The sequence below is a fragment of the Salmo salar genome, chromosome ssa21 (assembly GCF_905237065.1).
Source record: "Salmo salar chromosome ssa21, Ssal_v3.1, whole genome shotgun sequence".
In the NCBI taxonomy this organism is placed as follows: Eukaryota; Metazoa; Chordata; class Actinopteri; order Salmoniformes; family Salmonidae; genus Salmo; species Salmo salar.
This window is the reverse complement of record NC_059462.1, coordinates 28,167,913-28,291,228: the sequence shown is the minus strand read 5'-3', so window position 1 is coordinate 28,291,228 and position 123,316 is coordinate 28,167,913. Positions and strand designations below refer to the sequence as shown.

The following is a 123,316-nucleotide window of genomic DNA, read 5'->3' as shown; positions in this document are numbered from 1 at the left end:
TTTGCTGGTGACACTGTCAGTGATATATTTAGAATTCAAGGCACCATTAACCAGCATGGCTACCACAGTATTCTACAGCAATACACCATCCCACCTGGTTAGTGGGACTATCATTTGTTTTTCAACAGGACAATGACCCAAAACACACCTCCAGGCTGTGTAAGCGCTATTTGACCAAGAAGGAGAGTGATGGTGCTGCTTCAGATGACCTGGCCTCCACAATCACCTGACCTCAACCCAATTGAGATGGTTTGAGATGATTTGGTCTGCAGAGTAAAGGAAAAGCAGCCAACAAGTGCTCAGCATATGTGGGAACTCCTTCAAGACTGTTGGAAAAGCATTCCTCATGAAGCTGGTTGAGAGAATGCCAAGAGTGTGCAAAGCTGTCATTAAGGCAAAGGGTGCCTACTTTCAAGAATCAAAAATATAAAATATATTTTGATTTGTTAAACACTTTTTTAGTTACTACATGATTCCATATGTGTTATTTCATAGTTTTGATAGTTCTACATAGTAGAAAATAGTACCATTTTTTTTAATAAAACCCTGGAATGAGTAGGTGTGTCCAAACTTTTGACTGGTACTGTATATAAAAAAAACTTTTAATTTGGCCTTACTTCTATTACCCCATAAAAACTCATTGAATAATAGATTCATACATGGAAAAACTAAAATGTAATCAATTGGAAGTATGTTTTGAAGTGTCTGTCCTATATCTGAGAGATATAAGAAACATCAGAAAAAAAGTATCATATTTGTTTTCAGTGGAATAAATAACCTGTATACATTTTTTCGGACGGGTACCTTCAGACGAGTCCCGTGACACTCGTAGAGCAATTTCCTCTTCTGCCTAATGGTAAGTCCACCAGTGAGAGCCGGGTTCAACACACACACACACACACACACACACACATACTATCAGTTTGACTAGGCCCGATGCTCCCTCAGATAGCTGGGATCAGCCCTACGCTAGCAATAGTTTCCAGACCTCCTGATAACGACCACACCAGCCACTGGGAAAACAATCTATTTGATGACTCAACGTGGAAAATGGATTGGATTTGCAAAAAGTCCTCAATTTAAGGGCATTTAGTTTTTTTGTTTTTTACCCAACTTTTGAGAGAGAGAGAGAGAGTTCCTCTGTCCAGTGTCTGTGTTATTTTGCCCATCTTAATCTTTTATTTTTATTGGCCAGTCTGAGATATGTTTTTTTCTTTGCAACTGCCTAGAAGGCCAGCATTCCAGAGTTGCCTCTTCACTGTTGAGACTGGTGTTTTGCGTGTACTATTTAATGAAGCTGCCAGTTGAGGACTTGTGAGGAGTCTGTTTCTCAGACTAGACACTGTCCTCTTGCTCAGTTGTGCACCAGGGCCTCCCACTCCTCTTTCTATTCTGGTTAAAGCCAGTTTGTGCTGTTCTGTGAAGGGAGTAGTACACAGCGTTGTATGAGATCTTCAGTTTCTTGGCAATTTCTTGCATAGAATAGCCTTCATTTCTCAGAACAAGAAGAGACTGACGAGTTTCAGAAGAAAGTTATTTGTTTCTGGGCATTTTGAGCCTGTAATCGAACCCACAAACATTAACAATGTCTACACTGTATTTCTAATCAATTTGATGTTATTTTAATGGACAAAAAAATGTTTCTAAGTGACCCCAAACTTTGGAATGGTAGTGTAAATGTCAACCCTGTGACACTCATCTTTTCACATTGCACCCAATGCATTTGTGACACTCATCTTTTCCCATTGTCTGCAATGTATTGAAAAAAATGTGTGACACTCATTTTTCTCCGATTGACTGCAATGTACTGAGAAAAAACTTAAACCCTGAGAATCTCATATTTTCCCATTGATTGCAATGTATTGAGAAAAACGTCAACTCTGACACTCATCTTTTCCCATTGACTGCAATATACTGAAGAAATTGTCATTCTGACACAATTTTTTTCACATTGACTGCAATGTATCAGCTACTGTGACATTTGACCTTTTTTGCAAAAATGTGCCTGCATGATGTTTTCAGGCTGATAATGGGCTGGCCACAAGTGTTGAATTGGGTGGAGATCTGGGGACTGAGAGGCCATGGTGTATGGTTTACATTGTTTTCATGCTCATCAAACCATTCAGTGACCACTTGTGCCCTGTGGATGCGGGCAATGTCATTCTATGGGGGCATAGCCATGGTAGCCAAAATAGTGCTAATAGTGTTACGTGATAAATTAACTCAGAAACCACACCTGTGTGGAAGTACCTGCTTTCAATATACTTTGTATACCTCATTTACTCGTGTTTCCATTATTTAGGCAGTTACATTTACCTGTACACCTTATATGAATCTACCCTCTCTCAACTCTGTATCTCCCCCTAAACATAGCTGTCACTAACTTACCTGTGACACTCCCTTTTCAGGAATGAACTCGCGTGCAGGCTCACACCGTAAATCCCCGTGACTTTATAATAACACCTTTACGACTCGAGAGGCTGATGGAACAAGCGCTGAAATATTTACATGGGGTCCGGCTGCAGAGCGAGCTGGAGAGGAGAGAAACGTTTTACTGGAGCTTTGTTCTCTCTTTTTTTATATTTTATAGTAATTTGCAAATGTGTCATCCCTTTACAGTAGGTCTAGGCCTACAAGCCAAATCGCCATCCCCCCTCTTCATATATTTCAAGCTCGCGCGTAATGGAGTGATATTGTTGAAAACACTTCTGTTTCTTTCCACTGTATTATGGGGTATACCAATATTATTTATTTGCACAGTAAGAGGACGCGCCCGAGCCTCTCTCCTGTGCAACCCTGTCCCACGCGCCACCCAGTCCCCTGTGACTGTTCAATGTCACCTGCTGCCCAAAGCGCAACAATGGTGAGCTCATATGTTTGGACAAATAGCGTGAGGCGTAGTGGTTATAGCATGCAACTCCCAATCAGATGGTAGAGAAAATAATGTATTGTCATTTCACACATGAAAGCAAACTGTAAAGGCAACACAGCAATAATCATACATTTTCTTAAATAACCATTCATAACCACCCACTTTGATCATGTCAATAGGAGACTTTGGCAATTTCTATATCTGTTAATTGGGGTATTGACTGGGAAGCGCTGTCAAAAAGAAACAAACTATAATTTGGTAGGTGAAACTCCATTATCAAAGCCACCCTGTGGTCCCATCCCACTGGTCAATGAGATTACAAACTATATTCACCCACTCAAAAAGACAGCCAAAAGTTAGTTGAATTTCCAATATGTTATCCCTATGCTTTCCCTAAGCACAACAAAGTTCAAATGGGAATACAATGTCAGATATTTTGTTCATACCACAGATTGTGTTATCATTGTCCTTCATCTAATAACAGAACCAAATGACCTGGATGGCAGTTGAGATTACATAAAAAGTACATAGTGCAAGTGATCAATGCCGTTCGAGATTCTGTGCAGATTATTACAGCAATGAAGATCTCCGTAGACCTGCGATGACCTATGCATGCTTTCTTGAACATGCACACGTTATATGATTACATAAGAAGACATTTATAGTTAAAGTGACCTAAAAATGTGGCCATGGATGTGTTACACCATTTAACCTTTTACTGCAATGGACTAAATCAAGGTCGCTCAGTGTTTCTTGGTAGTCTTAAACAAATCTACTTTGAAACAAAAGTATACACCTCACACACATGGTTATGGGCTTAAAGAAAAGAAGACACCTGTACCATGTCAGATACAGAGTTGAAATGTATTACATTTTGAGTTTGCATCCCAATATTACATTTATTTACATCACAGAAGACTGAAATATAACAAAACCATTTGACATAGAAACACCGGATTTTCTGCAGTTAAAAAAAATATTAATAACATTCCACTCATGAGGCCACTAGGTCATTTGACTACAGGAAAGGGCTACATTGAATGTTATGTTAGCTTGTAAAATAGCCTTAACTTACTCTATTACAAAAGTAATATGGAATCAACATTTAAAGGAGATGTATCTACTGCTTGGATAGTTCCATCGGCGCCTCTGGTTTAATCTCATTCTTTAACTTACATTTTTGGTTGAGTTGAATACGTGAATCCAACATATCATTGGTTAAGTTGTTGACAAGTTAATAAAGCTATTTATTGTATTTCAAAAGTGGTAACCAAATATCTTCTGCTTGGATAGTTCCATCTGTGCCACTGACTAAGTCTGGCTTTAATTTTAGTTTGTCTACTAATTAATTATTGATACATTTGATTCAGGTCTTCCAAACCGCTCTGCCAATAACAGCTAGTTTTCAGTTTCCCCCTCCCAACTCAGACAACTCCCCGACAGTCCTATCAAAATTCTTGTTTGAGAAATTGTAATGTCAAACTATTACAGTAAGGTACTTAATTGTTTCCCAGAAATGATTTGATATTGATATAAAAATGTCTGCATTGGGCCTTTAGAGCCAGACTAAGTCAGTGGCACAGATGGAACAAGACATACAGAGCATTTGTCTTCAAATGTTGATATTTGGTTGTGTTGACAACCAAACACAATTCAACATCACTAAATATAATTACATTTGAAATCAACCAGAGCTTGAAAGCCTAGGCCTATTTTATGGTTTATTTTTTGTTTAATTCTGTGTTGAACTGAAACAATAGCTGATGACTTTGCAAATGCTATATTTACATTTAAGTAATTTAGCAGACACTCTTATCCAGAGCAACTAGGGTTAAGAGCCTTGCTGAACGGCACATTGTACATATTCAACATATGTTATACAAGGTTTGTCTATTTAGACATTTGGTTACCATGATGACATAATCCTGTGGTTGAAGTTTCAAGTCAAAATACGTTGACAAATTACGCTAAAACAACATTGATTCAACCAGTTTGTGCCCACTGGGATGTTCTCTCTCTGCAAAACAATATGCGCCCGGAAGCACAGGAAGGCCAGGAAAATTGTTAAAGACTCCAGCCACCCAAGCCATAGACTGTTTTCTCTGCTTCCGCAAGGCAAGCGGTACTGGAGCAAGTCGGACACCAACAGGCTCCTGAACAGCTTCTATCCCCAATCCTGAACAGCTTCTATCCCCTAGCCATAAGACTGCTAAATAGCTAATAAAATGGCTACACGGACTATCTGCATTGACCCTTCTATTTAATTTTTACACTGTCGCTATGCCCACTTACACACTCACTCTATTCACACTCCCCTTACAGAAAAACCACATAATTTCACATGTGTAGTTTCATGTTATCACATTTTGCTTTACATGTTGTCACATGTTATCACATTAACTTCACATAAGATCACATGTGATCACATGAAAACATGTGTTTTTGGAACACTACATGTGATCACGTTAAATTCATGTGGTTTTTTCATAAGGGTCTACACACTCACTCACACTTACAGTCAAACACCCTCAAACAAACAAACACACGCACGCACGCGCGCACACACACACACACACACAATCATTTTATAAGGTGCTGCTGCTCCGTTTATTATATCCTGATGCCAAGTCACCTTAGCCCTATACATATTTAATCCTATCATTCCAGTATCCCAGTATATTGTAAATATGGTATTGGCACCCAGGAACTGACCCTGTATATACTGTACCTTACTTACTGTACTTTTTCTTGTTCTTATTTCTATTTCTCGTGTATTTTTGTTCTACTTTACTTTGTATTACATGTTTATAGTACTACTGATATTGATTAATGCATTGTTAGGAAAGAGCAAGCAAGAAAGGCATTTCACTGTATTTGTGTAAATAAAAGCTTGAAACTTCCGCAGCGCGCTACCCGCTAATTAATTACAGCGAAACACACACACACACACACACACACCTTTCCCTCAATCTCCCACTCTCTCACACTCTATCTACCCTGCTCATGAAAACTTGTTGCAGACTATACTTTTTCTCCCTGACACCAGGAAACATTTTGGGATAGGCCTACTTTGGAGAGTTCTCAGTTGTCATAAAAAGGATTATTATTCTTCTGGTTGGATTTTTGGAAGGGATTCACTATAGGTCCCAGTCGTGGAGTTAAATTTCCGGGACAGTTTGTTTCACTTCGTGAGACTCCAGCGATGGTGCGAGGACAGCGGCTAAGCGGAGGGACTCTCCGCGCACCCCTCTGACATCCCTCACCGGTTATTTAGGTGCTCCGTCAGGTTGGTCTGCTGTTGTGTTTAGTCGTTTCTCAGAGACCTCTGTTCATATGATTGATGCGGTATTATCGTGAGGAGGAATCATAGCCCTTTAACGCCGAAATTAGCTGCTATTCTGTGGGATCGTGCTATTGCTATTTCAAAATCCCGACACAGACGTGTTAATACAATAACGATTGATTAAGATGTGCGTTAAAATGACATATTTTGAAAATGAAAAGTGATTTTAAATGTTTTTCATGATAACCTATGATAAACCACTGCATGTGAAAGAAAGTAGACAATGCCATTCATTGAGTTAGTAGGCTTTTGAGAGTGAAAGTTAGGACTTGAACCCTGTAGGTTATAGTCAAGTTCAATTTGTTCTTTTGATTCATTGTTTTTAGTTGAGATTTAAATATGTTTTGGCAAGAAAGACAAAGCAGTCAGTTTGAAAACATGCTTATGTTCAAGCAGTTTAAACTACAACACATTTAGGCTTTTATTTAAAGTTTAATAGGGGAGACAAGGGATGAATGTAACACAAGACAGCTGTAACACTTTCAATATCTCCAAGCAGAAACGAGTGATGTAACTGCACATGCATGTCAAGAAGGAAAGTTATACACCAAAGTAGGAAAATAATAATTGGCAAAAATCTCATAGAAGAGAAAGTTATAGGGATAATTCTTAATAAGAGCCTCATATGGAGTGTGCACCATGTGGCTAGTATACTATGTCTAGCCACTGGCTTGAGGCAAGGGCAAGCTATGCCAATAACTGCATTCTTACACTTGATTTGATCATCTTAGAATAAATTGCTAAACGGATTACAGTGCGAGGTGGAATGTTTCAATATTGCCCCTGCAGAACACTGGCTGCGCTTTGTCCAGCTTTGCTAACCGCATGCAGTTCACCCGCTGCTCCCCGTGCCACCCCTCTAATCTTAAAAGGGAAAGAGGGGATTGGGCCAGGCAAACTGACAGGGACAATGAATGGATTAAAAACAATTGAAAGTGGTACTGGGTGGACAAAAGGAGGCTCAAAGCCACAGGGTTACACCTATCCGTGACAATCCTACTGGTAATTGGTCCCTGACTGATCTTGATACCACATAATCTCTCAGGTGAACGGAGTAGATAGTGAGGCCACAAGTGAAAGAAAATAGGCTAACTATAAGCTTTTACAGTAAAGTTGTCTTCTCTGCCTAAGGCCACAGGAAGCTCAGAAATGATTTGTGGTTAAGGCCACATGAGTTTAAAGGACACATGTAGAGACAAACACACATTATAACCATCATGCACTGTCAAAACATGTCCGTCAAACTGCTGCGGGGCCAGGAACAGGCCTCATGCTCGGTGCTCACACCGACCCCTGTGGCTAAGTGTTGACTGACCTTTGTTGGCACACGTTTCAATGTGGTTGAAACCGGTGGAGAGGATTTTGAAAAAAATGCGTAAACGCCTCTCTAGTCCGGTTGTGCCTGCAGGAATCCGTAAAGCTGTGATCTAAACTGGGAAAATTACGAAAGGATACGAGGAAGGAAACTACAGACATTTCCCAGACCCCCAGAAAAGAAACGGAAGAAGTCATTGTTCATTTTGACAAGACAATTACAACTCGTGTCATCCTAACAGGCCTACGTACGACTTAATTAAATAGCTATTACTGAAGATTTTCTCCAGAAAAGATACATATGCTGTTTGATATAAGGTATGGGTGTTTGTAGGCCTGCAGGCTTTAGTAGCATTATAGTAACTTGTGTCTTAAACTGGTAGCTTCTCGGAGTTGTTGACTAGCGAGGAAGCATCTAAATGGTGATCATCCTTGTTTAACCACTGAGATTGAAAAACAAAGACCTAGGATTAAGACCAATCAAAGGCACACCATAGTGAAAGTGCTCTGTCATCAGCCTGCGACTGCTTATACTGTGAGACGGTTACAGCCCTGGGGATATCTTAGTCAGCCCACAGACAGTGACATGGTGTGACACACACACACACACACACACACACACACACACACACACACACACACACACACACACACACTACTACTGGGCACACATAAACACATTCATTTAGACCCAGGTAAAGAAGGGCAGACAGACAGACAAGCGAACGGACAAACAGACTGAAATACCCACCCCTTCGTAAGCTGTCTATACACAAAATATGACAGACAGACGTACATATACATGTAGCTCATGAGACAGTGTGGTTATTAAAATGGTAATGTAGAAGACAGATCGAAACATTGTATGATGTCATGGTCGATCGTACATAATTATATCAGCGACATGTCAGTGCAACCCATTGCCTAACGACTCAAACAGAACTTTTCCACTGCTCTATCGTTCGCTACATACTTCAGTCTGAGACTGCCATCATTGAAGTCGTTTGTGGTGATGTCAGAATAAGAGGTGTTGTACAAAACAAAGTCATCAGCGATTGGATCATCTCTAACCAATCAGAGTATCAAAGCCAATGACACATTTTCAAAAAAACGGCCGCTTTACCCACAAGTGTTCTGGCTCGGCCCAACCCAAAGGTTTCTAGGACCAATCAGACGGTCTAAAATTGATTTTCGTTCTAGTAATCGTCAGGGAGGTACTCAGATCCAGACTCATTGCGGAGAAGAAACTAACGGACGTGTGGCTGTTGCGTAGCATTTGGCCGGAGCAAGGAGTTTGGGTAGCCAGGCAATGCAACCCAGATGCAACCTCATAAAAATGCACAATATAAACCTATAGTGCTTCTAGGTGCTGTATATTGTGATTTATGTATGGATTTGTTGTTTATTTGTCAGGGACTAAACAGCTCACTTATATGCAGACCCACTGGCTTACACTGTAAGTTACCTGTCAAGCTCATTAACATCTGTGGTTTCCAGGCAGGTCACAAAAGCTCTGATCAACTCAACATTCTATGCAATACCTATAATCTCACTCAGATTGTCAACAGTGTAACTAGGTTGAATATAAAATATCCTCTGAAATCCTCTTTGATTGATTTGATCTTAACCAATACTCCTCATCGTTTTAATGCTTCTGGTATTTTTGCAAATGACATAAGTGATCACTGTGCTATTGCCTGTGTGAGAGATGGTAAAATTCCTAAGAAATCTCCACGTGTCATTACGAAAAGAAACTGGAAGCGGTTTAATATTCAAGGTTTTTTACATGATGTATCTTGCATCGAATGGAATAGAATGGCATTAATTCCTGATGTTGAACTAGCCTTTTCTTACTTCCACAACGCATTCCAGGATGTATGCAATAGGCATGCCCCTTTTAAAAAATTCAGGATTAAGGGCAGAGAGAACCCTTGGTTTACTAAGGAACTTACAAAAATCATAAGGGAATTAAATGCTATGTGGGCTAATGCAAGAGGGACTGGTTTGGCAGATGATTGGATGGCTTTTAAACGTCTTCGAAATATGGGTGTGGCTATGATCCGTAAATTGAAAGCAGACCACTACCTGAAATCTACTTCACATAATTTAAATAATCCACCCAAATTCTAGCAAATAGTGAAAGATTTGGAGTGCAAAAAAGATACACAGCTTCCCAAACAATTGTTGGTAGACACACAGATTGTAACTGAGAGAACCTCCATTCTGAAAGCCTTGAATCAGCATTTTTTAGATGCAGGCAGTTTATTTGAAAAGGTCAAAGGTATAATTGAGCCCCCTATGAATTTACCTGACACCCCTGTGCACTCCTTCACCAGGTTCTCCTTTTCATCCTTCTCTGTTTCAGAAGTGTGTAAAGCCCTGAAATAAATTTATGAAAAAATATCCCCTGGCCCTGATGAACTAGATCCCTGCTTCCTACACCTAGCTGCAGACGTTATTGCTCCCCCTTAACATGTATTTTTAACCTCACGCTTGATGTTAAGGAAATCCCCAAGTTATGGAAATCTGCTTTTGTACTGCCTCTCCTGAAAGGTGGAGAACCTTTGCTACTTGACAACTATCGACCCATATCAAAATTGTCTGTACTGTCTAAGGTACTGGAGTCCTTAGTTAGTAGGCAGCTAAAGGCCTACTTCCAAGAAAACAACATCTTAAATGGAATGCAACCAGGTTTTAGGTCTGGCCACAGCACTGTTTCAGCAACATTGAAGGTTTTAAATGACATCCACTGTGCTCTAGATAAGAAGTTACATTGTGTGTCTGTCTTTATTGATTTGTCAAAGGCTTTTGACACCATGGACCATGCTGTGTTAGTGCAAAGGTTAAAATGTTGTGGAATTACTGGTCATGCTCTAGATTGGTTTATAAATTACCTGGTTGTAAATCTGAGTCCATAGAGGTGTGCTCAGGTGTTCCGCAAGGTTCTATTTTGGGCCCACTGTTGTTCATTTTGTATATCAACAACATTGGGGATCTTATTGAAACAGCGGGTGTTCATTTTTATGCAGATGATACTGTTCTTTATTCAAGTGGTAGTAGTTTATTTTTAGCTTTTGAAAATGCCCAAAGAGCATTTAACATCATACAACAGAATCTGTATGATTTAAAGCTGGTTCTAAATTTGGGTAAAACAAAATGCATGGTATTTTCAAATGCCAGGCATGTTACTAATCATGTCATTGCTACATTGGCTGGACATACTATAGAGCAAGTTAAAGTGTACAAAGATTTGGGTGTGTGGGTTGATGATAAGCTGAGCTTCACTGTGCATGTAGAGAACTTGATAAGGAAGCTCAAGCTGAGAATAGGTTTTTATTACCGGCATAAAGCTTGTTTTTCTTTTGAGGCCAGGAAGGAGCTGGTACGATGTACATTACTGGCGCTTTTAGATTTTAGTGATGTTACATATATGCAGGCCTCAACCACTACCCTGAGAGCACTTGATTCAGTATATCATGCAGCCCTCAGGTTCATTACAATTCAAAATCATCTAACACATCATTGTGATCTCTACAGCGCTGTTGGCTGGTCGTCATTGACCTTGCGTAGGCTAAACACTGGTATACACTGATTTATAAGGCCATGTTGGGTCAAATTTGATCGATGTATATATCATAGAAGAGTGTAATTGTCTTTAGGCCAGCTGTTTTTAGTCAAGACTCGTGTTTGTTACGTAAAATGTTTTTGTTGTACTTTATGTGTGTTTATAGTTTTGTTTATTGTTGTGTTAGTGTATGTAAGTTGTTTTGTCTGAAACGTTGTTCCCCCTGCTGCTATTGGACCAGGTCTCTCTTGGAAAAGATATGTTATCTCAATGAGAAAAACCTGTATAAATAAAGGTTAAATCAAATTTAAAAAAACTAACAAAGAACATTATGATATTACAGTGAAATTGGTACACAATGAATACACTTAATATACTCTCTCTCTCTCTCTCTCTCTCTCACACTCTCACTTATTAATTCACTCAATCACTCACTCACTCACTCACTCACTCACTCACTCACTCACTCACTCACTCACTCACTCACTCACTCACTCACTCACTCACTCACTCACTCACTCACTCACTCACACACACACACACACACACACACACACACACATTTTGTTCTTCTATCCTCGTGGGGACCTAAATTGATTTCCATTCAAAATCCTATTTTCCCTAACCCTAACCCTAAACCTAACCTTAACCTCATCCCTAACCTTAATACTAAACCTAAACCTAACCTCTTACCCTAATTCTAACCCTAAGCTTAAAATATTCTTTGTCCTCATGGAGATGTCGTAAATGTCCCCATGAGGGAGACTATTCCTTGTTTTACTATCTTTGTGGGGACTTTGGGGGATTTTAGGTTCCCACAAGCATAGAAGAACCAACCAACCAACCAACCCCCCACACACACACACACACACACACACACTAAATCTAGATGATTTGGTCTGAAGTGTGGTCATGTATTGTGTTGTTCAGCTCTGTGCTGTCTTGTAGAGACTGAGGACAAGCAGAAGCTTGCAAGCTTCCTCTCAAATTGGCCAGATCCTGTGCTCTTTTGGGTTTGGTCAAACCTCGCTGTAGCCTTCTATGCATTGTCTTTCCCTGTAGCTTTCTTGCAGTTTCTGTGGGAATTGTTTGTCCAATCTGCCCTTATTAAACTTAGTCACGAGACTGGAATAGTTGTGTCATTTTTCTGTCACACTGATATATGAATCTTATGTTTTTATATTTTCCCCACTCCAAGTTCACTGTCTTGTGTTTTCCATGAGCAGTGTCACAGGCCCCTGCTAAAACCACTTCTGTTCACTGGGAATATTTGTAATGGCGCCACCCTGTGGTGAGTGCTGAACAGTGATCCTGTATTCTGTGGCGTGAGTAGGAGAGACTTGGGTATAGTTGTTCTATCTAGACTTCTGCATTCCTGTATATTAAAACAATGTGGTGTTGGTGGGAGAATGGGAATAGAGAAAGAGAGTTTGTGTGTAATAATACACATGTAAGCGTGGTATTAAATATATGTCTGTATTTCTCCCCTCAGTGTATAAGTATCTGTATGTAGTATTGTAGTGTGCAGAGATAGTTCATGACAACTGTATCTTATTCTTCAGGATGTGTGTGTGAGGGCTGACGGTGTGGGTCTAGCCATGGAGCCAGAGTTGAACTGCAGCTCTCACTGTGACTCCGGACTCTGCCTCATCCACCCTGGAGTCAATACACAGGAGGACCTGGAGATACTGCAGAGACTATGTACCCTCAGCACGGTAAAGTAAACATGTAAACATGCACACATGCACACACATGCACGCAGGTTCAGGGTTCAGGGTCAGGTTTTGCATCGTCCCGCAACAAGCCATTGTTTACAGACAGATGGCTTGTTGCAGAAGCTTCCGTAGCCTGGCGTCCTTTATCAACTTGGGGGGACCGAGTGGCACAACGGTCTAAGGCCGTGACCGGGAGTCCCAGCGTCGTCCAGGTTAGGGGAGGGTTTGGCCGGGGTAGGCCGTCATTGTAAATAATCATTTCTTCTTAACTGACTTGCCTAGTTAAATAAAGGTTAAATAAACAAATGAAATAAACCTTGGTTTGGTTTCAACAAAATAACATTTCCTGCCACCAGAGGCATATCCATTACGTCTAGGAACAATGCTTACTATTCGTCGGGTTGAACGTGTCCTTAAAACACGTTTTTATCCAGGGTCTGCTATTTTTCTACCTGTGGGCTGCAATTGTAGTCCATTCCAGACTACACAGTTACGCGAGAGTAAGCTACCACGTAATCTCTCGTATCAATAAGTAACTTTCCACACACCTAGTTCCTCTTTACCCTTCCTTGACCCCGAACACACACATTCCTTATACATGTAATCAATAATATTCCCTCCTTTTTGAATAGTAACTCCATACTGTTCAACATTATACAAACTTATACAAAATGACTTATAAATGAACAGAAGAGAAAACATGATTAATATTCTCAATTGATTTGTATGTTTACACCTCCAAGACTTATGGCCTCTGACTATGTAGTCTTCTTCCATGGCTTATGGCCCTGGTCTCAAACTTATAATTATACTATATACACTCTCACCCCCCCCCCCCACACCTCCCTATCTGCCATTACCCCTCCTGTTATACTATAATAATGAAAATGAATTTCAGCTGGAGCTTGTGACTTTCTCTTCCTCCTTCGGGTTCCTAAGAGAGTGATAGCAAAAGTCTTGAAATGAACAAGAAAACACAAAATATGACAAGTATTAGTAATGCGTTAAGCTATGCATAAAATGTATGGCAATAACCGAAGTTTGATAACATGACGATTCCCACTCTCCCTTAGCCTGACTCTAGACCTTTGGGATACTATTCTGCTGGGGTCCACAAAAATGAAGGCTCTGTACATCTCATGATAATAGGCAGACTTCCCCCGTCAGGCTGCAGGTTTACAGGAGGTGTTCCCACGCGATGTCATCATCACTTTGCCCTCTGTTTTCCCAGACAAGTCCTACCCCCTCCTGAGTCTAGTATGTACAATGAATCTCTGTGGCTAGGCAGGTGGTGTTATCGTCCCATCCCGAGTCCTGAACCTTTGGTACTCCTCCACACATCTCCCGGTCTTCTTATCACTAGGTAGTATACATTCTTGCACATAGCCTCAGTCCATTGTACATTTTCCGGACTCATACACAAAGAGTTATTTGAGAATAAGCAACCCATTCATACTCAAGTGAATATCATGATGCAAAACATAGAGAGAATACAATAATATAAAACAGGGAAGCTATAAGTGTCACGCCCTGACCTGAGAGAGGGTTTGTTTCTCTATGTGGTTAGGGCAGGGTGTAGGGTGGGCATTCTATGTTTTTGTATTTCTTTGTTTTGGGCCGAGTATGGTTCCTAATCAGAGGCAGCTGTCTATCGTTGTCTCTGATTAAGAATGATACTTAGGCAGCCTTTTCCCCACCTGTGTTTGTGGGTTATTGTTATTTCTGTGCGTGTACGGCATAGTGCGTTACGTTTCTTCCTGCGTACCTGTTTATTGTTTTGTTTTCGGTTTCCTTATATAAAGATGTGGAATTACCGGCACGCTGCGCCTTGGCTCCTTTATGACAGGGAATTTGAAGACAGCACTCGTGACAATAAGACCTATTATAAGGCAATAGTTCACAATATATAGTATTATCTCTATCATATGACTCCTATCTCACCCTTATGGAAACATTCTGTCTCAGAGACAGGCCCCCTTTGTACTTTGCCTCCGGCCACAAATACATTTGCACATAGATCATTCCATCTAACCCATAACACATTGATCACTACTGCTAGGCCACTTATGTAGTTATAAACATACTAAATTGTGCTCAAGTCAATTAGTCAGTCTCCAACAGTCCATCAAGTGGAACAGTGATCACCCCCCTCCCTCCCGGCTCTCATTTGTCTGGCGTCTCTTCATTTTCATCTTTGGATAGCTTTACAGTTCATACTCCCAATGGCACACATGTAACTCATGCCTGTCAAAGTGGATGGCCCTTGATAATGTCCCCGATTTCAATATCTGGGGAATAATCTGATTTTCCCAAGCAGACGAAGCACACGAATGTCTCACCACCAACGTTTACGGTCCATTCTGTCTTGTCCATTTCTGTCTTGACCATTTTCCAACCAGTACACCAGCAGCATGAGATAAGTTTGGACATGATCTCTCTCCATGCTCACTCCACATGGACGGTCTCAGGAATCATGCTGCGCTCCTGAGAGAAAAGGCATTGATAGCTTCGACTGGATGCTGTACACCGTTTGCTGGCTCGGACTCATGTCTCAGGTAGAGGTGGTGGAGGATAGGGTCATAGTGAACACCATTGTCACCATTTCTTCAGCCGGTTAGAGTGGGTAAGGCTCACACTGTTCTCGGTCGAATGATCCCTTCCATGCATCTAGATACAGACTGGGGTCGCTATCACCATAACCTTGAGAGAGGACAGACCAGAACAACAGTTTAGGGCATTTCTGATTCAGGAAATCCAGACAAACTATTCACTGTATGACTAATTATTACATTCCCAATTTTCTTAATATAAATGTCTAAGACAAATGTCAATGAGAATAACAACATACTGTTTTGCAAATTGGCTTATCATATTGCCGATCTCACCGCAGAGTTACAGGGTCAGGGAGTTAGAGGGGTAACCTTTAGAGAGAATTCCTGACCATACAGCAGACTCAATCTGGTGAGATTTGTATTGAAGCAAAGACAAAAACAAAACAAACAAAACAACAACAGCAATACACTTCTTCATATTTACCAACATGTACATATTATACTTAAATCTCAGGGTGATCACGCCTCACCAGAAAGTCAGAACAGAGGTCACCATTAAGTGAGTCTGTTCTTTCCCTTTTCTTTCCCTGTATTTCAGACTAATTATTTAAAGAAAGTTCAAACATTCTGTGTACCAGGTTTGTATTGGGTTTTTCAGTACATTTCTAATGTACTCGCCACCGAGTCTAACGATTAACTTCAGTACATGACTGGTCTCTCTTTTTCCCTATAATTTTGCGTAACCACCTCACTACAATGCCCTTCTTGCTCATGAACTAACATTTAAAAGGTAATTTTAGGTTTGGTAACCCCAATGCTGGCACTTGACACAATTGCTTTTTTAAAACTCTACAATTATAATTGTTTCCAATATTAACTACACTCTAATTTCTCGCAAGGACCCCTCCTCCCTTTTGTCAATTCTGTAAAGCTATTTCAGAATAAGATGGAATGAAGTGTCAAACGAAATTAAAAACCCCAATGTTTTTCTAAGCTTGCGAGGACTGTTTGGCCGTGCCAATTGTCATTTGTTACCTTTTATAATCCATTGCCCTTGCATTTTGCAAAGATTATCCAAACCCCAAATCGGTTCTACCACAGCTACCATAAATAATGAGCCCGGTATTGTTACTGGACCCATTGTACACAGCATGGGTAGTAATTGCATAGCTTTAGATTCTGTCCCTGTTACTCCACTGAACATAATGGTTTTTCGCCATACATTTTGCCAATTTGACGACCTCACAGAGGCCAAATAAACCTATGCGTTACTCCCAACTCCGGCCGCTTTCAGGAGTGCTTCCTGTTGCTCACCAGTCAGTGAAGAAAATGTCTGCACAGCCGCACTTACCCTGCAATAGCCGTTTTGATGGTGGGTTTCATCCCTGCCAGCAAAGCGGAGGTACAAATTCCCGCATCTTGATTCAAATGATCTGCTAGTGCCAGATTACTGCGCAATACATCTTCCATCCTATCAACGTACTCACGTACCCAGTCCTTTTGATGCTGAGTACATCTGCTAGTTTTGGTTCTATCGGTTTTGCTTTTCTGTTGATAGAACGCTGACATCAAAATGCCAGTTTATTGAGATTTTTATTTTGTATTTTATGTCATTGTGCCAACTCACAATAGCATCTTTGAATTCTTTATTGGATTGGAATTTTCTGTCAGCAGGGAAGCTGACCAATTTCATCAATTTTGCAAAAAATGCCCCATATTCAAGCCGAATTGGTAGATTGCTCATGCGTCTCTTTCAGCTCCTCTATGGGTTTTTTAAAGGGAGGATCGGGGCCGTCGGTCACCATTTCAATAGTTATTATTCTGGCGCTGTTACGTGGAGTGGAACAGGGAAACCCAAGAGCAGACTCAGACGAGGAGACTCGGATGAAGTAACTAAGGTTTTTATTGAAACACAGGGGGAAGATGGAGTGCAGGCCAGGGGAAGCTCGGGCGGGTTGCAGGAAACCAGGTGCGGAGGCTGAGGTTGGAGCGAGAGGGATTGAGACAGGGTAAGCAGGTCCTGAGGGGAATCCAAGGGAGCAGCAGAGTGGGGAATCCAGGGCAAAGTAGCAGGATGAGGAGATGTGAGACTGGAGACAGGGACCAGAGTCAGAGCGGGCAGAACTGTAGCGGAGCGGAAAACTGTGTCAGGCAAGGAAAACAGGCACAACAGGATAACAGGATCTAAATAGTAACAAACGGCTACAAACGTAGACTGACTGAGCAGAGATTATGATCTGGCAGTGTGGAAGTGGCAGGACTGAGTATTTGTAGAGGTCTTGATTATGGAACAGGTTGCAGCTGGTGGGGATCTGCTCTGACTCCAGCACACCTGTCTCTGCCCACACAATCACACACACAGAGAGAGAGGGAGAGGGAGAAGGAGAGAGCACTGGGGGAGTGGCGGCTGGTCAAGGAGACACAGGATGAGCAGTTGAGGTCGTGGCAGGAGCAGATGTAACAGACGCTTCTCCCGACGGTGTCTAGGGTGTTTAGATTTCCTCACCCACGGCTCTAATACACAACAATTTAAACTATTTTTCCAGGTAGTGATACCCACTTCCCGGAGAATACTTACAGTATAGGTGCTTAATAATTTGGTCACCGAACCTGGTACCTTGTTTTAAAAATGATACTGAAGCGTCTGACATTTTACTACTGGAGAATACAGGAGACCTAATGCCTTATACCAGTGTCACGCCTCAAATATCACTGTTGTTGACAACACACACAAAATTACTCAGTTGTCCTCCTATTTCAACATAATCTGTCACGGTTCCCCGCCCCAGTAAGGCATTAAACCAACCTCTCTCCTTATTGTTACTGCTAATACACACAAATCACTTTAAAACAACGTTCTAATATCCCTTTGCTTTTCCAACCATGGATGAGGCTATAGGAAACCTTCTATCACCATCCACATTCCCACTCACTGACAATGTTTCATCTTTAAGCACAGATATCCTCGGATACCTCCTATTCTCCACCGAATGCACTTCCTGCCTTTGTTCTTCTACATGGACTACTTTTCTACAATCTATCATACAAGCATGCCAATTTCTCCATACACTATGCAGGTAATAACAAATGATTAAACAGACATGTCATAGGGATGGCCACTTCCCCCGACCCTCCTAAGGGACTTCCACCCCCTAGTCTAATCTTCTGGTGGACAGAGTGCCTAGTCGAACATTCTGGTGGCTAAACCCCCCCTAGGGGCCCCAGCCCCTAGGTCTATCAGTAGTATATACAGTGGGTCTACTGAATAAACTCAGGCTTTCCAGATCTGTATCCTTTCATTTGTATTAGAATCTCACCTCCCCAAGATGTCAGAATGAGTAGTAACAGGTAGGCTCTTTACCTACCTTGTTTTTAGGTTCCGGCTCCTGTTCCACTGATTTGGACTCTCCAGTTCAACTATACATCTTGGTTAATCCTGCCAACATTGGCAACTGTTAGGGTCTGTACAAACAGAGTAAAAACTCACGGATGACTAGAAAAAGCTCAAACCAAGTTTATTCAACCACTGGGTCATACAGCTGCAAAGACAACATACAAGTCACACAAGCACATCTTTATTCCTTCCAAATATGCGGAGTCATCTCCTATCATCTCCTATCTAAGATAGACACTCCTTCTCTGTATATAGGCAGTATATTTAGAAACGATAGCATTCAAGAATTGAAAAAGAAAATACATAAGCATAATTCTGGTATGAATGCCAAGATAACACAGATTGTTGATTCATTCAGGAAAGTTGGTTTCACTTTCTGTTTGTTCCCAGGCATGGCATCAGCTAACAATCCACAGTCTGAAATGCAGTTAATATGCAGTATCTGTGAGGAGGTGCTCAAGAAACCAGTCACAACCCCATGTGGGCACAACTTCTGCATGGATTGTATCAGAGAATACTGGAAAAGCAATGTCCTGTGCCAGTGTCCACAGTGCAAGGAGAAATTCCTTAACATATACGAGCTAAAAGTCAATACTCAATTATCTAAAATGGTTGATGAGTTCTGGAATCCATTCGTGGTAAATAACACAAGCCCCCAGGACCAATGCCTGGACCATTCTAGAGAGGTGTCCCATGATATCTGTGTTGGGAGGGAGGTTAAGGCTGTGAATTCTTCTTTTGAGGCCTCTTACTGTGAGACTCCCCTGGAGCCCAATCAGAGAGTCGCAAACTTGAGGAGACAACAGCATGTAGAGAATCCTGAAGAACATATGTGTGAGAGGCATGGGAGATGTCTAGAGTTCAAGACCGACTACAATACCCACAACACTGTCCCTCTTGAAGTGGAAACCAGAAAGAATAATGTACAGTTAGGAAAGGCTGAAGTGCAGCAGATGATTCAGGGCAGACAGCAGAAAGTTATTGAGATCAGAAATAGACTACAATCTAGCGGAATAAATGCAGAGCAAGAGGTAGAGAACAGTTGTCAGATCTTTAGAGCTTTAATGCGCTCCATTGAAAGAAGCGAGGCTGAACTCATTGAGGTGATTTCAGAAAAGCAAAAGGAAACCAAAAGGCTGGCTGAAGGGCTCATTAAAGAGCTGGAGCAGGAAATCACTGACCTAAAACTCCTCCAGAGCTCACCATCCCTGTGCACCTCTCCACCCACCAAGGACTGGTCTGAGATCAGGGTTCAGAGTGTTGAGAATGTCGGCATGGTGAGGAAAGCTGTGAAGAGAGCTGGCTCTCAGTTTGAAGACGCACTGAAGAGTGAATTGAAGGGGTTGTGGGAGGCTGAGCTCAAGGTTATTCAGCAGTGGTCAGTGGATGTAACTCTGGACCCTGATACAGCTCATCCCAATCTCACTCTTTCTGAAGATGTGAAACAACTTAGACATCCCGGTAGACGACAAAACTACCCTGGCAATCCAAAGAGGTTCTTCTATGTTGCCAGCATCCTGGGAAAGGAGGGCTTCTCCTCAGGAAGATTCTACTACGAGGTGCAGGTGAAGGGAAATACTCTCTGGAGTGTAGGAGTGGCCAGAGAGTCCATTAAAAGAACGATTCATACAGCAAAGCCTGAGAATGGACTCTGGACTATCCAGCTGGGGAAAGGGAACGTCTACAGGGCCTGCACCACTGACCCTACCACCCTCTCCCTGAGTGAGAAGCCCCAGAAGGTGGGGGTCTATGTGGACTATGAAGATGGTGAGGTCTCCTTTTACAATGCCCAGGCCAGGTCTCATATCTACTCGTTTACCGATTGTTCCTTCACTGAGAAACTTTACCCGTACTTCAACCTTGGGGTTTGTGGCATTGACAAAATGTCAGCACCGTTGATCATCTCTCATGTGAGCCAATCAGATTGAGATTTAACTTGTATTGATTACATTCTAAAGAAAACTGAAAATTCCATGCATTGATTTATATTGAATATTTAGAGAGGTATATATTGTATCTTACCAGGAAATCTAGAATCCCATTTGCTGGGCTGTATTGTGATGTCCTTTACGATTGTATGATGACATACTGAAAATGCAGCTCATTACTAATCCTGCCCCAATATGTCTCTGTATCTAATTTATGTGGAAATATTAAATTGAATCCTCTTTGCATTGAACTGATCTGAAATGTGCATACTTTTTTCAATGGCTTTGTTATTTGGGCAGGTCCTCAGTAAATCTTCTGGGCTACAGCACAATAAAAGCTTTGTGAACTCCTACATAATATGAACAGGAAGTGTGAATGTATTAGATGCATGGCAACCATAGTACATGGTTCAGCTGAGAGATTCCTGTCATGTTAAGGGTTAATTCAGCCATGTACTGTACCTTTAAGAGCAGCTGCATTTCAGCTTAGCAGTAAGGGACCGGGACAAGCCATGGTAATGTCACCTTCTAAAATGAGACTAAACTAGAGAACTTTGTGCTTTAGCATGACAAAATTCCCTCACAAATCTCTCTACACAGCCTAATAGAGTACAAAATATATCGTCTTTGACATTGCTGTTCTTCTGAATACAGAGGTGAGTAGAGGTTCTTTCATTTGTGCTGTGTTGTCTGTTACGTTAGGTTGTTTATTCAAGTTTCAACACCTGTCCCTCCCAGCCCAGTTATAAATATAATCAAGGGGAAGAATACAGTTATATATATTTTAAAAAAAAATGTATTACATTACTTTTAATGTGTATACAGTAGGCTTGATTTAGAGACAGATTGAATTTGACATGTGAGGATGTCATCACTGTCCCTTTTAATTTCTTTATCTGTTAGGCTGTATTAGACTTTTCATCATATGTTTATAAATGCATATTTCTGAATGAAATATAAAATCATATGATTGGTACCATTGGTTACATGTATTGAGAAAGCTATTTGGGTGTGCTGTAACTGCATAGAGCTTGGTGGTCTACTGTAAGCTAGAAAAAAACATTCCAGTAAAGAAATTCCAAGGTCGAGAGCCAACTGATTCCATGAAGTCCCATGTGGTTTATTTTTGGATCTCTTCCCAGACCCAGACATGGCTTCCGCCAGCAGCCTGCTGTCCGAGGAGCAGTTCCTGTGCCCCATCTGTCTAGACGTGTTCACCAGCCCAATCACCACCCCGTGTGGACACAACTTCTGCAAGGACTGCATACATGGCTACTGGCATGTCACCAGCCCGTGCCAGTGTCCCATGTGTAAGCAGAAATTCGGCAGAAGACCTGAGCTCAAAGTCAATACTTTCATAGCTGAGATGGCCGATCAGTTCAGAAGGTCAGTTGAAATTAGGGCTACTGCTACTAGTACACAGGACCAACCCCAAGCAGCCCAACCTGGAGAAGTGCCCTGTGACGTCTGCACTGGGAGGAAAATCAAGGCCTTGAAGTCCTGCCTGGAGTGTCTGGCCTCTTACTGTGAGACTCACCTAGATCCTCACCATATACTGGCCACCTTCAAGAAACACAATCTGATTGAGCCTGTGATTAACATAGAGGACAGAGTGTGTAAGCGGCACCAGAAAATTCTGGAGCTGTTCTGTAGAAGTGACCAGACGTACATGTGTCAGGTTTGCACTGAGAAAAGACATAAGAGACACAATGTTGTCCCTTTGGAGGAAGAAAGCAGAGAGAGGAGGGCTCAGCTGGGGAATATGGAAGATGTAATGCAGCAGATGATTCAGGGTCGACTGCAGAAAGTGAAGGAGATCAAACACACAGTACAATCAGGCAAAGAAAATGCAGAGAGAGAGATTAGGGAGAGCTTGCAGGTCTTCACTGCTCTGGTGCGCTCCATTCAGAGAAGCCAGGCTGAGCTCATTGAGGTGATTGAAGAGAAGCAGAAAGCAGCAGAGAGGCGGGCTGAAGGGCTCATTAAAGAGCTGGAGCAGGAAATCACTGAGCTAAAGAGGAGAAGCACTGGGGTGAAGCAGCTCTCACTCACTGAGGACCACCTCCACCTCATCCATAGCTTCCCATCCCTGTGCACCCCTCCACCCGCCAAGGACTGGTCCGAAATCAGAGTTCAAAGTGTTGTGTACGTAGGAACAGTGAGAAGAGCTGTGAGGAGAGCTGGATCCCAGTTTGAGGAGACACTGAAGAATGAAGTGAAAAGATTATGTGAAACAGAACTTACAAGAACTCAGCAGTGTGCCGTGGATGTGACCCTTGACCCTGATACAGCTCACCCTAAACTTATCCTCTCTGACAACGGTAAACAAGTGGCCCACGGCAATACAGCGCTGAACCTCCCTGACAACCCCGAGAGGTTTTACCCTGGTATCAGTGTCCTGGGGAGGGATGGCTTCTCCTCAGGGAGGTTCTACTACGAGGTGCAGGTGAAGGGGAAGACAGAGTGGGACATAGGAGTGGGGAGAGAGTCTGTCAACAAGAAAGGAGGGAATACCCTAAACCCTGAACATGGCTACTGGACAGTAGGCCTGAGGAACAGGACTGAGTACTGGGCTCTGTCGACCCCTCCTGTCCCCCTGCCACTGGTCGATAAGCCCCAGAGGGTGGGGGTGTACGTGGACTGGGAAGGGGGGCAGGTGTCCTTTTACGATGTGGATTCCAGATCTCATATCTACTCGTTCACCGGTTACATCTTCGCAGAAAGACTCTATGCATACTTCAACCCCCGAAAGAATAACGGTGGGGTCAACTCAGCACCATTGGTGATCTCTCCTGTCAGTGACGTTACCTCCTCACCTTAACCTTTCACCTATCACCTCTTCTTAAAATAGGACACTGAGTGTTGTGTCAGTTTTATTTGTTAAAGAAGCTTGTGCCAAAATATATTTTCTCTATCTCTTGTATTGTGTGGTTGATTTAATAAAGATATAATTAATATTAATAAAGGTTCATAAAAGTTGTCTGTATGCAATATATTTATGAGGCGATACAAAGAAACCACCAGGTTGAAGGTTTTGGGCCTACTCCAATCATTCCAGAATGCAAATGATAGCAACCAAAACACATACAATACTCTTAACATGATCAACACATACACAAACACACAAACACAAAGTTACTGTATTTACTCAAGTGTTTCCCATTAGTGTAGATATTCTAATTGAAATGTGATTGACATCTACTGTAGATGGGAGTGGAGCTGCAGAGGCAGTCTCTCTCCCCAGTGCTCTGTGCAGTGGTCTGGACTATTCTCTCCTGTGGCATCCTGCTGGCATTCTGCTTCCTGCTCTTTACCCTGCGCTTCAAGAACAACAGGTATACACATAGACACACTACAGTGCCTTCAGAAAGTATTCAACTCCCTTGACTTTTTCCACATTTTGTTGCGTTACATATATATATATATATATATATTTAAATAAAATATGTTTTTGCTCAAAACTTTGGGGGCAAAATAAAATCCCCTGAGGGCCGAATTTGGCTTTGTGTCGCCTATTGGGAACCCTGCTGTACAGGCTTCCTTCTTTTCACTCTGTCATTCAGCTTCATGTTTAATTAATTATAAAAAAAATCTAAAAACTAAATTCCACTTTGACATTATGGGATATTGTGTGTAGATTAGTGTCCACAAAAATCGGAATTTAATACATTTTAAATTCAGGCTGTAGCACAACAAAATGTGGAAAAAGTCAATACTTTGAATACGTTCTGAAAGCACTATAAAAGCATATATACATGCTCAAATCGATACACAGACGTGAACATTCTAACTTTTGTGTTTGTTCCTCTCTCTGTCTCAGGATAGTGAAGATGTCTAGTCCTAACCTCAATGTGCTGACTCTGTGTGGGAGTGTCCTCACCTACAGCAGTGGATTCCTATTCGCTTTTGAGGAACGCGCCCACCTACAAGGGGGAGGAGTGAGAGCTATACTACAGGTAAGAACACACACACACACATTGCTCTAACGGTGCCGTGCTGTGTGATATTATGGGATGTCCTGATGTTATTGTGGTGTATCCTAGGCCAGGATCTGGATGTTTTGTATCGGCAGCACTCTGGTATTTGGGCCCATCCTGGGGAAAACATGGCGGCTGTACAGAGTATTCACCCAACGCGTACCTGACAAGAGAGTGGTAAGCAGGCTGCTGCTCTCACTGTCTCTCTGGTTGAAGTGTGTAGTAGAGTAGGTGTGTTGCACGGTGTATTACTGAACTCTATGTGCGTGTTTCAGATCATCAGAGACATCCAGTTGATGGGCTTGGTAGCTCTGTTGATTCTGCTGGACCTGCTGGTTCTGACCGCCTGGAGTCTAACCGACCCGGTCAAATGTGCACTGTCCATTGGGGCTATGGTCAAGGTGGTGGAGAGGGAATTGTCCTACTCTCTGTCTCAGCTGGACTCCTGTTCCTCTCTCTATTCAGACCTGTGGGTTATCCTCCTCGCTGTGATGAAGGTAAAGCATACAACTGGGAGAAAGGCTCAGATAAACATGAGAGCACATTATAGCTGTTTCCTCTGAGTTTGTGTTGGTTTGTCATAGTAAACATGTCATGAACGTTATGTGGTTATGTTGCGTTCTCTCCAGGGTAGCCTGCTCCTGTATGGGACCTACCTGGCCGGTCTGACCAGCAACGTCAGCCTCCCTCCGGTCAACCAGTCCCCCACCATCATGACCGCGGTCAGCCTGGTCACCCTGTCCACGGCGGTGGCGGTCCCAGTGTCGCGGTTCCTGCAGGCCTGGCCTAACGTGGTCTATAGCGTGGTAGCTGGAGCCATCTTCATCTGTACCCTCGCCACCAACTGTATGCTGTTTGTACCTCAGGTGAGAGAGACAGTTAGCACACATCACAAAAAGACGGACAGAGCAGAAACCCCTATCATTTATGACAGGCCCAATTCGAGTGGCTACATGAGTGTTTCCCATACCTCACCGTAGTGTGTGTGTGTTAACAAGGCTGTGTGACTCATACAAAGACACACATTGATCCATGAGTCAACACGCTACAGCCTCCGCCAACAAGTTAATGACTCCCCATAAGTAACTGGTGGTGAGCTGATGCTATGATACAGGAATGCATCCTGGACAGAAAGAAAGGAAGTACTTGAACAATGAGCAACACACACACCTGGAGATTCAAGGGTATGCTCAAAGACTGGCACATTTGTCTGACAGTTATCTGACTATCCATCACAATCCCCCTCTTCCTCTCCCCTCTTTCCCCTTTCCACCCCTCTTGGTCCCCTCTTCCCAGTTAACCCAGTGGCGTCGGTTTGAGGAGGAGCACAACAACCTTAGCCAGATGGCGAAGTACTTCAGCAGCCCCAGTAAGAGTGTCCACTCTGTCTACAGCCAGGATGAAGTCTACTATCTACTGGGGGAGAACAACTCTATGAAGAGGCTCCTCAATGAGGTAGTCAGTGTGTAGGCTATGTATTATTTTAACCCTCACTCGCCCTCTAATGGTTATAAAAGGTAGTGAAATACTCTCCTTACTGACTAAAATGGTCCCTACATGGTCCTGTACTCAGAATAATCTCTGTGACCCCTCAACACTATAGTATATACCTAAACTTGTTTACTTTGTATTCTGAATACCCTCCTACTCATCACTAACTTCACCTATAACCTTTAACCCGGCACCAATCTTTAGGTTAACCTTTAACCTGACTCTTGTTGTTGATGTTTTTTGTTTTGAAGGGGATTTAAAAGTTTGTTGTTGTCATTTGGCAGAAGAATGCTGTAATTGACAGTCTGCAGGAGCAGGTGAACAACGCCAAAGACAAGCTATTGCGCCTCATGTCCAATACCCACCCCCACGAGGACCAGGAAATGGACTCTTCCACCACCAACCTCCACTCTTCCTCCACCCAGACCACAGTGGTGCCGTCCGACTGCTCTCCAATTCCCCTGCCACAGAGAGACGTAGCAGAACCTACCCTCTCTTCTCCTCCCTTCTCTCCACCTCCTCTGTCTGCTCCTCCCACTACATCTGCTCTCTGTACACCTCCTTCTGAATCGACCTCTGCTCCTCTCTCTTCTCCTCCCCCTCCTGCCCTCTCTTTCTCCCCAGGGGATTGGGTGAATGTTAAACCGTGCAGTGTAGAGTTTGGCCCATACATCCAGGGTGCAGGGATGGAGACAGAGGCAGGGGGGCGTAAGGTTGAGGGGACTGTGTCCCAGCAGCAGTGTGGAGAGGAAAGGTCTCACCTCCCAGTCTCCCCTCAGCCCTCTGTTTCTTTCAAGACAGGAGTCAGAACACCAGGGGAGATGGGAGGGACACAAACCACACCCTCCTGTCAGTCAAACTATGTCATTTCCTCATCCACTCTCCCCCCGGTGGGTTTGGCCCCTGCTCAGTCGGAACTGTCAGGTTGCCATGGCGATACCACATCGCCGTGGATGGCAGGTGTCAGGCAGGCAGGGTTTGTGAGCAGTGAGCAGCTGCAGGAGATACTCCAGGAACTGAGCGTGGACACTGTCATGGAAACGGCCCTCCGCTCACCAAATCACAGCAGGGGGTTCAGGAGACCCTCTCAGCCCTCCTCGACCAATCCCTCTGTCCTCTCTCCTCTCTCCCTCTGCACTCCTCATTCCCCCAATCTCCCTCTCCTCTTCCGCTACCCCAGTATCTCCCCCTACGTAATGAGGAAACGCAGACCTCCATTCCATTCCCCCAGAGGGGGGCCTCCGCCCTGTTACTACCCAGGCTCCGAGCCTCCTGGTTGGGGAAGGAGGAGGGACACGGGGCTCTCACAACCAGACAAGCACTCCTCAAAAACACAACCTCTGCTCAATCCTGTCGCCACAGAGACTAATCATCTCTGCCCCGACGACAGTGATGGAGAAGAAGGGGTAGAGGCGTGGCATAGGGTAACAAACAGGTGCGGGAGGCGCGGCTCAAGGTGGGAGCACCGGCCACCACCCCTTCGAAAATGCCCTCCAGATGGTTACGGGGGGGGTGAGGGAGGGCCAGGCAGAGAACATGGCAGGGACTCGTATGGTTACTGGGACTCAGACTCCAGCAGCTTGGCTGACTACTCCTACTACCATCGTCCCTACTGCGACGCCTGCCTGCAACACGGCTCCTACCCCTCCAGCGACAGCTCCTCCTCAGACTCCTCGGACAGTGAGTATGGCGGCTTCACCAGTCTCTGCCGCTCCACACATCCGGAGGTCAACTTCAAGGAGGACCTCAAACCGACCTTCGTATGAGCCTGTCTGGAACCTAGACTGAACCGGTGCTGCGGAAGAATCGTTTAAGTCAAACTGTGTTGTAATTTACTTTCAATGGCCAGTTCACGGCAGAACATTTGAGTTTACACACTGTTGTAACACTATTTAGAAGTGGTAAATTGAGCAGGAACTAATGCTAGAAAAGCTTGCCTTGTACCCATCCAAGATGGCTAATTTGAAGGCAAAACATCTGATTTTGAATTCAACAATGTATCTTCCTTATCTATGTGTGGAGTACGAGTACCCTAGCAACACATTACCTCACAGCAATCACATTACAGGCTTTTTAATTGGTTGCAAGTGCTTTAGAAATGGGACCAAGATGGAGTGTGTTGTTCAAGGGGTCGAGTTTGCTGTATGATGATTGGGTTCTGATTTTAATTTATTGACTTTGTCTTTAACTTATTGCACTGACTGCCATTGTCTCTAGGTCATGTTAAATAAAATGTATATTTGTAGCTAAATAAGATACAATATTTAGATCATATAGATTGTTGCATGTTACAAAAAAACACTGGATTTTATTGATCTGTTACCACCTCTTTTAATTCCCCCTACATTGAATAGAGCCCACCAGGGATGGAGTGCAGCGTCACCATTGTAAAGAATACTATTATAACCATTTTGTTTGAGTTTTTATGATCTTTATGCTTTTGTTTACCTTTTTATACATCAAAATCCCTCAATGCACTACGTTGGTAATGTTATTAATTTGAGTGTTATGTGTGTGTGAGTGCGTGCGTGCGTGCGTGTGTGTGGTGTGCATGTGTGTGTGCACAATGTACTGTATTCATTGCATTTTAATTGGAAGCTCTGCCTCCAATTCTATCAATTGTAATTCTCTGTGTGCTGATTGATTATTAAATTACCTATTGGCCTTTGCCCTCCGGTCCCCTCTGGTCCCAATTCACCCAGTCTGCCTGTAGATTACTTCTGTCTCCCTCTTCTGGCTCTCAATGCTTCTCATAAGAGGATGCAACTCTATTCATTTTCAGAATGAATGAGTTTATGTAATTAGATGTTTTTCTCTGGTGTTAATGATACAGTATGTACTGAAGACGCAGGGAGTCAGAAAGCAGGTGCAGTCGGTGAGTTTAATAGGAACGAACATAGAGTGAATACAAAAACCGGAGTAGCGTCTGAACATGTAAACAAACAATACTGCCTGATGGGTGATACAACGGGGGAGCGGGAGTAGACGTGACACAGTAACTGCATAGTATAAAAGCTGATTTGCTACTGTGTATTGTACCTTTTAGACTTTTGTAAGCGCTCTAAACTCATAAATCCAATGCTAAACAGTGAAAATGCCACCATAAGACTGTTCCCTGTTGGATTATTTGGCACTGAACTAGCTCATAAGACCATTAAGAATTAATAAATAACATTCTTTATGTTGCATAATTCCCTTATAGCACCAACCTGAGATAGACAAAAGAAGAGCAAAACATTTTGAGAAGTAGTGCTTTTTCTCCCCCATTCAATCATCTCTCGCCTTTCTTTCCTTAAGGCTCTTTCATCCCAGTTTGTCTTTAACACACTGATTTGTGTGTGTGTGTATGTGTGTGTGTGTGTGTGTGTGTGTGTGTGTGTGTGTGTGTGTGTGTGTGTGTGTGTGTGTGTGTGTGTGTGTGTGTGTGTGTGTGTGTGTGTGTGTGTGTGTGTGTGTGTGTGCGCTCCAGCGCCCCGGGAAGTGTTTGCTTAAAGAGAAAGCAGCATCTCCCATTATTTCTGCACTACTGCCTCTGTTTCTGATGCTGGTCTTCTTTATCCTGCGTCATCACTGCTGAAAGACCACCCCGGGAAAAAACTCCCTTTGATACAGCATCCTCAGATGAACATAAATTACATAAAAGAGTACAAATAAACAGCACATAAGCCCCTTTAACTTAGACAGCAGATGACTTGAGTAGGGTTCTCCTGTGGAGCAACCATCAAGGATGACTCATTTCTATCCTTCTAGACGGTTTTATGTTCAAGATCACATATTGTGTATAATAGTGTACCAATCATGGTGACCTGGGCTCTACAGCCTTAATGAGGATAAGTATAATGTGTGTGTGTGTGTGTGTGGCTTCACATACTTTAGGCCTACTAATGTAATGACATTGTAATGACATAATAATAGCCAATGATCCCTTACCCTCCAACTACACACACACACACACACACACACAATGACAAACATTATGTGTGGAAATCAATACCCACAGCTGGAAAATCTGCACACCCAGTCAGAGAGAGATGCAGAGAGGGAGGGAGATACAGTGTGTGTGTGTGTGTGTGTGTGTGTGTGTGTGTGTGTGTGTGTGTGTGTGTGTGTGTGTGTGTGTGTGTGTGTGTGTGTGTGTGTGTGTGTGTCTGTGTGTTTCTGCAGGTGGCCCAGTCAGACCCAGAGCAGGTCTAATTGCTGTGTGTGAGTGTTGTCTTTTATCGGCATAATTACTGCTGTTTAATCTTTCCTCTGGCTGGCACACACACACGCTCGCACACACACACACATATTAGAGAAATGTTTTAGTATCAACTGAGAGTAAAATGGAACCACTCTCATTTGACTGTCATGGGTTGTGTTTAAAAGTATCAGTTGTTGCCTACCTCATGCTATTGGGTAGATTACAAGAGTTGACATAGCAACAGTGAGGGAGATCTTTTACGTTGGCCCAACCAGTCATGTCATCTTGCGAAAACGGGGAGGAAGGAGCACCCTTCTCAAATCCAACAGTAATCTGCACCTGCTCGGTCATTTTGTCAACAATGCAGCATGGTGAATCCTCCAGAAACATAAAACATATGTTTTCCATCAAATAATGTTAGCATTTTCTAACTAGTTTTCATTGGGAAGGAAGATAAAGCGCTTTTATCAAAAGCATTAACTTTTGCATGGAAAAACACAAAATCCTACTCATTACTTTGCTTGTGCTTCAGCACTTCTGTTTTGTTCCGACTTCGTTGTTCGCTCACGCCCGGGAGGTAGCCCGGTTCCAAATCAAATGCAATCAACTTTTAACGGTGCTCATCTCTCGGGCGTCTGGTTGAGATTAATCGAATCCCCGCATTGCAAAAATGCTACCGGTGCACTGTCGGTAGCAGCGGTTTAGCCATTGGTGCAAGTAGTGTGTCCCTGAGTTGGATTGGCTGAGACTGCTATCAATCCCTCTGACTACACCCGCCCATTTCCCCAGTGCCCATAACGCACGGACACGAGCCTCTGAACACCAGGGACGGTGTCAGGGACATTATGCCATGTGTTTTACAAGAACAGCGTCCTTATTGGTCTACAGTACGGGCTATCTGCCCATCGCCAAGGGATACGCTTCGGATTGGCTGAATCGGCTACCCTAGATTCACCCTTGCGCGTGCACAATTCTCAGATTCTCTACAGTGGTTTATTTGCGTAACCCTGTCGCCACGCGCATCTACACATAAAACCAAGGCTCACAATTTACGCAAATAGCGTTACAAAGGTCCGTAGTGACAAAGACAGCGAGCTGAGGAGGAAGGAATAAAGAAGAATTTCAGGCTTGGACTGCCACTTCCCGAAGAACGAAACGCACAGGGTTTCCTCAAGACCCGATACTAGAAGATCCGTATTTGGACGTCGCCGTGTATGGAGTTGGGACAAATTTGAAGGGCCGTAGAAATCGTTCACGTATTGATTGGGCAACTGGCAGATTTTTCCGTTTGAATCGTCCGTAGGGTAGGAGAGCGAGCAGCCATGGCGGTCGGGTCATTGAGTCTTCACATCGGAATATAAAGAGGAACTGCATGGCCCTGCATCTATAGGAATATACAGCAACCATTCCCCATGTCTGATCTTCTCACTTTTGTCATTTTGTGTTCAACTGTGACCACGTTAGAGAAATCAAACCAGCAGTGCAGTGGGTTTATTCGGAGGCCAGCTTCATGATTATTTTAGTTGGAAGACGTGTCTCCAAGGCCTAACAACTGAAGGAAAACGAGGGCTCAATGGGAAATAGGATGCTTTGAATTACTGTTAGTGGACGAAAAAGGGTGATTGATAGACTAAATAACGGCTGTCAAGGCTCGTGGACAGAGGAGTTGATTTAAAAAATCATATTGTGAATAATCAAACATTCAGATTAAGGAACTGTTATTCTTTGGATGCAAAGGTTTAGAAAGATAAACCTACCAAGACATCTACACTCACGTAGCCTACAGTATTTGATTCGGGGATTGGATCATGTCTGGTCGGCCCAGAACCACCTCCTTCGCAGAGAGCTGCAAACCAGTGCCGCAGCCCTCGGCTTTTGGCTCTATGAAAGTCAGCAGTAAGTCTACCATTTTTAATCATCTAACTAACTTGCCAGCCTTTTGAATAAAACCAATTTTAAACTAACCTAGCAGTCTCATTGTTAAGCACATTGACTCGATGCTAGGTCTGAAAGGACAGGCAGGCTTTTCCTTCTGTGTCCTTGCTGAGATTCTCAGGCATAGAGTGACACCCTGGTTTCTGTGGGGAGGGAGCACTGTGACGTGGGGAAGAGGGGCAGGGCTGGCAGCCACGCAAACCAGCATCGTGGCAAGTGGGTCAATCTGATTTGCCTCATCATTTGCAGATTTTTCAAAGTGTCTAGTCCATCAGATCACCAGAATAATGCTAACCGATTACTGATCTCTCCAGATCAACCCAGCGCCAGGATAAAGTGACTAAGGGGGCAGTTGAAATTGCAAGGGTGTTTCTAGGATTTGAAGATATTTGGGGCTTAACCCAAAGCCAGTAGGAGGGTCCGGGGGCAATCTCCCATGTCAAAAAAGAAAAGGGAATTTCATCAGTAAAATGCATGAATGTGGTGCACTTTGAGATTAACATTGGGGAGAGAAATTACAACAATGAGAGATTAGATATTTTTTCAGGTAACTTGCACCTTCCCACCTGCCACAGCAGACACTGCCAGTACTCAGTTATAATAGCTACTGTGGGTATCTTCTCTGGAACACATACATATACAGTGTATTGCCAAAAAGCACTCAACTTTTTAAATTTATTTTATTTCACCTTTATTTAACTGGGTAGGCAAGTTGAGAATAAGTTCACATTTACAATTGCGACCTGGCCAAGATAAAGCAAGCTGTTTTACACATACAACAACACAGAGTTACACATGGAGTAAAACAAACATACAGTCAATAATATAGTAGAAAAATAAGTCTATATACAAAGTGAGCAAATGAGGTGCGATAAGGGAGGTAAAGGCAAAAAAGGCCATGGTGGCGAAGTAAATACAATATAGCAAGTAAAACACTGGAATGGTAGATTTGCAGTGGAAGAAAGTGTGAAATAGAAATAATGGGGTGCAAAGGAGCTAAATAAATACAGTAGGGGACGAGGTAATTGTTTGGGCTAAATTATAGATGGGCTATGTACAGGTGCAGTAATCTGTGAGCTCCTCTGACAGCTGGTGCTTAAAGCTAGTGAGGGAGACAAGTGTTTCCAGTTTTAGAGATTTTTGTAGTTCGTTCCAGTCATTGGCAGCAGAGAACTGGAAGGAGAGGCGGACGAAGGAGGAATTGGCTTTGGTGGTGACCAGAGAGATATACCTGCTGGAGCGCGTGTTACAGGTGGGTGCTGCTATGGTGACCAGCGAGCTGAGATAAGGGGGAACTTTACCTAGCAGGGTCTTGTAGATGACCTGGAGCCAGTGGGTTTGGTGACAAGTATGAAGCGAAGGCCAGCCAACGAGAGCGTACAGGTCGCAGTGGTGGGTAGTATATGGGGCTTTGGTGACAAAACGGATGGCACTGTGATAGACTGCATCCAATTTATTGAGTAGGGTATTGGAGGCTATTTTGTAAATGACATCGCCGAAGTCGAGGATCGGTAGGATGGTCAGTTTTACGAGGGTATGTTTGGCAGCATGAGTGAAAGATGCTTTGCTGCGAAATAGGAAGCCAATTCTAGATTTAACTTTGGATTGGAGATGTTTGATGTGAGTCTGGAAGGAGAGTTTACAGTCTAACCAGACAAAATCAAATCAAATGTATTTGTCACATACACATGGTTAGCAGGTGTTAATGCAAGTGTAGCGAAATGCTTGTGCTTCTAGTTCCGACCATGCAGTAATATAGTAATATAACCTAACAATTTCACAACAACTACCTTATACACACAAGTGTAAAGTAATGAATACGAATATGTACATAAAAATGTATAAATGAGTGATGGCCGAACGGCATAGGCAAGATGCAGTAGATGGTATAGAGTACAGTATATACATATGAGATGAGCAATGCAGGGTATGAAAACATTATATGAAGTGACATTGTTTAAAGTGGCTAGTGATACATTACATCAAGATGGCAAGATGCAGTAGATGGTATAGCGTACAGTATATACATATGAGATGAGCAATGTAGGGTATGAGAACATTATATAAAGTGGCATTGTTTAAAGTGGCTAGTGATACATTTAATTATATCAGATGGCAAGATGCAGTAGATGGTATAGCGTACAGTATATACATAAGAGATAAGTAATGTAGGGTAAGTAAACATTATATAATATAAAGTGGCTAGTGATAAATTGATTACATCAATTTTACCATTATTAAAGTGGGTGGAGTTGAGTCGGTATGTTGGCAGCAGCCACTCAATGTTAGTGATGGCTGTTTAACAGTCTGATGGCCTTGAGATAGAAGCTGTTTTTCAGTCTCTCGGTCCCCGCTTTGATGCACCTGTACTGACCTCGCCTTCTGGATGATAGCGTGGTGAACAGGCAGTGGCTCGGGTGGTTGTTGTCCTTGATGATCTTTTTGGCCTTCCTGTGACATCGGGTGGTGTAGGTATCCTGGAAGGCAGGTAGTTTGCACCCGGTGATACGTTGTGCAGACCTCACTACCCTCTGGAGAGCCTTCCGGTTATGAGCGGAGCAGCTGCCGTACCAGGCGGTGATACAGCCTGACAGGATGCTCTCGATTGTGCATTTGTAAAAGTTTGTGAGTGTTTTTGGTGACAAGCCGAATTTCTTCAGCCTCCTGAGGTTGAAGAGGCGCTGCTGCGCCTTCTTCACCACGCTGTCTGTGTGGGTGGACCATTTCAGAGTGTCCGTGATGTGTACGCCGAGGAACTTAACACTCTCCACCCTCTCCACTACTGTCCCGTCAATGTAGATAGGGGGCTGCTCCCTCTGCTGTTTCCTGAAGTCCACGATCATCTCCTTTGTTTTGTTGACATTGAGTGTGAGGTTATTTTCCTGACACGACACTCCGAGGGCCCTCACCTCCTCCCTGTAGGCCGTCTCGTTGTTGTTGGTAATCAAGCCTACCACTGTAGTGTCGTCTGCAAACTTGATGATTGAGTTGGAGGCGTGCATGGCCACGCAGTCATGGGTGAACAGGGAGTACAGTAGAGGGCTGAGAACGCACCATTGTGGGGACCCAGTGTTGAGGATCAGCGGGGTGGAGATGTTGTTACCCACCCTCACCACCTGGGGGCAGCCCGTCAGGAAGTCAAGGACCCAGTTGCACAGGGCGGGGTCGAGACCCAGGGTCTCGAGCTTAATGACGAGTTTGGAGGGTACTATGGTGTTAAATGCTGAGCTGTAATCGATGAACAGCATTCTTACATAGGTATTCCTCTTGTCCAGATGGGTTAGGGCAGTGTGCAGTGTGATGGCGATTGCGTCGTCTGTGGATCTATTGTGGCGGTAAGCAAATTGGAGTGGGTCTAGGGTGTCAGGTAGGGGTGGAGGTGATATGGTCCTTGACTAGTCTCTCAAAGCACTTTATGATGACGGAAGTGAGTGCTACAGGGCGGTAGTCATTTAGCTCAGTTACCTTAGCTTTCTTGGGAACAGGAACAATGGTGGCCCTCTTGAAGCATGTGGGGACAGCAGACTGGGATAAGGATTGATTGAATATGTCTGTAAACACGCCAGCCAGCTGGTCTGCGCATGCTCTGAGGACGTGGCCGGGGATGCCCTAGGTATTTGTAGTTGTCCACATATTCTAAGTCAGAACCGTCCAGAGTAGTGATGCTGGACAGGCGGGCAGGTGCAGGCAGCGATCGGTTGAAGAGCATGCGTTTAGTTTTACTTGTATTTAAGAGCAGTTGGAGGCCATGGAAGGAGAGTTGTATGGCATTGAAGCTCGTCTGGAGGGTAGTTAACACAGTGTCCAAAGAAGGGCCAGAAGTATACAGAATGGTGTCGTCTGCGTAGAGGTGGATCAGAGACTCACCAGCAGCAAGAGCAACATCATTGATGTATACAGAGAAAAGAGTCAGCCCAAGAATTGAACCCTGTGGCACCCCCATAGAGACTGCCAGAGGCCCGGACAACAGGCCCTCCGATTTGACACAATGAACTCTATGTGAGAAGTAATTGGTGAACCAGGCGAGGCAGTCATTTGAGAAACCAAGGCAGTTGAGACTGCCGATAAGAATATGGTGATTGACAGTCGAAAGCCTTGGCCAGGTCGATGAAGACGGCTGCACAGTACTGTCTTTTATCGATGGCGGTTATGATATCGTTTAGTGCCTTGAGCGTGGCTGAGGTGCACCTGTGATCAGCTCGGAAACTGGATTGCATAGCAGAGAAGGTACGGTGGTATTTGAAATGGTCAGTGATCTGTTTGTTAACTTGGCTTTCGAAGACTTTAGAAAGTTAGGGCAGGATGGATATAGGTCTGTAACAGTTTGGGTCTAGAGTGTCACCCCCTTTGAAGAGGGGGATGACCGCTGCAGCTTTCCAATCTTTAGGGATCTCGGACGATACGAAAGACAGGTTGAACAGACTAGTAATAGGGGTTGCAACAATGGCGGCGGATAATTTTAGAAAGAGAGGGTCCAGATTGTCTAGCCCAGCTCATTTGTACGGGTCCAGGTTTTGCAGCTCTTTCAGAACATCTGCTATCTGGATTTGAGTGAAGGAGAAGCTAGGGAGGCTTGGGCAAGTAGCTGCGGTGGGTGCGGAGCTGTTGGCCGGGGTTGGGGTAGCCAGGAGGAAAGCATGGCCAGCCGTAAAGAAATGCTTATTGAAATTCTCGATTATCGTGGATTTATCGGTGGTGACAGTGTTTCCTAGCCTCAGTGCAGTGGGCAGCTGGGAGGAGGTGCTCTTATTCTTTATGGACTTTAGTGTCCTAAAACCTTTTGGAGTAAGAGCTACAGGATGCAAATTTCTGTTTGAAAAAGCTAGCCTTTGCTTTCCTAACTGACTGCGTGTATTGGTTCCTGACTTCCCTGAAAAGTTGAATATCGCGGGGACTATTCGATGCTAGTGCAGTCCGCCACAGGATGTTTTTGTGCTGGTCAAGGGAAGTCACGTCTGGAGTGAACCAAGGGCTATATCTGTTCTTAGTTATACATTTTTTGAAAGAGGCATGCTTATTTAAGATGGTGAGGAAGTTACTGACGGGATGAGGTCAATATCCTTCCAGGATGCCCGGGCCAGGTCAGTTAGAAAGGCCTGCTCGCAGAAGTGTTTTAGGGAGCGTTAGACAGTGATGAGGAGTGTTTGTTTGACCGCGGACTCATAGCGGATGCAGGCAATAAGGCAGTGATCGCTGAGATCCTGATTGAAAACAGCAGAGGTGTATTTGGAGGGCAAGTTGGTCAGGATAATATCTATGAGGGTGCCCATGTTTACGGATTTAGGGTTTTACCAGGTGGGTTCCTTGATAATTTGTGTGAGATTGAGGGCATCTAGTTTAGATTGTTGGACTGCCAGGGTGTTAACCATATCCCAGTTTAGGTCACCTAACAGAACGAACTCTGAAGATAGATGGGGGAAATCAATTCACATATGGTGTCCAGGGCACAGCTGAGAGCTGACGGGGTCTATAACAGGCGGCAACAGTGAGAGACTTATTTCTGGAGAGATTAATTTTTAAAATTAGAAGCTTGAACTGTTTGGGCATAGACCTGGAAAGCATGACAGACCTTTGCAGGCTATCTCTGCAGTAGATTGCAACTCCTCCCCCTTTGGCAGTTCTATCTTGATGGAAAATGTTGTAGTTGGGGATAGAAATCTCAGAATTCTTGGTGGCCTTTCTAAGCCAGGATTCAGACACGGCAAGGACTTCAGGGTTGGCGGAGTGTGCTAAAGCAGTGAGTAAAACAAACTTAGGGAGGAGGCTTCTGATGTTAACATGCATGAAACCAAGGCTTTTACGGTTACAGAAGGCAACAAATGAGAGCGCCTGGGGACACGCAGGGCCTGGGTTAACCTCCACTTCACCCAAGGAACAGAGGAGGAGTAGGATGAGGGTACGGCTAAAGGCTATCAAAACTGGTCGTCTAGTGCGCTGGGGACAGAGAATAAAAGGAGCAGATTTCTGGGCGTGGTAGGATAGATTCAGGGCTTAATGTACAGACAGGGGTATGGTAGGGTGCGGGTACAGTGGAGGTAAACCTAGGCATTGAGTGATGATAAGAAAGGTTGCATCTCTGGACGCACTAGTTATGCTGGGTGAGGTCACCGCATGTGTGGGAGGTGGGACAAAATATTTATCTGAGGCATGTTGAGTGGGACTAGGGGCTCCGCAGTGAACTAAAACAATGATAACTATCCTGAACAACAATATACAAGGCATATTGACATTAGAGAGAGACATAAAGCGAGGCATAAAGCAATCACAGGTGTTGATTTGGGAGAGCTAGCTAAGACAACAACGGGTAAGACAACAACAGCTAATCAGCTAAGACAACAACAACAGGTAAAATGGCGATGAATGGGCAGAGAGGGTCGGTTAACTACACACAGAGCCTGAGTTCGAGGCTGGGGCCGACAGATAAACAAAATGGAGTACCGTGATTAATGAACAGTCCAGCAGGCATCCGCTATGTAGCCAAGTGATCATAGGGTCCAGTGAACAGCAATAGATGGAACAGGGAAGCCGCTAGGTAGTCGTTACTACGCTAGCAAGCGGGAGACACAGCGTTCAGAAATTGCTGTTCTAAGTGCTCCATTGGCCTGCTGTTCTCATGTGTCCTCCTCCTGTCTCATTTTAAAGGTAGCACGTTGGAGGTGCAACATGTCATTAGTTTGATTCTAAAGGGAAACTGCACTTCCTGATATGGCCTCGTTTTAGGTTTGGTTCATTGACTGACGTGAGTTGGTTTTGGGGTGTGGTTTGATGTGCGTGTCTCGTGTGTGTTCGCAGGTGGGAATTGTTAGCCAAATTATTTAGCCAATTTCCTTCAGCCTGCTGGCGTGCGACCTGACATTGACTTTGGATAGCCTATCTCTGGGACTAGTTAGGGACCGTCAATAAATTTCACAATGTAAATGAGACAATATTTTCATGTTGCATGCTTTCAATATTTGTATATGAATTTCTACCGTTTATATTTGGTTTGGAGCTATAGTATTTTAACATATCGTCCCATGTACATTGTGTAATTTACAGATGGTCCCTATCCACAGGGATATCCAAAGTCAACACAAATTTACGACACGCATTACGATCAGGTCGTATGCAGCTGCACTCCGAATTGATGATTACTTGTGTTTGGTGGGCAGGATTGAAACAGACCAAGCCTTCATTTACATTGTGATGCAGTCACGACCACAAGTCTCACAAAACTCTGTTTTGGATGAGACTGACTTTATGACCAAAATTATTCTATTTACACTTTGTAGTCAATTTTGACAGTAGAATAAATGTTTCTGATGCATATCAATGCCATGTAGTCTGTTTTCTAAAGGATAAGTAGTTTTTTAGGGGCATTTGATCTTTAAAGATACTGTACAAGACCAGGGCAACCCAACTGTAAAGAAAAACTAGAGTGTCCGTATAACAGCGCAACACAACTCCAAACATGAGAGATAAGAAGCAACATAGCCCCTAAGGCTGTATGAATATTAAGAGATATGAGGAAAAAAATGTACCTGTATAATGGAATAAGTTATAAAACCTCTTCATTTAATCAGTTCTACCAGCTGTGAGATTTTTGGATTACGTAACATTTGAGGACAAATAATTTCAGGGCATATGCATTTTCAATGTTTGTTCACGTACAATCTAACCACAAAGCTGGCCATCTTTTCCTCCCATCTTCCTGGCTGCCCTCCCCTTCTAAGTTCATGTTTGTTTATTTGTCATATACATGTAGTACACTGTTTTAATGAAACGCATACTTGCAGGTTAAACTCTCGACAATTCAACAACAATAGAAAAGTAAGTAGCTAAGTGAATAAAATGATAAAATAAGAGTGTGCAAAGCTGTCATCAAGGCAAAGGGAGGCTACTTTAAAGAATCTCATATAAAATATATTTTGATTTGTTTAACACTTGTTTTGGTTAATACATGATTCCATATGTGTTATTTCATAGTTTTGATGTCTTCACTATTATTCTACAATGTAGAAAATAGTAAAAATAAAGAAACAACCTTGAATGAGTGTGTCCAAACTTTTGACTGGTATTATATATATATATATATATATATATATATATACACACACACACACACAAAGTTTTGATTTCAAAATGTCAGCATTCAAAAGAAAAAGCCTCTCATCAGGCAAAACCTGTCTCAACCAATAAAGCAGAGGTGGGCTCTACCATGCTCAGTTTTCTAACCACCCCCCTTACACACACACACTACCCAAGTTAATGGACGTGACAGCAAGGCAGAATGGCACATTCCAGATGAGCACTGGGTCATGATACATACAGTTGAAGTCGGAAGTTTACATACACTTAGGTTGAAGTCATTAAAACTCATTTTTCTACCACTATAGTTTTGGCAAGTCGGTTAGGACATCTACTTTGTGCATGACACAATTGCATGACGCGTTCTGTCTCCTAGAGATGAACATACTTTGGTGGAAAAGTGCAAATCAATCTCAGAACAACAGCAAAGGACCTTGTGAAGATGCTGGAGAAAACAGGTACAAAAGTATCTGTATCTACAGTAAAATAAGTCCTATATCGACATAACCTGAAAGGCCGCTCAGCAAGGAAGAAGCCACTGCTCCAAAACCGCCATAAAAAAGCCAGACTACGGTTTGCAACTGCACATGGGGACAAAGATCGTACTTTTTGGAGAAATGTCCTCTGGTCTGATGAAACAAAAATAGAACTGTTTGGCCATAATGACCATCATTATGTTTGGAGGAAAAAGGGGGAGGCTTGCAAGCTGAAGAACACCATCCCAACTGTGAAGCACGGGGGAGGCAGCATCATGTTGTGGGGGTGCTTTGCTGCAGGAGGGACTGGTGCACTTCACAAAATAGATATATTGAAGCAACATCTCAAGACAGTAGTCAGGAAGTTAAAGCTTGGTCGCAAATGGGTCTTCCAAATGGACAATGACCCCAAGCATACTTCCAAAGTTGTGGCAAAATGTGTTAAGGACAACAAAGTCAAGGTATTGGAGTGGCCATCACAAAGCCCTGACCTCAATCCTATAGAAAATTTGTGGGCAGAACTGAAAAAGCGTGTGCGAGCAAGGAGGTCTACAAACCTGACTCAGTTACACAAGCTCTGTAAGGAGGAATGGGCCAAAATTCACCCAACTTATTGTGGGAAGCTTGTGGAAGGCTACTCGAAACGTTTGACCCAAGTTAAACAATTTAAAGGCAATGCTACCAAATACTAGTTGAGTGTATGTAAACTTCTGACCCACTGGGAATGTGATGAAAGAAATAAAAGCTGAAATAAATTATTCTCTCTACTATTATTCTGACATTTCACATTCTTAAAATAAAGTGGTGATCTAACTGACCTAAAACAGGGAATATTTCCAAGCATTAAATCAGGAGTTGTGAAAAACTGAGTTTAAATGTATTTGGCTAAGGTGTATGTAAACTTCGGACTTCAACTGTATGTTTGTGCATGTACATTGATTGATTGTACTGTAGTGACCAACTGTATTGACCAACATGGTATGTCCATTTTGTGAATATATAGATTGGCGGAGCAAATAAAGGAATATCATAGCAGTTTCCCCCGAGGCAGATGAACACTTTGCCCCTAAACACTATCCACTAACCTTTTGGCGATGCAGGGGCACAAACTTCCCCACATGGGCCTTTGTTGAAGCAGGTAAGGGAGCATTCTCTCCCCCGAACAATGCAGTGGACACTGGGGTTGTATCCAGACCCCCCAGCAGTGACAACTTCTGTGCCACATCCAGGAACATTTAGCTGTGCAGTCATTTTCTCTCCAAGTCCGGGGAAAGTGTCAGAGCACATTCTCTCCATGCTCCGGAGAGAGCTCGGTCATAATCAATTCAGTGTCAGTCAAATGTCGGGATGAAAACCTCACACCTCATCATAGGGCAGACACTCCTGCAGAGCACCACCAATAGCAACAGCAGATGAGTAGTAAGGAGGGAGATGAGTTGTAAAGAGGCCTCCAACACTGCGTCTTCACCAGGGCCCGACGGGTAAACTTGGCCCTGCCCTAATAAATCAAATATTACAGGCGGAGATGTATCACATTATTCACTTACGTAAAAACAAAAAACAAATTGTTATGGGAAACCCAAAAGTTTTGTACCTAACCGCCTCAGTGGCTTTCCATAGCGCCCCCTAGACACACCGCGGCATAGCCCCCCCCAGACACACCGCTGGCACGCTCTGTCAATTATGCTGACGCAGCGGAGACACAGATTTTATCTTGCGCCAACCTGTCACTCAATCATTTGAACTTTTTTGCTATTTTTATATAGGGACATAAAACCAAGCCATATAGCTGAGAACCCAATGGGACAATATGAACTACAATCCCGATCTTCAGTTTTAAAGTTGAGAAACGTCAATCATCTCTTGCAGTACGGTTTTCGAAACATACGGGACTTGTCTTTCATGTCAGCGAGAAATAATCTGTCAAATTAAAAATATACTTACTGTAGGAGGTTTGCACAGATGCGTACGGCTGTGAGCCTCCAGCCGACGAGCTACACTTCCACTACACTTCCTCCTTAGTTACACTAACACACAGGTGTTGGAGCATGCTAGATAGAGGCGACCACCTGTGCTAATTAGTTGTCCATCGCAAATGATGTGTGTTACGAGTGTTGGGGCACTAAACAAAACTCCCACGGCCAGAAGATACCTTCATGAATAGACACTAAAGGCAGTTTGCGTCTATGAATGGGCTCAGTTGGAGTAGGCCTATGTGTCACAATGTATAAGACTGAAGATGCTGCAATACATAGTTCAACCCCAGCCTTGCTCTACATACAGTACCATTAGGCCTGTCACCTTCTGCACTTCTGTAAGTCTGTGTGTGGGCTACTCAGAGAGAGAGTGATGTGGCAGTGGTGACGGATCTCAGATACTGTTTCACGATGCAAGTTTCCCTTTCACTGGATGATTGACCCTATTAGTGTATGGAGAGTGTATGGAGAGTGTATGGTTGAGAGCGTGTGTGTGCGTGCAGATGGGAGTAGAAAGCATTATTTAGCACTTACAGCGCTGCAGAAGAATGCCTTTCCCTCCCCTCCCCCATCTCTCTCCCCATCTCACGCTCCCTCTTTGTGCCCCCACACCTGTGTTATAAATAGTGATGCGTGTTATTGGGGCGAGGCTGCAGGCTGAGACTCCTTTTAAGTCTCATCACAGAAAATCACCCACCGGACCATCAGGATTACACACAGCCAGACACCAGGCCTCTCTCTTTCTCTCTTTCTCCCCCCCAGGCACGTGCGCCAGTGTGTGTGACTAACTTGGCCGATGTTCTGAAGCAGCTGTAGCCAGAGTGTATGGTCCTAGAGTGAACGTCGCCCCCCCCAGCAGCTGGCCAAGAAAAATGGCAGCTGGCCAAGAACAATGAGCAGCTTGTTTAGCATTTCAAAGCTCTTTCTTTTTCTCTTTCTCATTCTCTCTTACTCTATTTCCTTCGGTCTCAATGAAGACCTGAACAAAATGAACAAATTGAACATGATGTTCAATTTAAATTGCCGGTTAACGTGCAAAAAAGGACAGAGCGTGTTAAACCAACTGAAGAACAAACAAAGAAACTGACAGACTGAGCATCAGAGAGAACTGAGAAGAAAGAGCGAAAGGGAGAGAGGGATGTTAAATATTGGGTCTGAGTTATTACTCTAATGTAATAGTTATTTCCTACATACTGACAACCCTTCTACTCCTCCCATTAAGGCCTGTGGTAGGTGATGACTGATTAACAAGGTGATATCTAGGGTTGATCTATGATTAAATCGAATATTGTGAGATTTGACATTGATGAAATTTCGTGACGTTCAAGATGATATATCGTGAAGACTACTCTATTTGAACTTTTACAAATCAAAACGATTCAGTTTTATCAGTTAGGCTGTATCAATATGTTGAAAATTAAGTCAAAATGTATGAACTAAACCTTATCTTTTTCTCCATACTAAGATTATTGAATGAGAATGTGACTATAATATCGTAAATAAGCACAAAAGTTGCACAGGCTGGATTTATCTAGTCAATAACAGCGCAAAAGGATTATTTGGGATATCGCGATATTTGGAGTAGCATATCATAGAAGAGGCCCAAATATTGCCCAACCCTAGTGATACCCAGATGTCTCTGCCTTAGGCCACACCCATTAGATAGTACTGCTCCACAGGTCTTCTTTAGGGGAGAGAGAGATTTGGATTCATTCAGAAAGTCTGCCTGCTTCCCAGACAGCCATACAATGGAGACTGTTGACCCACTCCCACACCACCACAGTGAGTGTGTGCTGTGTGTGTTTCAGGGTTTTCATTAGGAAAATGTGACGCCAGACAACATGACCGGGAAGATTAACATTTACCGTCCATTTGAGAAATTTACCAGACCCATATGCATTGTGTGCGTAACCCAATGATTGTCTGATTGTCTTAACTCACCACATCCACCACTAATAAGCTTAGCTTCTGTCATTTCTTTTCTTCACCTCACACAGTAAGTCACCAAAGTCCGTTTTTTTTTACATCCATTGTGAATGATAAATATTTCCAACAATCTCTGCCTCTTAATTACCAAGTCTTAGTGTGAAAGACCAAAATATCATGATCTGGTGATCCCATATAAATAACTGAACATTTTTCCTTGGTGCAAAAACAGCTGTCTGTCCCGAGCTCACTGATGCGGGAAACTCTGAGGGCCCAGAATAGGCTAGTTGATACAATGTTACAAGTACACTAGTGACAGCTTCGGGCCGGACCCACACTGAAAAAATATCAATTCTATTTAATATTGTGTGTTTTAATTAACTACATTTTAATAATATTTATTGTGGGTAATTTAACACTTTCAGACTTTCTGCTACTTTTACTCAACGTTATCTGCAAGTATATTTATATATTAGTATAAAGGAGTTTGTTGCGCTATGAGGTATAATGGATCATAATGAACGGATATCAAAACTGTCGTTCAACGATGAGACCCCCCATTCCCACCATCAACAAGGTCACGTGCACAACTGCTTGCAACCCTTAATGCTAGAGGCACATGCAGCATCATACAATGCTTGCAGTTCTACCTCTACTGACTGCTAGTGGAATGAGCACTGTGTTCAGCAATGCCTGCTAAAGTGGGTTAAAATGGCAAAGAATAGAAGACATCATTTTTTGGGGAACATTAAGACATGATCACCCAAAGTACCTGATCATGAATATTATAATAACCGTTTTGGAATTGATACAATTCAGATGGATTTAAGCCGTCTTTTAGATTTTGGAAGTAATATACTGCTCAAAAAAATAAAGGGAACACTTAAACAACACAATGTAACTCCAAGTCAATCACACTCGGTGAAATCAAACTGTCCACTTAGGAAGCAACACTGATTGACAATAAATTTCACATGCTGTTGTGCAAATGGAATAGACAACAGGTGGAAATTATAGGCAATTAGCAAGACACCCCCAATAAAGGAGTGGTTCTGTAGGTGGTAACAACAGACCACTTCTCAGTTCCTATGCTTCCTGGCTGATATTTTGGTCACTTTTGAATGCTGGCGGTGCTTTCACTCTAGTGGTAGCAGGAGACGGAGTCTACAACCCACACAAGTGGCTCAGGTAGTGCAGCTCATCCAGGATGGCACATCAATGCGAGCTGTGGCAAGAAGGTTTGCTGTGTCTGTCAGCGTAGTGTCCAGAGCATGGAGACGCTACCAGGAGACAGGCCAGTACATCAGGAGATGTGGAGGAGGCCGTAGGAGGGCAACAACCCAGCAGCAGGACCGCTACCTCCGCCTTTGTGCAAGGAGGAGCAGGAGGAGCACTGCCAGAGCCCTGCAAAATGACCTCCAGCAGGCCACAAATGTGCATGTGTCTGCTCAAACGGTCAGAAACAGACTCCATGAGGGTGGTATGAGGGCCCGACGTCCACAGGTGGGGGTTGTGCTTACAGCCCAACACCGTGCAGGACGTTTGGCATTTGCCAGAGAACACCAAGATTGGTAAATTCGCCACTGGCGCCCTGTGCTCTTCACAGATGAAAGCAGGTTCACACTGAGCACATGTGACAGTCTGGAGACGCCGTGGAGAATGTTCTGCTGCCTGCAACATCCTCCAGCATGACCGGTTTGGCGGTGGGTCAGTCATGGTGTGGGGTGGCATTTCTTTGGGGGGCCTCACAGCCCTCCATGTGCTCGCCAGAGGTAGCCTGACTGCCATTAGGTACCGAGATGAGATCCTCAGACCCCTTGTGAGACCATATGCTGGTGCGGTTGGCCCTGGGTTCCTCCTAATGCAAGACAATGCTAGACCTCATGTGGCTGGAGTGTGTCAGCAGTTCCTGCAAGAGGAAGGCATTGATGCTATGGACTGGCCCGCCCGTTCCCCAGACCTGAATCCAATTGAGCACATCTGGGACATCATGTCTCGCTCCATCCACCAACGCCACATTGCACCACAGACTGTCCAGGAGTTGGCGGATGCTTTAGTCCAGGTCTGGGAGGAGATCCCTCGGGAGACCATCCGCCACCTCATCAGGAGCATGCCCAGGCGTTGTAGGGAGGTCATACAGGCACGTGGAGGCCACACACACTACTGAGCCTCATTTTGACTTGTTTTAAGGACATTACATCAAAGTTGGATCAGCCTGTAGTATGGTTTTCCACTTTAATTTTGAGTGTGACTCCAAATCCAGACCTCCATGGGTTGATAAATTGGATTTCCATTGATTCTTTTTGTGTGATTTTGTTGTCAGCACATTCAACTATGTAAAGAAAAAAGTATTTAATAAGATTATTTCATTCATTCAGATCTAGGATGTGTTATTTTAGTGTTCCCTTTATTTTTTTGAGCAGTGTATATTATAGTGCAGGACTTCAACCCTGTTCCTGGAGACCTCCCGTCCTGAAGGTTTTGGCTCCAACCCGAATCTAGCACACCTGATTGTAATAATTAGCTGGTTGATAAGCTGAATCAGGTTAGTTACAACTGGGTTTGGAGTGAAAACCTTCAGGAGGGTATCTCCAGGATCAGGGTTGGAGAGCCCAGTATTACTGTTTGTGAAACACAAGTTAATTAACTTAAGGATCCACCCCTTTTTTTTTACATTTTCGCCTAAAATGACATACCCAAGTCGAACTGCCTGTAGCAAGGATATGCATATTCTTGGTACCATTTGACGGGAAACACTTTGAAGTTGGTGGAAATGTTAATGGAATGTAGGAGAATATAACACGCCGTCTATGAAGTCTTTATGAAAGAATTTCCTCCACGTTTCTATAGTCTGATTTTGCCTAGGCTAATTTGAAGCAAGGTAAGACATGCTTCATAATATGAAATAAAACATTCCGTTTTCAAACAATTAGGCCTAAGTATGTTTTCAAAATGCATAGCTCACATTGTAAAGTGGTGGGTGATGTGCTGATAGCCTGCCTATCGTTGCCTTCACTTGAATGGGAGGCGTGCTTCAATTACCAACTAAAAATAGTAGCTCTTTTTAATCGTGGCCATCAAAACAGTTTTTAACACTTGATTGCATTTAGAATTGTTGCGCAATGACGGGGCTTATAAAAGCGCATGTTTCACCCAGCAGCAACCAGCTGAGGAGCTGCTGCAGAAATCCCACTCAAAATAGGCTCTGTAGGCCTATGCTGTGTGCGTGTGATAGTTGTGTTGGATAAATGATACATGACGACTAACAAAAATACACATGACAATTTAATTCCATAAAATTATGCAAATTACCCAATAGACCGATAAGCATGATGGTCAAACATATTTGTGATTTGTGTCTCGTCTGTCTGTTTGTCTGTGTGAATGAACAGTGTGAAAGCCTTCTCCGTGTAGTCTGTCATTTCCTGCTCTTGAATGTGTGTGTGTGTGTGCTGCACTGTGGTGATATTCCTACTTGGCACTAACACTATCTGCATTGATGGAGGTAGTGTGCTGAGTCGTACATTGTCCAAGTGAAAGTTGGGTCAACATGGCATCCCTCTTAGCAGAAATGTAGAAGTAGGAGATGTGGGGGAAAAGGGAGGATACCTAGTCAGTTGTACAATTGAATGCATTCAACTCAAATGTGTCTTCGGCATTTAACCCAACCCCTCTGAATCAGAGAGGTGCGGGGCTGCCTTAACCTGTTGAGGACAGACGTTCCGCCAGCGGAACCCCTAGCCAACAGCCAATGGCATCGCACTGCGCGAAATACAAAACCAACTAAAATACCACAATTCAATTTTCTCAAACAATCAACTATTTTAAACCATTTTAAAGATAAGACTCTCGTTAATCTAACCACATTGTCTGATTTCAAAAAGGCTTTACAGCGAAAGCAAAACATTAGATTATGTTAGGAGAGTACATAGACAAATAATCACACAGCCATTTTCCAAGCAAGCATATATGTCACATAAACCCAAACCACAGCTAAATGCAGCACTAACCTTTGATGATCTTCATCAGATGACACTCCTAGGACATTATGTTATACAATACATGCATGTTTTGTTCAATCAAGTTCATATTTATATCAAAAACCAGCTTTTTACATTAGCATGTGATGTTCAGAACTAGCATACCCACCGAAAACCTCCGGTGAATTTACTACCGTAATTTCTGGACTATTAAGCGCACCTGAATATAAACCGCACCCACTGAATTAAAAAAATATATATTATTTTGAACATAAATAAGCCGCACATGTCTATAAGCCGCAGGTGTCTACCGGTACATTGAAACAAATGAACTTTACACAGGCTTTAACGAAACACGGCTTGTAACAAAAATAAATAGGCTTTAACAAAACACGGCTTGTAACAAAAATAAATAGGCTTTAACGAAACACGGCTTGCAACAAAAATAAATAGGCTTTAACGAAACACGGCTTGCAACAAAAATAAATAGGCTTTAACGAAACACGGCTTGTAACAAAAATAAATAGGCTTTAACGAAACATGGCTTGTAACAAAAAATAAAAAATTAGCAGTAAACAGTAGCCTACCAAGAAAGTCATTGGTCACTATCTTCCTCCTCCTGTGCACTGAAAACATCTCCTTCGGTGTCAGAGTTGAATAGCCTCAGAATTGCTTCATCCGATATTGGATCGTTTTCATTGTTGCTCTTGTCACTTTCATCCGGAGGCAAATCCCCCGCTGAGCCCTCTTCAACACGCAGCAGTCCAGCCTTTCGAAACCCGTTGATGAAAGTGGATTTTTTGACAATGCTCCACGCTGTCAGGACCCACAAATTTGAAAGCGGGAAAAATCCATATATTAGCCGCGTCATTGTTTAAGCCGCGAAGTTCAAAGCGTGGGAAAAAAGTTACAGCTTATAGTCCGGAATTTACCGTAAATTACTCACGATAAACGTTGACAAAATACATAACAATTATTTTAAGAATTATAGATACAGAACTCCTTTATGCAATCGCTATGTCCTTTTCGGCGAAAGCACATTTTGCAATATTCTGAGTACATAGCTCGGCCATCACGGCTAGCTAATTTGACACCCACCAAGTTTGGGACAACCTAAACTCAGAATTACTATTAGAAAAATTGGATTACCTTTGCTGTTCTTCGTCAGAATGCACTCCCAGGACCCTTACTTCAACAACAAATGTTGTTTTGGTTCCAAATAATCCATAGTTATATCCAAATACCTCCGTTTTGTTCTCACGGTCCCCAGGCTGACCACTCACAAACAGAGCTGCTGTACTTTGCCCAAAGACAGCAGACACCCCATTCCACTTTCTGGCGGCTTTAGAGAGCCAATGGAAGCCTTAGAAAGTGTCACGTTACAGCACAGATGCTGTAATGTTGATAGAGATGCAACAGAACGACAACAAATTGTCATACAGGGCACTTCCTGTATGGAATCTTCTCAGGTTTTAGCCTGCCATATGAGTTCTGTTGTACTCACAGACACCATTCAAACAGTTTTAGAAACTTTAGAGTGTTTTCTATCCAAATCTACTAATTATATGCATATTCTAGTTTCTGGGCAGGAGTAACCAGATTAAATCGGGTACAGTTTTTATCCGGCCGTGAAAATACTGCCCCCTATCCCAAAGAAGTTAATCAACATCCACGTCATCGGTTACTGGCCCAACGCTCCTACCCGCCAGGCTACCTACCTGCCCCTAAGGGCTAAGGTCATGTGTTTGTGTGTGCGGCTGATGTGTCCGTTTCTCACGGTTTCAGGAAGTGAAGAGGCGTTCATGAAACGATCCTGCTGGATTGTGTAGAAGCTACTATTCTCTCGCTCTCTCGCTCTCGGAGGGAGGTGCATTAGTGTGTGTGTTTCTGCAGGTCTAGTTGCTAAGTGTGTGAGACTGCATCAAGGCTGCTGGAATAATTACTGCTGTTTAACCTTTCCTCTGACACAAAAACAATTGACCAAGTGAGTGTACTCCTTTTTCAGCATAGCATTCATCCACTGTCTAATTTTGACAGGTTCAGAACCAGCAGGCGTTTGGTATAGAGAGTCTGTCTGTTAGTGTTGGCTCAGCAGCATTAACACACCACAGACTCATCCAGCTGATCTTTTCATTGCCCGCCTGCCTTTCAGCACTGCAGCTACACTCACCACAGAAGCAGCTGACAGTAGTCCATGTCTTGCAGTAGAGTGAATTCTGCTGTGATAGTTAGAACAACTCTGTCATGTCTCCCAAGCAAGTTGGAAAAGGATCCAGACTAATATGGAAGAGTTATTTTTTTTTTTTTTTTTATTTAATCTTTATTTAACTAGGCAAGTCAGTTAAGAACAAATTCTTATTTATAATGACGGCCTACCCCGGCCAAACCCTAACCCGGACGACGCTGGGCCAATTGTGCGCCGCCCTATGGGACAATCATGGCCATTTGTGATACAGCCTTGAATCGAACCAGGTTACATATTTAGCAAATGTGTAACCTAGTTTCCCTGGGTCTTGTGTAAGGGATGGGTCATGTTAATGGCATGTGACTGTCTGTGAGGGAACTAACTATAGGCTATAGGAACCAAGGGTTTAGGTGGCTAGGGAGAGTCAATCGGTTTATGGATGTGAGTGGGATCATGATTCAGTATCTATGTCATTGTAAGTGTGAGTGAGAGTCATTTTATTATCTTGGCTTTGACACCCATGGATGATAATAATATGAACAGATTTCACTCCTAGCTAAATGTGTGTTTGGTAGCAGGGGTTGGGGGTGGTGGTATGGCTACGGCATGCACCACGGCACGCGACACCCACCACGGCACGCGACACCCACCACGGCACGCTAGGCAGGTCTGGTTATCCTTTAACAAGGAGTTAACACAGACTTTAACCCTGACACAGACACACACACACACACACACACACACTCCAGCGCACTTCAGTTTAAACCCACTTAAACAGGAGTAGGCCTCCCAATAATCCCAAGGGAAAGGGCTGCTGTGCAATTTACTGTAGAGGAAGGAAAGTGAGGAGAGGGGGAAGGGCAGAGGAGGAGAGTTATATGTGAATCTGGCTCAATTCCAGTTTATGGATCCTGACTGTACCAATCGTCTTGAATCATCTAATTCATGCAAGTCACTGGCTGAGATTCAAACCCAGTCCCACTGCTGTTTAGTAATGTATGACTGTTATAATGTGTGTATCATATCTTAGTAATAAGATCGTGTAATAACGTGTGTGTCAGGCTTAGTAAAATGACCCTAACAGTGTGATCATCTGATGTGCCGTATCTAGTCTCACTTACTGATTTCCCCTACGGTCACTGAACTATCTCACCCCTTCTTTCCCCTCCTCCTCTCTCTGTCCTCCCTCCAGGGGACAAGGATGGCAGTAAGGTGACGACGGTGGTGGCCACCCCAGGCCAAGGGCCCGACAGGCCCCAAGAGGTCAGCTATACAGACACCAAGGTGATTGGGAACGGCTCCTTCGGAGTGGTCTACCAGGCCAAGCTGTGTGACTCTGGAGAACTGCTGGCGATCAAGAAGGTTCTGCAGGACAAGCGGTTTAAGGTGAGCGAAACTGCAGTCACAGACACACACACACACGGTTTCTCTGATCTCTCATGAAACTGTAACATCCTTCAATCATCTTTCAATCTTTTTCTTCCACCTTTTCTTTGTAACGGATTACTTTCATTCAGAGCGTGTGTGAGTGTGTTCATCTGTGAAGCATGACTCCATCTGTTCACACTACTGTTGTCTTGCCTTTTGTGAATGGATCACAGGCACCACGTTAGAAGAGCAGAGCGAGACAAACACACTCACTAAGTGTCAGTCAGTTCACCACCACTCTCACTGACTACTACAGAAACAAACTCCTAAATCCAAATCTGTTCATATCTGCTCAGTTGTAGCAGTGAATGCAATGATGGCTGCTCTGCGTAGCATTGTGTGTGTATGTGTGTGTGTCAAGTTCAGGATCGTCGCCATAGTAACCAAATTTCTCCTAGGCCTCAGGATACCATCAATATCCCTATGTAGGTCTGTGAATAGGATTGACTGATGTGTTGTTGTTGTCCCTTAGAGGAGGGAACATGTCCCAGCGCCTTGTTGTGTTGACAGCCAGGCCTGTTGGTGATGTCACCATTAGAATGGTGGCACTGGCCAGTGTCCTGCTGCTAGCTGAGAGCCTGAGGACAAAGACACAGACAGACAGTCCTAGAGAGAGGGAGAGTCTTCTTTTTTCTGTTTACATTAGCATTAGTTACTAGCTTGGGATTTTCATTAAAGTCACTAGCTTTGGAGTGTCATTGTCAGGAAACTAGCTTTGGAGTGTCATTGTCAGGTCACTAGCTTTGGCTTTGGAGATGTAGATGTACTGAACAGTTGGACAGAAGTGATATGTTGGTTTGAGGTATTGTCTTATTCAGAGTTCAACATAGGCTAAGATTAGCAGCCTAGCTAGCAGTCTCTGCCAGACAGGCTCGCCAGACAGGCAGACTTAGCTTCTAACACATTTTTCTCACTCTTTAGGTGTTCTGTTTTCCCTTTATAGCAGCCAAACCCCATCTTTTTCTCTCTCTCCCTATGTAGGGGCTGTTAGGAAGAGTGAACTCGATGACTGTTGAGCGCTAAGTCTCCTCACATGACTGCTCCACACACACACACACACACACACACACACACACACACACACACACACACACAGTGCATTCCGAAGGTATTCAGACCCCTTAACTTTTTCCACATTTTGTTATGTTACTCCTTATTCTAAAATTGATTAAATAAAAATGTTCTTAATCAATCTACACACAATACCCCATAATGACAAAGCAAAAACAGTTTAAAAAAAAGTTTGCTAACTTATTAAAAATACAAAAACAGGAATAACTTAATTACATAAGTATTCAGACCCTTTGCTATGAGACTCGAAATTCAGCTCAGGCGCATCCTGTTTCCATTGATCACCCTTGAGATGTTTCTACAACTTGATATGAGTCCACCTGTGGAAAATTCAATTGATTGGACATGATTTGGAAAGGCACACACTTGTCTATATTATGTCCCACAATTGACAGTGCATGTCAGAGTATAAACCAAGACATGAGGTCAAAGGAATTGTCCTTAGAGCTCCGAGACAGGATTGTGTCGAGGCACAGATCTGGGGAAGGATACCAAAAATGTCTCCTCAGGGAGGTGACCAAGAACCCACTCTGACAGAGCTCTGGAGTTCCTCTGTGGAGATGGGAGAACCTTCCAGAAGGACAACCATCTCTGCAGCACTCAGGCCTTTATGGTAGAGTGGCCACTCCTCAATAAAATGCACATGACAGCCCGCTTGAAATTTGCCAAAGGGCTCCTAAAGGACTATCAGACCATGAGAAACAAGATTCTTTGGTCTGATGAAACCAAGATTGAACTCTTTGGCCTTAATGCCAAGCGTCACGTCTGGAGGAAACCAGGCACCGCTCATCACCTGGCCAATACCATCCCTACGGTGAAGCATGGTGGTGGCAGCATCATGCTTTGGGGATGTTTTTCAGCAGCAGGGACTGGGAGACTAGTAAGGATCAAGGGAAAGATAAACGGAGCAAAGTACAAAGAGATCCTTGATGAAAACCTGCTCCAGAGCGCTCAGGACCACAGACTGGGGCGAAGGTTCACCTTCCAACAGGACAACGACCCAAAGCACACTGCCAAGACAACGTAGGAGTGACTTTCGGACCATAATTTTCACTTGTCTGACCGCTTGCATGATGACAAATTTCTCACACAACTGGCCTATCTGGGTGATGTTTTTTCTCGCCTGAATGATCTGAATCTAGGATTACAGGGACTCTCCGCAACTATATTCAATGTGCGGGACAAAATTGAGGCTATGATTAAGAAGTTGGAGCTCTGTCTGCATTAACAAGGCCAACACACAGGTCTTTCCATCATTGTATAATTTGTTTTGCGTGCAAATGAACTCAAGAATATGGACAATGCCAAATGTGATATAGCGAAGCACCTGAGTGAGCTGGGTGCGCAATTACGCAGGTACTTTCCCGAAACGGACGACACAAACAACTGGATTCGTTATCCCTTTCATGCTCTGTTTCCAGTCCACTTACCAATATCTGAACAAGAGAGCCTCATCGAAATTGCAACAAGCAGTTCTGTGAAAATTGAATTTAATCAGAAGCCACTGCCAGATTTCTGGATTGGGCTGCGCTCAGAGTATCCTGCCTTGACAAATCGCACTGTTAAGACACTGATTCCTTTTTCAGCCATGTACCTATGTGAGAGTGGATTCTCAGTCCTCACTAGCATGAAAACTAAATACAGGCACAGACTGTGTGTGGGAAATGATTTAAGACTGAGACTCTCTCCAATACAACCCAACATTGCAGAGTTATGTGCATCCTTTCAAGCACACCCTTCTCATTAACCTGTGGTGAGTTATTCACCATTTTTGATGAACAAATAAGGTTTTATATGTAAGATGGCTAAATAAAAAGGAAAATGATTTATTATCATATTATTATTTGTGCCCTGGTCCTGTAAGAGCTCTTTGTTACTTCCCACAAGCTGGGTTTTGACAAAAACTTACACTCATTCTTATGTTTAATAAATTTATTGCATAGTGTGTGTGTGTGTGTGTGTGTGTGTGTGTGTGTGTGTGTGTGTGTGTGTGTGTGGCAGGTTTACAATGATGGCAAAAAAACATTTGAGAGTGTGCTGACCCTGGTGCTAGAGGGGGTATCCAGCTGGAGGTTGAATGTTTGAAGGGGTACGGGACTATAAAATGTTTGGGAACCACTGATCTACACCGATTGAAGTGGATTTAACAAGTGACATCAATAAGGGGTCATAGCTTTCAACGGTATTCACCTGGTCAGTCTATGTCATGGAAAGAGCTTAATTCTTCATTTTTTGTTCACTTAGTGTATTCTGTCAATAAAAAAACAAGTGCCATTTAAGATACATTTTTTGAAACCCTAATATCAACTGGTTATATTAGACCGTGGAACACAATCTTCAAAAAGGCAGTAACCTCAGCAGTGATGCTTGTTTGTAGAAGCCTTAGGCTGTACAATGGCATAGCCTTGTTATGTTAATTTTCCAAGCCCTTATAAAACTTAAAAAAGTGCGCCTCTAAAAAAAAAATGGAACAGTTTTTCTCAAAAAGTGATCATTTGAAACAGGGCTCTGTTTGGCAAGTTGAAAGAGAATATCTTCAGGGTTACAAAACAAAATATGTTTTCTTTTTGACATACAGTCGTGCAATTTAGTTTATTCTGCCTGTTCTTTGGAATTTTAAACATAGATGAACAATTCCACAATGAAAGCTGTATGTTGATGAATTATGGCCACGACATCTGTCTAGTGAGTTGGCTTAATGATTCTGATGAAAATACGCTCTTTGTCTTTATCAAACTAATGTTGTAGCATATTTTCAGTGTGGAACCTGTCTACTGTATGTTTAGAGGGGTTATAGCCTAGGCCAGGAGTCACCAACATTTTCCCAAATTATGTTTTCTCCGTTTTATATTGCCTGGGTTTAGATTATATATTGGTTACAATGGTTCATAGAGGTTCTTTGGTCTGGAAGAAAACTTTTTGTGTAATTCCCCTTTAATTGTGCTACTGGCCCTTTAATTGCGCATTTAGCGAGTGAGGAATATGCCATCTAATGTGCTGGTCTTCTGTACTGCTGCTACTCATTTCATGGCAAAGTTAGCAAATTAAAGATACAAATATACTTACTCAAGATATACTTCTGCCAGGTTAGCCAACTTTGCAGTTAACATTTAATAGAGAAGGTTTTGGGGGAAAGTATTTCTGTCAACCCACAAGATGGTTATCACATCAACTGGCTACACATGAAGCGATAGACAAACGTGCGCACCACACAGACAGAGAGGGGCAATGTTACTAGAAATTAATTGACAGATATTGTTAGGTTTGGTTAAGCCAATAGTTGGTAACTAGGGGTGGGATAATGTCAATGTTGCTAACATTAGATCATAGCCGAGAGCTTGCGGTGTCTGATACTGTCAGATTTGTTTATGACAGTTTGCGGTGGAACACGTGAAAATTGCATGTACTTTCAGAGTTGTTTGGTGAGCTACGAGCTACTGGTAGACCGCGATCGACCTGTTGGAGACCCCTGGCTCTAGCAGTTGGCGAAGTAGCTTAAAGGGATACTTTACATCCCTAAGTATCCATTTAAGCGGAAAATAGACAGGATGCAATTATTCCAAAACTGCAGCTCGTTGTTGGAACACATTTTACCTACTTCAATCAACCAGTCCATTTTGAATGTGTGATAAAACTGTTTTTATTTGTAGCTTGTGTATCACATCAGTTAGATACTTTTTTTTTAATAGGCATTTATTTCTGTAGGCCCATGGGAGCTTGCGTGCACACTCAGCAGCACGAGTGTATAGAGGGAGTGGTCGTATAGAGGGGAACGGGAGTTTAGGTGGAAGAGCTGTGTGATGCTAGGCTTGGTTTCTTTTTTTGTTGTGCTCTGCCAATGCACATGTACAAATGGAACACTCGAGTCAAAACAAGTTAATGTTGTCTTCAAGACATTTCAGTTTCCCGTTCGGGCAGGCACAAAGCACATTCCACCAAATAGTTTTACAGTATTTGAAGATGTTTTTATCTCTGGATTAAGATAGAGTTTTGACGTCCGTTCGAGTACTTGATTACTCATGCCCATCCCAAGTGCGTGTGTTTGTAGGATGTTCTGATGTGTGTGTACTCTGCTTTACCATCCTGTTAGTGTCTGTCTGTATGACAACTTCCATGTTGGTTGTGTGTCATGATGTCACTGTGGTTTACCAGTCTCTGTCTCTATCCTCACCATGTCTCTGTCCCAGTGCAGTATATGACAGGTCAGCAGTAATGATTGCAGTGCCATCTTCTGCTCTGCTCTGCTCCGTATGGCACTACGTCCTCTCCTCTCCCTGGCGATGGGAAAGAGGGCGTTGCCTGTTTGCAATGCATGCTTGTCTGCTGGCCTGTCTGTCTCTGTCTGTGAGAAACAGGAAACCACATTGGAGGATGGGGATGATGTCACTGGCTAGTTGAGGGGGTGTCTCAATGGTAGATGAGATTACAGTAGTAGGCTAACATTGCTCATACGTGTCCCTCCATACAGTACCCTATGCATGTAGTTTGTGTTTGTCAGAGTATAAGATGGTTTTGTCTCTGTCAGTGTACTGCCCTCTCAGTGGTCTTGTTCTTTCTTAGTTACAGGATTACATCCAAGTCGTTCCCAACCTCCACTCCCAGTCACACTCAAATGGCTGCGTATCCCAGGGACATTTCTGTAGTTCTGTTGAACACTCCTGGCTTTCCCGCTTTCTCTCTCTCTCTGCATTCCAGTGTGGATCAGAGCTGTGAGCTCTGGCTACTCATCCTCTGTGGGTGGCTACTCCTTCTTTTGGCCTGTTTGACCTGGAGTTCTCCAGATTGAGGGCCAACATTTATTGTATATTGATGGGAGTCAAATCTCTGCTGTGTTTCTGTAGTCTAACCTGGCTCTCCATCTGCTCATGCTGTACACTGTTGAAACAGTAAGTAGTATTGACTGACATCTGTCTCTCTCTCCCCGTCAGAACCGCGAGCTGCAGATCATGAGGAAGCTGGACCACTGCAACATCGTTCGCCTGCGCTACTTCTTCTACTCCAGCGGAGACAAGGTCCATCTGTCTGTCTGTGTCCCTCTGTCTGTCTGTGTCCCTCTGTGTCTGTCTGTGTCCCTCTGTGTCTGTCTGTGTCCCTCTGTCTGTCTGTGTCTGTCTGTCTCTGTCTGTGTCCCTGTGTCCGTCTGTGTCCGTCTGTGTCCGTCTGTGTCCGTCTGTGTCCCTCTGTGTCCGTCTGTGTCTGTCTTTGTCCCTCTGTGTCTGTCTGTGTCCGTCTGCGTCTGTCTGTGTCCCTCTGTCTGTTTATCTGTATGGCTGTTTGTCTGAATGTCCTGTTCCTTCTGAATATTCCTTCTCTCAGTATTCATAACCCATGAATGGTTGAGTTCGGAGAAGCTGTCATTCGGATGGTGATAGGGAGAGCACTGACAAATATAGACCACACTCGTGTGTCCAATCTGTCAGAGTGCACGTATGCAAGCACTCACAGAATCAGGTCCATGACAATGCAGAAATGAATCCTCCCACCTAGGAAACCTAGTCTGGACTGGGGTTGGGGTGCCCATGCGTGAGGATTAGAGAGAGAGGCTGGGGGAGAGGGGAGAGTGCACAGAGCAAGGGGGTTGCCTGACTAAAGGCCACCTGCTAATTTTAGGAAACACCAGCTGCTAGGGGCCTTCTTGTGAGCCTCACTCTTCTCGTCTCTCTTCTCCATCTCCTCTCATTTCCTCCTACCCCCTTATTTCTCTCTGTTCTAATTGTGGATAGCTGGCATAGGGTGATTCGGCTGGGGATTACAGTTTTTAGCAGTTGTGTTAGCAGTAGCAAAAGTGTTAGCAGTAGCGCTAGCAGTAGAAATAGTGTTAGCAGTAGCAATAGTGTTAGTAACAGCAGTAGCGTTAGCTGTTAGCAGTAGTACTAGTAGCAGCAGTAGCAAAAGTATTAGTAGCAGCAGTAGTATTAGTAGTAGCAGTAACGTTAGCTGTTAGCAGTAGTATTAGTAGCAGCAGTATTTTTTTTTATTTAACATTTATTTATCTAGGCAAGTCAGTTAAGAACAAATTCTTATTTACAATGAAACAGTAGAAACAGTAGAGTTAGCTGTTAGCAGTAGTTTTAGTAGTAGCAGTAGCACTAGCTTTAGCAATAGTATTAGTAGCATCAGTAGTATTAATGGCAGCAGCAGTAGTGCTAGCTGTAGCACTAGTATTAGCTGAACAAGTGTTATGAGCAGTAGTATTAATAGTATTAGAAGTATTACTAGCAGCAGTAGTATTAGTAGCAGCAGTAGCACTAGATGTAGTGTTAGTAGTAGTAGTGTTAGAAGCAGCAGTAGCATTTGCTGTTAGCAGTAGCACTGTTAGCAGTAGTGTTAGGATTATGTGGAGTTATGCAAGGTCGGAATCTGGACTGATTGAACACTTCTCTGGTTCACTCTTAACTCACGTGCACAACACACCTGAAACACAGTTCAAGGGCTCTATTTTTGGCAGGCGTTAGTTTCAAACGCACGTTAGTTTTCAATTTAGTCATGTAAAAACTGCCGCACTGGCTTTTTCCAGCCATAACGCCAGGTTCCTCAGTTTACCTGTTTAATATCAGCTAGCTTGTGCTCAGATGGGAGGGGTGGATATATTTGAAGTGTGTCCTTAAAAACATGAGCCAAAGTGCTCATTTCAGGCAGTGCTGGTAGGGATATTTAAACCAACCAAAGCAGATTTTAGCGATAACGCAGTTGGTTATGGCATGAATTATGACAGCGGTAATCCTTGACGCACCCTTCCCATATGCACATGGAACAAGATGTGGTTTCGGTACCTGTATACTTCATGAAACACTTAATGTTTTTTTCCCCCATTTTGCTTTATTTGATTAAAAACCAAGCATAGCCTTGTCTGCTTGGGGATATGATCCAGCAACCTTTCGGTTACTGACCCAACGCTCTAACCACTAGCGTGTTTGGCTTGTGAGACTGCTTGGAAATAATTCTTAATCACCAAAGCTGTATTAAAAGATAAAGTTTGAGAGGAGCAAAAACAGTGAGCTGACGTTCCCCTTTTTATTTATTGTAGGCAGGCCTGCATTATTTTAGCCATGCTTGTACGTACATAAATCCTCCGTTATGTAGGTTACATCTGTCCATGCCCATCATGAAATGAGAGATGGGAACCTTGGTGAACCTCGCATTTAGAAGTTATTTTCCAGTAATAAATGTTTATTTTCCGTTTCATATTTTTAAAACCCCAGCCCCTGGTAGGCTACTCTTACACTAGGCCTTCTATAACGAAGGTTGATTCAACAGCAATGCCTCATGTTTTTTTTTTTATTCCGGTGATTTTATGATATCATTACATTTGACATGTATTTATTGTTGTTGGAAATAAAAACGGTGCTTGTTTTTCATTTAATTTGATTAAAACCAAACTTTCCCTGGTTTTATGGTGAGAACGGCCGTGGCGCGCATGCAATGACAGTATGGATGCGATCTGTAGATGGTTCCAATATGCCGATAAAACATTATATTTTGGAGCAGTATAAGGGTGACTGGATATTCTCCCTTTCTCTTTATATTGGTTCTTTGTCCTGCTACTGTGTGAAGTTTGGATGTGTGTAAAACCCTCCATAGTCTGCATTGTTTTAATATGATGTGCCCACAGGGAGAAATGATGGTGCCTGTAAGTGTATTTAGACATAAAGCCTGATTAGAATTGAATTAACATTATTCACTTTCTTTTTAGGCCTTATCAATAATTAATTGAATCTTGCTTATTGACAACGTTTGGGATGTCCATGCACAGCCATAATGCAATTTACAGTAGTCCTAGCCCTACATCAGTGCTAATGCTATGTATATATTTCCACATTGAATCCATGAAATTACTTAGAACAATGTGGACTGCAAACAGGTTCATGTTAACATGTTTAGCAAAGATGGGATAGGTCTACATTTAGTTATTTTGTGTCTGTAAGCTGTTTAACAAACTATAATGGACTAACATTGGAGTTGATTCCAAGGCAGTACATAAAAGACTAAATACACTACTTGAATCAACCACATATTTAGCCATGGAGCACATTCTGATTGGCCAGTGAGGGGCCAAGCCTTGACACACCCACAACTTGTTTGTTCATCTACACTACCGGTCAAAAGTTTTAAAACAACTACTCAAGGGTTTTTATTGATTTTACTATTTTCTACATTGTAGAATAATAATGAAGACATCAAAACTATGAAATAACACATGGAATCATGTAGTAACCAAAAAAGTGTTAGACACATCAAAATATATTTTATATTCGTCACGTCTGCTCCTCCCCTCCGGCGTACAATTATGCACACCTGGCACTCATCATTACGCGCACCTGTTAGTCATTATGATTCACTCCGGGACTCCATTACGTAATCATTTCCTCCCCTTTATATGTCACTCTCCCAGGTTCACTCACCAGTTGGTATTGTTCTTGTGTAACGGGGTACTGCCTTATGTTAGTGTCTTGGTTTTGTTGTTTTATTAAAACGTTTCCCCTGCTTCGACTCACCGCCCCATCATTACAATATTTGAGATTCTTCAATGCAGCCACCTTTGCCTTGTTGACAGCTTTGCACAACCTTGGCATTCTCTCAACTAGCTTCACCTGGAATGCTTTTCCAACAGTCTTGAAGGAGTTCCCACATATGCTGAGCACTTGTTGGCTGCTTTTCCCTCGCTCTGCGATCCGATTCATCCCAAACCATCTCAATTTGGTTGAGGTCGGGGGATTGTGGAGGCCAGGTCATCTAATGCAGCAGTCCAACACTCTTGGTCAAATAGCCCTTACACAGCCTGGAGGTGTGTTGGGTCATTGTCCTGTTGAAAACAAATTATAGTCCCACTAAGCCCAAACCAGATGTCAGTGCTAATATCTTTATATGTCTTTGACAGGATGCCAGGCTCATGCTTTTTAAGTGCTCTAGTCTTCCTAGTTGAATATGTACAGACTTGTAGTGTGAATTATTCTGAAATGAGTGCTTGTGCTCCCTCTCTCTCTCTGGGCTCTCTCTGTGCTATCTCTTTCACTCTTTCTGTCTGTAAATCCTACTGTTATCGATAAATTATGTTGAGGTGTGAGCACCATCACCTTAACCTGTAAAAAACATTTATTGTCAGACTGGATGCCATGTCTTGGGGTGTTTGTGTGTGTACGTGCGACGGTATGTGTGTCTACGGTATGCGTGAGAAAGAGAAAAGGGTCAGTCCAGACAGATCTATTCTAGTAGACAGAATTGTGTCAGATTGGCAGTCTCTTCAGACTCCATGATAACACTAGCTCACATGAACAGCCAGCTAGCTTCTCACGCTACAACCTGTCTCCTCTGGTTAGTTTGCTGACTGGCTCTGCTAACAGAGGGAGGGAGAGGAGTCTAATAGGTGAGAGAGAGAGGAGGAGTGGAAGCTTCGCTCCGTCCTTCTTCAGGCACCTTCAAGGGCAGTATGGATGAAGTCTGAGCTCAGAGATGAGGAACGGCTGGCATGTGACCTCACGGCAGACTGTTGACCTCCACCAATCAGATCAGAGGAAGAGGGATTGAGTGGTAGGCTTGCTATAGGGGCAGCGCCCAGCCCCCTGGTGCCCTCGGAAGGAAATGACATCACTGTCTGCGGCAGTGAGCGAGAGAGTCACTGATAGTCAAACAATAGTTACATTGTGCGTGTGTGTTGCCTAACCCCCCCCCCCCCCTTGTTTCTGTGTAACAGAAGGATGAGGTGTATCTGAACCTGGTACTGGACTATGTTCCTGAGACGGTCTACAGAGTGGCCAGACACTACAGCCGAGCCAAACAGACCCTACCCATGGTCTATGTCAAGGTACCTGTGTGTGTGCGCGCGTGCACACTGTTTCCATCAAGTGTGTCCTTGTCCTCTGCTCTCCATTTCTAATGTGTGCATGTTCTCCTGTGTGTGTGTTGTAGTTATATATGTACCAGCTGTTCAGGAGTCTGGCCTACATCCACTCGTTTGGGATCTGCCATCGGGACATCAAACCCCAGAACCTGCTGCTGGACCCCGAGACGGCCGTGCTCAAACTCTGTGACTTTGGCAGGTCAGTTTAAACTATGTGAAAGAATCTGCAGTTCTCATTAGCTTTGATTGGCTTTGATGATGATGATTATGACAGTGATGTTATTGATAATGAAAATGATGATAATGATATGACTGATGACGAGGACGTTGAACATGGGGATGATATTGATGACTACGATGATGAAGAGTGTGTGACTGACAGTATGTTGTGCTGATGTTGTGTGTCCAGCGCTAAGCAGCTGGTACGCGGAGAGCCCAACGTGTCCTACATCTGCTCTCGCTACTACAGAGCCCCCGAGCTTATCTTTGGTGCCACCGACTACACCTCTAGCATAGGTAGGCTAACAGCCAACTGCTAAATCCCAATTTAAATTAATATACACCCTAGCATGGATAGGCTAGGGTGTAAAATTACACCTCTAGAGCAAGTATGCAAATCACAACATCTTCCTGTTGATGCTCCGCCCCCTCTACAGATGTGTGGTCAGCTGGTTGTGTGCTAGCAGAGCTGTTGCTAGGGCAACCAATCTTCCCCGGCGACAGTGGAGTGGATCAGCTGGTGGAAATCATCAAGGTACTGATACCTGCCTGTCAGTTCTGGTGTTTGCCACCCAATTCTCTCTCTTTCATCGAATGAAAGTTGTCTCTCTCGCTCTCTCTCTCCCTGTTGTTCGCAATTGACCCTCTCTTCACGGCTCACGCTCTCTGTCATCTTCTCTCCCTCCCTTGTCTCTTCCTCCCCCTGTCTCCCGCTCACCCTCTTCTCCTCTGCTGTCTCTGTGCTATAGGTTCTGGGGACCCCAACACGGGAGCAGATCCGAGAGATGAACCCCAACTACACTGAGTTCAAGTTCCCCCAGATTAAGGCACACGCATGGACTAAGGTGAGTCAACAGGTACAGGAACTATTTTACTACTCTACAATCCACCCCCTCCCCTAGCATCATTTCTCTGTGCTCGTCTCGTCAGCCTGCCAGGCATTCATCTCTGCCATCCCATTTAATCTCTATCCCCCAATTATGAAAATCAATTCACCTAGGAACTTCATGATGGGCCCCACCTAGATCTGTAAGGATTGGATAGGTGTAAGCAATATGGTAACAACTCCATCTATCCAGTAGGCTAGCTGGGGTTTCTACCTAATTGCTTACAACCATCAGGTTCTTTCTAATCTGCAAGGGCACATGAAGAAGTCATCAGGGCCCGGTTTCCCAAAAGCATCTTAAGGCTAAATTCATCGTTAGAACCTTCGTAGGAGCATCGTTAAATCTCCGAGCTGTTTACCAAAACCATCGTTATTAACGTTGCACTTGAAAACGCTTGTAATCTAACGCCTGCCTCAGACCACTGGTAATCTAACGCCTGCCTCAGACCACTGGTAATCTAACGCCTGCCTCAGACCACTGGTAATCTAACGCCTGCCTCAGACCACTGGTAATCTAACGCCTGCCTCAGACCACTGGTAATCTAACGCCTGCCTCAGACCACTGGTAATCTAACGCCTGCCTCAGACCACTCGAAGAACAGCTAAGTGCGTTGTTAGATGTTTTTTTTGCCCTCCCGCATCACTTTATACACAGATCTCTGCTAAACATAGAATCACATGGTTTATCGTCTCTCTGTGACCACCAATAACTGCAGAACAAAGTTGATTACAAATACAAAGTTACCAATGTCTTTGCAATTGATACAAACAAGCAACGTATAAAAAGATGCTTCAAATTAATGACTGCATTCAAATATAAACAGTAGGCTATAGGCCTATTTCAATCATATTGAAATAATGTACATTTCATGCTCAATTGATTGCTTTTTGTAGGTTACTGTCTGCAATTTATCTTAATATATTTCATGATGTGTAGCCTAAGGTGTGCAATGATGTGCCGATTTGGTGCATTTTTATTGGGTAAGCATTAGAATAAGCTGTCTTCGATTTGCAGCTGTAGGTTTTAATATCTCTCTATGAACTGATTCGTTGTCAGTATTGTGAAATATTTATAGTGTTAAGGAATGATTTAAATGTAAAAAGCTGATCCGAGCGCAGCGCCCCCTTTCTTTGCTTAGCGACCGTTCTCTATGTGTGGTGTTTTGGGAAACACATGTTACATCTTCATCTGTTGTAGGAAAGATGCATCGTTAAAACACTTGTAAGCCTAAGTTCCATCACAATTGGGAAAACGGGCCCTGGTCAGGTCAGTGACAACTACAACGAAGGGAGTTAGGAAAGAGGACATTGTACAGCATTTGAACAGGGCCCAGCCTTGCCCACTGCTCCAGCATTGGATAACCCCTTTAGCCAATCAGCAGGCAGTGTTGTAGAGCAGGTCCTTGTGGTGGTGCTCCAGACTCCACCTTGTGGTTGTTCTGTAGTACTGCAGCCCCCCTAGCCACCCAGTCTCAAATCAAATTGTATTAGTCACATGTGCTGAATACAACAGGTGTAGACCTTACAGTGAAATGCTTACTTACAATTCCTTAAGCAACAATGCAGTTTTAAGAAAATACCTAAAAAAAAGTAAGAGATAAAAATAACAAATAATTAAAGAGCAGCAGTAAAATAACAATAGCGGGGCTATATACATGGGGTACAGAGTCAATGTGTGGGGGGCACTGGTGTCGAGGTAATTGAGGTAATATGTACATGTAGGTAGAGTTATTAAAGTGACTATGCATAGATACTAACAGAGTAGCAGCAGGGTAGAAGAGAGGGGCAACGCAAATTGTCTGGGTAGCCATTTGATTAGACGTTCAGGAGTCTTATGGCTTGGGGGTAGAAGCTGTCTCTGTGCTGATCTAGAGTCTCCTACCCTGCCGCTGTAGGGCTGGGCCCTTTACACTTGAACTGGAAAAATATAAAGGACAATTTATGGACAAACTATTTTAATATAATTTATCCAAGCGTACTAACCCCAATAGTTAAGTTTATACTATATTTATGTATACCACCCTCACCTTTGATGACCTCAGGCAGTTAAGATAATATCTGTAACATAGGAAGTAATAATGACATTCTCCATTTCATATCGTTAATAGTCTTTACACCCCTCTCACACCTGCTATCATGACAACATACATCTTTGTGTGCATGATACTAGCTTTAAATTGATTGGTTAACTGATTCCAGTCTTGTCTTTGTGATTGGCTCCTTGACTCTTGTCCTTGCGTGTGATTGGTTGCTAGGTGTTCCGGCCCCGTACGCCGCCGGAGGCCATCGCCCTGTGCTCTCGGCTGCTGGAGTACACGCCCACCTCGCGCTTCACCCCCCTGGAAGCGTGTGCACACTCTTTCTTCGACGAGCTGAGGGACCCCAACGTCAATCTGCCCAACGGGCGAGAAAAACCCTCCCTCTTTAACTTCACCACCCAGGGTAATGCACTCTGTCTGTCTGTTTACCTCTCTTTCGCCCCACTTTCATTGGTAGTACAGAGAGACTTGTTTTAGTGTTTGAGTTGACGTGAAGACAGTTACTTCTCCTTTATTTATAATGATGTGGTCTCTACTAATGCTACCTGTTGTCACCTGTGCTTGTGGTGTGTTTTGATGTGTTTACCTGTGGTGGGTGTAATCTGCTGTGATCTGGTGTATCCTGTCTCTCTCACAGAGCTGTCCAGTAATCCCTCGCTGGCCAACATCCTAATCCCCGCCCACGCCTGCACTCAGGCCTCCACCCCAACCACCGCCACCACAGGTCAGACCCACACGTCTTCATTCCTCCATCCCTCTCCATCTTCCCTTTCATTTCTCTCTCGTCTCTCAGGAAAATCTCTTATTAAAACACCTGTTTTATCATTGATAAACGTATGAATGGATGTGTAAATTAGTGAACAATCTTTGTCTCTCCTGTCGTCTTCCCTAGATGGTAACAGCACAGATCGCAGCCCTAACACCATTACTGCCTCGGCCTCCGCCTCCAACTCCACCTCCTGAACCCCCCGCCCCAGCCAGGGGTGATGCCAGTGGAGGGATGATGACATGGCAGGGTTTAAAGCAGATGACAACTACAACAACAACCCCAAGTCACCCATCTAGGTGTTTGATTTCTGCAACCTACTCCACTGTGGACATCTTTATTGTCTGTTAGAAGGAAGGAGTGGTGGGGGGCAGGGGGAAGCTGATGAAATATAAGAGTATTCATATATAAATGTACCCTATATACACAATACTAGCCTGCTAATGTTTCCAAGAGGACAATCCTACGTATCAAAGTAGTTAGCTGACCCCACACCCTCCTCCTCTTCCCTGTCCACAATGAAGCCCCCCACACACACACACACACATTCACATGAGGGATCAGTCCCTTCCTCATGCCCTCTCCATACCCCACCCCTTCATGTTCTCATCACTTCCCCTCTGACCCCTTACCTCTGACCCCCTGCTTGGGATGTCTACCCTGGCTCCTCCTCCTGTAGTGCATGGCCTGAGTAAGGTTAGGAGTGACCTTTCACCTTTTACCGCTGCATCGACCTCCACACTTCTGCTAATTAGGCTTAAGGCACACACACACACACACACACACACACACACACACACCCCATGCATGAAGGTCCTGATATATGTGGACACGGATGTCAGAGGTTTGCTCTGGGTTATTTTTAAACGGTTAGCGAACAGTTCTGTTCTGTTTTTATTTTTGTTTTATATTCTCTGGGCTCGGGTTGGGCGGGATCATTTAGATTGATATGTGTGACATGTCTCTGGTTCTGTGTGCTTGTGTTTATATATATATATATATACACACACAGTTTATATTATGTTGCATTATGTACAAAAATATATATATATAGATATATGAAACTTCAATGGTTCAGAATCCATAACGGTTAGTTGTTGGCTCACAGAGCAGGGGCAATATTTGCTGCTGCCTAAAGACATGAAGAGGCAAGGTGGTGTGATCTCTATTGCTGGAAAAGCCTTTTTTCAGCAGTCACTTTACTATTTCCCTGTGTGTCATCATTTGTATGTTAAGGCTGTAGACCGGACTACATATTGTTCTATTCCTTAACTTTCTCTCTCCATTGATCATGTCACTGTGTAGTCGTGCTGTCAGTTTCTAGGGGATGTCTCCCCCACACATGCTCTGTCTTTAGATGAAGACATTTTAAAGTCATGCATACTTTTTCTTCAACTCGTGTGCCAAATTCCAAATCAACAGCTAGCTTCTACCCTCTAGGCACTTGATTTGGAATTTCAAACATGGTTTCTGGCTGGATTGCGAGAAGTGTTCTTATCTAGGCCTCTGTCACTCCTGGCTCTCTCTTATTGTGACCACTGACTCAGTGTTTGTCTAATGTTAATCTGTTGGTCCAACGTTAATTTAACGTTAGTCGAGTGTTCTTCTGTATCTCTCTCCACCTGGACCACACAACCACCTCACTGGTACAGGCTGAGTCGAGCGTCACCCAGACATATTCACAAAGGTTTAAAATGACAACACAACTACACAATGTGTATATGTACAGTTAATATGCTCCTCACCAAATCCTGACTTGTTTATGTTGTATTTTATGTTGTGATCGTGGTATGTGTGTATATATGCAGACCCATGTACTGTTTATGAGCAAAAACAAAGATATGGAGGAGAAAAGAAATGAAACGAAAATAAGAAAAAATCAGGGCAATATGTTGGAGATTGTAGATGATGATGATGATGATGCTATATCCAGCCATATAGTTCAACCTTTACCTGTACAGTACAGTAGATAACAAGTGTATTATTGTAACAATAACTAGTCATGTATAGTGTATCTATAGTTTGGAGTGCCTTTGCTTTCATACACCTTCGCCTTGCCCCCTCACCTCCTACCCCCTTCCACAACACAACCTTGCATCCCTCTTCGGTGCCGTTGAATGACTTGCTGCCCCCCTCTGAGCTCAGTTTCAGTCTAGCATTGTACCAATGTTAGATCAACTTTAGCATTTTTCTCTTTCTCTGTATGTACACATTCTCCTTGGTGTCAACATCTTCCTCTTCTGTTTTCCCCATGTTAAGGTTATGACAAATCTGTAAAAACATACATATATTGTTCGAGATTATCGACCTGATTTGAAGCAAAGTTTGCTTGAGTTCAATGTTTTTTTCTGATTTCACTAGGATGCACAAATATTTTACACACGCACACTGTATCCAGGGTTTAAGTAGGGGTAGGGGGATTGCCTTTTAGGTCAACAGTGTCATATACACATACATTAGAGTACAGTATGTATTCAGTTAAAATGTTGCTTCTGGTATCAAAGCCATTAAGCCAATTGATGATATTGATTTTGTGACAAGCCATTCTCAGAGGAAATGCAGTACATTCTCTTTTCTTTACCTGCTTCCCTCCCTCCGTCTGAGGGATATTCAGTATCACCCAAGGGGCTTGTCATGCCTCACACCCGTCCCGTCCCGCTTGCTGTAATATTTGCTTTCATTGACGTGTTGCTATCTATCCCATCGCCAGGTCTGTGACCACTCCCCCAACTCCAGTTCAACCAGAGTGAACCATGTCAAATCACACCAAAACCGTTTCAAACAGTTACCAAAAAAAGAACAAGGATAGTGGACTATAAAATATACAGACTATGGCTTCGCACACACTCTCGTGGCTGAAGAATATGCTATCTGGGTTTAAAGAAAAAATAATAAAAGATGATAAAAAAAAACTGTATAACAATACTACTACTACTACTACTAGTACTACTTGAATGCCTCTGTTTGTGACTGACATTTTTATTTCATTTTGAAATGTTTGTTTTTATTCTGTGAAGGTATGCTAAATGTCCACCCCTGTAAATACGTTCCCTTGCGTGCCCTGAGGAATAGTTCCCTGGTACTGTCATTTGCATTAAATAAAGAGTAGGATAGCCTGGAAATGAACTAGTCTTTGCCTCTCTGTGTGTGTGTGTGTGTGTGTGTGTGTGTGTGTGTGTGTGTGTGTGTGTGTGTGTGTGTGTGTCTGTCTCATTGCAAATGGTGGCTACTCCGGTTAACTCTTACTCCAGGTAGCCTCAGCTGGTTGATCCAGTGGCAATGCCCTGTTGTGATGTCTGGTGTAGAACCAAGTATGTTTAGTAGAACAGCAGGCTGTAATGACCAACAGCCCAGTACATGACTGACCACAAGAGGGCACTGCCCATCCACTCAATCCAGCCACACATTCTACACTTCTGTGATAGTCAAACTTGCTCTTTATTTGACGGTTAGATACAATAGAGCACTTCAGGTTGATATGACAATTTAAATATAGAATTCATTTTTGGTCACATTTGTTTTACATATAACAGCTTTCCAACAAAAGAACGTAAGGCTAAGGCCACACAGACATTAAAACGCAAATGCATTTTTGTCGGTCAAAAGTTCTACTCATCTCAACTGTTTTCCGGACATCTTGTGTGTTTTTTGACAGATACTCATCTGGGTTGTCCATCATCCACTAACGGATGACTTTCATTGAAAAATTGTCACAATCAGTCAATTTCAGACAGAGTAAAATCTCTGTGTGGCTATACCCTAATTGAAGGACAGCCTGAGGAATTGTAGACCAGAGGTAATTGGTAGGCAGTGCTGGTCACAAGGCTGAGTTCCAAGGTGGCGAGTGCTGGCCATGAGTGTGACTGCAGCCCTGTGTCTGCTAGTGTTACACCACACAGGAAGATAAACATTTATGACAGAAAACAACATTGACCCAACACTCACAAAGCCAAACACATGTCCGTGTAATGTTCTTGTCAAGAAAACACAACCCAACCTTCACAGAATACATGAACCTGCATTTGTAACATTCTTCAATACATAAGATTATGTATCACACTTTGATTCTAATTGTTATTTTCACACACACAGTTCTGCAATGAGGGTAAATTGATGTGGACTAGATCAGGGGTAGGCAACCCTGTTCCTGGGATACTACAGGTACTGCAGGACTTTGTCTACGCACTTCACCAGACCAACTGAGCTCATTGATAAGTTCAATGATTGACTAAATTCAACACACCTGGTCTTCCACGTTGGTTAAATCAAAAACATGAAGTGTTTGCAGCCCTCCAGGACCAGCGTTGCCTACCCCTGGACTTGACTGCTGATTTTATCTCACATTTAAAGCTGGAATCCACAGTGGTGAAACTGCCACGTCCATTTCGCAATATTACAACAACAAAGACGTTTCTTCAAACAACAATGTTTTTTTCCCATGTTCTATATTTTTTTTACTATGATGCTGGATGCTCATTTCTTCAAAACAAAAACACTGGGGCGGCCAGTGGCGATGTTTCGCCTATCACGGATCTCGTCTTTAAGGAGGCACTTGACCAGATTTAAGGAACGAGATTACAGCAGCCAATTCGTGTTTTTCACAGTAAACAAAATCACTCCTTAAATTCTGTAGGAACAATAGGGCACAGATAAATCCCTTTGAATGCACATCATGTACTGAACAATGTCCTTTGTGCATTCCTGTATAAGAGGATTTTGGATTAGTGCTTTAAAAACAAGTCTGACAATTGTTTTGAATTAGCAAGATGCATACCGGTAATTGAATTATGGCTAATAGAAAAAACATACAAGCATGCACACAATGAATATGAAACGCATAGCTCTTTTTTTCGGCCATTTTCACAAACATAGTCAGATTTGAATTAAATAAAAGCTTAATTCTTGCCACATAGGCAGTTTTACAGAATTGTGGATCCTTGGTTTAGATGTCTCTGTTGATCCCTGTTACATTTATTTGGGCATCCATCCTATATCAGTCTGAGGATGGAGGATTTAGCTAGCTGTCAAAGTGATTTAGGTGTCCTTGTTGAAACCTGTCTGAAAGCGATTTAGGCATCCCTGCTGATGCCTGTCTGTGTGCATCTGTCTCAGGGGTCCTTGCTGACCACCTGCAGGATGAGTGTGTCAAATGAGTTGTCTGGCTGGATGTCCAGAATCTGCAGTACCTATTTGGTATACTCCTCATTCACAGTCCTCATATCCATCAGACACACCAGAATGTTAGGGTACAGCATGCTAGGGGGACAGGAGGCCACTATGAAGACATAGCATTACTACCCACTGGTCACAGACATCAATTCAACGCCTATACCATGTTCATTGAACATCATTTTATTGAAATGAAGTGGAAACAACGTTGATTCAACCAGTGTGTGCCCAGTGTGTAGGCGCATTATCCAACGGCATACTTTATGACACATGACTCTGTCTCATGTCTCAATGAAATCCAATATTTCAAATGAGACTCACTGTTTCTCAGGCTTGGGCCTCTTAGAGTCGATGTGGACCTTCAGCACAATAGCCAGCTTCTCCTGCAGTCAATCAATCACATTGTGACCGATCACACCCAGACGATCTGCCAATCAGGACACAGCATTTTCAACCACATAAGCATTTAGGGAGCAAACTATTACTGTCTCAGAAAGTCCTTTATAATTTAAACTAATTTCACTGTCTTTCTTCACTAGTTTGGATGTACTTAAATGTATTGAAAGCAGGAAGAACGAAGTCAGAGCATAGTAATGAGTGTGTGTGTGTGTGGCCTAATGTTTCCTGGAGAGAAGAGGGAGATGAGAACACTCCTGCAGCTGTAGGTTCCTCAGGGTGTAGTGGAACCGCATTAGAAGGTTCAACTTATCCAGAACAGTGCTGCCAGGGTCCTGGCCAGGACCAAGAAGTCAGACCACATCACCCCGATCCTGGCCCAACTCAACTGGCTACAAGATCGGCTACAAAATCCTCCTGCTTGTACTTATAGCCTTGAATGGATTGAGCTCCACCTACATCAGCGACCTCATCTCAATCAGCAAGCAACCTAGCACTCTCCGCTCAAGCCACTCTCTACTGCTTCAAGACCCCAAAATAAGCCTTCCGAATATGGAGGACCGAGCCTTGTGCTCCTTGCCCGTCAGCTATTGAATGCTCTCCCTGACCATCTGAGAGCTCACTCTGAACTTTTAAAACGGGCCTTAAAACCCACTTCTACAGAATGTATTTTTTATAGTGCTAGTCCCAATATAAAATGTATTTAGCACCTAGCCCACTATTGCTATTTTATCTGCCTTGATTCTAAATGTGTTGTTTTTATTGCCAATGGCAACGGTAACCAGGAGGCAGCTGTCCTCATCAGAGCATCTATAACTTCATGATGGGCAGCACAATTCTGATCATTTGCCACTAATTGGTCTTTTGACTGATCAGATCAAATCTTATGCCAATAATTGGGTAAAATATCAGAATTGGGCTGCCTGTGTAAACACAGTCATAGAGACGTAAACAAACAGTTGGAAGGGGAGGGGATCATTAAAGTCACCCTAAGGCTTAGTTAAATGAAAACATAAGGCTCTGTATCATGTCCTTATGATATTCTTATTAATAGCTTCTCCTAATAGTGAGGGCAATATATTAGCAAGAGCATTGAGGCTGCTAGTCAGGTGAGTAAAGATCTGTCTCCATGTACCTTCGCCAGTCTTAGAGCTCTGACTAGTCTGCATGGAACAATGACTACCTGTGCTGGTTAACTGTGGTTTGGGTTGGCCGGTCAGGCTAATGATATACACATACTGTACAGTGCATTCGGAAAGTATTCAGACGCCTTGACTTTCTCCACATTTAGTTACGTTACAGCCTTATTTTAAAATGTATTAAATAAAATAAAAACTCAGCAATCTACACACAATACCTCACAAAGCAAAAACAGGTTTTTATAATTTTTTTAATAATTTATATACAATAAAAAGTAATCAGAGCCTTTGCTATGAGACTCGAAATTGAGCTCAGGTGCATCCTGTTTCCATTGATCATCCTTGAGATGTTTCTACAACTTGATTAGAGTCTGTGGTAAACCCACTTGTGATAAATTCAATTGATTGGACATGAGTTGGAAAGGCACACACCTGTCTATATAAGGTCTCACAGTTGACAGTGCATGTCACAGCAAAAAGCAAGCCATGAGGTCGAAGGAATTGTCCATAGAGCTCCGAGACAGGATTGTGTCGAGTCACAGATCTGGGGAAGGGTACCAAACTGAGCAATTGGGGGAGAAAGGCCTTGGTCAGGGAGGGAACCAAGAACCCAATGGTCACTCTGACAGAGCTCTAGAGTTCCTCTGTGGAGATGGGAGAACCTTCCAGAAGGACATCTATCTCTGCAACACTCCACCAATCAGGCCTTTATGGTAGAGTGGCCAGACGGAAGCCACTCCTCAGTAAAAGACACATGACAGCCCACTTGGAGTTTTCCAAGGCACCTAAAGACTCACAGACCATGAGAAACAAGATTCTCTGGTCTGATGAAACCAACATCAAACTCTTTGGCCTGAATGCCAAGTGTCACGTCTGAAGGAAACGTGGCACCATCCCTACTGTGAAGCACGGTGGTGGCAGCATCATGCTGTGGGGATGTTTTTCAGTGTCAGGGACTGGGAGACTAGTCAGGATTGAGGGAAAGATGAATGGAGCAAAGTACAGGGAGATCCTTGATGAAAACCTACTCCATTAGCACTCAGAACCTTCCAACACTACAACGACCCTAAGCAAACAGCCAAGACAACACAGGAGTGGCTTCGGGACAAGTGTCTGAATGTCCTTGAGTGGCCCAGCCAGAGCCCGGACTTGAACCCGATCAAACATCTCTGGAGAGACCTGAAAATAGCTGTGCATCAACGCTCCCCATCCAACCTAACAGAGCTTGAGAGGATCTCTAGAGAAGATTGGGAAAATCTCCACAAATACAGGTGTGCCAAGCTTGTAGGGTCATACCCAAGAAGACTCGATGCTGTAATCGCTGCCAAATGTGCTTCAACAAAATACTGAGTAAAGTGTCTGAATACTTAAATGTGAATGTAAATGTGATATTTCAGTTTTTTTATAAATTATCAAAAAATTTCATAAACTGTTTTTTGCTTCATCATTATGGAGTATTGTTTTTAGATTGATGAGGGAAAGGGGGCAGATTTCTGTAAACTATATTCTTCCCTCCATCAGTCCTGTCCCCCTTCTACTCTTCCTCCTTCTACTCTTCCTCCTGCTCCTCCTCCTCCCCTTCAAAAGAACAGGAGGAAGAGGAGGTAGTGGTAGAAGTGGAGTAAGAGGACAACAAGTTATTTATTCTTCTAGTCAGAACTCTGATTCCACAAAGACATGGGGTTGAGGTCTCTGTCGATGGGCTGAAAACTGACACAAAAGATCAGACACACTTCATGACCAATGTATGTGGACACCTGCTCGTCAAACATCTCATTCCAAAATCATGGGCAGTAATATGGATTTGGTTCCCCCTTAGCTGCTTTAACAGACTCCACTCTTCTGGGAAGTCTTTCCACTAGATGTTGGAACATTGCTGCGTGGACTTGCGGTCACGGATGTTGGGCAATTAGACCTGGCTCACAGTCGGTGTTCCAATTGATCCCAAAGGTGTACGATGGGATTGAGATCAGGGCTCTGTGCAGGCCAGTCAAGTTCTTCCACACCGATCTTGACAAACCATTTCTGTATGAACAAGGGTATTGTCATGTTGAAACAGGAAAGGGCCTTCCCCGAACTGTTGCCACAAAGTTGGAAGCACAGAATCGTCTAGAATGTCATTGTATGCTGTAGTGTTAAGATTTCCCTTCACTGTAACTAAGGGGCCCGAACCATGAAAAACAGCCCGCAACCATTATTCCTCCTCCACCAAACTTTACAGTTGGCACTATGCATTGGAGCAGGTAGCATTCTCCTGGCATCTGCCAATCCCAGATTTGTCCGTCGAACTGCCAGATGGTGAAAAGTGATACATCACTTCAGAGAACCCGTTTCCACTGCTCCGGAGTCCAATGGTGGTAAGCTTTACACCACTCCAGCCAACCCTTGGCATTACGCATGGTGAACTTAGGCTTGTGCGCGGCTGCTCGGCTGTGGAACCCCATTTCATGAAGCTCCCGACTAACAGTTCTTGTGCTGACATTTTGTGTGGCCTACCACTTTGCAGTAAATATAAGTATCCTGTAAATATACTGTTGTGGAAATTCTTACACAGGGACACTCGAAGTCAATCTTAAATTAATCATTGTTTATTGTCAGCGTGCTGGAGAGGTTCCAATCAACTGAATGCACCATAGTACATATGTCAATCAGGAGCTCTGCCTGGGCAGTCCCAGCAGTTGTCTTATATATGGCTATACACAAGACAAGTTATATTTGCATGATTTAGCATAATTCATTAATCATTAGTGTTTTGTTTCAAATCAAATCAAATCAAATGTATTTATATAGCCCTTCTTACATCAGCTGATATCTCAAAGTGCTGTAGAGAAACCCAGCCTAAAACCCCAAACAGCAAGCAATGCAGGTGTAGAAGCACGGTGGCTAGGAACAACTCCCTAGAAAGGCCAAAACCTAGGAAGAAACCTAGAGAGGAACCAGGCTATGAGGGGTGGCCAGTCCTCTTCTGGCTGTGCCGGGTGGAGATTATAACAGCACATGGCCAAGATGTTCAAATGTTCATAAATGACCAGCATGGTCAAATAATAATAATCATAGTAGTTGTCGAGGGTGCAACAAGTCAGTAACACAAGAGTAAGTGTCAGTTGGCTTTTTCATAGCCGATCTTTGAGAGTATCTCTACCGCTCCTGCTGTCTCTAGAGAGTTGAAAACAGCAGGTCTGGGACAGGTAGCACATCCGGTGAACAGGTCAGGTTTCCAGCAGGTCTGGGACAGCAGGTCTGGGACAGGTAGCACGTCCGGTGAACAGGTCAGGGTTCCATAGCCGCAGGCAGAACAGTTGGAACTGGAGCAGCAGCACGGCCAGGTGGACTGGGGACAGCAAGGAGTCATCAAGCCAGGTAGTCCTGAGGCATGGTCCTTGGGCTCAGGTCCTCCGAGAGAGAGAAAGAAAGAAAGAGAGAAAGAGAGAATTAGAGAGAGCATATTTAAATTCACACAGGACACCGGAAAAGACAAGAGAAATACAGACTGACCCTAGCCCCCTGACACATAAACTACTGCAGCATAAATATTGGAGGCTGAGACAGGAGGGGTCAGGAGACACTGTGGCCCCATCCGATGAAACCCCCAGACAGGGCCAAACAGGTAGGATATAACCCCACCTACTTTGCCAAAGCACAGCCCCCACACCACTGGAGAGATATCTCCAACCACCAACTTACCATCCCGAGACAAGGCCGAGTATAGCCCGAGTATAGTATAGTTTCGTATAGTTTCATTCATGTGACAGACCAATACCTCACAAGGCTTCTTCTCTCTAAGCTGAGACCTTGAAACTGAGATATCTTTTGTTCGTTCTCAAAACAACGTCTAGGCGTACTGCCAAATTGCAGCTACTGATAGTGAGGATTTGCACAGTCAGCCACTTGCATGAACACAGAAATTGGTTTATAGAACAGCACATGAATAGGACACAGAAATTAGTTGTAAGAAAAGCACAAACATTAAAATTCCATTACAGTACTATATGTGGAAGAGGTGACTTTCAAAACCACAGCTTATAAACATGATTATATTTAGTTATGTTAAGCATGCTTTTTCAGAAAATATGTGTGTGTGTGTGTATAACAGAGAGAGATGTGTGTCTGCATGTGTTTTTTAACAAGGTAAATTGACATCTGTGTGTCTTCGTCACTGATGGACATGCTCCTAACCTATTTACCACTAATGAGTACCTGGAGCATAGAGACAATAGAGCTCAGGTAGCCTATAGAGCACTATTCTCTGTCTTTAACCTGCAACACTGCCCAGCAACAAAGAGCAATCAAGTCAACCAGAAAAAAGAGAGATCATATGATTGTCACTAGAATACAGAGTAGTTGTCACGCCCTGACCTTAGAGAGCCGTTTTATTTCTCTATTTGGTTAGGTTAGGGTGTGATGTTGGGTGGGCATTCTATGTTGTTTATTTCTTTGTTTTTGGCCGAGTATGGTTCCTAATCAGAGGCAGCTGTCTATCGTTGTCTCTGATTGGGAATCATACTTAGGCAGCCCTTTTCCCACCTGTGATTGTGGGATCTTGTTTTTGTGTAGCTGTCTGTGAGCAGCCCAGAACGGCACGTTTCGTTTTTCTCCTGTTTTTGTTGTTTGGTGAGTTTCAGCTTCATTAAAAGATGTGGAATTCCATGCACGCTGCGCCTTGGTTTATTTATGATCGGGAGTTTGAAGATAGTGAACTTGACAGAAGATCCCACCACAAAAAGACCAAGCAGTGTGCGCCTACTGGGAAGACAAGCTGGACATGGGAGGACATCCTGGACGGCAAAGGATCCTGGACGTGGGAGGAGATCCAGGCCGGAAGGGATCGCCTCCCATGGGAACAAGTGGAAGCAGCGAGGTAGGAACAGCGATGAGATTGGGAGTCACGGCAACGACGGAAGCCCGAGAGGCATTTTTTTTGGGGGGGGGCACATGGGGAGATTGGCGGAGTCAGGGTTGAGACCTGAGCCAACTCCCCGGGCTTACCGTGGGGAGCGTGTGACCAGTCAGGCACCATGTAATACGGTGATGTGCACCGTATCTCCGGTGCGCATTCAAAGCCCAGTGCGCTCGTTGCCTATGCCCCGCATTTGCCGGGCTAAAGTGAGCATTCAGCCAGGAAAGGTTGTGCCAGCTCAGCGCTCCTGGTCTCCAGTACGCCTCCTTGGTCCAGGATATTCTGCACCAGCTCTACGCACTGTGTCGCCAGTGCGCCTTCACAGCCCAGTTCATCCTGTGCCAGCACCCCACACTTGCCGGGCTAAAGTGAGCATCCAGCCAAGACGGGTTGTGCCAGCCCTACGCTCCAGACCTCCAGTGCGCCTGCACGGCCCAGTATATCCTGTGCCAGCCCCATGCACCCGGTCTCCAATGCGTCTCCCCAGTCCGGTGAGACCTGTTCCAGCTCCATGGCACGAAGCCTCCAGTGATGATCCATGGCCAGGAGCCTCCAATGATGATCCATGGCACGAAGCCTCCAGTGATAATCCATGGCCCGGAGCCTCCAGTGATAATCCATGGCACGAAGCCTCCAGTGATGATCCATGGCCCGGAGCCTGTAGTGATAATCCATGCCCGGAGCCTCCAGTGATAATCCATGGCACGAAGCCTCCAGTGATGATCCATGGCCCGGAGCCTGTAGTGATGATCCATGGCCCGGAGCTTGTAGTGATGATCCATGGCCTGATGCCTCCAGGGATGATCCATGGCCCGGAGCCTCCAGGGATGATCCATGGCGCTGAACCTGTAGTGACGATCCATGGCACGGAGCCTGCAGCGACGGTTCCCAGTCCGGAGCTTCCGGCGACAGTTCCCAGTCCAGAGCTTCCGGCAACGTTTCACAGTCCAGAACCTCCCGAGACAGCCCGCAGTCCAGAACCTCCCGAGACGGCCCGCAGTCCGGAACCTCCCGAGACGGCCCGCAGTCTGGAACCTCCAGCGACGGTCGGCAGTTTAGAGCCTCCAGCGGGGGTTCCCAGTTCGGCGCTTCCTGGGATGATCCACGGTCCGGTTCCTCCGGCGACGATCCACGGTCCGGTTACACAAAAGAGGAGGGATCAGCGGGCGGAGCGGGGGCTACGCCCCGAACCGGAGCCGCCACAAAGGGTAGATGCCCACCCGGACCCTCCCCTATAGGTTCAGGTTTGCGGCCGGGAGTCCGCACCTTTGGGGGTGGGGGGGGGTACTGTAATGCCCTGACCTTAGAGAGCTGTTTTATTTCTCTATTTGGTTACGTTTACATACAACTGCAGTCAAGGGTGTGTGATGTGGGGTGGGCATTCTATGTTGTTTATTTCTTTGTTTTTGGCCGAGTATAGTTCCTAATCAGAGGCAGCTGTCTATCGTTGTCTCTGATTGGGAATCATACTTAGGCAGCCCTTTTCCCACCTGTGATTGTGGGATCTTGTTTTTGTGTAGCTGCCTGTGAGCAGCCCAGAACGGCACGTTTCATTTTTCTTCTGTTTTTGTTGTTTGGTGAGTTTCGTCTTCATTAAAAGATGTGGAATTCCATGCACGCTGCGCCTTGGTTTATTTATGATCGGGAGTTTGAAGATAGTGAACGTGACAGTAGTAGTATTTAGTGAAAAAATCCCTCTTTCTTCAACAATCTCTCTTTCTTCCTGACTCCCCCATCTGGCTCATTAGGTAAAGTAACCAAGCCAATATTGACAGTTTGTTGTCACGTTTCTCCTTAACACCCACAACACAGATGTCTACTGCTGTCACCTGTGAGCACCTATTGGCCACAAAGTATTAACCGCTTAATTTGTAAAACACAATCCCTCCCTCTCAAACACTCAGTTCCTAGTTTATGCTAACACTGTACTGAATGCTTCTGTGTGTGGGTTTATCTCACCTGAAGAAGCCCTTGCAGCGTTCACGTCATGGCATTGAAGTGGTAGCCTGTAGCCCGATCTCCACACCTGATAAACCTTGGGCTCCCCATAATTTTCCCCCTCTTTTCTCCTCCTCCTCTGCAGAGGTCTGGGAGGGCGGGCAGTCGCTGAGGTCCTTTTTACTCATTCGGACCTGATGGAGTTGCTATAACGGAGCCCGTAGCACTGTTACTAATGAGAATGGAATAGATTTGATATACTACTGCTAACAAATACAATCTATTCCAAATCAGACCAACAACTAACTGATCAATTTGACATAACATTTTTATTTATTTAGATACATATTTGTCAAATATTCAATTTAAGATAAACATCACAGTATGATCAGATCAAAACAGGTCAAAGATTTATATCAGGCATCTACAAAAGAGGTCTTTTTTTTTTTTACCTCCGCCACCCATCACCAGGAAAACAGCTAAAAATGTGTTTCCTTCAGGAAATCTGTTCCAAAGTACTTCCATGAATAAAAAAGAGACACACAGTGCCTTCAGAAAGTATGATTTTAATAAAAATGAAAAACGATTACATAAAAATGCTATATTATGCAAATTAGTCATATGTAATTACAGTCATTTAAGCACAATCATTTAAGGTAGGGGGGTCATATTATTAGCAAATCATGCTTTATGCAAAGCAGAGTTTGTAACAATTCATGAAATTAGAATACAACTTTTGTATACTTTATGCAAATGCCTTACTTAATCCACACACAACACAAAGCACCCGCACCAAAACACTCAGACACAGCACCCGCACCAAAACACTCACACGCAGCACCCCCACCAACATACACAGCACCCTCCACCAACACACACACTCACACAAAGCACCCCCACCAACATACACAGCACCCCCTACCAACACAATCACAAACAGCACCCCCACCAACACACACAGCAGCCACACCAACACACACAGCCCCACCAACACATACACCACATCACAAATAGCCTAACACAGACACACACAGCCTAACACAAATAACACTTCTCACTAAGTCTGAACTGTAACACAGAAGGCTGCTAGTCTAATAACACAGCTTACTTTTAATAAGATAGGCCTACACCTGAGTTGGATGACATTGGAATGTTATTTTTGGTGTTGTTAAGTTACTCTGGTGATCGGAGGATAAACTGCAGCAAATAATTAGCCTTGGCACAGAAGAGACAGAGTGAGCTGCCTGCTAGTGTTGTGGAAAATGTTTAATGAAATACTTCTCAGATACCGGAGTTTGTAAATTCAATTAGACTTTTATTACAAAAGTAACAGAAGCCGAGCAGTTCCATGGAAGAACTGAATCTTCATTCTTAGTGCTTGGTTTTTATACAGTCTTACCCTTACATAACGTCATCACCCCATTTTACGAATCTTGTTTTGTTACATAGTTTCCATTCTCTTATTGGCTCAGATATTGGGGCATAGATTCTATTGGTGGCATGACATGCATACCCCTTAGCTAATGTTCCTGTCCAAAGGTCTTTATAAGTTCAGGCTGAGGTTATCAATGTTTGATTACTCATGTGCGTGTCCAGTAGCCTTCACAAGATTAGATATGGCCCAGACCAGTCAATCTTGTTAGTTTACCTTGCCTCATCTACACAGATTCTGCTTACGTTCTGTTTTTTACATGTCCAATGGTCAATTCTGTCACGTTTGTGTGTAGAGAAGGACCAAGGCGCAGCGTATCATTCCACATCTTTATTAATATGTGAAACTTAGCCAAAATACAAAACAATAAAGAATAAACAAAATGTGACTAAAGAGGTGCTGCATGCACTAACTCAAAATAATATCCCACAAACACAGGTGGGAAAAACAACTACTTAAATATGATCCCCAATTAGAGACAATGATGACCAGCTGCCTCTAATTGGGAATCATACAAAAACCGCAACATAGAAAAAAGAAACTAGAACCCAACATAGAAATAAATAAACTAGATAAACCCCCCAGTCACGCCCTGACCTACTCTACCATAGAAAATAAGAGCTCTCTATCTATGGTCAGGACGTGACAAATTCGATGTTGATCTAGCTTTGTACACTCACATGGGCTTCAGCCTTCATTCTGCTTACACATGTCTAATATTTAAACTTATATTGATTATTCTTTCTACTTCAAAAGAACAGTATAGTTACTGAGAATCACCAGATGACTGGAAAATGCTACCACACTAGCCAGCTGCACAGAAAGACAGATTGGATATTTTCACTGGTATTTAACTATGTTTTTATCTATTGTAGGGCTGTAGCCACTAAATTCTTTTAGTTTTTACTTGAAAGAATAAAACCACCGATCCCAAATTAAATTCGCCACTGGTACAATACAGCCAATGCCGTGCAACGCTGCCATTCGCCCGGCTCGTTGCCTCAGCGAACAGAGTCAGGCACCCCGACACAGCTAGCAAGCCAGCACTCATCATGGAAATGGGGATGGCAAAACAAGATTTTGTACCAATCCCTGACAACCCATACATCAAAACGTAGCTATAGAGTACCACAGTATGAATCATAATACCCATAAAACTTAGCAGTCAAATAGGGAAATGGTTCCAATCAATAAAAGTCACCTTGTCCTACACAGTTATTGAAATGTCATACCAGGGTAAGCCTACATGAAACACAGCTCTTATTTTAAGAGTTTCTAAAATCCCCAATGGGAAAAACAATTGGAACCATTTCGTTGCCAGCAGCAACACAAATGAGGATGAGCATAAACATTTATTTTTATTTGATCAAAATGTGTTTTTTGGCAGAAATGCCTTCTGGAACATGTGAACTTTCATGTGCCTTAATAACAAACTTGTATTCTATACTTAAATAAGGATAAAATTGTTAAATTATGAGTCTAGCTGGTTTAGCCACAGATAAAGAAGGAACCTTGAGTGTGCTGTCCTTGGCCAGCTCTCTTGCTATCTCTCTCAGAATGACCTTCTTGATCCAAATCAGTCAGGTTTCAAGACTGGTCATTCAACTGAGACTGCTCTTCTCTGTGTCACGGAGGCTCTCCGCACTGCTAAAGCTAACTCTCTCTCCTCTGCTCTCATCCTTCTAGACCTATCTGCTGCCTTTGATACTGTGAACCATCAGATCCTCCTCTCCACCCTCTCTGAGTTGGGCATCTCCGGCGCGGCTCACTCTTGGATTGCGTCCTACCTGACAGGTCGCTCCTACCAGGTGGCATGGCGAGAATCCGTTTCCGCACCACGTGCTCTCACCACTGGTCTCCCCCAGGGCTCAGTTCTAGGCCCTCTCCTATTCTCGCTATACGCCAAGTCACTTGGCTCTGTCATATCCTCACATGGTCTCTCCTATCATTGCTACGCAGACGACACACAATTCATCTTCTCCTTTCCCCCTTCTGATAACCAGGTGGCAAATCGCATCTCTGCATGTCTGGAAGACATATCAGTGTGGATGACGGATCACCACCTCAAGCTGAACCTCGGCAAGACGGAGCTGCTCTTCCTCCCGGGGAAGGACTGCCCGTTCCATGATCTCGCCATCACGGTTGACAACTCCATTGTGTCCTCCTCCCAGAGTGCTAAGAGCCTTGGCGTGACCCTGGACAACACCTAGTCATTCTCTGCTAACATCAAGGTGGTGACCTGATCCTGTAAGTTCATGCTCTACAACATTCGCAGAGTACGACCCTGCCTCACACAGAAAGCGGTGCAGGTCCTAATCCAGGCACATGTCATCTCCCGTCTGGATTACTGCAACTCGCTGTTGGCGGGGCTCCCTGCCTGTGCCATCAAACCCCTACAACTCATCCAGAACGCCGCAGCCCGTCTGGTGTTCAACCTTCCCAAGTTCTCTCACGTCACCCCGCTCCTCCGCACACTCCACTGGCTTCCAGTTGAAGCTCGCATCTGCTACAAGACCATGGTGCTTGCCTACGGAGCTGTGAGGGGAACGGCACCTCCGTACCTTCAGTCTCTGATCAGTCCCTACACCCAAAGAAGGAAACTGCGTTCATCCACCTCTGGCCTGCTCGCCTCCCTCCCTCTGCGGAAGCACAGTTCCCGCTCAGTCCAGTCAAAACTGTTCGCTGCTCTGGCACTCCAATGGTGGAACAAGCTCCCTCACGACGCCAGGACAGCGGAGTCAATCACCACCTTCCGGAGACACCTGAAACCCCACCTCTTTAAGGAATACCTGGGATAGGATTAAGTAATCCTTCTAACTCCCCCCACCCTCCCCCCCAAAAAAGATATAGATGTACTATTGTAAAGTGGTTGTTCCACTGGATATCATAAGGTGAATGCACCAATTTGTAAGTCGCTCTGGATAAGAGCGTCTGCTAAATGAGGTAAATGTAACCTTCCCTCTAGCCATGATTGGCTGAGATAATGGATGGGCTGGACATGTCGAGAGTTTGGATTGGTCTGCCATGCAGCATGCTTCTGTCTATAACTTGAGCTGCTCAGTATGTGTTGATAGTCCTTTCTACCAAACTTTAGCCATCAAGAACTACAAAATGTTTGCTACTTTTCTCAACATTGATGCCCTGAATTTAGCAGGCGCTATCGACAGATCAGTTGGAAAAAGGGATGGGCTACTTTTTGCACAAGCCATGGTCAGTGTGAACCAAAGTGACTTGACACAATGCTGTCCAAACAAGATGTGGCTACAAACAAAACTGAGTTAAACGGTTCCAGTTTTTGGTCTTGATTTACGGTTAGGCATAAGCTTAAGGGTAAGGTTAGGTTTAGGTTTCACATTTTAAGAAGATAAATTGTAGAACTAGGTGAGGTTTATGACTTTGTGGCTGTGGTAACTAGTGACAACGACAGCCTCCCCCACACTATATTCATGGGACGACATGTTTTGTACACAGTAGCCTGTAGTAAGAGCCTTTAGTAACATGACCCATACAATACATATATTTGATCTAGTCAACTTCTGACCCAATGACCCATGAAAAAATATCTTAGACTCAGCTTTTTCAAAATTCTTATCAACTCACTTTATCAAGCACAGCACGTAAGAACAAGCCAAACACAATGATAATGAAATACAATCTCAGTTTTATTTTAGCAAAAGCATGACACTGCATTCTTTGGAAATGCATTGCTTGAAGAAACACTAAGTGTTTTCTCTACTGTTGAGAAATTAATCTATTCTCAGCTGGTTCTTTTCTGCTGTGCCTCTCCCGCCTCCCTACGCTCCTCCTCTCCCCTGCCTGCTCCCTCCAGCTCCTGCTCCACATGGGTTAGCATCTCCTCCAGGAGCTGGCTGGAAGCCCTGTCTGAGGGCGAGGGGGGGCGCTGGGCACCAGGGGAGCCAGGAGGAGGGGCCACGGAGCTCTCTTCACCCCCGTGGATGATCTGGTGAGCCGCCTGGAGGTGCCTGCGCTGGCTCTGACGCACTGGAGGAAGGAAGGGGAGGGAGAGAGAGAGAGAGAGAAGGGGAGGGAGAGAGAGGAAAGGAAGGAGAGACAGAGAGGAAGGTGGATGAAGAGATAGAGAGAAAGACAGAAGAGACTAAAGTATTATTATGTAATTATTATTGTGTTACTACGCTATCATGTATTATCATCATGTGATGGTACTGGGTGCTTTGGGAATAAACGGCCTACCTCTGTCTCTGACGTTGATCTTCTGCACCTCAGGGATCAGGAAGCTGTACACCAGCTCTGCTACGATCTCTTCTGACTGCAGGCTGCTCCGACTACACACACACACACACACACACACACACACACACACACACACACACACACACACACACACACACACACACACACACACACACACACACACACACACACACACACACACACACACACACACACACACACACACACAGGGACAGCTTTTACAATGTGCAATACAAAGATACAGTGTGTATGGATGGTATGGTAGATGGCGTGTGTGGCAGGGTTTCAGTTAGGAAAATGTGGCGCCGGACAATTGAGAAATCTGCCGGACCAATATGCAGTGGGTGCATAACCTGATTAGGGTGTCCACCCACAGCACTCAGGATGACAGAAATCACATTTAGATTATAGCAATTCATATTAACAGAACATGCAAGTTGAGGATACAACGATATGCGGTCCTTTTTACTGAATTCTGATGTGCACTTTGAGGATGTTAGAATAACTGTCCACATTTACTTTTCCTCAAACAACAAGACCAGTAACCAACAGCAACATCGCCAGCCTGTCAATCTACTATCCCCAGAGTAGAAAGGTTTACATATTCTATTGGTCAGCTTGTCGAGAAAGAAATAGCCTATTCAAACAGACTATGGGACAATAAAAAGCAATGAGCCTGTGCAACAGATCAGAATGTTTAGCTTAAAATGTTGATAAACTATTATTTCTTCACATTATAAGCGATGTGCACAAGGCAGTAGGCTACGTGCAAATGTTCATTCCATAATGCAATTAGCTGGAAAACACTGTTGTCTAAAGAGCACCTTACATGAGAGTTGTTTCATGTGACAGAGATGAAAATATCCGTTAGAAATGTAGAAAGAGAGGAGATCTAACAGGCTACTTTGAAGCAAGGTAAGACATGCTTAATAATATTTATTAAAATGTTCAGGTTTCAAACAATGAAGTATATGTTTCCAAAATGCATAGCTCACTGCAAGGTGGTGTGTGAAGCGCTGATGAAGCTTGCCTTCCGTTGCCATTTGAGATGCTGACACAGCAGCTCTCACGCTGTCTGACAGATTTTCCGCTCAAAGGCTCTGTATCTGTACGCTGTATTCGTGTGATAAATAAGATACACAGCAAATATACTGTAGCCTACACACGCCAATTTAATTCCACTAAATTATGCAAATTGACCTATAGACCGATAAGTATGACCAGTCAAATGTATTTACATTGACTGGTATTTCCATCATTGAATAGGCTAAAAAGCATTATATCACAATGGTATTTTTTATTATTCTTCTGGACAATTGGCTAGCGCCAATTTTAGTTATCAGCTTTTCTATGTTTTTATAGGCCAAAAGCCAGCTATTACCGACTAACGGAAACCCTGGTGTGTGTGTGTGTGTGTGTGTGTGTGTGTGTCGTACGTCTCCTCCATGGCGTAGGCGATGTTGTTGACGTTCTCTGCCACTCTGCGTATCTCCTGTCTGGCCTGTTGGTCTGCTGTCTGGTCCAGAGTCCCCAGGATGATGTCCTCCAGGTACAGATCTACTGTCTCCTGATGAACCCTCATCACCTACAGGACAGTACAGGCATTACACACACAAACACGACACACACACGGGCGTGCGCATGCAGGCAGACACATACACACACACGCACACGCACACACACACACACACACACACACACACACACACACACACACACACACACACACACACACACACCTGTTTGAAGATCTCATCCTCCTCTCTACGTCTCCTCTCTTCCATCTGTCTCCGTCCACTCTCCTCGGCCTCTCGGAGGCGCCTGTCTCTCTCGGCCAATAAGGTGAAAGCATGGATCCTGCGTTCCTCCTGTAGGCGAATCAGCTCCTTCGATAGGAAGTCCAGCATGTCCACAAGCTCCGCCCCTGCCACACCTGCCTGGTACCCCTCCACCAAGGATGCCTGGGACAGGAAGATGGGAGAGTGAGGGATGGGGGAGAAAAGAGGTGTCTGTACCTGTCTGTATCTGTGTGTTTTCTCTCTCACCTTGTGTGTGTGTTGTTCTCGCTGTCTCTGCAGAGCCAGTGTGAGCTGTGTGTCTGCTCTCTGGAGCTCCTGCACCTCTCTCTGCAGGGCATGAGTGGTTCTCAACTCCTGGATCAGCTCTAGACGCTTCTCCTTCCCCTCAAACATCTGACACACACACGTACAGATAGATAGCAGCGCACAGAGATGGCATCCCATAACATCAGACACACACAGAGAAAGGTTGGTTTATCATAGAGCTTATCATTCTCTTCATAAAAACACACCTGGTTCTGAATGCTTCTTCCCCTCAGCAGCTTCTGCAAGTAGATGACAGCCAGCTCTCTGTCCTCGTCCCCCTGGAAAAACACCGGAATGACAGGGTGAAGAGAGAATGAAGAGATGTGCTACAGACCACATAGTGAGTGAGGGGGGATAGTGTTCATCTCCAGACGGTGTGTTGAGACAGACTGTACTGTACCTCAGGGGGCTCGTCCACCACGGGAGTCTGTGGTCGAGGAACAGATTTCTCTGTCTTAAAGAGGAAGCGCAGGGTCTTCTTCTCCTCCACACGAGTCTTCTCCTCCTTCAGAGCCTGATAGATAGAGGGACAAAAAGAGTGTTATACATCTTTTGAGTGTGTGTGTGTGTGTGTTTGTGTGTGTTTGTGTTTGTGACCTGGTGTGTCTTCATGAGCTCTATCTCTCTGCGTGCAGAGCGTTTGACGAAGCCCTTGCTGACTTTGGGTACGGGGGCTTTGATACATGGCTCTGTCACTGAGACTGGAAGTCCCGCCTCCAGCTCCAGCAAACCTGTGATTGACAGATAGGAAGAGAGCTCACTACCTTCTACCTTTGCAATTTCGATGATCTGGCATTATTAAAACACCATCACTTTGAGATTCAGGGCCTGTATTCATTTTTCTCAGAGTAGGAGTGCTGACCTAAGATCAGGTCCCCCATGTCCATGTAATCTTATTCATAATGATCTTGAAATATCAAACTGATCCTAGATCAGCACACTCAAACCTTCGTAGGTATCAAGGTAGCGGCTCTTGACCATGTTGCGCTGGGAGTGGCGGTCAGGGAACAGGCCGATGCGGGACAGAGGGGCGTACGTCTGAGATGAGTAGTTGGAGTAGTCCTTGATGATGTCACGGCGCTTTAGCTTTCCCTCCACATTCTTTCTTTTCGCCGTCAGCTTCCTCATTGCTGAGGGAGGGAAAAGAGAGAGAGAAAGGGGGAAGGAGAGAGGGAGAAAGAGTGGAATAGAAGGAGAACGATAGTGAGACAGTTCATCTTTAAGCCCTACTGTTCTCATCATATTAAATCAAAGTTAAAGGGAAGGTTAGAGGCGTTTGAACACTTATCAGAGTATATCACAGTGATTTATGGCATACAAAATGTAAATACGCAGAATTTCTATGCATCATTGCCTTAGATAAAAGTCAGACGTTGGGTGTTCCTCAAAATGCATTCTACCGTCCTACGGGCACACAAATTGGACCAAGGGAGGGTTGGAGTATGAGTCCAAATCAACGTATGCTAAACGGAGCAGGGAGGGCACTTGTCGAATGCGTACTCCGTTTGTACATATTTTTAAGCATGCAACGATGCAGGCTTCAAAGGAAAGTATACAAAGAAATATGACACAACCACCTAAAAAATTACGCAAAATGTATTGAAATTACTGGTAGCCATTATTTGAGCTGAAGCGAAAGAAAATACACTTCAACTTCAGAATGAAATGTTGCCTATTCACATCTCATATGTTGCCTGACTACAATATTTTATCTTGATATGTTAATAAATACATGCTGTGTTAATTTTGGCATGTTTACCTGCCTACGTACCGTAGATCGCAAGCCCATAATAAGTCAATAGGGCTAACTGGCTAGCTACTACTCTTTGAGTATATCTTGTTTTGTCTCCATTGCCATTGTCCTAGCTGGAAGACGGTTAAGTGAATGAGTAAGTCCCAAATCCATATTAAGTCAATAGGGCTAACTGGATAGCTAGCTGGCTAATAACATTTGTTTTAGTTTTTTTTTTGCCTGTTTAACTAGCTGGCTAGCTAGATTATGACGATGTACATATCTAGCTGATAATTATGAAGTGAAACATTTGCTTTGTGTATATCTTGTTTTGTCTATTGTTGCCATTGTCGTGGTTGGAAGAAGGTTCAGTGAATGGGGAGGTGCAGCGTGAGTTAATACAGTAGGGGGAGTGCGTGTGCTCCTCAAATGTAATGTTTTATACATTCTCTACACTCTCATCCCCATAAGAACGTATTCAAAAGAAAGTCGTCGGAGAATGCACTAGGATCATGAGAGTGTGGAGCACGGTAGAATGCATATTGAGAAACACCCATTGTCTTACAGATGATGTAGTCATTGCGTATCTTGCTCAGCTTGCTCTCCTTGTCTCTCTGGTGCTGGGAGTACTTGAGGTCCAGCCTGTCCACCGTGGCCTCTTGCTGAACCTCCTCCCTCTGCCTCAGTAGACCCATCAGCAGGGCCAGGCGAGCCTCCTGCAGCCTGGGGTAGAGGGGGGAGAATGACAGTGGGGCAAGGGGAGGGAGAGCAAGGATGGGTGGACAAGGGCAGGAGGGAAATAATAAAAAAAGATGGTAGAGTAGTTGAAGCTGCTTGTGTGGTGCATTCCTTCCTTTATTCTCTCGCTCACTCACTTCTGGATCTCGTCCTCCCTGAAGGCCCACTCCTTCCTTTCCATCTCATCCATCATCCTCTTCCTCTTGTCCAGTTGACTCAGGTCGTCCATGGGGGGCAGGGTGGCCTCCCACGCCCGCTTCACCCTGGTTCGCTCAATCATCTCCACCTCCGCCAGTCCCGCTGGAAGACCACGACCTGTGGGGGTAGAGGGAGAGAGATAGGGTCAGAGGAGTCAAGGTGATGAGGGTAGGGTGAAGGGAGTTGTGTAGTGTTGGAACATGTGTGAGGATGGGTCAAAATGGCCTGTCCTGCAGTATAAGTATTGTAGAGGTGCAACAGGAGGTGAAGCGGTAGGGTCTCTGAAGCTCGTATGTACCCCATGTCAGTGTGGCCAGTGTCAGCAGCTCTGGGGGGGTTGTCCCGGGCCGTACCACGTATTCGGGGGTGTAGGGGTCCGTCTGGGCCTCACTGTCCCTGTAGTCAGTCTGCACTCCCATGGTGCGCTGGAATGGAGTGGGCAGCTGCTCATTACCCCCCTCCACTGTAGAGTATGGGTTAGCTCTGAGTGGAGGGAGGAAGGGAGAGAGAGTGATAGAGAAGAGAGGGGTTCCTAATATGTTTACAGCATTTTTCAGGGGACTTTGGCAGCATGACTTACTTGGGCAATGCAAAGACCACATCGGGGGGAACCTGCTGTGCAAAGGGGATCAGGGGGCTGAGGGAGGAAAAGGAATACAAAAAACATAATCAGAAACAATCAATGTTTTACTTTATTAAGGGATAAGGCTTCAACACTACACACTCAGAGTCAAATCCATCTGAACTGATACAAAAATCATAATTACTGGTTTTAATTGGTTCTATTTTTTTTACAGAGAATGGTAACACATTAGTCTGCTGACATTCTATCCAGTGACCATGCCGCTGGTGCTACAGTGAGGATAATGACGGTTGTGTGATTTCACTCTCATGATACAAATGACCTCTGATGCTGTCATGACTTGATGCCTGAGTCTTCCTTCAGGCCCTGGTGTCCTCTCTGACACCATTCATTCTTTAACACTTGATCCCACAATGTCCTGCTGCCACATTACGGGTATGTGCTCTCTCTCACCACTTGAAAAACTTCCAACGATCAATGCCTGAAACGCTGCTGTCTTTGCGCCCTCTGACCTGAAACTGAGCACCAGGAATGACCCTAACAATGGGAAAAAACAAAAAGACAAACATATGCCTTAATAATCAAGTAAATAAAGTATATGAAATACAGTACATTACCAAAAGTATGTGGACACCTGCTCTTAAACATCTCATTCAAAAATCATGGGCATTAATATGGAGTTGACCCCTTCTTTGCTGCTATAACAGTTGTTGGAACATTGCTGCAGTGACTTGCTTTCATTCAGCCACAAGAGCATTGGTGAGGTTGGGTACTGATGTTGGGCGATTAGGCCTGGCTCGCAGTCGGCATTCCAATTCATCCCAAAGGTGTTCGATGGGGTTGAGGTCAGAGCTCTGTGCAGGCCAGTCAAGTTCTTCCACACCGATCTCGACAAACCATTTCTGTATGGACCACGCTTTTTGCACGGGGGCATTATCATGCTGAAACAGGAAAGGGCCTTCCCCAAACTGTTGCCACCAAATTGGAAGCACAGAATTGTCTAGAATGTCATTGTATGCTGCAGTGTTAAGGTTCCCCTTCACTGGAACTAAGGGGCCTAGCCCGAACCATGAAAAACAGCCCGCAACCATTATTAGTCCTCCACCAAACTTTACAGTTGCCACTATGCATTGGGGCAGGTAGCGTTCTCCTGGCATCCGCCAAACCCAGATTCGTCTGTTGGACTGCCAGATGGTGAAGCGTGATTCATCACTCCAGAGAATGTGTTTCTACTGCTCCATAGTCCAATGGCAGAAAGATTTACACCACTCCAGCTGATGCTTGGCATTGTGTATGGTGAGCTTAGGCTTGTGTGCGGCTGCTCGGCCATGGAAACCTATTTCATGAAGCTCCTGACGAACAGTTATTGTGCTGACGTTGCTTCCAGAGGCAGTTTGGAACTCGGTAGTGATTTTTGCAGCCGAGGTGTTTTTTATGCGCTACGCGCTTCAGCACTCGGCAGTCCCGTTCTGTGAGTTTATGTGACCTACCACTTCGCGGCTGAGCTGTTGTTGTTCCTACACGTTTACAATTCACAATAACAACACTTACAGTTGACCGGGGCAGCTCTAGCAGGGCAGAAATTTCACGAACAGACTTTTTGGAAAGGTGGCATCCTATGACGGTGCCACGTTAAAAGTCACTGAGCTCTTCAGTAAGGCCATTCTACTGCCAATGTTTGTCTATGGAGATTGCATGGCGGTGTGCTCAATTTTATACACCTGTCAGCAACGGGTGTGGCTGAAATAGCCAAATCCACTAATATGAAGTGGTGTCCACATACATTTGTATATATAGTGTATGAATTTAACTTGAATCTATCTACTTCAGTATTTCTCCTCTGTAGGGATAGCATGTGTGTGTCTGTGTGTGTGTTACCTTGCCAGCTGCTGAACTGCCTCTCTGCGCTGCTCTGTGTACCCTCGCCAGCGGCGGTCAATAAAAGTGGGCACAGGGTCAGTGGTGTCCAGACGCAAGGCGTAACGAGGGTGGTGAGGTAGGTGACTGAACATGGACCCATACTCTGGAACCTTCCTCTAAGCAGGGGGACATGGAGAGAGGTCTTTCACAGGGTTAAGGCTGTTACGGTGACCGTATTTGGGTTACAGGGTTACTGTCAGATTATTGGGTTAATAATATTAACATTATTTCACCAGGTGTGAATTGAATTTCTTCTCAAAATAAATCCTTGCAGTTATGCATGATATGAAAAACTGTCATGGGAACCGGAGGTCAGGAAAAGTCCTATTAGGTATTGTATTAGAGTCATGGACACATGTGCCATTACTGACAAATTAAGAGAGAGATAAGCATTGATTGTGAATCTGTAATCACATGAAAGGTCATTTGAAAGTAAGGGTTTAGGTCGAGGTTGCTATGCTAGCTAGCTAACGTTGATTAACTTACCACCCGGTCCACGGATGCATGTGCCTTGAAGCTGGCCCTTGCATGGTCCATTTCACCGGACACAGTATATACGGGGTCTGTAATGCAACATCCACAACAAAAACAGTTCATGTTCGGCTGCAAACTGTCTAGATAATTATTGCAAACAAGCTAACTTACCTAGCTAACGTTAGCTAACTCACCATATAGATAGTCGTGTACCCGCTGTTGTGTAAAACCTTTGTTGGTTTCATTTTGCTTATTAAATGTTCGAGTTACTGATAAACTCATTTTTGCACCGGTTTAAAACCACTTCATCTAAAAAATAAATAGCAAGAGGATAGATAGAAAGCTATCAAGCAAGGTAGCTAGCTACTGTAGTCAGCTGTCAAACTTCAAGAGCTGGGCCACATCGTAACCATGGAGATTGTAAACTGCCCTTCCTCGAGACGCTGATCATTTTTGCCAGCTTGGGGGCAGTATTTCACATAATTGCAGGCTTGTGTTTTGGCCACCATTTCATCACTCTTGGTTAATCATCTTAATTTAAAATCAGATGCGGGGGAATTGTATATTTAAAAAAAAATTATATTATATTATTGAATAGGCTTCTCTTCTAACTTTCATTCCTTTATATCTGATGTCAGAAGAAGCCTACATGATAGAAGAATTCCATACTTGAAGACATATTATTACCAAAAGAAACAAATGAAACAACCTATCTTGATATTTTCCTTTCCATAAAGCAACAGTTCTGGACTGATGTATATGGGTCAGTGATGCCTTTGTCTTTCCCACAGTTTGGCTAAAGTAATCAGGAAAGAAAAGCTGTCAGTGCAAAGAAAAAGGAGGCAGAGTGGCAACCAAATGGAAAACATGACTAATTAGGGTTTATGCATCTATGCAACACCACATATGGCCTTTGTGGATCATGTGTTTGAAAAGAACAACACACACAACCACCTACTCACCCACCCGCACAAAGACACAGACACAGACACACACACACCATACTACTATACTATACTACATCTACTATACATCTACTATACTTCTGGGGACCTAAAATTGATTTCTACTTACAGCTCTTACCCTAATTCTAACCCTAAGCCTAAACCTAACCCCTAAGCTTAAAACAGCTTGTGGGGGTGTGGGAAATGTCCCCACGAAGGAACATTTTCAATGTTTTACTATCCTTGTGGGGACTTTTGGGAATTTCTGGTACGAGGATAGTAATACAAGCCGACACACACACACACACACATTTTTCCACTAACACTTTACCAACAAATGCTATGCAATTACTGTAAATGACAACATATAGCGGTGATCGCAATCAGGGACATCAGGGTAGAATTGGCATAGTCTGTCCACAAGGCCGCGGTCGGAAGTCATCATTTTGACAGTTTGCTGCGTCTTATTTTTTTTTCAGAAGTTATAGGTGCTTGTCATAGCTGATTTCAGGCCACCGTTTATGTTAGCTCCTTGGGGACTCTCCCCATGTCCATGCAGTTGTATTGTCACTATGGCTTTTGTGATTGTCACGGCAGACTCCACTCAAGGCACTGTGTCAGTTCTGGGAATGGACTGTGACTCTGCCTAACTGACAGGAAACTGCCAAGCTCTATCAGAGAAGAGCAGAGAGCATCCACACACACACACACACACACACACACACACACACACACACACACACACACACACACACACACACACACACACACACACACACACACACACACACACACAAACGCATGCACACATGTACCCAAATGAATGCGAGCAGTGGTCATCGTGAATGAGAATGTGTTGACAGCACTGTTAGGTCCAGACTGATCTATACAGGACCAGTCTCAACACAGACTTGAAACCCTAAAAGAGAACTGAGCGTCAATACATATGAAACATGATGTTTGAAACCTGCTGATTCTAAGACATTGGTTTGAAAAGTGGTCAGCAAGAACAAAAATGAAAGCCAAGTTTACTCTAATTAAATTATTATCTTCATCTGGTTATGTTGATCATTGCCTGTATGCATAGAGGATCAAACGACACCAAAATGTACAGCCAAGGAAAGGGCTTAGGACTATATAGTAATGGTCTGACGTGTTGGTGGGTATGTGTGCGGTCTACAACAGAAACATTTCCACAGGCCAAATTACAACAGTTCAGCCACAACATTAACATCATAAATCAAACCACAAGGTCAGGAGAGTCATCTCTGTAATCACATGGACACACACCAACCAGACAAACAGTTGATGTGAGTGAATGACGTGTGTGTGTGTGTGTGTGTGTGTGTGTGTGTGTGTGTGTGTGTGTGTGTGTGTGTGTGTGTGTGTGTATGTGTGTGCCATGAGTCAATCAGAGGAAGCTGTAGGAGGAGCTATCGGAGGACAGGCTCATTGTAATGGCTGGAATGGAATCTATGGAACGGAGTCTAACATGTGGTTTCCATATGCTCAATGTGCTTGATACCGTTCCATTTATTCCATTCCAGCCATTACAATGAGCCTGTCCTCCTATAGCTCCTCCCACCAGTCTCCTCTGGAGTCAAAATACCAGATAACACAATATATTACATGGAATTTAAGTGATATCAGTGTGAGGATAATGGCTGTATTGTTTTGAATTGATATGCCTGTCTAATTTATTTTCAAGCTACTGTATAGCAGATAATAGCCTTTAACATCACTGAGACTATGCACAGCAAATTCTTGTGTAAAAAAAATAAATAAGTGTGTTAGACAGTGTCACGTCCTGACCAGTATAAGGGGTTATTGTTTATTGTAGTTTGGTCAGGACGTGGCAGGGGGTATTTGTTTTATGTGGTTCGGGGTTTAATGGTATATGTATTTATGTAAGAGGGGTGTTTGATTTATGTGTGCCGGGGTTTTTGGGTAATGTTCTTGTTTTGTATTTCTATGTTTTTCTATGTTGTGTATTTCTTTGTTGGCCTGGTATGGCTCTCAATCAGGAACAGCTGTACATCGTTGTTGCTGATTGAGAGTCATACTTAAGTAGCCCTATTTCACCTGTCCCTTTGTGGGAAGTTGTTTGTGCATTGCTGTGTGTAGCCTGCATTACTGTGCGTTCTCTTGTTTTGTTTGTGTTCTAAATTAAAAGTTAAAATGAGCACTCAACCTGCTGCGCCTTGGTCCATTACGTACAACGACCGTTACAGAACTTCCCACCACCAACGGACCAAGCAGCGGGCCCAGGAAGAGGAAGGATCCTGGGCCAGGGAGAGAAGGGAGTGGAGGACATTTTGGACATGGGAGGAGGTAATGGCAGGGGACAAGACCCTGCCATGGAAACAGGTGGAGACAGCGAGGGAGGAACAGCGAAAGTGAAGCGAAGAGCGGGCCCAACGTAGGATGCATGAGAGGCAGCCCCAAGAAATTTTGGGGCTGCCTGGTTCCATCCTCGGCTCCGCCGACACAGACAGATCGGCGGAGCCGAGGATGGAACCAGAGCCAGTCGGGGTAAAATTGGAGGTGAGCGAAGCAGAGACTAAAGGAGTTGATTGGAAAATTGGAGGAGAAAACTATGAGAGAGCTACTGTGTTGGTGTTTTAGGCACGACATTCGCCCTACGGAGTGTGTCCTAAAATTGATGTCACCTGAGTCAGCTCTCCATACTTGTCCTGAGGTGCGTGCTAGCCGTCTGGTGAAGACAGTACCAGGCCCACGCGCCAGGCCTCCAGTGCATCAGCCCAGTCCAGCTCGTCCTACTCCTGCTCCTCGCACTAGCCCTGAGGTGCGTGTATCCAGTCTGGCATCTCCAGTACCAGCCCCACGCACCAGGCATCCAGTGCGTCAGCCCAGTCCAACTCGTCCTGTTCCTGCTCCCAGCACTAGCCTTGGGGTGCATGTATCCAGTCTGGCATCTCCAGTACCAGCCACACGCACCAGCACTCCAGTGCATCAGCCCAGTCCAACTCGTCCTGTTCCTGCTCCCCGCACTAGCCTTGGGGTGCGTGTATCCAGTCTGGTACCTCCACTACCAGCCCCACGCATCAGGCTCTCAGTGCGCAGTCCCCGTCCAGAGCTTCCGACGACAGTACCCCGTCCAGAGCTTCCGGCGACAGTTCCCCGTCCAGAGCGTCCGGCGACAGTTCCCCATCCAGAGCGTCCGGCGACAGTTCCCCGTCCAGAGCGTCCGGCGACAGTTCCCCGTCCAGAGCGTCCGGCGACAGTTCCCCGTCCAGAGCGTCCGACGACAGTTCCCCGTCCAGAGCGTCCGACGACAGTTCCCCGTCCAGAGCGTCCGACGACAGTTCCCCGTCCAGAGCGTCCGACGACAGTTCCCCGTCCAGAGCTTCCGACGACAGTACCCCGTCCAGAGCTTCCGGCGACAGTACCCCGTCCAGAGCTTCCGGCGACTGTACCCCGTCCAGAGCTTCCGGCGACAGTACCCCGTCCAGAGCTTCCGGCGACAGTTCCCCGTCCAGAGCGTCCGGCGACAGTTCCCCGTCCAGAGCGTCCGGCGACAGTTCCCCGTTTCAGAGCGTCCGGCGACAGTTCCCCGTCCAGAGCGTCCGATGACAGTTCCCCGTCCAGAGCGTCCGACGACAGTTCCCCGTCCAGAGCGTCCGACGACAGTTCCCCGTCCAGAGCGTCCGACGACAGTTCCCCGTCCAGAGCGTCCGACGACAGTTTCCCGTCCAGAGCGTCCGACGACAGTTCCCCGTCCAGAGCGTCCGACGACAGTGCCCCGTCCAGAGTGTCCGGCGACAGTGCCCCGTCTAGAGATGGCCCACAGTCCGGAACCGAGTGAGTCGCCCTACAGTCCGGAACCGAGTGAGTCGCCCTACAGTCCGGAGCTCCCAGAATTGTCCTTCTGCCTGAGGTCTACAGCGAAGTGCTTCAGCCCGAGGTCTACAGCGACATACCTCAGCCAGAGGTATTTAGCGGGGGTGGACAGGTTAGGTGGTGGACTAAGGCCAGAGCCTGAGCCACCTCCACAGTAGGGGGATTGGGGAGGGGGGGGGTGTAGCACGGGAACCGTCGGTGACAGTAGCCACCCTCCCTTCCCTCCCTTTAGTTTGGGGGGTGTATTTTGTGTTTATTTTTGTGTGAGGTGCATCCGGGGTCTGCACATACTTAAGTAGCCCTGTTTTCACCTGTCCCTTTGTGGGAAGTTGTTTGTGCATTGCTGTGTGTAGCCTGCAGTACTGTGCATTCGTGCGTTTTTCTTGTTTTGTTTGTGTTCTAAATTAAAAGTTAAAATGAGCACTCAACCCGCTGCGTCTTGGTCCATTACGTACGACGACCATTACAGACAGTGTTAAATCAACACTGAAAGTGTTGAGTCTGTGGACCCACACCGGAACAGACACACTGCTTAGTCGCAGAGCTCTCCAACCCTGTTCCTGGAGCGCTAACATCCTGTAAATTTTCACTCCAACCCTAATCTAGCACACCTTATTTTAATACTTAGCAGGTTTATCAGCTAATGGGTTAATGTAAAGCCTTAAAGTGTGGGTGGCAGAAATATTCACACTTTATTGTTGCACTGTGCGCATCCTCTGCATTTATAGCTACCATTTGGTAGAGGGCGTAAAAGAGCCTGGCTGATTTTCTTTTGTGGCTGGCAGTTGGCATGAACCAATTTATCGTGTAAATTGTGACCTCTCCTATACACAATAAGTGGTGGATTTTTAAATTCAGCCGGAAAAGCTGGGTCCGATGATAAAATATTCCAGTGTTTCTTGACCACACCTCCCACTTCGCGAATTCAAAGTATATGTAGTTGTGAACATTACGGAGTGTTCAATTTAGTCAAAAGGCACTCTGAAAAATATTTGAATAAGGCTTTACACTAAGCAGTGTGTTAAATTAACAATGTTGCTTCCAGTGTCTATATGGGTCCATAGACTGAACACTCTCAGTGTTCTGTTTATTTTTAATACTGGAGGATTTGCTGTGTGGGCAAAAAATGACTTCCTCTAGGTTGTCAACTCACCCTCGTCTGATCTACAGCTATGACCAAATCCTGTCATAGCAAGACTCATTTTAATCCACTGAAACAAATCAGGGAGATAAAAACAGACAATAGTTGGATTATTAGTTGCAGTGGCTCTTCACAATGTGGCTGTCGTATAGGGAAAAAGCAGGCAGGTGACATTTTGTGAAGTGCTTAAAACAAAGTTCAGGGCTGCCAACTTTTCAAGAAAGCTTGGAGCGAGATTTGCTATGTGATAATCATTTCTACCTCGCAAAACCCCTAGAGTGGGGTCTGGTGGTCCTCCCCCAGGAAAATGTGACTGTTTTAAAGCTAATTTCCTGCAATTCTACATATTTTGACATGGCTTAGACCTATGACCAAGGTAGAATGTAAATGTAAACCACAGGTCAGGGCCCGGTTTCCCAAAAGCATCTTAATGCTACTTTTATCATTATTTTACTTTTATTTAACTAGACAATTCAGTTAAGAACAAAATTGAATTTTCAATGACAGCCTAGTAACAGTGGGTGAACTGCCTGTTCAGGGGCAGAATGACAGACTTGTACCTTGTTAGCTCAGGGATTTGAACTTGCAACCTTTTGGTTACGAGGCCAATGATCTAACCACCAGGCTACCCTGCCACCTGAAACCATATCAACCTGTTGGGGTTAGGGGGCAGTATTTTCACGGCAGGATAAAAAACGTACCCGATTTAAACTGGTTACTACTCTTGCCCAGAAACGAGAATATGTATATAATTAGTAGATTTGTATAGAAAACACTCTAAAGTTTCTACAACTGTTTGAATGGTGTCTGTGAGTATAATAGAACTCATATGGCAGGCAAAAACCTGAGAAGATTCCAGGCAGGAAGTGGCCTGTCTGACAATTTGTAGTCCTTCTGTTGCATCTCTAGCGAAATTACAGCATCTGTGCTGTTACGTGACACTTTCTAAGGCTTCCATTGGCTCTCTAAAGCCCTCAGAAAGCGGAATGACGCATCTCCTGTCTCTGGGCAAAGTACAGCAGCAGAGTTTGTAAGTGGCCTGCCTGGGGACAGTGACACTGGAGATGCGCGGTCACGAGACTTCGCCATTTTTTTCTTTCTCTCTTTGAATGAATACAACATTGTCCGGTTGGAATATTATCGCAATTGTACGAGAAAAATAGTATAAAAATTGATTTTAAACAACGTTTGACATGCTTCTAAGTATGGTAATGGAATATTTTGACATTTTTTGTCACGAAATGCGCTCGCGCATTACCCTTCGGATAGTGACCTGAATGCACAAACAAAACGGAGGTATTTGGATATAACTATGGATTATTTGGAACCAAAACAACATTTGTTGTTGAAGTAGAAGTCCTGGGAGTGCATTCTGACGAAGAACAGCAAAGGTAATCCAATTTTTCTAATAGTAATTCTAAGTTTAGGTTGTCCCAAACTTGGTGGGTGTCAAATTAGCTAGCCGTGATGGCTGAGCTATGTACTCAGAATATTGCAAAATGTTCTTTCGCCGAAAAGCTATTTTAAAATCTGACACAGCGTTTGCATAAAGGAGTTCTGTATCTATAATTCTTAAAATAATTGTTATGTATTTTGTTTATCATGAGTAATTTAGTAAATTCACCAGAAGTTTTTGGTGGGTATGCTAGTTCTGAACATCACATGCTAATGTAAAAAGCAGTTTTTTGATATAAATATGAACTTGATTGAATAAAACATGCATGTATTGTATAACATAATGTCCTAGGAGTGTCATCTGATGAAGATCATCAAAGGTTAGTGCTGCATTTAGCTGTGGTTTTGGTTTTTTGTGACATATATGCTTGCTTTGAAAATGGCTGTGTGATTATTTTTGGCAGGGTACTCTCCTGACATAATCTAATGTTTTGCTTTCGCTGTAAAGCCTTTTTGAAATCGGACAACGTGGTTGGATTAACGAGAGTCTTATCTTTCAAATGGTGTAAAATAGTAATATGTTTGAGAAATTGAAGTTATAGCATTTTTGAGGTATTTGTATTTCGCGCCACGCGATTCCACTGGCTGTTGAATAGAGTGGTACGTTAACGTCCCACTGGCCCAGAGAGGTTAAAACCATATCATTAAAATCTCAGAGCTATTTCCCAAAACAACCGTTACTAAAGTTGCTCTTGAAAATGCTAATTTTTTAACAACTGTCTCAGACCACTCATAGAACAGCTAAGTACATCATTAGATGCTTTTTTTGCCCTTCCGTATCACTTTATACACAGAAGCTCTCCGTTAAAAACAAAATAATGATGTTTATCTGTCTTTCTGTGACTGGTGATAACTTCAGAACAAATGTGACAGTGACAACAAATAAAGTTTTTCAATAGTTTGCATAACAAGCGAAGTGTATACAGACTCTTCAAATCGAAACCAAGATTACTGTATTAAAAAATAAATAGTAAAGGCTACATAGACCTATATATGAATGATATTGAAATATATTTAATGTTAATTAAATTTAGTTTTATTTAGCTATTTGTATGCCACTGTCTGTACATTATTCTATATATTTCAAGAGGTGTAACGTGCGAAATTATGTGCCAAATCTTGATTTAGTGCATTATTATAAATTTAAGGTAAAATCTTCCCTGTGGCTCAGTTGGTAGAGCATGGTGTGTGCAACGCCAGGGTTGTGGGTTTGATTCCCACGGGGGATTCACAGTACAAAAAACAAAGAAAAAAATGCATGAAATGTATGCATTCACTACTGTAAATTGCTCTGGATAAGATCGTCTGCTTAATGACGTAAATGTAAAATGATAACGCTGATCCGTGAGAAGTGTTTCCTTTCTTTCCATCCTATCAGTATCGACACATGCCAGAATGACGCACTTAACAAATATTTTCTCTGCTTGGTGTTTTAGGAAATACTTTACATCTTCGGCCGTTGTAAGAAAGATGCATTGTTAAAACACTCGAAAGCCCCTAAGTTCCATCGCTGTCGGGAAACTGGGACGAAGTGTATTGATGCTTTGAACATTAAATGAACACTCAAAATGTAATTACTTTGTTACTTTTAGATTTTGGGGGATTACATTTTAAGTATGCTAATATTTTTTAGGTGGTTTGACACTTTATTCAGACAGAAATGAAATGGGGAGACAGGCAAATGGGAGAAACAGTGGGAAGGTTGGAAGCAACGATTGATCCCTGTTCTCAGGTGGAAAGTTGTATGTGACACATGTTATCACTACACCAAGGCTCCGCACAGGACATACTAATATTAATGGTTGATGGCAGTGGGTAGCCAAATCATAGATTGCAGTCCATAGACTGCTTACAAGGTAAGGACACAAACATTTTGATTTTGTAATTTGGGTAAACTATCTCTTTAAAATATGTCTGGAAGAAAATCCTGTTTCCTCTCCAAGAGTGTTGGCCACCCCTGATCTATGTTTCACAAGTGCTGGGTGTTTGAAAATGTCTTTGTTATAACAACGAATTTCTCAAATCACCCAACCATCAAGAAACATCTAATGAATATCAATATTCAGGTGGTTTAGGCCTAGAAGTCCTTACCATCAACTTACTCTACATAGACAAAATAGGATGCATTTATGTGATGTGAGTCCACTTACCATCTCTGCCTAGCATGTGCAAAATACTAAAATGCCAAAACTTGTATTTGAGGGCTGGAGCATTTACTATCCAATGCATAACTGTCAATGAATGGCTGCAAAAATACACAACCTCATATAAGTCATTTTCAAAGACCCAGTCATTTTCAAAGACCCAAGTCATTTTCAAAGACCCAGATTTCAAATATGCGATTACACTGGAATAATTGGAAAAAGTGGAATAATAAAAAAATGTGTGGGAAATAACACTAGTATTCTTGCTTACAAGCACCCTAATTACCTTGTATTTTATCACCCATTGTTAATAATGAGATTTGTTCCACTGATCAGACGAATTAAAGTAAATAGATAATAAAGTCGCCTGGAGAGAAGATTACATAAATCTGCCCCTACACACTACCCAAATTAATGTTTTATTTATTGTCCCCCCTCTAGAATCAAGTTTACACTTTTTGGTTTACAATCTGTTTGGCAAAATTATTTTCATTGTTAAATTTACCCTACCAAACATCCATGCTAAAACATACTGTTTGTCTGCTGCCTTTGAGTTGTCACAGACTAAATGCCAATCACCAAACGAGGAAACTAATGCATTTGTAGATTACATCGAACTTTATGCTGTCAAAGGCTGCATTCTGCAATACGGACGGGAGTTACAGCAACCTACATTTGTTGACATCCTTGTACATAAAACAGCGCTACAGTGCTGCTGTTTTTACGGTTTAATAAACTCAGCAGAGAATGTTCTCTCTCCATTCAGCTCCACTCTTCTTGAGGAGCGTTTATTTAAAACGCGCATTCAATCCCCTTGATCTCTTACACAACTAGCCCAATCATGCTTCAATGGGCCGCGATTCACAGTGCGTTGGCAGGACATGACAATGACAGAGGTTCCGCTCGTGATGTTAAATTGCAGGCGCAGATGCTCCGATTTCAAAACGATTTGGAGCACAGTTGAAAAGTTAACACATTGACTATACAATGGACTAATTAGACAAATAAAAACAGTACTTTTCAATGCTTGAGGTATAAGCGGTGTGGCGTGTGATGGTAAAATGCATGTCTCACCGCCAAAGCGTGAGAGTTGGCAGCTCTGCTGCTTTGACATCTGTGACATCTGATCGATATGCACTATATTACTGTAATGTACTGAATCTTAAATCATGTACGTGTATTTATTTATAAAACAGTTGTACATTAAGTATCCGTTTTGAACACAGTGCCATAAGGAATATTATTGATATCCAACTTTACTCCTACCTATACCCATCCTTAGTTAGAACACAAGGCATTGTTGAACATTAGTTCACATACAATATAGTATTCGAATTGAGTGGCCATAGTGTTCAGCTTTTGATCAACTTTAGATTCATTCATTATCATCAGCTCTTTTTTTAATTGTCCTTTTTTGCCAGCTTGCACATAATTAAGTTTCCAAAGAACATACAGATAAGTGGCACAGACAAAACCAATGCCCTTCCTCCCCACATCCTCCTCCTCTCTCCCCTCTGTGGTTCAGACATTTTTTACTGATGTCAACAGGATTGCAAGGGGTAAAAGGTAATGGTTGTCGTTCTGCTAGACTACATCATATCTGTTTGGGGGTATTTGTTCGACCACACCCTGAATGTGCTAAATGTTTGTTCATGTCAGTTAATCTCCCATTTGAAAAGCTCAATGTGATGAAGGAGTCATCAACATCTCCCCTCTTATGTTGAGTGTGATGGCATCTCTGCAGAGCGAGATCATTACAGTCATATGGAGAGTGTTAGCACATAATACAGACCATCTACACATCTATTAGCTGGTAATGAGTGTTCACTCTGAGCCGATTAGTAATTATAAAGCCTTACCAATAATTATGTATCAACATGAAACTAGGAACATTTTGACTTAAAGTAATGTAAGGACCTCAAAGACCTGTTGGCTGTTCTGCCACCCGCACAGCACATTATCCAGTGTTAAATCAACACTGAACGCTAGTCCAGTGTCCATACTGATCCACACTTTTCAATGTTACATTAATCTTACATTTAGACGTTCCGCTAGCGGAACACCTGCTCCAATATCCAATGATGGGCGTGGCGCGAAATACAAATTCCTCTAAAATCCGAAAACTTCAATTTTTCAAACATATGACTATTTTACAGCTATTTAAAGACACGACTCTCGTTAATCTAACCACACTGTCCGATTTCAAAAAGGCTTTACAGCGAAAGCAAAACATTAGATTATGTCAGCAGAGTACCCAGCCAGAAATAATCAGACACCCATTTTTCAAGCTAGCATATAATGTCACAAAAACCCAGAAGACAGCTAAATGCAGCACTAACCTTTGATGATCTTCATCAGATGACACACCTAGGACATTATGTTATACAATACATGCTTGTTTTGTTCAATCAAGTTCATATTTATATCAAAAAACAGCTTTTTACATTAGCATGTGACGTTCAGAACTAGCATACCCCCCGCAAACTTCCGGGGAATTTACTAACAATTTACTAAATTACTCACGATAAATGTTCACAAAAAGCATAACAATTATTTTAAGAATTATAGATACAGAACTCCTCTATGCACTCGATATGTCCGATTTTAAAATAGCTTTTTGGTGAAAGCACATTTTGCAATATTCTAAGTACATAGCCCAGCCATCACGGGCTAGCTATTTAGACACCCGGCAAGTTTAGCCTTCACCAAAATCAGATTTACTATAAGAAAAATGTTATTACCTTTCCTGTTCTTCGTCAGAATGCACTCCCAGGACTTCTACTTCAATAACAAATGTTGGTTTGGTCCAAAATAATCCATCGTTATATCCAAATAGCGGCGTTTTGTTCGTGCGTTCTAGACACTATCCGAAATGGTAAATCAGGGTCGTGCGCATGGCGCATTTTGTGACAAAAAAAATCTAAATATTCCATTACCGTACTTCGAAGCATGTCAACCGCTATTTAAAATCAATTTTTATGCAATTTATCTCGTAAAAAAGCGATAATATTCCGACCGGGAATCTGCTTTTCGGTAAATAGAGGGAAAAACAGAAAGACGGGGGCGGCCAGTGCACGCGCCTAAGCCCTTTGTCCTCTGATAGACCACTTAGCAAAAGCGCTCGTGTGTTTCAGCCAGGGCTTTGAATTACGTCATTCAGCTTTTTCCCGGGCTCTGAGAGACCATGGAGGCCGTAGGAAGTGTCACGTAATAGCAGAGATCCTTTGTAATGGATAGAGATGACAAAGAAGGCAAAGAAATGGTCAGACAGGGTACTTCCTGTACAGAATCTTCTCAGGTTTTGGCTTGCCAAATGAGTTCTGTTATACTCACAGACACCATTCAAACAGTTTTAGAAACGTTGGAGTGTTTTCTATCCAAAGCTAATAATTATATGCATATTCTAGTTTCTGGGCAGGAGTAATAATCAGATTAAATCGGGTACGTTTTTTATCCTGCCGTGAAAATACTGCCCCCTAGCCATAACAGGTTAACACACTGCTTATTTCCCACAGTGCCTTACCTTTTGAGTAAATTGTAGAGTTACCACCCATGACTGTATTTCTTAGTGGCAGAGACATGGTTGTTACATTCATCCATTTTTTGTCCTGTGGCCTTCATCAAGTGAGTTCCTCATCAAATAGGCTATCATTCAAATTCAATTCTTAAACACAATACAGGTTTTAAAAAGGTATTACTTTGAGGGCCTAGTTTTATCCTAATACAGTGGCATGAAACTGATGGTTTTCAGGCCTGCAAGTCACATTATGATGGCTTGCAAAGTGATGTGTAATTACTATTGGAATCCAACCAGCGTGGGAATATGCAACATTTTGAATTTCTACTCACCTGCATTCAGAATGACTGCCGGGTTGTTAAGAATAAGAAATGGGACTATCTAAACCATTTAAACTGGAACAACCATTTCAGTAATTGGTGCAATAAGTCCAAGTAACAGATTGGATTAGTTAAAAACAATCTATGTTATTTATATTTGAGTCGCATAAGATGAATTAGTCAATTAATATACTGTACATGCAAAAACATAGATATTGAAACAAACACAAATCAACCTGTAATAGAGCATACTGGGAAAAATTATAATGATGGTCATGGTTTTGGTTTAACACTGGTTATTAATGCCAACACTGGGGTTATTTTAAATCAATGACTGTTAATTTAACACTTACAGAGTTCATTACACTGAAAAATCAACAATAGGGAACATTAGACAATTTTCTGTATGTGGTTTTTGAGTTTACAATCTGATATTTTCTATTACATAAATAGTAATATTTATTTACGAAGATAATTATTGTGGGGGCGATAGCAAGTTAAAAAAATAACTTAAGAAAGAGGAACTACATGTTAGGGTCCATTGGACAAATTAAAATCCGTGACTTGGAACAGAATGACAGTTAGAAGTATGATAACCAGTGTTTTTAAGAGTTTTAGCAGGGCACCTGCAGTTATTGCTGTTTCAGAGACTTTAAAGACTGTGTGGCACTCTGTGGTTATGTGACAAGCGGGAGAGGAAACAGGCGTCTGAGTCAACAACCGTCACCGTGTGTGGGAGAATGAGAACGAGAGAGCTGTACAGAGGAAGTAGGGGAAGAGAGAGGGAGGGATTATTTAGTTTTTTTAGGGGCTTGTTACAGTAACATCAGTAAAGGAGTCAAATATGTAGATCAGGACAGAGCCAGAGAGCTGATATCAACTCAGATTTAGAGATTGGAGGAAAGAGAAGAGAGCATTGAGACAGTTTAAACAGTACAGTTATAACACATTGAGACAAAAGGAGACAGAATGGAACAATAATACAGCCAGTTTTAGGGTTCAGGGACAACGGTATTGTGTCCAAGGGGGGAGTTTAGGAATTTGTTTTTTGGGGGGGACAGGTGGAACGAGTAGCAGTGTCTTGAGGAGTCCAGAGTATTGTCAGGAGCCATATAGAACAACCAGAGAGATGGGGAAGACATCGATAATAGGAGTCATCTCTCTTCTGGCTGTTTCTGCATCCTGGAGCTTAGAAACAGGTTTGAGAATCTCATCATTTCATTTTGATCTCATCACTTCATTTTGTTTATCTGGCTGGTTTTGGTTTATTTTGAGTCCAGTTTAAAGCAGTGGTCACCAACCTTTTCTGAGTCAAGATCACTTTCTGAATCAAAATGCAAACCGCTCTGTTTTTTAAAAAACATTACTTAATAAACGTAAACCTATTCAACATTAACCAAATAAGTACAGTTCTGTAGCAACAAGGTTTGTGCAGTAGGCTATAGGCCCAATATATTACCACTGCATATCGGCTATGCTTGAATTGCCCTGCCAATGTTGTTCTTCTCAGACCATTTTGAAATTATATAAAAAAATGTTAGGCATATGATCACTCTGGTAATATATAATCCGTTGTATTATTATAATTATATATTTTCTTTTACTGAACTAATGGCCTTGCTCTAATGGTCAGTCTGAGGGGAGGGAGGGAGCAGCAGTGAGGCTGCCTGTCACCCAACTCACCGTCCCTCTGCTCTCCCTCCGCTGAGATAAAAGGACACAGTCTTCAAACTGATGGCAAAAATCAAGTCACATTGCCTTATTTCTGCCTCATGCTCCAATTCATGTTGTTACTCCTATGACCAGAGAAAGTTAAATATTCCTCGATATTAAAAAAGACACAAGCCGCTAATAATAACCCAAGCTTATTGGAACACTTTGTTATACTCCTTCATTGCAGCTGCAGCGCTGGTTGTAGCGTGAGTGAAAGTAGGGAGAACATGCATGTTATGGCTTAAATTGTTGACAATGCTCAATAACAACTTAAACATGAACTTACTCATAAAAACAGCAGTCTCTCTCTAGTCATGGCTTTAAACGTTTTTAAATCTCACAGTATCAACTTTGCTGTGCATCCAATGCTTCTTTTTACAGTCTATTGCTCAAGGAAACTGTGCAGACACGGTGATCTGAGCTATCTGATTGGCCAGTGGTAGGCCTGTAGGTAGGCCTGTAGGTGCATATACTCTCCACCTACCGCCAACAGTGCAATTTAAATAAATCGGAAGTCAATTATTTGCGTTGGGTTTTTTACAAAAATGTTTGGGGATCGACTAGGAATGCTTTGGAGATCAGTTAGTGACCACTGGTGTAAAGGGTTAAATTATTCATAAAACATTCAAAGCATTTTATCTATAGATACCCTAAAATAGATATGATTATATCATACAGTCAGAATATTTATTTTATGACCAAAACAAACGGATAAAAAATAATGTTTTATATTTTCATACTGCTCTGCCAGCTGCTGGTAGAATCCCCAAGGGCTCTAGATTTCTATGCCATGTGTATCGAGAGTTCTGTTCTGACTACTCTGTTGAGGTCAAACTGAAGACAAAGTCAGTGGAACAGATTTGGGTGATTATACAAAGATGTTTTAAACAAAAGGTTCCATTGTTTTCTACCACGGGAAGGAACATGCAGCGTATCACACGGTAGAGACTAGTGTGTGTTGGTGTGGCATGGTTTACAGATGAACTAACATATTTTCCCCTGTATTTGAGAGGAGATTGATTTGAGGCACGTTAGGGGGAAAGTGACATTACTAATCAGGCAGTGTATGGGGGTCCTGTGGGTTTCTGTAACCACCACAGAAGTTATACACTTGTCTAAAGTAAACATCAACAAGAATGAAAGAGCAGTGTGTGACCCAGAAAACGTCCCACTTCAGAAACTTCCGTAAACTAGCAGTCATCCTCCCATGATATCACATCTTATGATAACATTGGGAGCTGTTTTAAGAGTGGAAAGTTTTATGTTCTGCTTTTTTTTTTAAACACTTAACTAACAAACCAAACTTTATAATAATGACTAATAACCTCCAACTGTTCAACTATCACTTTTTTGTAAGACAAATTTTATAAGACATTGGCTTTCAAATTACCGACAACCCACTTTTCTTCCTCAAGACTGTTTTGCTGATCAACTAAGACATTTACATTTACGTCATTTAGCAGACGCTCTTATCCAGAGCAACTTACAAATTGGTGCATTCACCTTATGATATCCAGTGGAACAACCACTTTACAATAGTACATCTATATCTTTTTTTGGGGGGGGGGGGGGTTAGAAGGATTACTATATCCTATCCTATCCTATCATAAGACATGCTTTTCTATTGATTGAACTTACACTTGATGAAATCATGTTTAATTGATGATGTTGAATGCTTAACATTTTGCTAACATGATCTGCCACTAACATGCACTTTGATCATTCTCTCAGGATATAACCACAACATTTCTGTGATCTCTCACACTTCCCCTTTCCTCACCTCCATTGTTCCTCTAGTCCAACAACACGGAGTCATTGGTAAAACATACATTTTCTTTTTACCAAACCTATTTAATCGCCACTATGAGCCTGCATTACCATGTTGCCACATTTTTGGTCAGAGAGAGAGATAGGGCTTTGTGTTTTAGGAGAGGAGAAAGAGGAAATGATGCATAAAAGTTTCCTGTTCCTTGGAATGAGGCCTGATAGTCTGCATGACTCTGATAGGTCTGAATATCCGACATAGCCACATCAAGCTCCTCTGTATGTATTGTATGTATTGTAAAAAGATAATGATACATATATGTAGGCCTTTCATAATACTCATACAACTGTATCACACATGCATTTGATATGAAACCATTGATTCATTTACCGTCCATTTATCCAAAAGTATTTTTTATTTACATAAGTACAATTCTTTGAATTAGTTATTTTAATAGTATTTCTTTAGATGCCAGGAGTGAACATTTCCACCTGGGGAGTAATGCCATCTTAAAGTGCAGCAATAAGACTTGGAGTGAGATGATCTACACCATCTGGAAACTAAACCTGGATGGAATAATGTGTCAAATATCATCTAGTAATGATAACCTAAATCTGAACACATGCAATGATGGAAAAGCCATGCTCAACACATCCAGGGGTGAATCCTACCTGCAGATTCCAGGGTTCTCAAAGAGAGATGAGGGAATCTACCACTGTGAGTCGGTGTACAAAGCAGGAAGCTACACTTCAAACATTGATGTATCGCTAATAGGTAAGAAACCTTCATAGATTTGTACAATTTAGCATGACTTCTGTGTGCTTTAATTTCTCTATACTGCAAAATACAAAATACCTGTGTTGTTCTCAATATGCTTATTTCCCCCCTATTCCCCCTGTGTGCAGCCCCTCCCAGTGTGTCTGCCTGGCTAGAGTGGGAGGGCAGTAGGCAGGTGGCTGTGTGTTTAGCTGAAGGGGGGAAACCAGCTGCCTCCATCTCCTGGAGTGAAAAATGGAACTCTACTTCAACCACCACATTGAACCTAGATGGCTTCAACAAAGTAGAGAGTCGATTGGTCCTGCCTGAGGGGATTGCTACGGGCAACCTGACTTGTGCTGTCATACATCCCTCCTGGGAAGAGGTGCATATGGTGACACCAGGTACAGACTGACTATTTAGAATTTAGAAGGACACTGTATGACTAATATCTCACTCTTTTAGAATAGGAGTGAACATCGTAGCTTTTTTAGTCAATAAAATCCTTCAGAGTCTATTGACAAAGTTTACTTGTGATGTAGAATCTACATGGAAAATACATTGGAATTGAAAAAAGTAACCAACTTGTTTTGAGGGTGAAATTTCAACCAAAGAATCCCCAAGGGCTCTAGTCATCATTGTAACCAATTTTCAGCATAAAAAAACCTTGTATAAAATATGTTGAATATGTACCTTTGAAACAATGTCAGATCTTCAACGTTATGTCCACTATCCGAAAAAAAACTACAGAGTTGATCTATCTAACATCTATCTAACATCTATTCATTTAGTCTCCCATCCAGGGTTTTAACCAAACCCAGGCCTGCTTATGCTTTGATATTTGCCATTGACTACTACCAATGTGCTACTGTGAGAATGATTATAAGGAGATCTCTTAATAACTAAATATTTTCATTGTTGATATCGAAGTCATTCCAAAGGATATGTGTGACAGAGCAAATGAAATGTAACCATACTTTATAAGTCATACACTGTATCATAACAAATTAGATTTAGGCCTATATATATTGTATAGCATTTGCAAAGTCATCAACAGCTATTGTTTCAATGCAACCCAGCGTTAAACGAAAAATAGACAATACTTATAGGCCTAGGGTTTCAATCTTGGTTTGATTTCAAATTTAATCATTAATGTGTTGGATTCACGTCTCCATCTCATCCAAAAATCAAAGTTAAAGAATATGACTAAATCAAATGAAACTTTAAATGCACTTTAAATAAAGTTTGATTAGATTTAGTCCTATTCTTTAACTTCGATTCCGGTTTGAGATGGAGACATGAACCCAACATACCAATTATACATTTGTAGACCTACTGGAATTAAACCCAGACTAAGGGCACTATTCAATTTGTAAAGCTGAAGCGTTATCCACTCTGCGCTAGAATTTCTTATGTAATTTTCGATTGAGCCAACATATGCAGTGTTTACTGTGAGTGCAATCTCAGCCAAAGTGGGAACATTGCCTCTAAATTTCAATCGCACTGTAAAGCTGAACTTCCACAATGCGGATTGAATAGAGCCCTAAGTCAGTGGCACAAAATATACACTGCCTTCTGTAAGTATTCAGACCCCTTGACTTTTTCCAAATTTTGTTACGTTATAGCCTTTTTCTAAAATAGATTAAATAAAATACAATTCTATGCAATACCCCATAATGATGTAGCTAAAACAGAAATGTATTACAAATAAAAAGTATTCAGACCCTTTGCTATCAGACTCGAAATTGAGCTCAGGCGAATCCTGTCTCCATTGATCATCCTTGAAATGTTTTTACAACTTGATTGGAGTCCACCTGTGGTAAATTCAATTGTTTGGACATAATTTGGAAAGGCACACACCTGTCTATAGGAGGTCCCACAGTTGACAGTGCATGTCAGACAAAAACCAAGCCATGAGGTCAAAGGAATTGCCCGCAGAGCTCCAAGAAAGGATCGCGTCAAGGCACAGATCTGGGGAAGTGTACCAAAACATTTCTGAAGCATTGAAAGTCCCCAAGAAAACAATGGCCTCCATCATTGTTAAATGGAAGAAGTTTGGAACCAGTAAGACTTCCTAGAGCTGGCCGCCCAGCCAAACTGAGCAATCGGGGGAGGGAGGGCCTTGGTCAGGGAGGTGACCAAGAACCCAATGGTTACTCTGACAGAGCTCTAGAGAACTTATCAGAAGGACAACCATCTCTGCAGCACTCAACCAATCAGGCCTTTATGGTAGAGTGGCCAGACAGAAGCCCCTTCTCAGTAAAAGGCACATGACAGCCCGCTTGGAGTTTGCCAAAAGGCACCAAAAGACTCTCAGACCATGAGAAACAATATTCTCTGTTCTGATGAAAGCAAGATTGAACTCTTTGGCCTGAATGCCAAGAGTCACTTCTGGAGGAAACCTGGCACTATCCCTACAGTGAAGCATGGTGGTGGCAGCATCATGCTGTGGGGATGTTTGTCAGTGGCAGGGACCTAGGAGACTAGTCAAGATCGAGGCAAAGATGAACGGAGCAAAGTACAGAGAGATCCTTAATGAAAAATCTGCTCCAGAGTGCTCAGGACCTCAGACTGGGGTGAAGTTTCACCTTCCAACAGGACAAAGACCCTAAGCACACAGCCAAGACAAAGCAGGAGTGGCTATGGGACAAGTCTCTGAATGTCCTTGAGTGGCCCAGCCAGTGCCCGAACTTGAACCCGATCAAATATCTATGGAAAGATCTGAAAATAGCTGTGCAGCAACACTTCCCATCCAACCTGACAGAGCTTGAGAGGATCTGCAGAGAAGTATGGGAAAAACTCCCCAAATACTGGTGTGCCAATTTTGTAGCGTCATACCCAAGAAGACTTGAGGCTGTAATCGCTGCCAAAGGAGCTTCAACAAAGTATTGAGTATTGGGTCTGAATACTGATGTAAATGTCATATTACATTTTTTTTATTTTAGGAATTTAGCAAAGATTGTACATTTTTGCTTTGTCTTTATGGTGAAAAAATAAAAATTTAATCAATTGTAGAATAAGGCTGTAACCTAACAAAAAGTGTAAAAAAGTCAAGGGGTCTGAATACCCCTCAAATGTTGCGTTGACAACCAAACACAATTCACTTTTGTAATATAGTAAATAGCCTATTAAATTGTTGACAAGTTAACAAATTATATGTTTGATTTAGGTCCCCAACTAAACCAAAAATAATAGTTAAAGAATAGGATTGAGCCAGTTGCTCAGATAAAACTATCCTTTGTTTAGATTTTCTTTAAATCAAATCAAATGTTATTTGTCACGTGCGTCGAATACAACAGTGAAATGCTTATTTACAAGCCCTTAACCAACAATGCAGTTTTAAGAAAAATACAAAAAAAAGAAAAAAAGGTACAAATAATTAAAGAGCAGCAGTAAAATAACAATAGCGAGGCTATATACTTTATAGGGGTTCCAGTACAGAGTCAATGTGTGGGGGGCACCGGTAAGTCGAGGTAATTGAGGTAGTATGTACATGTAGGTAGAGTTATTAAAATGACTATGCATAGATAATAACAGAGAGTAGCAGCGTAAAAGAGGGGGGGGGCAATGCAAATAGCAGAGAGAACAGTCTATGACTAGGGTGGCTGGAGTCTGACAATTTTTAGGGCCTTCCTCTGACACCTCCTGGTATAGAAGTCCTGGATGGAAGGAAGCTTGGTCCCAAATAAAATAAAATAAAATAGTATTAGTCACATACACATGGTTAGCAGATGTTAATGCGAGTGTAGCGAAATGCTTGAGCTTCTAGTTCCGACCATGAAGTAATATCTAACAAGTAATCTTACCTAACAATTTCACAACAACTACCTTATACACACAAGTGTAAAGGAATGAATAAGAATATGTACATAAAAATATACGAATGAGCGATGTCCGAACGGCATAGGCAAGATGCAGTAGATGGTATAGAGTACAGTATATACATATGCGATGAGTAGTGTAGGGTATGTAAACATTATATAAAGTGGCATTGTTTAAAGTGGCTAGTGATACATTTATTACATACATTTTTTCATTATTAAAGTGGCTAGAGATTAATCAGTATGTTGGCAGCAGCCACTCATTGTTAGTGATGGCTGTTTAACAGTCTGATGGCCTTGAGATAGAAGATGTTTTTCAGTCTCTCGGTCCCCGCTTTGATGCACCTGTACTGACCTTGCCTTCTGGATGATAACGGGGTGAACAGGCAGTGGCTCGGGTGGTTGTTGTCCTTGACGATCTTTTGGCCTTCCTGTGACATCGGGTGGTGTAGGTGTCCTGGAGGGCAGGTAGTTTGCCCCCGGTGATGCGTTGTGCAGACCTCACTACCCTCTGGAGAGCCTTACGGTTGTGGGTGGAGCAGTTGCCGTACCAAGAGGTGATACAGCCCGACAGGATGCTCTCGATTGTGCATCTGTAAAAGTTTATGAGTGTTTTTGGTGAGAAGCCGAATTTCTTCAGCCTCCTGAGGTTGAAGAGGCGCTGCTGTGCCTTCTTCACCACGCTGTCTGTGTGGGTGGACCATTTCAGCTTGTCCATGATGTGGACGCCGAGGAACTTAAAACTTTCCACCTTCTCCACTACTGTCCCGTCGATGTGGATAGGGGGCTGCTCCCTCTGCTGTTTCCTGAAGTCCTCAATCATCTCCTTTGCTTTGTTGACATTGAGTGTGAGGTTATTTTCCTGACACCACACTCCGAGGGCCCTCACCTCCTCCCTGTCGGCCGTCTCGTCATTGTTGGTAATCAAGAGGGCCACCATAGTTCCTGTTCCCAAGAAAGTGAAGGTAACTGAGCTAAATGACTCTGTACTGGGCCGTACTCATTACCCTCTGTAGTGCCTTGCGGTCGGAGGCTGAACAGGTGCCATACCAGGCAGTGATGAAACCAGTCAGGATGCTCTTGAAGGTGCAGCTGTAGAACCTTTTCAGGATCTGAGGACCCATGCCAAAACTTTTCAGTCTCCTGAGGGGAAATAGGTTTTGTCATGCCCTCTTCACCACTGTCTTGGTGTGCTTGGACCATGTTCGTTTGTTGGTGATGTGGATGCCAAGGAACTTGAAGCTTTCAACCTGCTCCACTACAGCCCCGTCGATGCGAATGGGGGCGTGCTCGGTCCTCCTTTTCCTGTAGTCCACAATCATCTCCCTTGTCTTGATCACTTTGAGGGAGAGGTTGTTGTCCTTGCACCACACGGTGAGGTCTCTGACCTCCTCCTTATAGGCTGTCTCGTCATTGCCGGTGATCAGGCCGACCACTGTTGTGTCATCGGCAAACTTAATAATAGTGTTGGAGTCGTGCCTGGCCGTACAGTCATGAGTGAACAGGGAGTACAGGAGGGGACTGAGCATACACCCCTGAGGGGCCCCCGTGTTGAGGATCAGCATGGCGGATTTGTTGTTACCTACCCTTACCACCTGGGGGTGGCCCGTCAGGAAGTCCAGGATCCAGTTGCAGAAGGAGGTGTTTAGTCCCAGGGTCCTTAGCTTAGTGATGAGCTTTGAGTGCACAATGGTGTTGAACGCTGAGCTGTAGTCAATGAATAGCATTCTCACATAGGTGTTCCTTTTGTCCAGGTGGGAACGGGCAGTGCGGAGTGCAATAGAGATTGCATCATCTGTGGATCTGTTGGGGCGATATGCAAATTGGAATGGGTCTAGGGTTTCTGGGATAATGGTGTTGATGTGAGCCATGACCAGCCTTTCAAAGCAATTCAAGGGCTACAGACGTGAGTGCTACAGGTCAGTAGTTATTTAGGCAGGTTACCTTCGTGTTCTTGGTCACAGGGACTATGGTTGTCTGCTTGAAACATGTTGGTATTACAGACTCAGACAGGGAGAGGTTGAAAATATCAGTGAAGACACTTGCCAGTCGGTCAGCGCGTGCTCGGAGTATATGTCCTGGTAATCCACCAGGCCCTGCGGCCTTGTGAATGCTGTCCTGTTTAAAGGTCTTACTCACATCAGCTTCAGAGAGCGTGATCACATAGTCGTCCGGAACAGCTAGTGCTCTCATACGTGTTTCACTGTTACTTGCTTAGAAGCGAGCAAAGAAGTAATTTAGTTTGTCTGGTAGGCTTGTGTCACTGGGCAGCTCTTGGCTGTGCTTCCCTTTGTAGTCTGTAATTGTTTGCAAGCCCTGCCACATCCGATGAGCGTCGGAGCTGGTGTAGTACGACTCGATCTTAGTCCTGTGTTGTGGCTTTGCCTGTTTGATCGTTCGTTGGAGGGCATAGGAGGATTTCTTATAAGCTTCCGGGTTAGAGTCCCGCTCCTTGAAAGCGGTAGCTCTACCCTTTAGCTCAGTGCGGATGTTGCCTGTAGTCCATGGCTTCTGGTTGGGGTATGTACGTACATTCACTGTAGGGACGACGTCATCGATGCACTTATTGACAAAGCCAGTGACTGATGTGGTGTACTCCTCAATGCCATCTGAAGAGTCCCGGAACATATTCCAGTCTGTGCTTGCAAAACAGTCCTGTAGCTTAGCATTTACTTCATCTGACCACTTTTGTATTGACCAAGTCACTGGTGCTTCCTGCTTTAATTTTTGCTTGTAAGCAGGAATCAGGAGGATAGTATTATGGTCAGATTTGCCAAATGGAGGTCGAGGGAGAGCTTTGTAAGTGTCTCTGTGTGTGGAGTAAAAGTGGTCTAGAGTTGTTTTCCCTCTGGTTGCACATTTAACATGCTGATAGAAATTAGGTAAAACTGATTTAAGTTTCCCTGCATTAAAGTCCCCTGCCACTAGGAGCGCCGTCTCTGGGATGAGCATTTTCCTGTTTGCTTATGGCCGTACACAGCTCCTTGAGTGCGGTCTTATTGCCAGCATCGGTTTGTGGTGGTAAATAGACAGCTACGGAGAATATAGATGAAAACACTCCAGGTAGATAGTGTTGTCTACAGCTTATCATGGGATACTCTCAGGTGAGCAAAACCTCGAGACTACCTTAGAAATCGTGCACCAGCTGTTGTTTACAAATATACATAGACTGCCACCCCTTGTCTTACCAGAGGCTGCTGTTCTATCCTGCCGATACAGTGTGTAACCCGTATAACCTGTATTTTATTGATGTCGTCGTTCAGCCACAACTCAGTGAAACATAAGATATTACGGTTTTTAATGTCCCATTGGTAGGATATACATGTCACCCCGACCTCTCTTTCTCCTGAGAATGACGGGATAAGGGCCTGTTCGGGTGTCTGGAGTAAATCCCTCCCATCCACCTCATTAAAGAAAAATGATTTGTCAAGTTCAAGGTGAGTAATCGCTGCTCTGATGTCCAGAAGCTCTTTTTCGGTCATAAGAGACGGTAGCAGCAACATTATGTACAAAATAAGTTACAAACAATGCGAATAACAAACAAAATAGCACGGTTGGTGAAGAGCCAATAAAAGGGAAGCCCTCCCCTGGTTGCGTTGTCAATCAAACACTATTCAATATAACTATACAGTAAATACATAGCATATAGTTAAGGCTGTCTTACAAACTAATGTAGGCCTAACAGTATTTATTCAACCTTAAAATGAGTAATACATCCATTGCCTACTGTAGCCTAACTATAAATATATTCTTACGTAATCATAGAAAGCGTGCATGATCGAGATAGCATGCAAAGATCACAGGTCTGTGGAGATCTTCACAATTGCTATAATAATCTGGGCAGAATCTCAAACAGCAGTAATCACTTGCACTGTGTACTTTTGTATAAATACAAAATATCTGACATTGTATTCCCATTTAAATGTTTGAAAGCTCAGTGATAACACATTTAGATGACAACTAAACCAAAAATCAGACATTGTTTTTCCATTGGAATTTGGTTGTGCTTTTAGATTGTTAAAATCATAGTGATAACACATTGGGTATTCATCAAATTTATGGCTGTCTTTTTGAGTAGGTGAATAATCGTTGAAATCTCATTGATTAACGTCTCAACCAAATATTACCCACATTTCCATGTTGAAATTACGTGGTGTGCCCAGTGGGAAATGTATTCTGATTCTGATTATTTATAATTTTCTCTCCCTGTCAGAAATCTTCATACCCTGGCGATTAGTCATAATCTCCGTGGGAACTATAAGCTTCATCATGGCTATTCTGGGGGGTTTATACTTCACACGAAAACACCCATGCAGAATTAGGTATGAATATTCATTATTCTAATGATTTTGATCTTTTATGATTTGGTTCAATGTTATTGCTTGTATAATAAAGAGCTGTATCTGTGTATTCACAGCCCCAAGGCTCCTCAGGTATGTATGAGCTATATCCTGCGTTGTGTCACGTCACATTACCTTAATACCTGTATGTTTTGCGTAGATAGCAGTTTACTGTAAATAGTGATGAGTCTCTGTTTCTCTCTCAGTCACAGGACTATGTAGAGGAAGTAGAACCCTACGCCAGCTATGTACAAAGTGTCAATTCAATCTACAACTCCTCTGCAGACCTGTTCACATAACACACACACACCTCTGCACGCCACTCTGAGAACTTTGAGGTTGAAGAAACTGATCCAGTAAACAGGGGAATGACGGAGGACATGACACAGGGCTTCTGTTACAAAAGGAAAACCTCACAGATCTGATCACTCCTGACTGACGTGAGAAAATGGCCAAAAACAGACATTTCTACCACCAAAGAGATGTGGGCAGATGAGAGATGATCTTTCCAGTTTAGCATTTTCACAATTTGCACAATGAGAACTATGACTTGCTGTGTAGTTAGCACAACTGTATACCACTGATCTCATAACACACGTTTGACTGTTCCCACACTCCTGTCATCTGCAAATCATGGGGAAGAGTGCAATTTTGAGATGTTTAATCAAAATCTCAATTTATATAATACTGATGTGTAATTACAGTGTTTTTGTTGAGTTTATATTTATGATTGAATTTAAATATCAAGTTTATTATATATTAAAAACAGATTCTTTACATTTGAAACCTACATCCAGAGTTAATGAGGAAAGGATTTGAAGCATTCTCTGTGTTTACATTCATGAGACAAGAGTTTGACTCTGAGAACTAAGATAACAACTAAATTCTTGAATTTAATCAATTGCTTTTGAGTTGGAAAATGTGTTTGCAGTGGTGGAAAAAGTACTCAAATGTCATTCTTGAGTAAATCTAAAGATACCTTAATAGAAAATGACTCAAGTAAAAGCGAAAGCCACCCAGTAAAATACTACTTGAGTAAAAGTCAAAAAGTATTTGGTTTTAAATATACTTAAGTATCAAAAGTAAAAGCATTCATAATTTCAAATTGCTTATATTATGCAAACCAGGGGCACACTCCAACAATCAGACATTCACTTACAAACAAAGCATTTTTGTTTGGCGAGTCCGCTAGATCAGAGGCAGTAGGGTGTCAGGGAAAATGTATGGAGTAAAAAGTGCATTATTTTCTTTAGGAATGTAGTGAAGTAAAGGTTGTCAACAATATAAATAGTAAAGTAAAGTACATATACCCCCCAAAACTACTTAAGCAGTACTTTAAAGTATTTTTACTTAAGTACTTTACACTACTGTATGTTTGTTTGTATTGGTCAATTTCATAGGATGTGACATGATACTGTATACTCACAAACAGAATGGGGTACCCCAGACACAACACAGGGGCTATAAAGCTGAAACATCTGTCTAGAACGTTTTATCATCACCAAATATGGTAGTGAGAGAAAGTCCAGTCACGGATTGTGGGGGAGGTTGGAACTAGCTGAAACTGGCTCGACATTCTGCAAATGTTCTCATTGATGAAACATTTTTCTGTTCCTAAAACTAGAATATGTTATGAACACAGCGCACTAAGTTTTATAGACTTGACGTTTTGTCAAAGTTTTTTTTTAGATTGCATTGTTTTAAAGGAGTGCAAAGTCTATTTGGGTTTACCCACACGCACACTTCACATTGGAGGCGTTCCCTAATGGAAATATGCAAATACATGCTACAATGCGCTAGTAGGATCTCGCTAGCTCGTGCATGACTTTGTCCACCTCATTCCTTGTTCTGCCCATTATGCATCATTTGCTCCCACTGTAAACACAGATTAACTATCTGTTGGCATACTGTTGAGTGCTTGCCATAAAGCAGGGGATGTGCACCCTCTGCTGGAGAATATTGGTGAACTAACTTTATGAGAAAGAGGGTATGTTTAGGGCTGCATTCCAAATTCAAAGTAGACAGCCCTCAGCCCTTGAATGACGTTTTACATCTTCACATCCGAGTGTACCTTAAATGTCCCTTACCCAAGCGACGGCGAGTGATGATCGGAGAAGCAACGTCCATGGTGGAAATCTTGAAATTGAGCATAAAAACAACCAACCTAAAGCTATTAATGTACCTTGCAAGCTAACTTAGCTAGCTAGCACTCCTGTCAGCTACAGTTGGCTAGCTAGTTTTATAGTAACGTATTCCAATACATTTCAGAATTCCCAAAAATACGTTTATGAAGGTAGCTACGTTCTACAGGGTTCTCACTAGGAGACTAAGCCAATTTACCAATGCTAAAATAAATGTAATCTACAACAAAAAAAATAGCAAGCTAGCTCCCTGGCCCCCGATTAAAAATAAAAAAAATAAATACAATATAAATATAGGACAAAACACACATCACAACAAGAGAGACAACACAACACTACATAAAGAGAGACCTAAGACAACAACATAGCAAGGCAGCAACACATAACAACACAGCATGGTATCAACACAACATAACATGTGACTACAGTTATCATTAAAATGTAGGTCATAGCAACCCCACAAGTGATCAAAGTTCTTCACTCGCTACCTCAAGCTAAATCGAGGGCCGAGGGGGCAACATTAGTGAATTGGACCTCCACTTAAGATGGCAATCAAACTGCATTCAGTTTCAATGGGGATTCCCCAAAACGAAAGTAGCTAGCGCAAGGGCTGAGGGGTTAAAAATGACGTACTTGGACTGCAGCTTAGATCTCCTTTCCATGAAGACGTTTTCTATGAGTTCACCTCTTTCCTAACCAGAAATCTCAAAGAAGAAGGACAGGGGAATACAATAATGTGAAAACTCATGCTGGACTTTCCTCCATCTTGCTATCACAATTTTAGTGATGTTAGAAACCCAGTTATAACAAATCAAGGGAGTAGTGTAGGAGACTAGTAAAGGAAGTCCAGTATAAGTAGGCCTAGTGATACAGAGTGACAAAGCAACATACAGGTTGAATCTACAATGTGGCTCACATAGGATTTGAAACAATCACCTGCTGATTATCAGTCCATATGATCCATTTTGATGAGCATGGACCTTGAATTGAAACATGTTTTGGTTAACATACTTAAGCTGTAGGCTATTATGTGATTTGTGAATAATGCTGACTAAAGAGGAAGCTAAATTGATCTATTTTGACAGAGGTTCTATTTTTTACCTCCTAAGGATCCACATTATTGGCTATATGTCTTCCACAGCTACTCTTTGTTTTCCTCTCTTTAGTTTTAAAGAAGCCCCAAAATATTAATTGATTCAATCTTGAAGTTGCAGAAAATTGTCTGCCGTTGATTGTTGCCATTGATGTTATAAACGTCAGGATACAAAAGTGGCATTTTCAAACAATGTTGATTTAATCCATCTTTGCATCCATCATT

At 43.3% G+C, this 123,316-nt stretch overlaps 4 protein-coding genes and 1 long non-coding RNA gene across 11 annotated transcripts in view; 3 read left to right on the top strand and 2 right to left on the bottom strand.

Moving 5' to 3' along the window:
• The first annotated feature begins 5,820 nt into the window (after nucleotides 1-5,820).
• Nucleotides 5,821-28,822, top strand: LOC106582119 (probable G-protein coupled receptor 156). 3 transcript variants are annotated; one of them, XM_045704635.1, is made up of 9 exons: nucleotides 5,821-6,158; nucleotides 12,657-12,809; nucleotides 23,891-24,018; nucleotides 24,504-24,639; nucleotides 24,727-24,837; nucleotides 24,936-25,157; nucleotides 25,290-25,526; nucleotides 25,957-26,115; nucleotides 26,436-28,822. In XM_045704635.1, the coding sequence occupies exons 2-9, from the start codon at nucleotides 12,693-12,695 to the stop codon at nucleotides 27,915-27,917; spliced, it is 2,592 nt and encodes an 863-aa protein (XP_045560591.1). In that variant the 5' UTR covers nucleotides 5,821-6,158; nucleotides 12,657-12,692; the 3' UTR covers nucleotides 27,918-28,822. The 3 variants fall into 3 exon arrangements, with proteins under 3 accessions (XP_045560591.1, XP_045560592.1, XP_045560593.1); XM_045704636.1 differs by lacking the exons at nucleotides 23,891-24,018; nucleotides 24,504-24,639; nucleotides 24,727-24,837; ... (2 more) ...; nucleotides 25,957-26,115; nucleotides 26,436-28,822 and adding an exon at nucleotides 21,826-23,644 and having other exon boundaries at nucleotides 5,822-6,158; XM_045704637.1 differs by lacking the exons at nucleotides 5,821-6,158; nucleotides 12,657-12,809; nucleotides 23,891-24,018; ... (4 more) ...; nucleotides 25,957-26,115; nucleotides 26,436-28,822 and adding exons at nucleotides 21,174-21,339; nucleotides 21,826-23,644.
• Nucleotides 28,823-31,363: 2,541 nt separating this feature from the next.
• Nucleotides 31,364-70,252, top strand: LOC106582120 (glycogen synthase kinase-3 beta). 2 transcript variants are annotated; one of them, XM_014164873.2, is made up of 11 exons: nucleotides 31,364-32,230; nucleotides 52,072-52,265; nucleotides 58,307-58,390; nucleotides 63,070-63,180; nucleotides 63,285-63,415; nucleotides 63,626-63,732; nucleotides 63,873-63,970; nucleotides 64,185-64,292; nucleotides 66,577-66,763; nucleotides 66,998-67,084; nucleotides 67,253-70,252. In XM_014164873.2, exons 1-11 carry the CDS (start codon nucleotides 32,143-32,145, stop codon nucleotides 67,321-67,323), a joined length of 1,266 nt encoding a protein of 421 aa, XP_014020348.1. In that variant the 5' UTR covers nucleotides 31,364-32,142; the 3' UTR covers nucleotides 67,324-70,252. The 2 variants fall into 2 exon arrangements, with proteins under 2 accessions (XP_014020348.1, XP_014020349.1); XM_014164874.2 differs by having other exon boundaries at nucleotides 31,368-32,230; nucleotides 64,185-64,280.
• A 15,489-nt stretch (nucleotides 70,253-85,741) lies between these two features.
• cfap91 (cilia and flagella associated protein 91) lies at nucleotides 85,742-94,512 on the bottom strand. The gene is made up of 17 exons (XM_014164875.2): nucleotides 94,275-94,512; nucleotides 94,093-94,169; nucleotides 93,565-93,722; nucleotides 92,140-92,223; nucleotides 91,684-91,740; nucleotides 91,402-91,586; nucleotides 91,043-91,220; nucleotides 90,733-90,890; nucleotides 89,383-89,565; nucleotides 89,033-89,166; nucleotides 88,836-88,949; nucleotides 88,642-88,713; nucleotides 88,376-88,522; nucleotides 88,070-88,291; nucleotides 87,767-87,915; nucleotides 86,310-86,401; nucleotides 85,742-86,099 (listed from the first exon to the last, which is right to left on the bottom strand). Exons 1-17 carry the CDS (start codon nucleotides 94,360-94,362, stop codon nucleotides 85,855-85,857), a joined length of 2,343 nt encoding a protein of 780 aa, XP_014020350.1. The 5' UTR covers nucleotides 94,363-94,512; the 3' UTR covers nucleotides 85,742-85,854.
• A 13,677-nt stretch (nucleotides 94,513-108,189) lies between these two features.
• Nucleotides 108,190-120,636, top strand: LOC106582122 (cell surface glycoprotein CD200 receptor 1-A). Of its 4 annotated transcripts, none has more exons than XM_014164876.2 (7): nucleotides 108,190-108,661; nucleotides 110,907-110,993; nucleotides 111,409-111,714; nucleotides 111,846-112,100; nucleotides 119,731-119,839; nucleotides 119,935-119,950; nucleotides 120,064-120,636. In XM_014164876.2, exons 1-7 carry the CDS (start codon nucleotides 108,592-108,594, stop codon nucleotides 120,154-120,156), a joined length of 936 nt encoding a protein of 311 aa, XP_014020351.2. In that variant the 5' UTR covers nucleotides 108,190-108,591; the 3' UTR covers nucleotides 120,157-120,636. The 4 variants fall into 4 exon arrangements, with proteins under 4 accessions (XP_014020351.2, XP_045560645.1, XP_045560646.1 ...); XM_045704689.1 differs by having other exon boundaries at nucleotides 108,192-108,661; nucleotides 110,973-110,993; XM_045704690.1 differs by lacking the exon at nucleotides 110,907-110,993 and having other exon boundaries at nucleotides 108,216-108,661; nucleotides 111,398-111,714.
• A 2,632-nt stretch (nucleotides 120,637-123,268) lies between these two features.
• Nucleotides 123,269-123,316, bottom strand: part of LOC106582052 (uncharacterized) — a 2,427-nt gene continuing 2,379 nt past the window's right edge. The window contains exon 4 of the long non-coding RNA XR_001323234.2: nucleotides 123,269-123,316. This exon is cut by the window's right edge and continues 789 nt beyond it. This is a non-coding gene — a long non-coding RNA (uncharacterized lncRNA).

What these genes read in the sequence shown, in the direction of transcription:
- LOC106582119 (XM_045704635.1), top strand. Translation starts at nt 12,693, where the DNA reads ATGGAGCCAGAGTTGAACTGCAGCTCTCACTGTGACTCCGGACTCTGC. An exon ending in GAGTGAGAGCTATACTACAG is followed by an intron (nt 24,640 to 24,726) that starts GTAAGAACACAC and finishes GGTGTATCCTAG; the next exon opens with GCCAGGATCTGGATGTTTTG. An exon ending in GTATGCTGTTTGTACCTCAG is followed by an intron (nt 25,527 to 25,956) that starts GTGAGAGAGACA and finishes CCCTCTTCCCAG; the next exon opens with TTAACCCAGTGGCGTCGGTT.
- LOC106582120 (XM_014164873.2), top strand. Translation starts at nt 32,143, where the DNA reads ATGTCTGGTCGGCCCAGAACCACCTCCTTCGCAGAGAGCTGCAAACCA. An exon ending in AAACTCTGTGACTTTGGCAG is followed by an intron (nt 63,416 to 63,625) that starts GTCAGTTTAAAC and finishes TTGTGTGTCCAG; the next exon opens with CGCTAAGCAGCTGGTACGCG. An exon ending in CCCAACCACCGCCACCACAG is followed by an intron (nt 67,085 to 67,252) that starts GTCAGACCCACA and finishes CGTCTTCCCTAG; the next exon opens with ATGGTAACAGCACAGATCGC.
- cfap91 (XM_014164875.2), bottom strand. Translation starts at nt 94,362, where the DNA reads ATGAGTTTATCAGTAACTCGAACATTTAATAAGCAAAATGAAACCAAC. An exon ending in CTACCTTGATACCTACGAAG is followed by an intron (nt 89,167 to 89,382) that starts GTTTGAGTGTGC and finishes TGTCAATCACAG; the next exon opens with GTTTGCTGGAGCTGGAGGCG. An exon ending in GATCAACGTCAGAGACAGAG is followed by an intron (nt 86,100 to 86,309) that starts GTAGGCCGTTTA and finishes TCCTTCCTCCAG; the next exon opens with TGCGTCAGAGCCAGCGCAGG.
- LOC106582122 (XM_014164876.2), top strand. Translation starts at nt 108,592, where the DNA reads ATGGGGAAGACATCGATAATAGGAGTCATCTCTCTTCTGGCTGTTTCT. An exon ending in ATCCTGGAGCTTAGAAACAG is followed by an intron (nt 108,662 to 110,906) that starts GTTTGAGAATCT and finishes TCATTCTCTCAG; the next exon opens with GATATAACCACAACATTTCT. An exon ending in CATTGATGTATCGCTAATAG is followed by an intron (nt 111,715 to 111,845) that starts GTAAGAAACCTT and finishes CCCTGTGTGCAG; the next exon opens with CCCCTCCCAGTGTGTCTGCC.